This window comes from Dermacentor albipictus, chromosome 2 (assembly GCF_038994185.2).
Source record: "Dermacentor albipictus isolate Rhodes 1998 colony chromosome 2, USDA_Dalb.pri_finalv2, whole genome shotgun sequence".
In the NCBI taxonomy this organism is placed as follows: Eukaryota; Metazoa; Arthropoda; class Arachnida; order Ixodida; family Ixodidae; genus Dermacentor; species Dermacentor albipictus.
Window position 1 is genome coordinate 115,072,031 of NC_091822.1, and position 130,418 is coordinate 115,202,448.

The 130,418-nt window shown below is 45.2% G+C and overlaps 3 protein-coding genes, 1 long non-coding RNA gene and 1 pseudogene across 5 annotated transcripts; 3 read left to right on the forward strand and 2 right to left on the reverse strand.

The window, feature by feature from the left end:
- Positions 1-19,097: 19,097 nt before the first annotated feature.
- Positions 19,098-100,697, reverse strand: LOC135910952 (cuticle protein 12.5-like). Of its 2 annotated transcripts, XM_065443023.2 has the most exons (4): positions 92,454-92,499; positions 21,478-21,581; positions 20,128-20,686; positions 19,098-19,161 (listed from the first exon to the last, which is right to left on the reverse strand). In XM_065443023.2, coding segments are annotated over exons 2-4 (564 nt in total). In that variant the 5' UTR covers positions 21,481-21,581; positions 92,454-92,499; the 3' UTR covers positions 19,098-19,159. The 2 variants fall into 2 exon arrangements, with proteins under 2 accessions (XP_065299095.1, XP_070389975.1); XM_070533874.1 differs by lacking the exons at positions 21,478-21,581; positions 92,454-92,499 and adding an exon at positions 100,083-100,697.
- On the forward strand, positions 38,388-63,124 carry LOC135910949 (cuticle protein LPCP-23-like). Its single transcript, XM_070534702.1, has 7 exons — positions 38,388-38,428; positions 38,664-38,866; positions 39,649-40,204; positions 43,292-43,367; positions 60,775-60,808; positions 61,596-62,151; positions 63,067-63,124. Coding segments are annotated over exons 2-7 (1,227 nt in total). The 5' UTR covers positions 38,388-38,428; positions 38,664-38,863; the 3' UTR covers positions 63,069-63,124.
- On the forward strand, positions 79,855-80,033 carry LOC135911004 (U2 spliceosomal RNA; annotated as a pseudogene).
- Positions 84,041-91,647, reverse strand: LOC135910950 (uncharacterized). The gene is made up of 3 exons (XR_010567173.2): positions 90,862-91,647; positions 89,218-89,354; positions 84,041-84,170 (listed from the first exon to the last, which is right to left on the reverse strand). It is a non-coding gene; the product is annotated as an uncharacterized lncRNA (long non-coding RNA).
- Positions 95,711-121,142, forward strand: LOC135910973 (cuticle protein 12.5-like). The gene is made up of 3 exons (XM_065443051.2): positions 95,711-95,990; positions 119,664-120,189; positions 121,089-121,142. Coding segments are annotated over exons 1-3 (657 nt in total). The 5' UTR covers positions 95,711-95,861; the 3' UTR covers positions 121,091-121,142.
- Positions 121,143-130,418: the final 9,276 nt, after the last annotated feature.

Here is a 130,418-nt window from a genome sequence, read left to right on the forward strand (position 1 = left end):
GGCCAAAGTATGCCTTTGATTTGACTTCGAGCCGCTTTCATCCAGAAGGTGCTTCAGCATACCCCAGGATTTGCCGTTGCGCATCTGTCCGTCGATGGATTCGCAGAGCTCGTCCCACTGCTGCTGGCATAGCGCCTTGCAGTGGTCTTCGATGACCTTGTTGAGCTCCGAAATCTTCTTTCGGAGTCTGCGATTGAGCCTTTGACCCTTCCATCGACGGAGCATGGCGGTTTTGGCCTCGATCAGGTGGGCTAGTCTGCTGTCCATCCGCTCGACGTTGACATCTGTTTCCACTTTCTTGGTGGCCGCGGAAGCGTCGGTCCGGATGCCTTCACACCATTCTTCGTGAGTGGCAGGTGCCCTGGCTCTCCCGGGTTCATCACGAATCCTGCGAAAATGGTCCCAATCTATGAACGTGAATTCCCTAACCCTACTCCGAGACACCTTGAAGTTGGTCTCGAGAATGTAGTGGTCGCTGCCGAACTCCATGGCGGTGTTCTCCCAACCCACGTCCTCGACGTTCCTCACGAAGGCGAGGTCGGGTGTCGAGTCCCGGGTGATGGAGTTGCCAATGCGCGTAGGGAAATCCTTGTCAGTGATCAGAGTGAGGTCCATCTCGTTCGCGTCTTGCCACAGGTTTCGCCCCTTGGTAGTGTCGCAGACGTAACCCCAGATGCCATATGGTGCGTTGAAGTCGCCGACGACGACGAAGGGTCGAGGGCCGGCCAAGTCGGTCGCCTTCTTGAGAATGGTCTTGAACTGCTGGCGCGAGTCTCTGGGGTTGCTATATACATTGAGGACGAACACGCTGTTTCTGCGCTGATTCCGCTGCGGAACGTCGAGCAGGATCTCAACCATGACGTATTCGATTCTGCCACTCGCCAGCTTGAGGTCGTGGGTGATATGAGTTAGCCGTTTATCGATCAAGGTGCAAATCCCTCGCCCCCCGGGCCGGCCCGACACGGCCCTGTATCCCTGGAGCGAGGCTGCGGAGATTAATGCTTCTTGGAGAGCAATGACCTGAGGTTTCGCAGAGAAAGACCTGAAAAACTGCTGCAGAGGGACTTTTTTGTTTGAATACCCCCTGCAGTTCCATTGCCAAATGCGAAAACTCTCCTTGGATCTATCCATTATGGCTGACCTGACGGACTACCACCTGACGGGGCAGTTAGGCCTGCGCAAAGAATGGGTCCTCCTGTCGCCGCGCTCGGATAATGAAGTGTAGCTTCCTTTAGTATGGCGGGAACGGTTAGCGGTTGTACGACGGAGGCGGATGAAGCCATTTGCGCCTCAGTGGCGTCGATGCGATCTGCGAGAGCTCCGAGGCCCCTGTTGGGGTCCCCGAGCGCAACCTGAATTTGGCGAACGTTATCACTGAGGCAAGCGACGCTAGCGGTGACCTGTTTGAGGCCATCTGCCAGCCCAATGAGACTTTGCTTAATCTCGCTGACTTCTGCAGACAACGCTCTCGATTCACATGTTTGTTTGAGTACTGCCCTGCGTTTGGAGGACGTCGCAGTACCGTCTACCGGAGCTGGGATTGGAGTCTCGGTGGCCGTGACTGACGCTCCGTTACCCGACACATTCGAAACGAGTTTCCTAATCTCTGCCATTTCGCTAACTAGTGTCTTGATCGTGTTCTTGAGGTCGTCGTTTTCTTTGCGTAAGCGAATGACTTCCGCATCTCTAGCTTGCTCTGTGGGCGGGTTGCTACGAGATGTCGGAGCAGGCTGGGTATTGGCACCGGGCTTGGGTCGTACCAGATCAGCCCAAAGAAGGGTCGGCTGCTTTCCGCAACGTGTGGAGGCGGGCTGAGGCCCGGATGCTGGCTGGGTTATGGAACCCGGGAGGCCCCTGGAACCGGATATGGATCTGGATCGCAACAGAGATCTTGACCTCAACCTGGCCCTGGAGACGGAGCGGCTCCTGGTGCGACCGCTGGAGCGGCCGCGAGACCTGGATCTCCCCCTGGACCGGGAGCGGCTGCGTCCGTATTGGCGTTCAGGCGTTGCTTGCCGGCCTTGATTCGTGTTCTCCATGGGCGGCAAATGTTCGGCGTTGAGGGCGCGGGAGCGTTGCCCCCGTCTGCGCCTGACGAGATATGGCGTCTGAAATCGTCGCTTGCACTCCTTGGCGGCGGTAAGGTGGTCGCCTCCGCACAGCTTGCATTTAGGATCGCACCTATGCTGAGCGTCGGGGTTTGCTTCTCCGCATCCTCTGCAGATGGCGTCGTTGGGCGAAGGGCAGACGTCGGAGCGGTGCCCGAGCCTCCCGCAGCTGTAACACACGTCCATTTGCTTGCGAAATAAAGTGCACCTGACGATAGTGCCGCCGTAGGAGACAAAATTTGGCACCCGGTACACCTCGAACAGGACCACCACGGTGCCGGTGTTCCTGATTCTTTTGGCGCCCAGCGCCATGGGATTTCTCGCGTTGACGAGTTTTTTGTCGATCGCCGCGGGCCCGTCGGTAAGGGAGACGCCTCGGATGACGCCCTTGCACATGTAGTGGGGGGCGGCCTCGTAAGCGCTCACCTCGAAAGGTTGGCCGGCAACGGAGATGCACTCGATGCCGACGTAGCGTGCAGCGTTGTCCCTGTTTGGTGTGCTGATCACCATTATGTTTTGTTGAAAGTTGGGACACATCGTGTCGGTGTCCCGCGACGCCGAATCGAGCCCGGCAGCCTGCCATATGGCGTCGGCGACTGCGGTAGGTCCACACTTGCTGATACACAGGCCTCCCCTGGGCCGCACGACGATCTTTGCCTCTTCCTTGGGCGTCGGAGGCATCCTGGCCCCTCGAATGATCTTGCTTTTAATGCCCGCGCAGTCGGCGCTACGCCGAGCGTTGAAACCGTTGTTATGCTGAACGTCGGCCGCACTGGCATTGGCCGCGTTTCTCATTGAAGAGCCTTATAATTAGGCACATTCTTGTGCGGTTGAAAATTCTTACATTCTTACGGAGATACCGGTTGCACATGCGGCATCTCGGCCGCATGTGCAACCTGCCGCACGGCACGTCGCTGTGCCTTAACGAACTGTAATGATTGTAAATATGCCTCACAGTGCGTAACACCCGGAGTTCTGCTTCGCCTACTTCTATATCTCTGTCTCTCTCTTTAAATCTCAAAAAGTGCTCTTTTTGAGTACTTGGAAGAGATATAGTTATCACGTTCATCTTCGATAATAGTGAAGATATAATTCCACCTCTATACCTACCGCAATAAAACAATACAAAATAACGCAAGTAGTTATTTTACGAACAGTGTTTAGGAAGAAAAGGCTGCAGGTACAGATATGGTATTGCCGGTGCCGGTTATACTATCACCTCAATCAACCACCTGAGCAGATCTCGCTAAAACACATTTAAGGAAAAAAAGGCATTATTGGAAGCTGCTGTGTAGAGTGTTCGTCTGTGATAAGTTCACTCTATGAAATTCTTTTAACCCGTCTTTGTCCAATTCAGTTCCTGGATTCATGTAGCTTCATTCGAATGTAAGCTGTGCTTTTTCAGGTGTTTGGTTTTAATGTAATTATGTGGCCGGACTTTGTATCTACTTTGTATTTCTGTGTATCCGAGCTGACTTTCAGTTTTAGGGTGGCATTCGTGTACTTATGTGACTGGAATTTGTGGTATTGAGATTTGAAGTAGACTTTAATTTTCATGCGTTTACATTAATTCTTTTTTTTCCTTATCTCTATGTGAAAATAAGAAGCCGGCGCCAGTAAAGGCGATAAAATCTTGCAAATGCTATATAGTAATAAAAGATTGCCGAACACAATCATTATGTCATTGTCAGGCAAGCCATGATGCCTTTCGTGAACTCGCAACACCACCACCTCACACTTCTTATAGCGAGACACCTTTCCCCATACGTGGGCTGCATTTTCCTGTGTATTTCGAGGGACGTTCGAGCCTCGCTCCATGGAAAGTGAATCACATTTCCTTGCTCGCACGTCGTGGACGTGTGAAGCACAACTACCATTTTCAAAACTGACTGCAGCGTCATGCCGTAGAGCTACTGGCCGATAAGGCGGTGCCGGTCCTAGAAAGGTCCACCACGAGGATGGACATGTTGAGCTCGCATTTGCAGATTTTGGCTAAACAAATATTGGCAAAGACTTTCTGATGCACCCTTGCATGTTCATGTCATTGTAAACAGGATATGGCTGTGCATGTGCTGTGAAGCTTTGTACAGACCAACTATTTCCTGATGTTTGCTGAGAACAATAGTCGGCTGTATCTAAGGGCCCCTTGGAGCACTTATTGTTTGTACACGTAACTGTTGGCTTTTTTTCTACAATTGCTTTCGTCAATTCTCTTGGAGAATTTAAATAATATTAAAAAGGTAGTGCACAATATTCGCTCGAACATATAAAATCGGTGACAACCTGAGAATACAAAGTTATACGTACTCTGCAAAAGTTTAAAAAATTTGCATAGACGCAGAAAATCAATCAGATTCGTGCCTGGTTCACTTCCGTGAGCTAAATCTGTTCGTTTATTGAAAACGGCTTTTTTTCTCGTACGAATCTTTCTCCGTGTGGCTTGTTTTAAGACAAAACATAAATTTCTTGAAGCGGTCTGCGCTGGACGCATGAAAGAAGACGAAGGAAGGTGCTAGGGGAGAAGTGAGAAGGAAGAAGTTGGAATAAAATGGCGGACGACACCCGTCTCACTTAGATGATGTCATTTCTGTTGCCGTTCTAGTTAGGAACGCTACATTTTGGCGCAGCCGACAGTTTTCGAAGACCAGCGATGCGGGTGACGTTTTTCGTCGACCAGGCGTCATCAGAGTCTGTTGTGTTCACCCGATACCAAGTGCACGGTGAGCCAGCGACGGACCTTCCTCTTGAAGTTAGTTCTACCGCGCTGATCAACGTGGTACTGCAACAAGCTGCAATCAGCCGCCAAGCCCTCGTGCAAACAGGATCGGTGACAGTGAATCTACAACTGCAGACACTGAGCGAACTCGTTCTGGAACCCATACGACGTGGCACCCTCAAAGAGGAAACGCCTGCCGGGAAGGTGAGCCTAGACTTGAGTGTTATGGAACTGCAAAGGAACATTATACAACAGATCGAAATAATGAGAACTTTCGTCCAAGCGCTTAGTCGAGAGCAGTCAGCACGAAGTATTGTTGAACCAGATGTTTTTGAAGGAAAATCGCAAAATGCACACTACTGGCTGTGTTTTTTCGAGTACGCCTGTGACAAGAATCTGTGGCACTCCGACGACACAAAGATTTTGCATATGCGCCGCTATTTGGGCGGTATAGCCAGAAAATGGTATGACGTGCAACTCATGGATTATGGAACAACATGTTGGGAACTGTGGAAAAGCAACTTTTTAGGGGCTTTCGAAGGCAACGCAGTAGAAAGATGGGATGCGGCACTGCGGTTCAGTTATACAGGTGGCTCTCTGCTTGAGTACTGTCTTGAGAAGCGTCGCCTGTTGTATTCTGCAGAACCGAAGCTGTCGTCTTCTGCTGTTGTAGCTTTGATAACGCAAGGGTTGTGTATCGAGATCCGTCGTCATGTCCAGCTCAAAGGTCCAAGAACGTTTGATGACCTTCTGAACTTTCTACAGACCTCAGTGCCAAGAATTACATCGAGAAGACAGCCAGATGGTAGAACAGAGCAACTTGATTCCAATCTAGAGTCGTTGCCGTCAACTGAATGTGAACACAGCTTCATAAACAAATCTCTGGGAAGCGTAAATCATGACTGTGAGGATGGTGAAGAACCAATTACCGCAGTTCACGGCAACCTACTTCCACATAATCTGTCTACCGTGCATCACAAGCCCCAGAAAAAGAGCTTCAGTGAGACAGTATATTTGGTGTCGTCAAGCTTATTGTATGCCCCCATTAAGGTAGATGGCATTGAAGTGAAGGCTCTCGTTGACAGTGGAGCTTCGGTATCTATTATCAACAAGACTCGAGTGGATGCCAGTCGTCTGCACGCTGGTAGAACATTGCGTGTCCAAGCCTACGATGGGTCAGTGACCATGCATAGCGAATGGGTAACCCTGGCTATTGAATTTCAAGGAAATGCTATTACCAGTGACGTATTGGCCATTCCCAATGTCACCTACGATTTTCTTTTGTCCCGTCCAGACATGAAAAAACTTAAGATGAACCTCTATTGGGATGACAAGGTAATGGCCGAAGACACGATAAGAACAGAAGACCCTGGTGAAGAACCTAGTGTATCAAGGCTAATTTTTCACCACGAAGACATCAAGACTAAGTACCCAGAGCTTATATGCATAGGAAGCTACCCTCCAGCAATGAAATCCCATGTCGTTCCTTTCGAGCTCGCAGATAAAACAGTGGTTCGTAGAACCCCCTATAATATGTCCAGAGATAAAAAGGTGTGGCTGAAAAAGGAGTTGCAAGAAATGTTAGACGCAGGTATCATCCGGCCTTCTGTATCCCCATTTGCTTCTCCTATCACTATTGCACCTAAAGAAGACGGGACATTCCGCCTCTGCACAGACTACCGGGCTCTCAATCGTCAAACTGAATTGATACCTTATCCAATGCCGAGAATCGACGACATCATTGACGAAACCGGTGGTTGCCATTGGTTTTCACGAATAGATCTCTGCAAGGGCTTTTGGCAGATTCCACTAAGTGAAGAAACGAAGAAGTACACCGCGTTCATAACCCCATTTGACTTGTTTGAGTACAACCGCCTACCATTTGGTTGGAAAAACTCCCCTGCGTGGTTTCAGAAGATTATGACGGACATTCTGAAACCTTACCTGGGCACATTTTGCAATGTGTACATCGACGACATCATCATCTACTCAAAGACAAAGGACGAACACCGTAGTCATCTTTCAAAAGTTCTTCATGCCCTCAGTCTTGCCCAACTCAAAGTCAACTTCAAGAAAAGTGCGTTCTTTCAAGATACCGTAGTATTTCTTGGCAGGGTGTTTGATGGACAGACTAAAAGCACCAAGCAAGAATCGGTAGAGAGAATCTCCAAGCTGGTAAAGCCTTATGATGTGCACTCCCTGCGTGTTTTTCTTGGCCTTGCAGGACACTTCCGGGCGTTTATCAAAGACTACGCACTGAGAACAAGGTGCCTCACACGTTTAACTCAGAAAGACGTGCCTTTTCATTGGGACGAGAAGTGCGAAGCTGTCTATCGTGAGCTTGTAAAACTAATATCGTCGGACCCCATCTTGCGAATACCGGATTTTTCCTTGCCTTTCGTGCTGAACACGGACGCATCACATTATGCTACCGGTGCAGTTCTATACCAGAAGCCATCCAAACAAGCTGATCAAACCAAACACTACGTCGTGGGGTACTACAGCTATACCCTGAAACCCGCCGAAATCAATTACTGCACCACAGAAAAGGAAGCTCTGGCCGTCTTAAAAGCTGTGCAGTACTTTCGTACTTACCTGGAAGGTGCCAAATTCATACTTTTCACGGACCATCAAGCATTGACTCAACTTCTGAGCATGGCCCAGCCAAGAGGCCGCATTGCTAGATGGGTGAACTATCTGCAACAATTTGATTTCGTAATTTCGCACCGTCCTGGCCCACTCCTCACTGACGCTGACGCACTATCAAGATTACTTGTACAGGAATCAAGCAATAATCCAGATACAATCAATCATATTAAGCTATGGGAAGGTACAGAAGAGCTCCAGTTTATCAATGGAAGGTATCACGTACCACCAACTATGATTCCAAGGATTCTTCATCTATACCACGACACCCCTGAATCGGGTGGACATGATGGCTTCTGGCGCACTTATAAGAAATTGCTCATGAGATTCACATGGCCGGGCATGAAAAACGACATCAGCCATTACATCCGCACATGCCACCTCTGCCAGGTGAACAAAGTTAAATTCAAGCAATCGACAGACGTTATGACAAACCCTGAATATTCAAGCATCCCGTTCGAAGTAATTCATTTGGACTTCGCGGAGCTCAAAAAGAAGGGGGAAGGAGTCAAGCGAACGCAAGCTTTCTTGCTCTCCATAGATGAGTGCACACGGACGATTGCGGCTAAAGCTGGCAAAGAAGACGCAAACAGCGTAATAGACCTCCTCAAAGCTGAGTGTTTTAAACACACAAAGACGCTCGTCTGCGACAACGGGCCGGCTTTTCGGAGTGCCAAATTATCAAAGTGGGCCCAGGAGCACGGCATCATGATAAAGTATTCTTCTCCATACCACCCGGCAGCAAACGGCCTAGCGGAACGTGCCATACGAGACATCAAACAGTATCTGAAGATGTATCCAGACTTTGCCGGTGGCTGGAAGTGCTGTCTCGAGGCCGCTGTGAAGCATCACAACAGATCATACACCACGAGTTTAGGCTGCAGCCCTCATTTTGTAACTTCAGGTACAGCGCCCATACTTCCTGCAGATCGTGAGCTAGGTCTCCTAGAGAACCTCGAACTTGCGGAAGTAAGGAAAACTGTCAAAGAACAGGAGATCTACAAGCGCCGCATGAAGCGAAACTTTGATAAAAGGCACAGTAGCCAGATACCGGACATACAGCCTGGAGACTATGTCCTTGTAAGGAAAGGAGCTGTGCCCTCAAATTCAAAATATTGCGGACCATTTCAAGTTATTAAGACTGCATGCCAGCATGGAATATTGAAGAATGTCTGGTACGCCGGAGCCTCGGGCCAAACGGAGTGCGCCGCTATTGGAAACGTATTCAAGTATTACCCCAGGAGGTGTAATTAAAAGAAATCCGGAAGAGTGAAGCGGTCTGCGCTGGACGCATGAAAGAAGACGAAGGAAGGTGCTAGGGGAGAAGTGAGAAGGAAGAAGTTGGAATAAAATGGCGGACGACACCCGTCTCACTTAGATGATGTCATTTCTGTTGCCGTTCTAGTTAGGAACGCTACATTTCTTAGGAAATTTTATGGCTGATGCTGATATCAATGCTCTGGCAAAGGTAATATTTTAGCTCTTTGATTAGACAATCGTATAAATTCGACGAGCAATTCCATTCCTCCTCTGAAATGGCTCCAGCTGGATTGGCTCTGTTACGGAGGTGATGTACTAGCGCGATGCGTTTCTGCGGGTACATCTTTTGTTATTCTTAACTTGTCAGAAATATTATTTGTACCGATCATCACTTTATCCCACATAAGAATCTTTCTCTGCCTCCTAGCTTATGCGGCATCAGAAATTGCTAGGGCATCTCGGCACTTCCTCGTAGCAGCGCTACGGTATCTTCATCTCTACTGGCGTCAAAACAAAGGGTTGTCAAAGTTGAGCGTGGTTGAAAGTTGATGAGGTCACGCTCAGCAGTGGCGGCCATAAATCCACACACTTAATCGTGATATAGGCGTTGAACGCGATTAAAAATGCAGAATACTTGACAGGACACTGCTGCATTAACTCGCTGAGAAATGCACAGCCTGAATGCACGCATGTACTAGTGATGATGAAACCCCCCCCCCCCACACACACATACATATATATATATATATATATATATATATCCATAGAGATACATGGAGGTAACCGAATATGTTTATACTGTTTTCATTTTGGCAGCACAAGCATTTTCTGCGGCCATTTCGGAGGATGCACAACTCCTGACGAACACAGTTCCACTGTGAGAATTCTATCTAAAACTGTCATCATTGTTACTTCGTCACTTGATCTGCATGAAGGGCTGCTCGCTCGGAGCATGGCGACTGCTTTTATAGGGCATAGTATGCGAGTAGCAACAAATTAGAAATCTGTGTAAGGGTGAGAAGGTGGTGAGCACCCACTTCCTGCGGTCGTAAAATACTCCTCCCTTCCCCATGAAGGTCAGGAGAGCCTTTGCTAGACCTTCGGAAGAAAGCATTTAAGAAAAACGAACACTAAGTCTGTATTCATCTCCTGATGCATAGTTATATGAGGCGTGTAGCGCTTACTTAAACAGAGGGTCAGGTAAAATGAAGAAAAATCTCCTCACACTGGTTTTCACCAGGCCCGGTATCATAAAGTCGGAAGAAAGCGGAATACATGGCAAACTACACCCGAAAGAGGGGTCTCATCTGCTACAACAGGGCACGGAGACATCTTCATTTTTTTCCTACTCTTGCAGAATTTTTAGGGTGGCTGTGAGTTTTCAAACATCCCTTTCTGAATATTATTCACTCTATTTCCGAATGTTAATTTACAAATTCAGGCAGGTTTTCTTTTGTAAATTATTGAAAAAAAAACAGCGTTATTTTCTGGAAGTAATGTGTTTTACAGAGAATTTACTTAAGAAAATAGTTTACAACTATCATCAGCATCATTGTCATTATCACCATTAGCCTATTCATGTGCACCGCGAAACAAATGACTATCTTAGCGATCTCCCATCACCCCTGCCTTGCGGAAGCTGGCTCCGTTTCCAAATTTCACCACAAAAACTGATCCTCTGCTGTTCTTGACTGCGCTTCCTTTAGAGCGGCCCCCATTCGGTAACTAATCGACCGTGATTATACGCCTCCCGCATTATATGGTCTGCTCAGCTGCATTTCTTCTTCTTAATTTGACCTAGAATAACGGCTGCCACCATTAAGCGTAGCATTTTAACCATGAAATGCTTTTAACTCCCGCCGTCGGCGACCTTCAAGTAACCTTCAGCCAAAAGACAGAGCCGTTATCCGGGAGCTCAAACGAGACCGTCCGAGCAACCAATCGAAACTGAAGCAAATGGAGCCACTGACCCCCAACTGTTTGCACAGGACTGCATTGCATAGGCTAGTTACTGTACAAGCAATTTACAACAATTATTGCTTCCGAGTTCTTCGTAGTATTTGTTCACAGTACCTCTCAAGCTGTATATTCTAGTACGCTGAAGTTTTATTTGTCATTCCCAATAAGGCGACGTGCAAAAGGCACATACAGGGCACCATGCCCTTCATTTTATTCTTTTGGCTCTGAGAGAGGGCTGCCTGCCTGTGCTCCTTTGAGCGACAGTGGTCATTGAGTTCCACGGCGCGGGAACTGAGTTGCCGAAAGGTAAGGTGCCATGCTGCGTAATGCCTCCTTCGGGTGCTTCTACCCCCCGTGGTGGCTTAGTGGTTATGGGCCTGCGTTGCTAAGTATGAGGTCGCGGGGTCAAATCGAGGTGGCGGCGGCCGCACTTCGATGGAAGCGACTGCAAAAAAAACGCTTGTATCCATTGCATTGGTGACACGATGGAAATCCCCTGATGGTCAAAATTAATCCGGAGTCCGCCACTATGGCGTGCCTCTTAAGCAAATCGTGGTTTTGGCCCGTAAATCCTCAAAATTCAATTCATTATTCTTCCAGCTGGGCAATGTGCTTTGTCTCTCTGCCGTCTGTCGTTGGCGGTCGTGCCTTCCTTTGCCGGTTTTATTTTTCTACTTGGACAGTGTCCATACGGACCATTGGATTGCATGGCGTTGTGAACTGTGGTGTGGTGAGGTGTGCCGTTGCGCACGTGCCCAACACCCATTTTACGATCGCGGCTATTATCGTCTGCAAACACTCTGTGTTAAATGTCATTTCATGTTTACTTCTAATCTCGATTACGGGAGAGCCAACAATTCTTTTGTTCATCGCTCGTTGCACGGTGTTTCCATTCCTTTCATGCATCATTGTAAATCTGCAACGTTCTCTGGTATATTTAGCATCGTAGAATGCAATGATTGCACACTGGTAATGAATGACTTGCTAATGACTACTTTATATGCTCCGGCTCACTTTCCTTCTTCTTTATGTTTTCTTCTCTTAATCAGTCACATTTGAGTGATTGTTCTAGATTAGCGTACCATTACACAGATTCTACAGCCCGTCTGCTAATTACAAGTTCAAGTCCGTTTTACAAGCTATTGCGGGTACTTTTGCCTTAATGAAGTTATTCCTAAATCATGCTCTTACACTTTGTAGCAATCATTTGTTGCAGATGATGTTAAAGCGTTGCGGAACAGAATATCATGTGCTAACGCTCGGCTGATGAGATATTCGCCGTTGATTCTTATTCCTAATCTTTCCTAGTATAATAATGTCACGTGTAGTTATGTTTCCCTAAAAACGTTGTTCACCGATTAGCACAGCTCAAATGTTATCGCCCATGGCAAGCCGTTGCTTTATGTATAGGGACATTCTAGAATGGTATCGGTGGTTCTATCGATTGCTTATGTTGTCGCCGACTTTTGCGCAATCGGTCAGCGTACACGCCAAGACTAGTGACGTACATTTGAAACCTTACGTGAGCACCAGCGAATATGCTGGAAAGTTGTAAGAGTCATGTAAGTATAGCCGACGCGTCTGATCCCCACATCATATTTACGACAATTTCCGATGGTTATCAATGTGCTGTTATTCGTTTTGCTTGCCCCAATTTCGACCAATAAACAGTTACCTTGACAACAGTTAAATGTGGACACCGACCACGGAAGTTTATAAGAGGGAAGACGTTTCGGTTCCCGCACGGCAGCCTTCTTTACAGTGAAGTTGAAGGCGGAAATGGTCCGGCTACGTAGGCCTTAAGATGTGCCGTAGACGACGTGCGTACACGTGCGGGGAGTTCCCATCATTGCGATTAAGTGTGTGCTGTGGGTTCTGGATCGTCAGAGATCCAACGAGAAGCTGACGAGTCCAGACATTACCTTTTTTCATTATCTTTGCGTTGTCTCAGTCTACTTAATGGCGAGTCTTTGTGTTTTGCGAAGGCATTTGAAGATACTTTATTCTCTTTTACATCGTACATTACTGCTTTAGTCTTTGCTGGAAATTACCTGCTTCGCCAATGTACCTTCAATTGCAATCCGCCCAAAGAATGTGGTAGATAACGCCTGGGAATTTTTTTCCGTACCTTGTCTTGTTGCTCATTAGGGAGTGTCTTAACGGTTTTGTTGGCACATGGCTTAGATGTGCACCGTAGGGGCGCAGACCATGCGCGATGTGTTCGTTGACCCCAGGAACAAATGGCACAGGAGCACGACTCTTGGGATGCGCGCTGCCAGTTCGTGCAGGAAAGTGGTAGCTGACGTTCATTGGTAGGCACGAGCTTTCCCTTTACCTGCACACAAACAGTTGCATTTTCCTCCTAATTGCAATGACCGCAACTTTCCGCATGTGTGAAATTTCCCTGTGGACAAGGCTCCCGTGCGGGAGCCGAAACGCCTTTCCATTTGTAAACTTTCGTCGTCGGTGTCCAAGTTTAACTGTTGTCATGTATATTCCCGACCAGACGGGTTTGTGTCCAATCATTGATTTCAAATAGTTACCTTCGTGACTTGTGTGGAGTGGCTCCACACAAGTCACGGTTGCTCACAGTCACTACAACGTTACATCAGGTGGAAGTGCTTTTGCCCTTACGTACCGGATTCACTCGTCAACCATAACTTTGAAAACGGCAACAACGTATACTCAGACCATACATCTAGCAGTGGGCTACAAGAATTGCACACAGAGTGCGGACTTGTACCTGAGAAGACACGGAAGGCTGTGACAAGGTCAGGAGTCACCCAGCATCATTTGTAGCCATCGGAATTCGACAACCGCGGGCGACACCTACCTACGTGTAGTTTCATCGGATGATGATGATGATGATATATGGGATTTGTTGGCGCAAGGGCCAGGGATTGCCAAAGAGCGCACTTCGTCGGATGATCCCAAAACCAAGCTGGAGACGTTCAAAAGGGCGTTAAACTGCAACATCGGGAACTCAAAAGGCAAGCTAAGCAATGCGCATTTTTCACTGGAAGGCTCCGCGAGGACATGTTTTGAAAATCATAAGTCCACTCTAACAATAACAACCATCTTTCACGAGAACTTCCTGAGGATGTCCATAAGATCAATCTAAAGTTAACGGCCTGATATTCTGCTGGAAACACGGCTTCAGCTACCGAACGAGAACACAGTGCAAGGCCCCGAAAATGGACATATGGCGCGCCCGCAACCACCGCCATTTCTACTATCACTGTGAAGTTGACCACGTCTACAAATGACGGCCGTACCACGAGATGGGACTACTGAGGTTTGCCGCCAATGCGCCGCGTCTGATGCAAGATGAACGACCACACGAAATCGCCAACTACATTGCGCCACTGAGTGGAGACCTCGACGGCCTTCCGTGTCGTAATCGACAGGACGCTACATAATGCCGCAGTGCTGAGCGTAACTTGCCCGAACTCATTGCCGGTCTAGCAGCCCATATCAGGAAAACTGTAAGCAACAACCGATGGAGGTGCTGCTGCCGTTGATCGAAACGCTGAAGATCTTTCGTCGCCCAGGCCGCATCCTGGACAACGACGACGTATACCAAATACAAGCCGACATCCAGACAATGCCTAAAGAAGGCCTGCCGACCGGGCGTACCGAGAGTGCTACAAGGCGACGCAGTTGTGATCCCACACCACCACCATATTGTTCGCAAGACAGAGAACAACCAACCTTGACGTGACGCTCTATGGCCACACACTCACCCCTTTAGTAGCCACAGGAGCCGACTACGCCATCATGATTCGATCCTTTGCCATCAAGTTGAAGAAAGTCAAGACTATCGCGGGAAGACCCCCAAATCCGGAAAGCTGGAGGATGCCGAATTACGCCTACTGAGATCTGCATGGCAAGCGTTACGATTGATGACCGCACATATCCGGCGTACTACCTCATCTTTTAGGAATACTTTCGTGATGTACCTTTTGGTATCAGCTTCCTGAGCCAACAGGCCACAGTTACCGACATTAAGTCCAAATCAATAACGCTGTCCAGAATGCAAATGATACCACTGGACCACATGTTCGGTTACTATGCCTTGGTAGTACTTGAAGATTAAGTCAGTATCCTTCCTCTCGCCAGCATCTCAAGTTTCTTTGGTGCAAAAGCAACCTGAGACATAGAAGTCGTCAAGGAGACCTGCTTCTTTAGCGTCAAATTAGCGTCCAAGTGGAATCATGCAATTAACCAAGGGAAAGCGGAAGTAATGGTGAGGACCTTGATCCAGAATATGCACACCTGAACAAGGGCACGAAGATCTCACACACGGCAGAAGTTACGGCTGCCAGCGGTGAGTTTGTACATTCGCATTATGTCAAATCTAAAACAATAGTCCATGCATCTTAACCAGTTTTCGATATTAATCCGAGCCTTCAAAGCCATTAACAATAAGAGTTCAAGGGTCTCCTCCAACAATTTAAGAACAGCATTTCTTCGTCAGCAAGGATTCCACAAACATCGCATGATGCCCGAGGTATCGACTCGATCACTAAGTCGAAGTCCGTGCCGAGTATCAAAACTAGAGCAACAGGCCATAAAGCAAAAAAGTCTGCGAAATACTGCATGACGAAATCGTCCAGTCGTCCAAACGTTCCTGGGCATTTCTCATATACCTAAAAAACTTAGAACACTTTGTTTGATTGTCTATAATCGTCACCTCAGAGATAGACGAGGCACTGGACTGACTCACCAATGCAAAGAATTTTGCGTCACTGGATCGCAAGACAGGCGACTGGTACATCGAAATCTACGAGAAGAATCGCCGGAAGGCCGCCTTTAACACGCCAGACGGCCGCTATGAATGAAGGTCTTGTCAATCGGTTTTCCTTCGGTACCCGCGGAGTTTCAGCGGGCGATGGGCACATTGTTGGCAGTTTGCAGTGGTGGACCTGCTCCGTATACTTGGATGACGTCGTCCTTTTTCTACTAGTTTCAGCGAGCACACGAGACGCTTTCGAACAGTACTAAAGGAAACCAAGTTTTCCGGACTCACTTCGAAAGAGGAAATTTCCGCTTAAGATGGTGTCACTTTAAAAGCCTCAACGATGTCTGCAGTCGAACCGAGTACTTGGCCACTTCTTCGAAGAGAGCGATACTGAAATTCAGAGCGATTAAAGTTGCGTATGCATTGGTGTCGCCCTAGTCTGAGGAAGGACGGACTTAGCCAGCGCCACCACTCGAAAACCTTTGTGGCGGATGTAGAACACCTTTTCTCCCGCAGGCGTTACGAGTACGGGATCTTTCTGGGGGAAGACAATGGTAAATAAACCCGCACGGGCTAACTGAAGGCTTCAGTATTGCCGGATTCGAGACCCTCGTTACGTAAGAACGAGAAAAAGTGGTGTTAACCGAGGGGCCCTATGTTTATAACTCCTATCATGAGAAGCCAAGAAACAAACCAAGGACAACATAGAGGAAATTACTTGTGCTTGTTAATTGAATTAAAGAAATGATAAATAAATCGCAACGGAAGTGGATGAAAAAACAACTTGCGCCATTAGTGAACGATCCCACATCTTCGCATTACATGTGTGATGCTCGGACCAATTGAGCTACCGCGGCGCCGTGTTCCACTCTATTTCTTTATTTAATATAACACCATCGCATTATGGCATTACAGATGGGAGTGGTTACAGAGTAGTAGTGTAAAGTGAACAAACAACTGCAGTCACTTCTGTTAATACAATGATTCTCCTGATTATACAATTCTAGCTACTGTTTCGCGAAAATTTGTTATCGGTGATGGCTACAATACTTGAGGGAAGGTGGTTCCATTCCTGTCATGTACGGCGTATGAATGACTGAATGAAAGACTTCGTGTGACACGAATCAATTCCTACCTTACTGCAATGATCGACGCGGTTTGAAATGTACTGAGGCCGCAGGATGAAATCGACGTGAAGGGTGGTGCGATTAAAAAAAATTATGAAATAGTGAAAGACGGGTGATTCTGCGGCGGTTAGGGTGTGGAATAAGTGCTAGGTTAGTTTTCATTAAGGTTTTACTCGCAGCACGGTTATAATATGAGAGATTGAAACCAGTAGAGTTATTTTGTAGTAGTTGACGTGACGTAATGGGATCGCAAAGTGCTGATGAATATGTAAGTCTTGAGCGTATTGGAGTCTTGTAAAGCTGCAACGTTGAAGTAGTTGGTGACTTGAAAAAGTTGCGCAGTAAATACCCGAGCATCCGATTAGCATCGTAAATAATGTACTGTATATGAATGGTCCAATTTAAGGTATTTGTAATGTGTATACCAAGATATTTTTATGTGCTACGATTAGAACTAGCCTACAGAATGTTAGCCAGGGCCACCACTCACAAACGTTGGCGGCGGATGGGGAACTTTCTTTCTGCCGCAGGCGTCACGAGCACGTTATCTTTCTGGGTGAAGGCAACTGGGCAATACACCCTCACATGCTCGCTGAAGACATAAATGTTGCCAAATTCAAGACTCTCGTTATGTAAGAACGAGCAGAAAGGGAGTTAACCGAAGGGTGCAGTGTTTATTAATCGTATCATGAGAAGCGCATAATGCGGAGACGTGGGATCGTTCTCCGCCTGCGGCAAGTTATTTCTTCCACTTCAATTGCAAATAATTTATCGTTTGTTTAATTAATTTGGTATGTACAAGTAATTTCACTCTCGGACGACGCGGCTCAGTCAACGTCCGAGTCATTCCGCAAGTTTCTTGCCAAAAAGAATATGAATAAATTTCGACCTGCCAATTATCAACCCTAATCCAACGGGCCCCCTGAACGCGCCATGCTGAAGCAGAAAGATTAGCTTACGAAGGTTCGGTAAGGTAATCTGCATGAGCGGTTGGTGAGCGTGTTTTTAGCCACCCAACAAAACAAAAGGTTTGTTTTCAGCGTCCGTTGGGATATAAGATCCGACCTGGATTAGACGCATGCCTTACGGATTCTGTAGCTTTGTACCTGTTCAAAGGCTGACCACGGAAGCAAGCTTCAACAAGGCACTCCTGTTCAGTCTCATCACATCAGACAGGGAGAAAGGCGCTTGCCAGCCACGGTAGGAGAAACGAGTACATCACGAATGCGAATCGTTGGAACGGCAGATATGCTTCACGGTAACTTGGATCAAGTTCGGCCTCGAAGGAGCCCCATGGCAGCACAGCCGTCACGCGGCTTATGGTGTCACTCTACAGGATGAAGATGAACAAGGATCCCTCCCTCGGTCAACCAGCATCAGGGAGCCCGTGGAGCGGTACTCGCCTTAAGCAGGGAAGAGTCTTGCAAAGTAAAAGTGATAACCGTGAAAAAGAAGAACACTGTCCCCCATGAAGACAGGGTGGCGTCACCACACGTGCCATAGTTGCTGGATATAAATAAACGACGATAGGTATTCCCGTTTTTGCCTGGGCGTCATTATGCCCATGATCGCCCGGCCAAATCCCCTAGGCGCGCGTCTGGGGCTATAGTGTTGCAATTTTCTATGCGCCTATGCATCTCAAGTTCTCCGTATACAGGAGTAAATTAAAAAGTACATAAAACAAGGCCCGTATTCCCAAAAAAGCTGTTAGGCTAGAATTCAGGGCAAGAGCTACATCAGACAAATCCAGATGCAGTACATATTGTAAGCAAAGCAGCTGGACAATTGCCAATATGAGATACAAAAAAATATCAACGTCTATTTTGGCAGTGGTTACTACTCTACTACAGTGAAGCATGAGGGAAACAACGTCATTAAGTTGGAAATTGCCTTGATGTTAGCTCTCAAATGGGAGTTCTGTTAAGCCAAACCAAGTGTATAGGTTTTTCTTGGCGCACGGTTGGTGTGTTTTTTAAACAGACAGATTTAATCAGCGTTTTGCTTCAACAAAACAAAGCGGGTTTTTGTTTTTTGTTTTCTCAAGTTGCCCTGAAAGAAGGAATCCTGCCCAGCAGAAATTTTAAATGGCCTGTGCGCGGAATCCTCATGGGGCGCGAAAGTTCAGCGCAAATGTAGATCATGTCACTTCTTATAACGGTTCTTTTTACATTCTAGGATTCCTCTTGAATTTTTGAAGATGCTTTGATATACACGGCGGCCGCATTTCGATGGTGGTGAAATGCGAAAACGCCCGTGTACTTGATTTAGGCGCACCTTAAATAACCCAGGTGGTCTAAATTTTCGAAGTCCTCCACTGCGGCATGGCTCTTAGTCAAATCGCAGTTTGGGCAGGTAAATCCCCATAATTATATTTTTATGCTTGGAAATACCAGCAGCAAAAACGTATCTCTACGTTCTGTGAACGTAGACTACGCATGTGACTACGCATTATTGGTCCACAAGAGTTGATCTAAACTGCACTACCTTGTATATCTGTATATTGTTTCTTCTGCAAGATATACGTAAGGTGAGTAACACATGGAGCTGGTGTGCATAGAAATAAATATTTTTATTTCCTGAGGACTAGGAGGATGGACGTCATTTCTGAAAAAAAAAAGAAAATGAACCGTGAGAATCAAGAAGGCGCTGAGGCCTCTCCCACACTTCGCTGGAACTGTATTTTTCTACACATGCAAAAAAATGAGAGGTTGTTCGCGCATTTCAATTTTCGAGTAAGTGTCGCTCTCATGCGAAAAGGTAAACCGTTTGGGAATATTAGTGACATTTTTGAGGCAGATGTATTTTCTTCCGGCTAGTCATTACGGCGAAAGGACCACAATGCGACGCACTCCACAATGTTCGTGCAACACGTATAGGGAGCGCCATAGATCTCTTTCATGATGCTGACATGATTGCCAACGAAATTAAAGGGTGATGCTCATACAAAAGGAAAAAAAGAACACGTCTGACAGCATTGCCATTCATACCGTTAACTAAAGCACAAATCGCATCTCGACTCAACGTACCACATTCAGGATCAGCCGTGCTATAATTGTTTTTCCTCCAGAAGCATAGTTAATATTCTAATTGTTTGATTCTACGTGGACTTAGTTTACTTACATTGAAGTAAATGCATCCTGGTACAATTGCATTTCCTAAAATAAGGCTCTTCTTACTTTGCGCTCCGATTGGGTATCAGCGCTTTTCCTGTGTCTGTGAAGCACTCCGTGAAAGTGTAGATGTGAAGAGTCACTTCATTGCGTGTTTGAATGTTTACAGAAGTGTTGGAAAGTAGTAAATCAGCCTTCACAATATAAATATGTTATTTTTTTTTCATAGGGTGTGAAACTGTAGTGGCATTGACAGCTACCCCTATATCTCTTTCTGTGTACACTTCATTACACTCTGCTCTAAAGCAGTCATCTTGTCCTAATAACAATTAGTATAGGCGCACGTATTTCTAAATGTGTCCTTTTTCCTTTATAAGTTCTCAGCAGCTCTCCCAAGTGCGAGAGGGGATTGCCAGCTGTGCTGTTTCCCTAACCATTGAAGTTTTTAAAATCGACTTACACTTCTTGCGGAGGAGAGCACCATAATGGAATGGAGTGCCAAGACCGTAGCCGTAGTTGAGGCCGTAGCCGAGAAGACCATGACCGTAACCATAGTGTCCACCACCGTAACCGAGGGTGCCATCGCCATAGCCGTAGTAAGCTGGGGCAGCGTGGTACGCAGCGAAGGCAGGGGCAGCATGGGCGACAGTGGCGACAGCTGGGGCGTGGTGGACGGCGGTGGTAGCAAGAGCTGGGGCTGCGTGGACGGCAGTGACAGCTGGAGCGGCGTGGAAGGTGGCGACAGCAGGGGCTGCGTGGTAAGTGGCAACAGCTGGGGCGGCGATAGCGGTAGCCACTGGAGCAGCGGCGTAGGTGGCGACTGGAGCGGCATGGGCGAATGTAGCGACTGGAGCAGCGTGGGCGACGGTGGCGACAGGGGCAGCGTGAGCCACTGTGGCCACAGCTGGTGCAGCAGCCAGGCCGAGGCCGTACCCGCCGTGCGCGACGCCAAAGCCAGTGTGGCCGACGAAACCAGCGAAGGCGCTGGTGGCCAATGCAAGGACGATGCAAGTGCGAATCTGGAAAGCAACGGCAGAACAATATGAGCACAGAGAGACAATACGGAAACATTTTGCGGCTACCAAAAAAGTGGTACGAGGATCTTTGCAGATTTTCAACAGTTTCCATTATTGACAATCCTAAACTTGTTGGTGTCATTTTTGAAACTACTGCTGACAGCTTTCAGTCGACATGAAACCTGATACCATGACGCATACAATCAGAAGCGACGGAAGAAGTTGGAAGGCAAGTTACGTGTTTCACCGCTGACTGACTGAGGCTGTGCCGAAAACCCCATTTTCTTCCATATTCGGTTTGTGTAATCAGCCGTTACATGAGTTATCACGCGTAATCTAAATCTAAATGCGAAGTACTAAGTTTTGAGACATTACCGATTACCATTATTACTGTTGCTTCCAGGTTTCTTGCACCATACCATGCTAGTTAAAGGTGATCATAGTTTATGACACCCTGTTGCGGCCTCGCTCGACTGCAATTCCTCATATTGCCTACTCTAAGATAGTCCGGAGAGATGGCACCTTCTCTCATGTTAAAAGCTTGTCTCGTTACAATTTTATATTCAAAAGATGTTCCTTATACCAAGCTTGCGTTCGCTGTGGCTGGATACATTCACAGAAAACGGACTCTACAAGGTGTACAAGCGCTATGAAGAAGGTAACCAAATATGCCGGCTTCCTTTGAATAAGTTATTTCCGCACACGGTTGTTGCAAGCACTTCATGATCGTATACAATGAAGAGCGAAATTAAAGGTCATTATGGCCTTGCTATATTGAAAGAAATCTGTCTTACCATGGTTGTTCCGAAGCTGCTGCTGAAAGAACCGCTACTCCTGTGCAATGTTTCAGCGTGTTTTATAGAAAGCGTTCGGTGTGGCGAGATCTGTTCATGAAGGCCTTAAAAGAAAGAGGGAACAATTTGTATGCGCTACGAATTCGTTCACGTGAGATGTGCGTGTTAAGTAATATGTGTGACGTCTCGCAGCCGATGTACATTGCAAAAGAAAGTGTATAGGAACGAAGATTATACATGCTGCGCAGCATCTCGTGACAGAGGCGCGGTTTCGAAGGACTGGTTAAGCTGTCCGAAAATCACGTACAGCTGCTTAATACTGGTCCAATAAAATGTTCGCTTAGTCGCTTATCTCTGTTAACGTACGTATCGACAACGGAACCACCTGGAGAAATAAAATAGGCGAAATCCGAGAATTAGAAGCAAAATTTAACGTACCGGTTCCACTGACTGTTCTTGCATTAGACATGTGCACTCAGAAAGAAAGAGATGACATTGTTATCTTAGCGTGCGGGAGAGAACTGCGTCGCGCAGAGTTCTTTTTAGGCACACTGAATAATCGGAATGGGAGGACTACAATTTGTGTCCATGAAAGAAAGAATTCCCTAACCTTAGATTAAATTAGTTGCGTTAACGCGAATCTTCATTAATTTATATGAGTAAATTTTCATGTTTTTGTTATAAGTGCGTAAGACTCTTTCTCGGCTGATGCATTTATCGCTCTTTATCGCAGAAGAGGCAATGAACGAGATTTTGTTTCTGATTTTCATCCTTTACTACGCTTCATACAAACAGCGGTATCACGTACAAACAGCGGTATCACGTGAAATTTTTAGGCATCATTTCTCGATAACTATCGGATGCTCATAATGTAATAAAAAAAAGAGCGCTCTCATGTGCTCGCACAGCGCTGCCGTGGTAAAATATTATTTTTGTTAAGTAGGTGAAAATTACTGATCGTTGAGCAACATAAATGAAAAACAAAGCTCATATCTAATTGTTTGCATCATTGTCTACGCCTTTGTCGGGAACAACAAACAAAAGCCAAACATCGCGCTACACAGGAGCAAGGGTAGCGCTGAACAGAGAAAAGTGCTTATCACTTTAATCTATCAGTTGTCATGCTGCACTTTTAGAAAACCACACATCAGAAAAAAAAGTGTAAGACACACTAATCATAAATTAACATTCAGAAAACTCGTTTTTTGTGGCCTTTTCTCACGTTTCCTAACTCGAAGCGTTGATTATGGGCATGAGCAATAGCTTCAGATTAAGGCCGTCATCTCAAAAGGAATAGGTTTGTGAGATTTGTAATATCGTTAACGAGGTCCCTGATGTTGACCATTGGGGCTGGTAATACGCCAGACACAGTTCAATATCAATTGTGACAAAGAATACAGTTCTGTTTTATAAATGCACCAGAAGGGCATAAATTAATTATAGGCGAACATTGTTTTTGTAACACGATTTAACGTATTGGCACAACCACAAAGAGACACACAAAACACTTTAAGGCACTACTCACAATTTTACCGATAGTCATTGATCCACACAATACTCTTTCCAATGTGCCGATGGATCAGTCACAAACGACATGCTACGCTAGGCGTTTGTCGTGATCACGTTGTAGGTAAGCGCCGAAACATCCAGCATCATGTCCTCATGCAGCATTGCTTTTTGCGGTTTATTGCGTTTGGTGCGTCTTAACTGAAACTGTTACACTACCCGTTGGCGTTAACGCAACATAAGCGAAAAGCACATTCAAATACGCTGATTTGAACCTCTCTTCGTTCATTTGCTCTACCCGCTGCAGTATCGCAGTGGTTATGACGTTGCACTGATGATCGCGGGCTGGCATGTTCAATCTTTGCCTTTGCGGCCTGGTCCTGATGACAGCCGAATGAAGAATATAGTCGTGTATGATACTTTGGATGCTGGTTTAAGAATGTCAGTTGGTTCAAAATTAGCCCACCAGTCTAGGCGTGCCTCTTATTTGAATTGCGTTTTTGGTGCGTAAATATCAAACTAACTTTTTTTACGTTCCGTTCTTTAACTTTTTTATTTACCTCTTAGTTCTTTCCTTCATTGTGCCTTACTTTGTTATACGTTTGTCGCAAAATTTTATGATCAAATTTGCAGATATGGATTAAATTTTTAGAACAAAACTCGAAGCTCAACTACAATTATTTCCAAGATCCATATTAGTCAACGAACATGTTCAAAGAAGAAATATGGCCTATTATTTTATAAAGCAATGCATTATGAACGAGAAATGCTGAATACAGACGGGACCAGTCCTCTGAATTGCCGCTTTTGTGGTTCTATTTTGTTTTGGAGCCTGCTACTTCGTAATTAGGGCACATCGTATGTTTGAACGTAGGTCCTCGCTAGCACCTAAATTTTGCCACTGTTATTTTTCACAGAAACATTCAAACCTATTGACATTTCTACATGACCCGTCTTGAAATTGTGCATTCTGTGACTCTATTTTCCAGTACCAAATCTTGTGTAGCTGAATGAAATTCAATATAACTGCTGTCATGCAAGGACCCAGGGTTGCGGACATTTTCATGTGGATTTTTGGTTAAAACGAATGTAACTTTTAAGCCTAAATGCGGGTTTTTGTGATAACGATACTTTAAATAGAGAAATATCTACTGTGTCAGTATCTCGGCTCGTCCACTGTTTATATCTAGTTTGCATGATTGCAGCGACTATATTTTGTAGCGAGTGCGAACTCAGTTCAGAAGCCACTGTGTTATATTATGCGTGAAAGCTGGTCGGCACTGAGACATGCACGTAGTTACATGGATAGACAAGTAACAACGTGGGTGAGATTATTACTAGGTCGGTGGGGATGCAGGTGCGAGGTCACTGCTGAGGCGTTGCTCTTCGGTCTTTCGGTAGATCGGCGGGTCGGTTGGCTGGCGCCCTAATAACCGCGGGTTCAAAGCATATCAACAAGTATAGAGTTCAGTTCAGAACAGTTTGGCATTTGTTTCCCTTTCTACTTTTTGAGTTGCTCAGCTCATGGTGTTGCTTTTCATAAAACACAGACTCGAAAAAAATGAAATAAACCAAATCTCATTGAAATGTTTTAGTTCGCACATGCGAACTGTCAAATGAAACACAGCTTCTTGTGTGTTGAGTCCCTTTTGCGTTGCCTGTCTTCTCTCTACTAGATGATGTTAGCTTGCGGAGCGGTCCTCTCTTTGAGAAATGCGCGCATAGCAGTTTTACCCGATGCTCATCAAATTTTTTCATTGAGAACATATATATATATATATATATATATATATATATATATATATATGAAAAATAATAATATATATTGCTGTTAAGACAACCGATTTCGCGCGAAATTACAATATCTGTTGTCATTCTCGACGGCCTGGGTGCCCAATACGTTGCCCGTTTACTACTAAGACATGCCTAATTCCGCATTTAAACAATATACGGAAAAGTACGAGAGTGCGCAAAAACTAGGCAGTACCACTTAACGCATGCTCTGTCTCTCAGCCATGGCAGCAAATAAGCATTATTCACTTGAGACCATTTATTTCTGCCAGAAGAAGACATGCAGGCTTTGTGTTGATTTCTTCAGTATATAAAAATAAGCTCGCACAGTATAAACATGATCGCCCAGGATACACATGATCAATGAACTACTGTAAGCTGTAGTCTGGTTATTAAAGTGAACTGGGCATGGAAAGCATGTCGTTTATGTAGTAACAGTGTAGCTAGGTATTGCAGAGCCATAAGTTAAGAAAATGAAAAAAAAAATGCATCGCTTAACACAAAAGCTGGCCAGTGCCCGTATTTTATCTGAGAGCAAAGAAACATTTACAAGTGAAAAATGTCCGCTTCGAGTTCAATTATCTCACGTTTTGTGAAAACGTCGATGTAGTACATGGTTTCATTTTTCTTTCTTACTATCTTACTTTTCTTCCTTTCTTACTTTTCTTGTCTCGTCACTGTCCTATTAGCCGAATCAACGGTACCCCCATAAACACTGTGAAGGAGAGCACAGGAACTTGCAGCCAAGAGGCCACAATGGCACAGCGCTTGTGGCAAGAATAATATTGTTCCTCTGGAAAAGACGCAAGTGCCAAATAGAGTAGGCCTTCATATTTACAATTCAAATTGGCACATGACAGATATTCGTCCATTCCTTCCCGCGTTGCTTGCCATTGTACATGATTTATTGAAGCGCTGTTTGTGTTAAGTTCTATACCCTGGCAACATAATGCCCTGGTAATTCACTACAGTGAAAGCAAATTTGTCTTTTGCTTAGGTAATATATTGCACCTACATATGGGTTAGCTTAGTATCAGTTGGTTTGTTTACAACTTGTTTGATGTTAGGCGAGAACTATAAGTTGTCACGAGGCTCTGGTGTATTCCAACAGGCACGCTAGAACAGCTTGGGTATGCATAAAGATCTCTTTCTAGAGATCGCTATCGGTCAACACCGCTAAGCGAGATTTGTTCCACTTGCAGCGGCACTCTATTTTGACACAACCCTTTCTTTTGACTCGAGCATATATGAAGATCCCAGTGCGCCGCTACAAGCAAGTGACGAGATGGGCTGGCAATTTCTGATCGCGCATATGCTTGGAGGCCGAGAGAAATTCGCGCGTGGGATAAGTTGATGATCAGTTTATTAAAATCAGTGACGAGCTCAGAATAAGAAAAAACACCCGCAGAAATACAGCGCATATGCACTTCACCTCCGTAACAAAGCCCATCCAGCTGGAGTACCTTGATAGTTTAATGAACTTGCTCTTCAAATTTAAGTGACAGTGTAATTTAAGAGCTAAAATATTACCCTTATCCGAGCATTGATGTCAGCATCAGCCTCCTAATACGGATGCAGAATAATAGAGAGGGGCAAAGACTTGCTGATTCGCCCTCGTACTATATATTTACAATGAATAACTATGTGAAGCACGAAATACCAGAAAGGCAGCATTGAAGCCAGAAATCAACTATGAACTTTATATGTGAACATACATGACCAAATAACGCCGAAGAGATTAGTAAATTGCGCTTTTCAAGAGGCAATAACGCATTCAAGCAGAGTAAGAGCAAATGCGCGTGGCAGAAACTCAGGATTTTGGCACATCTAGAGGAAATTTTACGACGCGAGCCGATCTTTTATTCACATGGACCAGTGTTAGTAGGTTGAATTTAGGCAGTTTGCGCAATGCTTGCTTGTGACAGGTTACTGAATTTGTAGTGGCCGCTTAGAACAATCTATATTAGCTGCAGTATACATCTACATTACCCCTGTAAGGTGGACTCTGACGCAAGAAATTCGGTCACGTGTACATCTAGATTTTTTCAGGGCCAATGAACAATACCACAATTCAAGTGGCCGTCAGCTCACGTCGGAAGTGGATTGAAGCAGTTCTTGTTTAACAGTCGCAGGTCAGTCAAAGATTACATCGTTGCGCAAGAATAGTCGGCTGTATCTTCGAACCCCTTAGGGCACTCATTGTTTGTATACTTAATTGATGACTTTTTTTCACAATTATTTCCCACTTCCTCATCGAGAACATTAAATATTATTTAAAAGTTAGTAGGCAAAATTTGATCCAAGCAATATTATTGGTGACAAACTGAGACTACCATGTGATGCGTGCGCTGTACAAGTTATATAAGTCTTGCATGGACGTCCAAATCAGTTAGATTCGCACATGATTCACTTACTGCCATGAGCTAAACCGATTCGCTCATTGAAAACGGCCTTTGCTCCAGTACTGATCGGTTTCTGAGTGTCTTGTTTTCAGACGAAACATAAGCGTCCTAGGAAATTTTATGTCTGATGCTAACATCAATGCTGAGGTAAAAATGAGACTTTAGCTGTTTAATTAGACTATCATTTGAATTAGAAGAGCAAGTTGATTAAACTATGAAGATACTCCAGCGGGATGGGTGCACGTGCGTTGCATTTTTGCGGATGTAGTTTGTTCTCATTCTGAGCTTGTCACCGTTTTTATTCAAACTGATCAATAATTTATCCCACATGAGTATTTTTCTCTGCCTCCAAGCATATGCTCGACTAGGGACAGTATAACGTAAAGCTATTCCAATATGTTTTTATTCCAATCTCCTGACGTTAAACTTGCGTAAGCGCCGACGCAAGCACCGGGCGGTCACCCACAGGGGTGTCCATAAAGGCCAATCAAACGCTCTCCTCTTTGATAGGAGGTCACTTTTATGTGCTTGAAAAACGAATAGCATTGCCTGCACAGAGCGGCTTGTCTTATCTAATTGGCTTACAAGAGGCGAGGAGCATGCTCAAGTGGAGAGCGATTCTATGGGGCCGAGATGCTGTACTGTATATCGATAACCTGATGAACAGGGTGGTGTCGGCGTCTGCGATTGGTCCGCTTTCTGTTACTTAGCTCGCGATGGCCCGTCGACAATAGCTGCGGCATGCAACACAAGCTTAAGAATGACGCTAAAGCGGATCTTCAACTAGGAAGAGTTGGCAGAATGAGGTTGTAAACGTGCCGAAAATTTTGAAAACATTACACGGACACGCAAAAAAGTTTTATTACGCGCACATAAACCCATGCTTTCCGGCAGGGGCGAGTAGCCAGTGCCGTAGCGATCGGTTGCAGTCATCTTTTATTCCTTTCGGAACGTGGCAGCCTGCGGCTATTCAGAATAAAATTTAGTTTTGCTCGGCATATTATTGCATCTTTAACGCGTACGGGTCACTTTGACGCGGTAAGTTTTTGCGGTTTTGTCACGTCGCGTGAGGCAGGTGAATTGGGTGCAGACAGAGAACTTTTGACCAAGAGCTGAGGACTAATGACAAAAAGGTGTCGAATCAGAAATAACTATTTTTGTTTTGTTTGGTCGAATTATGCATAATCAGTGTGTACACGTTATATCAGATGGGGAGCTATTGCGGTTTTCGTGACGTCGCGTGATAGACAGGTGAAGTGGGGGTGGTTCCAAAGAATTTTTCGACCGATGCCTTTGGGCTGATTGCAGAATTGGAATAGAAAATTTTGGAATAGTTTGACGTTATAGCGCCCCAGAAATTGCCAGCCCATCTCGTCACCTTTTTGTAGCGGCGCACTGGGATCTTCATAACTGCACGGGTCAAAAGAAAGGGTTCTGAAAATATAGTGCCCTTGAAAGTGGAACAAATCGCGCTTAGCGGTGTTGACCGATAGCGGTTGAACGCGATAGAAAAAGTAGGTGAAAATGCTTTTGGGCACTGCTGCATTCAATCGCTGAGAAACGGGCAGCCTGAATGACTGCTTTGACACCAGCATGATCCCGATTGAGTCATCTGATGGCTCCTCTACTGATGATATGGGTCCGAACAGCGATTTTACCGTGGTTTCAAGCTGACGCCTAAAGAGAAAGATACGGAGAACATCACCGACCAGTCGGCAGGCGACGAGAAACGCAAGTGGCAAGCAATCGTACACTATTGCATACGTACCAACAACGACTACAGACAACCTCAACTCATTGAACAGGCAGAGCCTGTCGGAATATTTTGAGCCAACTGCCCATGGTCAAATAGAAGAAATACGTATAAACGCTCGAAAGAACATCCTCTCGGTATAAGTCAATACACCGGCAATACTGGAGACGCTGAAAAACGTCACTCAGTTGGGAAGCATCCCTGTTCGCGCAATCCCCATATACGGCAAGGAAGCGACGACAGGCGTCATCTATGACGTGGACATTGATATTACAGACACTGACCTGGTGAAACTACTATCGTCGCTGGCTCCTGTGCTCAGCTTTCACCGTTTTGGACGATCCAGATGTGTGAAATTAGTGTTCCAGTCGGAAGCTTTGCCAATACACGTCAAGGTTGTATATGTGAGACATCTGGTACGTATTTAAGTGCTGAGGATTTTACAATGCCACAAGTGTATAAAACTTGGGCATGTCAGTGCATTTCGCAAGGGTGTAGTTAAATGCAAACGATGTGGTGGACCTCACTGAGACAGCAATTGCAACGTTTATGCGAAGTGTCCGAATTGCGGTGGTGCCCTCGACGCAACGTCAAAAGAGTGCCCTAAAATCAGGTAGAAAATGGGTATTCTGAAGAAAATAGGTAAAGATAATTCCACGCACAGGGAAGCGGCAAGGGCCATCCGCCACTGCAGACGCCGTTCACGACGCCGACATCAACGGGACCGCAGCCTTCCTCGCGTAGAAGGAACGACAGATCAGGTGCAGCATCCACCCCCTCCTCTTCTCAGGAATGAAGAGGCACGTGCCTCAAAGCCTTTGTATGTTACGAAAGTACAAGGCGACGCATCATTGGCCCCAAACACATCGGAAACTCAGTGGCCCTCGTTACCATCAAGGCCTGCGGGAACGCCCTTTTGCACCGCTCCTACATGCACTGAAGGAAATGAAAAGATGGATGACATTGTGGTCACAAGAATGTTGAAAAATGTGATGGGCTCCATGCGCGGGATTCTTTCCCGCCGAAATAGCCCGGCTGCCAAGCCTGCCGTGCAGCTACTTGAAGTGTTGGAACCACTGTGAGTGGTTCTTCACTAAGCGAGCATGAAGATGATGTTTGAAGAATGGATGCGTCAATCGTTTGTTATGCAATAGAATGCTCGAGGTCTACGTGGTTCTTTCTCGGATTTCCGACAGCGGGTATTTAAGTACCAATTTCCAGTTATTGTTATCTGGGAACCTAATATGGATTCTTCTTTCCGTATTTATGGGTATGTCCAGATGTGGCCTCGTAACGACCAAGCCTCAAGCAAAATGTTAGCTTGTAGACGTGATGATCTGGTGTATTTCAGGCATGACGTCTCATCGCATACTACTAAGGATTGCGTATGCCTTACCATAAAACCCAGATGCTGCATGGTTACAGTGATTGGAGGATACATTCACCCAAGAGCGAGGATCGATTGCTCGCACCTGATGTCTCTGCTGCAAGCATCGCAATGTCCTCATATTTTGATTGGTGGCTTTGACGTGCACCATCCGCTGTGGGGTGGGGCTTTCGATGAATTCTCGTCGCAAATATTTGGCCGACTTCATGTGTACTCAAGGACTACATCTGCTCAATGACGGATCTCCTACATTCATTCGTGGCATGTCTTACAGCAGTTGTCTTGACCTAACGTTTGTATCAAATTAGCCTTGTGTCTTCAGCATGCTAGTCGACGGATCTAGAGACTCATGGTAGTGGCCACCTCCTCACTTACCTTCTCTTTAGCTGGTTTCGCCGATCAGCGTCACTTTGCATACGTCAAACAGACTGGATTTTCTTTAAGACCTATGTCGACACCGCCTGTCAGAGTATGACATCTCCATTCGAAATAGAGGACATCATTGCCTCTACCCTGTGGGACAAAACCAGAGAAGTCAGCGTACCAAGGCACATATCATCGGTCAACATACAGTATGAGGCCCTTCGTGCAATCCATCGCCGGGCGGAACGGTGGTACAGAAGAACAAAGTCACCGTCAAATCTTTGTAGCAGTCGCCCAGCTCAACATGTGCTTCGACATCTGAAGAAGCTTTACAGGCAGCGTTGGAGGACATTCTGTGGATCCCTAGATCCAAGAGAGCCTCTATCTAAGATCTGGCGGGTCATACAAAGTCTCCAGGCAAATCCACAACAGAAACACGCATTCCGTGCGGTGGCTCTACTTCAACGCCGGACCGAATTGGAGGTAGCAGAAGACTACTGTAAACTCATTGTGGACGCATCTAATACAGTGACTTCACCCCTTGTCACCATCGCGCCCCCATAACCTGATGAAGGACTCGAAGTACCGTTTACGATGCAAGAGCTTGACGCTGCGATTTTGGTTTCTCGACGCTCATCGGCGCCAGGACCAGACGCAATTACGTACGCTGCACTCTGCCATCTTAGCAAAGAATCACGACGTCTTCTTCTATCTTTCTATAATACGACGTGGGAGACAGGAAATGTTCCAGATAGTTGGAAATGCAGTGGCGTTGTAGCGCTGCTTAAACCGGGGGGTGCCCTAACGAGCTTTCCTCCTACAGACCGATCGCCTTAGCCATTTGCGTCGGCAATTTAATGGAAAAAATGGTCTTGTCAAGGCTGGAATGCTTTGTAGAGAAAAATAATTGCTTTCCCGATTTTATGCACAGATTTAGAAGACACCGTTCTTCCATTGATGGTGTTATCGACTTGGTATCCACTGTTGAACAGGAAAGAAGTCGCCGTCGGTTAGTTGGAGCTGTTTTTATGGATATTAAGGGTGCATACGACAATGTACTCCATTATGCAATCCTTGATGCACTGGAAGATTTGGACGTCGGTGGCCGGCTTTATGCATGGATTGTTAGCTACCTCAGTGGCCACACGGGGTATATGTCGTCAAGTGATGGCGACACCAGACAGTACCATATACATCGAGGTGTTCGACAAGGGGGGAGTTCTCAGTGAAACTCTTTTCAATGTTGCATTGATTTGCCTTGCATCTGAACTTCCTAACACGGTGAAGATTAGCACATATGCGCACGACATATGCATATGGGCATCTGGAGCCACCCGTCCCCAAATGCGTGCTAGGCTTCAACGTGCAGTGAAAAGCACAACTAAGTATCTGCGTCAAGGCCTCCAACTGTCAAAAGAAAACTGTTCCGTGATTACATTCACGCAAAAACAAATGACCAGATATCCGATAATCGTTAACAGAGTAGCAATGCGTACAGTTACACACCACAGATTCCTTGGCTTAGTCATAGACCGGGGATTATCTTGGTCAAGACACGTCGCTGCACCGAAGTCAAAGCTGAAGAGTTTTGTTCACGTCCTTCGCGTCGTTGCAGGCACAAGATGGGGCCCCTCGGAGTCGTCATTACTCCAATTGTACCAAGCATTATTCGTAGGGTATATACGGTACAGCATGTCGGCGCTCTCAAGCATGGGACTTAGCTGTGTGCGCGCGCTGGATAGCATTCAAGCTCAAGCATTGCGCACATGTTGGCGCCTCCCACGATGCACGTCAACCAATGGAACAATAGCGGAAGCTCGTGCTTGTCCTATTGGGATATACTCGGTCTGCGAGCCTCTGTGAATGTACCTTCGCGTGTTGACCCGACACATGCACCATCCTCTGTCATCGCTCCCTGTCACCCACCTAGGTTCCAGCTTTTCAAGGTCTATATCGCACCATCAGAGTGTTCTGTCATCAGGATTTTCTCCCGCCTGTATTCCGAGAATACTCCCGTGGGTTCTGCCTAAACCTGTCGTTACATTGCAGATCCCTGGAATTACTAAAAAGTCCTCCATTGCATCTATTGGCCTCAGGCAACTGATGCTGTTGCACATTTCGGCAGAGTACGGACATAATGTACAAGCGTATACCGATGGCTCTGTCACACCTTACGCCTCCATTGCAGCCTTCGTCATTCCGCATATGATCATCGCTCGGTGGTTTAGACTCGACCATAGCTCAACATCAACTGCCGCAGAATTGTTGCTATCCAGGAGGCACTTCGATTTCTCTCTCAGGAGCTCCGCACACATGGACGATATTCTGCGATTGCAAGCCAGCTCTTCAAACGATTGACTGTGTCCTCAGATGGGGCCCGTATCATCCCATGGCTATAGAAATTACAGAGCGTCTCGAACACGCCGCTATAAATGGCCACAATGTCACCTTTGAATGGATAACCTCACACTGTGGCGTGATCGGGAACGAACAGGCAGACGCTGAAGCGAAAACTGCTTTAGATAATGCTTGTGAAGTACGAATTCGTTTCTCACGAACAGACACAAACGCCCTACTTCGTCGCGTAATACGCAACCGTACGTTGGAACACTGGATCCAACCAGATCGACGACACAAGCGATTACACAAATGGAGTCAAGAAATGAAATTTCGTATGCCTCACAAGTGCAAAAGAAGCCACGTGAGCATGGTGCACCGGATTGGCCTTGGTGTAGCATTCACCAACCATTATAGACATCGGATAGGTGCCAGTGATACTAGCCCAAACTGTGAATACTGTGAGGTGCCAGAAACACTTGAACATATATTTTGCGTGTGTCCCGCGTACGCGAAAGAACGACAGAAACGTGTCTCTTCCATTGCAACGATCCATAAGAGACCGCTATCAGACGAGTTTCTTTTAGGTCCTTGGCCTAATGCAAACAGCGCAGCCTTGGTAACAAGTGTCGCTATAGCTTTTCTCCAAGCCACTGGGCTGGACGTACCAATGGGATGCCAAACCTCTGTGAATTTATATATACGCATCTTCTCCTTATACCATCATCATTCATCAGCCATTTCCCTCCCCGTCCCTTTTCCCCAATGTAGATGTAGCAGGCCAGAGCAAGTTACAGCTCAAGCCGACCTCTCTGTCTTTCTGTAAGTAAATTTCGCTCTCTCTCTCTTAAGAGTGAGAAGGAAACGTATATATAGCACGGAGATAAATGAATATGTTGGAATTGTTTTCATTTTGACAGGACGAGCATCGCCCGCAACTGGTTCGGCAGGATAGACAACGCCTGACGAAAACAGTTGCACTGTAACAATTCTAGATAAAACTCTTATCGATGTTACTTCGGAGTTTGTGCTGAGGGAAGGGCCACTCCCTCAGAGCGCGGCAACTCATTTTAGAGTGCATAGTATGAGTGTGGTCAGAAATGAGGCATCTGTATAATATAATAATATAGTACACATAATAATATAATACATAATAATATAATACATCAATGTGGCTATTCACAATAACTGTAAAATATCAAACCAGCAAACTGAGCATCAACCCTTGCATTTCAAAAGCTTTTTTTGAATACTAGGCGGCTATGTGCATAAGCATATTCGGAGAGCAAATATGCGTGACCTTCTTTTCAGAGTCGTAGAAATAGATGTTTGTGATACCCAAGCTGTTCTAGCGTGCCTGCAGGAATAAAGCAGAGCAATGGAGCAGCAGCAATACAGCAGCAATGGAGTTCTCGCCTAACAGTGAACAAGTGGTCAACAAAGAAGCTGATACAAAGCTAACCTATACGTGGGCACATTACATTATCTAAGCAAAAGGCAAATTTGCTTTCACTGTACTGAATTACCATGCCATTAAGTTGTCAGGTTGTTTTACTCCACACAAAGAGCGCTTCTATAAAGCATGTACGATGTTGAGCAATGTGGGAAGGAATGGACGATCATCTGTGATGTGCCGATTTGAATTGTACATGTGAATGCATACCCGATTTGCCACTATGCGTTTTTTCCTGAGGAACAATTTTACACTTGGCACAGGCACTGTGGCATTGTGGCCTCTTGGCTGCAAGTTCCTGTGCTCTCTTTCACATGAAGGTACCACGAGGGTACCGTTGTTTCGGCTATTCGGGCAGTGACGAGACAACAGACAGCGCCAATCTTTCGCTTTTATGCAAAGCAAATTGTACATTAGTCAGATATCTAAACTCAAGGTACTATCTATTTATTTTTTATGAAAATATAAAATGGCCCCGAATGTTTAATCGTTCTCTTGTGCAGCCCTTTCTTGCTCAATATGAGCCTTCACTCAATTCCATTGCCATGTGCATCTTAAACCAGCTGCAAAGAAAGAAAGAAAAACGAAACCAAGGGTTACATCAACTTTTTGACACAACGTGAGATAATTGAACTCCAAGCTAACATTTTTTCACTTGCATATCTTTGTTTGCTTCCAGATAAAATAGAGGCACTGGCCAGCTCTTTGTGTTATGCGATGCATTTTTCTTTCATTTTCTTAAACTATGGCTGTGCAATACCTAGCTAGAGTGTTACTACATTAACGACACGCTTTCCACGCCCAATTCACTTTATAACCAGCCTAGGGCTAACAGTAGTTAATTGATCATGTGTATCCTGGGCGATCATGTTTATGCTGTGCGAGCTTATTTTTATATAGAGAAGAAATCAACATCAAGCCTGCATGTCTTCTTTTGACAGAATCAAATGGTCTCAAGTGACTAATGCTTGTTTGCTGCCATAGCTGAGAGAGGGAGCATGCGTTAAGTGGTACTGCGTAATTTTTGCGCACTTTCGTACTTTTCCGTACGTTGTTTAAATGCGGAATTAGGTATGTCTAAGTAGTAAACGGGCAACGTATAGGGCACCGAGGCCGTCGAGATTGACAGCAATTATTTTGCTTTCGCGCGCAATGGGTTCCTTTACCCGCAATATAAATTATTATTGTTCATATATATATTCTCAATGAAAACATTTGGTCAACATCGGGTAAAACTGCTATGCGCGCATTTCTCAAATAGAGGATCGCTCCGCAAGCTAACATAATCTCGTAGAGAGAAGACAGGCAACGCAAAACTGAGTCAACACACAAGAAGCTGCGTTTCATTTGACAGTTCGCATGTGCGAACTAAAACATTTCAACGAGATTTGATTTATTTTAGTTTTTTCGAGTCTGTGCTTCATGAATAGCAACAACATGAGCTAAGCACGTCACAAAGTAGAAAGTGAAAGAAATGCCAAACTATTCTGAACTGAACTCTACAGTTGTTGGTATGCTTTGAACCTGCGGTTACCCGGGAGCCATCCAACCGACCACCGATCTATCGAAAGGCCGAAGAATAACGGCTCACCAGTCACTGCCCACCTGCCTCCCCGCCGACCTACTAATCATCTCACCCACCTTGTTACTTGTCTACCCATGTAACTACGTGCATGTCCTAGTGCCGACCAGCTTTCGCGCACTCATTACAAAATATAGGCGCTGCACTCATGCAAACGAGATTTAAACAGTGGACGAGCCGAGATATTTGCAGCAGTAGATATTTCTCTATTAAAATGTAGTTACTACAAAAACCTGCATTTAGGCTTAAAAGTAACATTCGTTTTAACCAAAGATCCATATGAAATTTTCCGCAACCCTGTGTCCTTGCATGACAGAAGTTATATTGAATCACATTCATACACAGAATATTTATTTCTTGGAAGTAGAGTCACAGAATGCACAATTTCAAGGCGGATCATGCAGAAATGTCAATAGGTTTGAATATATCTGTGAAAAATAACAGGGGCAAAATTTAGGTGCTAGCGAGAACCTATGTTCAAACATACAATGTGCCATAATTACGAACTAGCAGGCTCGAAAACAAAAGAGACCCAGGAAAGCGACAATTCAGGGGACTGGTCCCATCTGTATTAAGCATAGCTCTTTCAAAGTGCATTGCTTTATAGCATAATAGGCCATATTTCTTGTTTGAACATGCTCGTTGACTAACATGGATCTTGGAAATAATTGTAGCTTAGCTTCGAGTTTTTGTTATAAAAAACTTAATCCATATCTGCAAATTTGATCATACAAAATTCGCGACAAACGTTTAGCAAATTAAGAAACAATGAATGAACAAGAAATAAGAGGTAAATGAAAAACGTAAACAATAGAACGTAAACAAAGATAGCTTGAGATTTACGCGCCCAAAATACAATTATATTAAGAGGTACGCCATAGAGGGGTGGACTCGTTTTTAACAAACTGGCATACTTAAACCAGCATCCGAAGTATCGTACCCGACTATTCTATTCATTCGACTCTCATCAGAAACGCGCCGCAAGGGCAAGGATTGAGCATTCGAGCTTGCGAGCATCAGTGCAACGTCATAACCACTGTGATACTGTGGCAGGTAGAGCAAATGAAAGCAGATAGGTTAAAATCAGCGTATTTGAAAGTGCTTTTCACCTATGTTGCCTAAACGCCAACGGGTAGTCCAACAGTTGCAGTTAATAAGTACCAAACGCAATAAGCCGCATAAAACAATGCTGCATGAGGACATGATGGTGAGTGTTTTGGCTCTTACCTACAACATTATCATGACAAACGCCCTGCGTAGGATGTTGTTTGTGACTGATCCGTCGGCACATTGGAAAGAGTGTTGTGTGGATGAATGACTATCGGTAAAGTTGTTAGTAGTGCTTGTGAAGTGTTTTGCGTGTCTCTTCTTTGTGGTTGTGCGATAACCCTAAATTGTGTTACAAAAACAATGTTCGCCTACAATTCATGCCGTACTGGTGCATTTATATAGCAAAGCTGTATTCTTTGTCTGAAAGTGATATTGAGCTGTGTGTGGCGTATTACCAGCTCCTATGGTCAACATCAGAGACCTCGTCGACAATACTACACATCTCACAAACCTATTCCTTTGGACATGACGGCCCCAATCTGACTCTATTGCTCATGGTCATAATCAACGCATCGAGTTGGGAAACGTGGGGAAAGGTTACAAAAAAACGAGCTGTCCTGAATGTTATCTTATGAGGAGTGTGCTTTATACTTTATTTCCGATGTGTGGTTTTCTAAAAGTGCAGTATGACAACTGATAGATAAAAGTGACATGCTCTTTTCTGTGTTCAGCGCTACCCTTGCTCCTGTGTAGCGCGATGTTTGGCTTTTGTTGGTTGTTCCTGACAAAGGCGTAAACACAGATGCAAACAATTAAATATGTGCTTTGTTTTTCATTAATGTTGCTCAACGTTCAGTAATTTTCAACTACTGACAAAAATAATGTTTTTCACGGCAGCGTTTTGCGAGCACATGAGAGTGGTCTTCTTTTAGTACATTATGAGCCGCTGATAGTTATCGAGAAATTCTGTATAAAAATTTCGCGTAATACCGCTTCTTGCCTAGTAAACCATAAAAATCAGAAACCAAATGTCGTTCATTGCCTCTTCTGCGGTAAAGAGCGATGAATGCAGCAGCCGAGAAGGAGGTTTTGGCATTTATAACAAAAACATGAGAATTTACGCATATAAATAATCAAGGTTTACATTAACGCAAGTAATTTCATCTAAGGTTAGGGAATTCTTTCTTTCATGGACACATATTGTGCCCTCCCATTCCGATTATTCATCCACGACGTAGTTCCCTCCCGCACGCCAAGATAACCATGTTAATCTTTTTCTCTTTCAGTGCACGTGTCTCCTGCGATGCAAAATCAGTCATTGCAACCGGTACGTTAAATTTTCCTTCTAATTCTCATATTTCGGCTATTTTATTCCTCCAGGTAGTTCCATTGCCGATACGTACGTTAAAAGAGATAAGAGACTAAGTGAACGTTTTATTGAACCACTATTAAGCAGCTGTACGTGATTTTGGGACAGCTTAACCAGTCCTACGAAACCGCGCCTCTTTCACGAGGTGCTCTGCAGCATGTTTAATCTTCGTTCCTATACATTTTTTTTGCAGTGTACATCGGCTGCGAGACATCATAAATTTGAATAAGCACAGCACTTCTCACGTGGAGGCATGCATAGCGCATACGAATTGTTCCCTCTTTCTTTTACGGCCTTCATGAGCAAATCTCGCCGCACCCAACGCTTTGTATAAAACGAGCTGAAACATTGCACTGGAGAAGAGCTTCTTTCAGCAGCAGCTTCGGAACAACCATGGTAAGGCAGATTTCTTTCAATATAGCAAGGCTACAATGACCTTTACTTTCTCTCCGCATTGTGTATCATCATGAAGTCCTCGCAACCATCTTGTGCGGAAATAACTCATTCAAAGGAAGATGGCGTATTTGGCTACCTTCTTCAGAGCCCTTGTACACCTTTCTAGAGTCCGTTTTCTAGGAGTGTATCCAGCCATAGCGAACGCAAGCATGGTATGAAGAACATCTTTCGAATATCCAATTGAAACGAGACAAATTTTTAACATGAGAGAAGGTGCCATCTCTCCGTACTATCTTAGAGTAGCTGATATGAGGAATTGCAGTCGATCGAGGCGGTAACAAGGCTTCATAAACTATGATCACCTTTATATAGCATGTTATGGTGCAAGAAACGCGGAAGGAATAGTAATAATGGTAATCGGTAATGTCTCAAAGCGTAGTATTTCGCATTTAGATTACGCGTGATAAATCATGTAATGGCTGATTACACCAACCGAATTTCAAAAAAAAACGGGGTTTTTAGCACAGCATGTGAGTCGGTGGGGAAACACGTAACTTAACTCCAGCTTCATCCGTCGCTTCTGATTATATGCGACGTGGTATCAGGTTTCATGACGCTTGAAAGCTGTCAGCAGCGGTTTCAGAAATGACACCAAGAAGTTTAGGATTGTCTACAATGGAAACTATCGAAAATCTGCAGATGCTTATATTACTTATTGGCAGCCTCAAAGTATTTCCGTATTGGTCTCGCACTGCTCATATTGCTCTGCCATTGCTTTTCAGATTCGCGCTTGCATCGTCCTTGCATTGGCCACCAGCGCCTTCGCTGGTTTCGTCGGCCACGCTGGCTTTGGCGTCGCGCACGGCGGGTACGGCCTCGGCCTGGCTGCTGCGCCAGCTGTGGCCACAGTTGCCCACGCTGCCCCAGTCGCCACCGTAGCCCACGCTGCTCCAGTCGCTACATTCGCCGCCGCTCCAGTAGCCACCTACGCCGCTGCTCCAGTCGCTACCGCTATCGCCGCCCCAGCTGTTGCCACTTACCACGCAGCCCCAGCGGTCGCCACCTTCCACGCCGCTCCAGCTGTCACTGCCGTCCACGCTGCCCCAGCTCTTGCTACCACCGCCGTCCACCACGCCCCAGCTGTCGCCACTGTCGCCCATGCTGCTCCTGCCTTCGCTGCCTACCACACTGCCCCAGCTTACTACGGCTATGGCGTTGGCACCCTGGGCTACGGTGCTGGTCACTACGGTTACGGTCATGGCCTTCTCGGCTACGGCCTCAACTACGGCTACGGTCTTGGCACTCCATTCCATTATGGTGCTCTCCTCCGCAAGAAGTGTAAGTTGATTTTAAAAACTGCAATGGTTAGGGAAACAGCAAAGCTGGCAATGCGCTCCTGCACTTGGAAAGCTTGTGAGAATTTATGCAGAAAAAGGACACATTGAGAAATACGTGTGCCCATAATGATTGTGGTTAGGACAAGATGACGGCTTTAGGGTCGAGTGCAATAGTGTAGACGATAGAGTACATAGGAAGAGATATAGTGGTAGCTGTGAATGCCACTACAACGTCACACTGCATGAAAGAAATAACGTATTCATAGTGTGGAGGCTGATTTATTACTTGCCAACACATCTTCAAACATTCAAACATGCAATGAAGGGTGCCTAGCCAGTGACTCTTCACATCTACACTTTCGCGAAGTGCTTCACAGACATAAGAAAACGCTGATACCCGATCGGAGGGCAAATTGAGAAGAGCCCTATTTTAGGAAATGCAATTTTACCAGGAAGTATTTATTTGAAAATAAGTAAACGAAGTCCACATGAAATCAAACAATTAGAATATCAACTACGCTTCTGAAGGAAAAATAATTATAGCACGGCTGATCCTGAATGTGGTACAATGAGTCGAGATGCGATTTGTGCTTTAGTTAACGGTATGAATGGCAATGCTGTCAGACGTGTTCTTTTTTTTCCTTTTGTATGAGCATCACCCTTTAATTTCGTTGGCAATCATGTTAGCATCATGAAAGAGGTCTGTGGCGCTCACTAGACGTGTTGTCACGAACATTTTGCAGTGCGTGGCAAGGTGGTCCCTTTGCCGTTATGACTAGCCGGAACAACATGCATCGGGCGCAAAAATGTCACTAATATTCGTAAACGCTTTACCTTTTCGCATGAGATCGACACTTACTCGCAAACTTAAATACGCTAACAACCGCTCGATTGTTTGCCTCTGTAGAAAAATACAGTTTCAGAGAAGTGTGCGAGGGGCCTCAGCGCCTTCTTGATTCTCACCGTTCATTTTCTTTTTTCTTTCAGAAATGACGTCCATCCTCCTAGTCCTCACGAAATAAAAATATTTATTTCTATGCACACCAGTTCCATGTCTTACTGACCTTACATATATCTCGGAGAAGAAACAACATACAGATATAGAAGGTAGTGTAGTTTAGATAAACTATAGTGGACGAATATTACGTAGTCACGTTGAAGGAAAGTAAAATAAATAATCCGTACTCACGTGCACAGAATGTAGAGATACATTTGTGGTGCTGGAATTTCAGAGCATAAAATACGTAGCTATGTGGATTTACTACCGAAACCACGATTTGATTAACAGCCATGCCGCAGGGGAGGACTTCAAAAATTTCGACCACCTGGGTTACTTAACGTACGCCTAAATCTAAGCACACAGGTGTTTTCGCATTTCTCACCCATCAAATTGCGGCCGCCGTGTATTTCAAGGCCTCTTCAAAAATTTAAGGGGAATCCTAGTATTTAAAAAGCAAGGTTATAAGAAGTGACATGATCTACATTTGCGCTGTACTTTCGCATCCCATGAGGATTCCGCGCCCAGGCCATCTAAAATTTCTGCTGGGCGCGATTCGTTCTTTCAGGGCAACTTCAGAAAAAAAAACGCAAATCACCTTTGTTTTAGTGTAGAAAAACACTGACTAAATCGGTCTGTTTAAAAAGCACGCAATCTGCACGCCAAGAAAAACCCATACACTTGGTATTGCTTATCATAACTCCCATTTGTGAGGCTAACTTCAAGGAAATTTCGGACTTACTGACGTTGTTTCCCTCATGCTTCAGTGTAGTAAAGTAGTAACCAGTGCACAAATGGACGTAGATTTTTATATATTTTAATGGACGTAGATCTCATATTTCAATTGTCGGGCTGGTTTGCTTACAACATATACTGCATCTGGATTTGTCTGAATTCGCTGTTCCCCTGAATTTTAGCCTAAAAGTTTTTTGGGGAATATCGGCCCTGTTTTATGTACTTTTTCATTTACTCCTGTATACGGAAAACTTGAGATGCATATATGCATAGAAAATGGCAACAACTGTAGCGCCAGACGCACGCCTAGGGCACGTGAGCAGGCGATCAAGGACATAATGACGCTCAGGCAAGAAGGGGATACCTATCGTCCTTTATTTAGTGACAGCCTAATTAAATATATTATCCAGCAACTATGGCACGTATGGTGACGTCACCCTGTCTTTATGGGGGACGCTATTCTTATTTTTCACGGTTATCACTTTTACTTTGCAACACTTTTCCCTCCTTAAGGCGAGTACCGCTGCACGGGCTTCCTGATGCGGGTTGACCAAGGGAGGGATCCTTGTTCATCTTCATCCTGTTGCGTTACAACATATGCCGCGTGATCTTTGTCTTGTGACGGTTGTGCTGCCTTGGGGCTCCATCGAGGCGGAACTCGATCCAGCTTGCGGTGAAGCACATCTTCTGCCGTTCCAACGATTCGCATTCGGGATGTACTCGTTTCTCTTGCTGTGGCTGGCAAGCGCCTTTCTCCCTCTCTGAAGCGAGGAGACCGAACAGGAGTGTCCTGTTCAAGCTTGCTTCCTTGGTAGAAAGTTGCAGAATCTGTAAGGCATGCGTCTAAACGACGCTCGATCTTATATCCCAAGAGACACTGAACCAGTAACTTTTTGTTTTTGAAGTGGGTGGCTGAAAAGCACCTCCGCCAACCGCTCATGCAGATTACATTACCGAACCTTCTTGAGGTAATCTTTCTGCGTCCGCATCGTGCGTTCAGCGGGCCCATTGGATTAGGTTTGATAAGGGGCAGTTCGAAAATTATTCATGTTGTTTTTGGCAAGAAACTTGGGGGCTGACTCAGGCGTGGACTGAGTTGCGTCGTCAGAGAGTGGAATTACTTTTACTTACTAACTTACTTAAACAAATGATAATATAATTGCAATGAAAGTGGAAGAAAAATCTTGCCACAGGTGGGGAACTATCCCGCGTCTTCGCTTTACGCGCTTCTCACGATACGATTAATAAACACCGGACCCTTCGGTAAACCCCCTTTGTTCTTGTTCTTACATAACGATGGCCTCTAATCCGGCAACATTCATTCCTTCAGCAAACATGTGCGAGTTTGTTGACCAGTTGCCTTCACCCAGGAACATCACGTACTCGTGACGCCTGCGGCAGAAAGCATGTACCACATCCGCCGGCAAAGTTTGTGAGTGGTGGCCCAGGCTAACATATCCTAGGTTAGTTCTAGTAGTAACACATAAAGAAATATCTTGGCGTACAAATTACAAATACCTTAAATTGGACCATTCATATACCGTACGTCATTAACAATGCTAATCGCATGCTCGGGTATTTAAGGCGAAACTTTTTCAAAGCACCGACTAGTTTAACGTTTCAGCTTTACAAGAGTATAATACGCTAGCAACTTGCTTATGGATGCAAAATTTGCGATCCCAGTCACAATAATCTCATTATGCCACATCAACTACTACAAAATATGTTTGCCTGTTTCAATCTTTCTACTTATCACCATGCTGCGAGTATAACCTTAATGAAAACTAACCCAGCAGTTATTCCACTTGCTAACCGCCGCAGAATCGCTCGGCTTTCACTATTTCATAATTTTTTTCTTTAATCGGACCGCCCTTCACGACGATTTCATCCTGCGGCCTCCGTACATATCAAACCGCGTCGATCATCGCAGTAAGGTAGGGAATTGATTCTTGTCACACGAAGTCTTTCTTTCAGTCTTTCATCTTCGTACATGGGAGGAATGGAATCACATTCCCTCAAGTATGATAGCCATCACCAATAACAAACTTTTCCGCGAAACAATAGCTAACATTGTTTAATCAGGAAAATTATTGTATTAACAGAAGTGACTGCAGTTAATTGTTTGCTTTACACTACTACTCTGTAACCACTCCCATTTTTAATGCCATAAGGACATGATGGTATTTTATGTAAATAAATAAATGAATAAATGAGGTGGGCGGGCACGTGGCACCGCGGTAGTTCAATTGGTCAGAGCATCGCACATGTAATGCGAAGACTTGGATTGTTCCCCACCTGCGGCAAGCTCATTCAGCCACTTCCATTGCAATTAACTTATGATTTCTTTAATTCATTTAGAAAGCAGAAGTGATTTCCTCTAAGTTCTCCTTGGTGTCTTTGTTGCATTCTAATGATACGAATGATAAACATAGAGCCCCTCGTTTAACTCCCTTTCTTCTCATTCTTACATAACGAGGGTCTCGAATCCGGCAACATTGATGCCTTCAGCTGGTACGTGCGGGTTTATTTACTAACGCCGTCACCCAGAAAGATCACGTACCCGTGACGTCCGCAGCAGCAAGCATGTTCTACATCCGTCACAAAGGTTTGTGAGTGGTGGCGCTGGCTAACAGTCCCAAAGTTAGTTCTAGTAGTAACGCATAAATACCCCACAAAGAGGATGGGAAAATGGCGCCGTGGTAGCTCAGTTGGTTAGCTTTCATTGCCAAGTCGGTCCTACGTTAGCAAGTTGCAGAGTTGAGAGAGCAGACTGGTTACATTGGGAAGGAACTTGATTAACGTGAACAGATCCCACTACGAACGCAGTTAAATCACGTTCGTGGGTCAAAATAATTTTTTTCCGAATGGTGGTGATAATCAAATGACGCATCAGCGCCAGCTGGCCGAGGCTATGAGATGTACAAGTGCGTTTTCACGCCCTCCATCGAAACGCGGCTGAGCTGGAACCGCTATTGAGCCGGCTATAAGGCTAAAGTTTTTTGTCAGCTGAATCTCAGCGGGAAGCGATGGCGTAGAGGTAGAGCATCTGCTTCGCGTCTAAGAGGATCGTGGTTTGAATCCCGGTGCCACGCAATTTTTCACTTGATTAAAACAAATCCACGTGTTGATGAAATTGCATAAACACCCCCGTAGTACGGCCAGATCCCGGTGACCAGAACAGGTAACGCACACCCTCACCAGAGCAGGATTACCCACCCTAGTGCAGTACTTGGCTGCAACCTCCCATATGAATACAACAATCAAACCCCGGCCTTCAGACCCCAGCGGCTGCGAAGCAACTGACCACGGCGGCGGGCAGACCTGTAACGCAGCAGAGGCTGCTAAGAATCTCTGGGTTCGGACAAGCCACCATTGGAATCTCAACCTGGCAACGTTTAACGCTAGGACGTTGTCTAGTGAGGCGAGTCTAGCAGTGCTATTAGAGGAATTAGCGGGCATTAAATTGGGCATAATAGGGCTCATTGAGGTTAGGACAAATGATGCATATAGAGTGCTAAAAAGTGGGCACGTCCTGTGCTACCGGGGTTTATCGAAGAGACAAGAAGTAGGAGTCGGATTCCTGATTAATAAGGATATAGCTGGTAACGTACAGGAACTCTATAGCATTAACGAGAGGTTGGCAGGTCCTGTGAAACTTATCAGAGGTACAAATTGAAGATCATACAGGTCTACGCCCCTATCACCAGTCATGATGACCAGTAAGTCGGAAGCTTCTATGAAGATGTGGAATCGTCGATGGGTAAAAACAAGCTACAAAATAGTGATTGGCGACCTAGTTGCCAGGGTAGGCAAGAAGCAGGCTGGAGAGAAGTCAGTGGGGGAATATGCCATAGGATCTAGGAACGGCAGGGGAGAGTTTATTAGTAGAGCCTGCAGAACGGAATAATTTGCCGATAACGAGTAGCTTCTTCCGCAAGCGCGATAACTGAAAGTGGACGTGGCGGAGCCCAAATGGCGAGACTTGAAACTAAATAGACCTCATACTCTGCGCTAAGCCTGGCATCATACAAGATGTGGACGTGCTCGGCAAGGTGCGCTTCAGTGACCATAGAATGGTAAGATTATAATCAGCCTAGACTTGAGGAGGGAACGGAAGGAACTGGCACATAAGATGCCGATCTAAGAGTTAGCGGTAAGAAGGAAAATAGAGCAATTTTTGAATAAGGTATAGAAGGGGTATTCGGCTTAAACTTAGGACGATGACCTTAGTATAGAAGCAATGCACGACAATCTTATCGTCAACATTAAAGACTGTGCAGTAGAGGTCGGTGGTAACCTCGTTAGACAGGATACTGTTAAGCTATCGCAGGAGACGAAACATCTGATTGAGAAACGCCAATGTATGAAAATCTCTAATCCTACAGCTAGAATAGAACTGACAGAACTTTAGAAGTTAATCAACAAGCGTAATATAGCTGACACAAGCAAGTGTAATATGGATAGAATTGACTACGCTCTCAGGAACGGAGGAAGCATAAATACAATAAAGAAGAGACCAGAAATAGGCAGGAATCAATGTTTTGCATTATGAGACAAAGCCGGCAATGGCATTACTAATATGGGTAAGATAGTTCAAGTGGCTGAGGAGTTCTATGAAGATTTATGCAGTACCAGTGGCACCCACGAAGATAATAGAAGAGGGAATATTTTAGAGGAATTTGACATCCTACAAGTAACGCCGGAAGAGGTAAAGGAAGCCTTCGGAGCTATGCAAAAGAGGAAGGCAGCTTGGGAGGGTCAGTAACAGCACATTTGTTGAAGGATGTTGGGCAAATTGTTCAAGAAAAAGTGGCCACCCTGTATACGCAATGACTCATGTCCTCGAGCGTACGGAATCATGGAAGAACACTAACATAATATTGATTCATAAGAAAGGGGACGCCAAGACTTGCAAAATTATTGACCTATCAGCTTACTGTCTGTTGCCTACAAAGTATTCACTAAGCTAATCGCAAATAGAATGTCAACCAAAGGAGCAGGCAGGATTTAGTAAAGGCTACTCAAAAGTAGACCATATTCACACTATGAATCAGGTGACCGAGAAATGTGCGGAATATAGCCAACACTTATATATAGCTTTCATTGATTACGTGAAAGCGTTTGATTCTGTCGACACCTCAGCCGTCATGGAGGCATTAGGGAATCAGAGTGCAGACGAGCCGCATGTAAAAATACTGAAAGATAGCTATAGCGGCTCCACAGCCACCGCATTGCTCCATAAAGAAAGCAACAAAATCTCAATAAATAAAGGCGTCAGGCAGGGAGATACGATCTCTCCAATGCTATTCATAGTGTGTTTACGAGAGGTATTCAGAAATCTGGAATGGCAAGAATTGGGGATAAGAGTTAATGGAGAATACCATAGCATCTTGCTATTTGCTGATGATATTGCCTCGCTCAGTAACCCAGGCCACCAATTGCAACGCATGAAGGAGCGCTATTGCAACGCATAGTTGTTGGTACAATATACAGGCCACCAAACTCGAGTCTGCACGTTTTTTATCAATCGTTGGAATCTATTCTTTCAACCCTAAGCAGTAAGAGCTATGGTACCATCACTGATGATGGCGACATTATTTTTGATATCAGCAAAGACACGAATTGTGAATACACGCACCTACTGGAGTCATACAACTTTAAGATTACAATCCAAGAACCTAGTAGATTGTCACCAAGTGCATCTACAACTATAGACCATGTTTTGTGTAACAGTGATAACATACATTCTGGCGTATATGATACGAGTCTCACTGACCACTGCCCTATTTTTGTGTTATTACCCAGCGCAAACAATACCATTGCAAAAAAGACCATTTTGGCAAATCGCAGGATTAATTACAATATACTGCGGAAAAAAATAGGCAAAAGGAATTTCAAGATGAATTTAACAGTGACGCTCATATCGAATGCGCAAACTTTGCAAATGCATTAGCCCACATGATATCTCAGTGTACCACATATAAACAAAACAAATACGAGGAACCTTTGTGCCCGCGGATAAATAACACCATACTTACAGCAATAAAATAATAAGACTGGTGGTACCAAAAATGGAAAAAACAGAGAGATAACACCTATTATTAGCAAAATTATCGAACATCTCGTAACCACGTAGTAGCTCTTATCCGGAGGCGGAAAAAAGAATACAATGCATTCTTAATAAAACAAGCACAAGGCAATACCATGTGGTATTGGGAAATGGGGGAAATTATAAACGCAGTAATTGATAAACCAAATAAACAACCGACAACTCCTGAACATGTCGAGCCAAGTGCGCTAAATTTATACGCTAAGTATACGGGGTTTAATGCGTATACGTTACTAGCATTGGCCCAAAGCTAACGGAGTGTATTCCAGTTACTGAAGGCAATGTCGATTGCCCCATCATCCCTGCATGTTTTTCATTGGATCAAGTGGACGAGCATACCATACCCTAAATAATATCAGGCATGCCTTGCTACAAAGCTACTGGCCACGATGGCATTACCGTAAAAGCATTGAAAGACAATATGGATATTCTTGTGCCAGTACTCACTAAAATAATTAATAACTGTATAAGCCGAGGCACATACCCTGAAATCTCAAAGATCGCAAGAGTTTCTCCTATATATAAAGATGGCGACGTCAATGACCCTGGAAGCTATCGGCCTATCTCTGTGCTTAGCATAATAAATACAGTATTTGAAAAGGTCATCGTGGCTCAGCTGAAGCACTACCTACACGAAAACAAGCTTCTAACAGATTCCCAACATGTATTTAAAGCCAATCAATCAACGTCATCAGCAGTGCTAGAACTAACGCAGAGTACATAAACAGCTCTACAGAAAAACAAGATTGCCGTAGAATTATTTTCAGATTCAAAGAAAGCATTTGACATGGTCTGTCATTCCATACTTCTTAAAACATTACGAGCTTATGGTTTTAGCGAAATTACAATGGACCTCTTTTCAAGCTACCTAAATGGTCGAAAACAATATGTAAAATCTGGCTCCTTTGTTTCCCAGTATACTACTATAGTCGCAGGAGTTCCGCAAGGATCAGTTTTGGGGCCCATACTGTTCTCGCTTATGTAAATGACCTCCCAAAAATACTAAAGTCATCTAAATGTATCATGTACGCTGACGATACCACGCTATTATTTTCGGGTAAATCTCCTGCCGTATTGCAGAACACTATAAACAGCGAGTTATCCAACATATCAACTTGGTTTGCATGTAATAAATTAACGCTAAACAGAGATAATACAAAATACATAGTATTCAACTCCCGTTATTCCAGGGGTGACACAATCGGCATGCAAATTCACCTTCTAGGTGGAACAATAGAACAGCTCGATCACTTAAAATATTTAGGGGTATTACTGGACTGCAACTTGAACTGGAGGCCACATATACCTAGTATAGGTGCGAAATTAGCGTCGGCTTGCTATTTATTAATAAAATGGAGGGAATATTTTGAGCTTAGCGTACTTAAAGTTGTTTACTTTTCCATATTTGACTGTCACATCACATACTGTTCTGAATCATGGTCTATCAAATATGAAACACACATAGATCCCGTCTTTCGGTTACAGAAAGGGGCCTTGCGCATTATGACATACACACGCCCACATGATAATACTGACATGCTGTTCTGTCGTCTCGGTATATTACCATTATATCTGGCATGCGAAATGAAGTACGTGATTTTTCGTCAATCTGGTTCTCCATTTGTTTCATACTGTGCAAGATTATTCCTCATGGATCTATTCCGAAAGCCTAAACACTTCAGCACAGACCCTTGCAGATATGTTACTTCTACGTATAATATGCTATTCCGTTTATTTTGTGTATGTGCATGTATTCTCCTGACAGTTCTGTTTTATTACCATTGATTGATATGCACTGTTTTTATTTTTTAATGGTTTTAATTGTATGTATCCACCTAACTGCATTAGCTTGCACGATTAAAAACTAGATATGCGCATGACATTGTAGCTGCTACTACATATATGACTATGGGCCTACACTAGCCTTTGGCTACAGACCCAACAGTTCCTTTGTACAAATTATTATCAATGAAAAATAAACTGAATTGAATTGAATTGTATTGAAAATGCTCACTGACTTGGAAAGGCAAAGCAGGAGGGTGAGTCTAAAAATTAATCTGCAGAAAACTGAAGTTATATTTAGGTCTGGGAAGAGAACAGCAGTTTGTATCCATGATCCATGATCCATGATCTTTGTATCCATGTGGCGGCCGTTACGGCCATCTGGTAATCCTTTCCCAGGTGGCCAAGCAGGGCCCGAATGTCGGTTACCAAAGTGAATTCTCTGCCAAGAAGGTAGTCGCTGAAGCGCGAGACACCATACACCACCGCTAAAGCATCACGCTCGATGTGTGAGTACCGGCTTTCGGTCGGAATCAGTACTCTAGACGGAAATCCAGTCGGCCTATATCGCCGTCTGTGCGATTAGAAAGGACAGCGCCAATACCATGTGGTAACCTCTCACATTCCAACAGCAATTCTTGCTGCGGATCGAAATGAGCCAGCACTGGCACTGTGCACAAAGAGCTTTTGGTGCCTTGAAACACTGCCTTACCTTTTGTACCCCATAACCACTTCGCGGCTTTACCAATACCTTGTACAGGTGTGGGCGTGCAAGTAACGTGGACAGGTTCGGCAGAAAGTTGTTGTCGAAGGTAATTAGGCCCAGGAAAGCTCGCAATTCTGTGACGGTTTGAGATGAAGGTGCCAACCTAGACGCATGAATAATTCTTTTCGACTGGGTGCAATCCGCCGGCATAAATTCGGTGACCGAGGTACTGTACCGCTTGCTCGATGAAGCGGCACTTGCTTGCGCACAGCTTGATGCCACTTTTACTGAGCCGGCACAGCACGGCCTGCAAATTCGTCGTATTTCTTGTCCGCAATCAGCACGTTATCCAGATATTTTTGAACCCCCACCAACCCTTGCACCGCGCATTCAATCGTTCGCAGAAATATGGGTGATGCGGACCCGACGCCGAAAGGTAGATGATTCTAACAAAAAAGTCCCTTGTGAGAGTTAATCACTGTCAACATTCAGGAGTCCTCTTTCAACGCGACTTGGTTATAAGCGCCCCGAAGGTCTAAGATACTGCACTGCTCTCCTCCGGATAGGTTGGCAAGCAAGTCGTCAATGACTGGCAGCGGATACTGTTCGATGTAGCACATTGGGTTCAGTGTAACTTTAATATCTCTGTAAATCGCACTGAGCCGTCCTTCTTCAAGACCCGAACAATTGGCGTAGCCCACCGCTTCCAGTCTTCCAGCCTACTACCAGCTGCTTCCAGCCTGTTGCATTCCTGTAACACTTTTTCACGAAGTGCAAAAGAGACTTTTCTTGCCTTGAAAATTTTCAGTATTGCTCCATTTCGAAGATGTATCCGTGCCGGCGGGGCTTAGATGAGTCCTGTACCTTCTGTGAACAGGCGCTCGTGCAGCAATAGCAGTGCCGAGGCCGTTGGGAAGACTGCTTGTGGGGGCGCACTTGTCAGATGGAGTTGCGTCATGACGCGCAGCACTGTATTTCTTTTGTCGTCCAGTTCATGTATTAAATCCCGCCCATAAAGTCTAGGGCCTCTGCAGCCCAGCATCATGAAGTTACACTTAACTGTCACAGCCTGATAAAAGAATTCCATATGAAGCACACCAAGTGCTAGCACTGTTCCCAGGTAGCAGGACAATTTTATCGCTGCATTCTCAAGTGGCAGCCATCGCTGCCGGTGTATATTATGGATGCTTTTTAAGATCACGTAAACCGAGGAACCGGTACGAGTATCCATCTCTACGTTGACACCGTTCCGCGCAAAGATTTCAACCGGTGGCACAAGCGAATGTGTTGTGCTCAAGGACCAAATCTGTGATGTGCAGCTATCGCTGCCTTTGGTGTAGACTATTGTTTGCGCCTTTACTGCCATCCTTACCTTCCTTTACCTGCCATCCTTTACCGCTTTACCTTCCTGCCCACCACAAACCATCGGCGCTTGTCTAGGCGACAAGCTGTGGTCTTGTGGCCGTAGTAGCTGCAACACCGGCACTGTTTCTGGGCGCAAAACGTCACCTTTCTTGTAGCAGACTGATTACGGTAACTTATCATGTATTCATTTGGTTCTATCGGGTTTCCAGTCATGCCTTGAGCGTCAAGTTCCCCACTTTCTGCAAACAATGTGAGAGCTTCTGCTTCGTTTAACGAACGGTCTTTGGTCACCAGGAGCTGTTTTTGCAAGTTCTTCGACCTGACGCCACATAAAATGCGGTCTCTGATCATTCTGTCCAACAGTGGCGAGAAATTGCTGTTGCGCGCTATTTGCTTTATAGCCCCAATAAATACCTGAACTGACTCGTCTTCCCTCTGATTCCGCTTGAAAAACTTGTAGCTCACCGAACTTTCGTAGAGTGTTGGATTGTAGTACCTGTTTAGCCTACTCACTACGTTCTCGTACCTCAAGGAATTGTGCTTCAACGGTGCTACTTTCCCACTAGCCCTGCGACTGTCTTTGTGCTCAAAGAGGCTATGAGCAAGGCCCTTTTCTGTTTATCTTCAGTGTTACTGTTTGCCTCAATGTACGCTTTCACTTTCACAGGGTAAACTTCCCACTTATCTTTCTCATCGTCTAAATCCGGTAGCTCGTACTCTTGCCGCTGTTCTGCGCATAACCTTCTTGCTTAAGGTCCGTACTCGTCGCCACTGTTGCGTTCGCCGCCAGCGGCCAGCGTCGCGCGGCAAATAAGCATCTCTCTATTTTCAGCTTGAGAAGATACAGGTCAGGAAAGAGAGAGGGAGCGAAGAAGCAACAGGAAGGGGAAATGTACGACGCAAGCACGGGTAGTAAGGGGCTTGGTCATCACTGCCGGTCCGAGTCTGGTTTTCAACTCGGCTACCTGCAGCATCTGTAGCAGGTAGCACATTCCCAATTGAAGCCTTTTAATATTTTTCAGTGGGTCCTTGGTAGTACATTGTCTTCAGCAGTCCTCGTTCTTTAGCTGACTTGACGACATAGAAGGTCGTCTAAACGGCATGTTCGAATCAAGTCCCTATCGGACCAGAATCCACGAATCTAATTTAATATCCGGCATCTTTGCGTGGTGTCTGCGGTCAAAATTTTTTTATAGTCGCTCTATATTTTGTTGCTGATGAGAAGTTTCGGTATATTCCTTTTGATTGATTTTTTTCTCTGAACTCAGTTCGTGGTCCGCTGGCAGCCATGGCCTCGTGCTAAATGCCGCAAAATGTGGGGCGCACCTCAGGCCTCCTGTATGTGATCTTCTGTGATGTGCGATGGCGGCTTTCGAAGGGCATTTCCAGCCGCCTTTGAATTTGGGGTATAATTGTAGGTACATCTTAAATTCTTTTATGAGTCGCTCTGTAAGGGCATTCGCGTCCGCATGGTAAAGTTGTGGAAAGCGAAGGCGGATAATTTCTTTCTCCGGTCGAACGTTTTTTCGCTTTTAAAGGCTGAGCCTTTGTCTGCGACGACGACTCCGACATTCTTGAAGAGTTCTTATTCCATCAATGATAAGACGCAGTTTTTCTCCTCCTTTCCAGCTTTGGCGGCGGCAAAACTCGTGCAGTCGTCGATGGCGACAAGCAATGCCTGCGTCCTCCTAACTCCCTCCCCCCTGTTTTCGATTTCAGCAAAATCAAGATGGCCAATCTCGAACGGGTTTTCGGAATACTCTGGCAAGACCATCCTGTTGCCCCTAGGCTTGTACTTGGCTTTAACAAGCTCACACTGATGACAAGCTTTGAGGTGATTTGTGACGTCTTCTTTAATGTTTTTGCAAGATAAACGCTGGGATATTTTTTCGTATGTCTTTCAGAATCCGTCATCTCCTCCTGACTCGGGACTAGTACCGTAAAGCATCGCGACTGCTGGCACTTTGGTGTACAGGACGTATAATCGACCATACTTTACTTCCACCTACCGTGTGCCTTCCCAAAGCTGTAACCGGTGTATATTTCTAGTTTGGTTTTCATGCAGCACGTGCAGCCGAGAAAGGGCATCGGCATCTTGATGTTTCTGTCCCGGACGATGTATGACGTCAAAGCTGAATTCTTGTATTGCACTAACCCGTTGAACTATTCCGACCTTCGGCTGCGATAGCCCAAACAGGTACGTCAACCCTGTGTTTCTGTGAACAGCTTCAAGGGGTTGCATTCCGGGTAGCTTCTGAAGTATCTCAATACTAACACCACCGCCAGTGCTTCCTTCTCTATAGTATCATAATTACCTTGTGCCTTCGCGAAAGTGGAAGAGTATACTACCCGCAAAGCCTTTCCCTGGTGCTTTGTAGCCTCATGCTAGTATAAGGTGGCTGCTACTCCATAATGAGATGCGTCGGTATAGAGCTCAAACGGCAACTTGAAGTCGGGGAGCATTATACAGGATCCGATGATATGATGCGGACAAGTTCGGTGTAGCTATTCTCACACTCTTCTGACCCCAAATGGCACGTCCCTTTGGCTCACTGCGTTGAGACAATTGGTTATGAACGCAAAGAAATGAACGCAAAGAAATGGCCCGCCATTCCTAAAACTACTCGGAGGGAAAGAACCTTATACGGTTTCATCATTTTCTTGATGTGTTAAACACTCCCTTTTTTGATGCTTTTCGTTTCACCGTTAAACACCCTTCCAAGGAAAACCACCTTACTGCAATGAACTCACTTTTCTTCATGTTAACTTTAATCTGTCGGTGCTTAGTGCCTCAAGTACGTTACTGAAATGCTCCTCGTGGTTTTCTTTTGACTTTGAGTAGACAATAATATCACTCGCATATACAGCGCAAACTTTTTAAATGAATTTGCCGGCGTTTCGTTCATCATCTTGTGGAACCACGACGCGGAATTCTTCAGCCAAATGGCAACCGATAATCCTCGTAGATGCCGAACGGTTTGACAAATGCCATAAACTTCTTATTTTCTTCTTCATTCCATTCGCATGCTCCAGTCTCGTCAAATGATTTCATGTATCCTAGGCATCAGGTATGGAAAAAGATCGGTCTGCTTGTTTATCATTCGGTAATCTGTGCACAGTAGGAATGATCCTTCCTTCGATACATTCTTAACAAGGGAAGCAAAACAGGATGTGGATAGCCAAGGATTTCTGCTTCTAACATGCCCCGAAGTTCTTGCCTTAGCCATGCTTTCTTTTGATGGCTGAGGCTATACGGCTTTTTTTTCTGATGACTGTGCTATCGCGAAACAAGAATGGCACGTCAATCGCGGTTGGGGTTCCGGGATATGGCCCAATACGGATTAGCTCGGGGAGCTTCAGTGGCACATCCTCCGTGCATGATGGCTTTCGCTCATCTGGTTTTTCCGTCATGCACATATCTTGCTCACGTTGTCAGTCAGCTTTTCATACCATAGTACGTTAATCTTCATGCTCTTCATATCAGGTGATGACAAAATAAAGGTGATGTTCACAGCTCACACGACGAGCGCTTCCACCGTGAAATTCTGACGTTCGAACTCAAGAGCAGCTGTTGTCTATGGTAATTGCGAGACTAACCATTGAAGCTACACACACGGATATGCTTCCCAGTTATAACGCTGGTTGACTCCACAATAGTTTCATTAATTAGGCTCACGGAAGCACCAGTGTCAATCAACGCTGATATGATTCAGTTCTTTGCAAGCATCAGTGCTGTCAGAACGCTTGATTTAACAAGAAACACCGTTTCTTTAGCATACTGGTGAGATTCTGTGGTGCTGGGACTTTTGGAGCTATGGCTTGTTATTAAGTACCGAGCCTCGCTTTTCTTGTCACTTGGTCTAGAGTTGTGACTCTTGTCTCTTTTGATTGCGCTTTAATATCGGTCGTCATAACATACGCCAGTGACTAAAGAAGTTGGTCACTTGTGCTTGGTGACCTAGCTAGAACTTCCTTCTGGCACTGTCTGTTCATACCGTGTACAACGAGGGCAATAACTGGCGAATCTGGAAGCTTACGCAAGGTTTTACAAATTAATTGCCACTTTTCCAACACATACTCTCTCATGTTTATTGTTTTCGGTCTGTAAAATATGGTGTTGTTCCAGAGTTCCATGGGACTCCTATTGAATGCTAGAGAGAAACTATTGAATGCTAGAGAGAAATTCCCGAATGTTCCGTATGCGATCCTCGTCAGTTGACCATTGGTTCCTAAAGCAAGCAGCACACTCATAAAAAGGAAGCCAGGTATGTACAACGAACGAATTTCCATCAATTATGTGTGATATTGAGAAAGACTGCTCTCTCTTGCTTCCAGATATTGACCACATAACAAGATCTCCCAGCTGCTGCTGCTGCTTCATCTCGCATTTCCGAAGATCAAGCAGTGCGTCCATACCCGTTATATTACTGCCTGGCGGAGTTACAAGGGGCTGAGTTTCGTGAGTTAAGATGGGTCCTTTTAAAAAAGGCAGGAACTGTACCCTTAGTGAGGTAGTCATCAGCCGTAAACCCGCAAGCACTTTGAACGTTCCATAGAACATCAGGCATAGGGGCATCCTCCAGTGGCCCGCCAGGTTATTCACCAATTGCTTTGTAGCACTCAATAGAGCTTCGTCTCGCTTTGAACACAACGTGCATCTTTTCCACAAATTCCTATTTTTGACTGCGCCAATGCAAATACTTCACTAGGGCGATGCAGGTAGAACCCATTAATTGCTACATTCTTGTTGCTAACCTCGTCTTCTCTTCCTCATTACCCCACCGGCGATGTGGATCGCTACAAAAATGACAAGAGAAAAGAATAAAAAATGGAAAGAACCAATTGCACAAGCTCTATATTAGGTTCTATTGAAGTAGGTTTGACAGAATTATCTGTATTAAGAGCACTGGAATTACTGAGGTTATTTAGGCGGCTTAACAATGCCAGTATATGGTACTCTACACTCGGTCGTCCGGAGTTATTCCTTAGTTTTGGTTTCTGTTTTTCTAACGTGTTGAATATTGTGCATGTTCTGTTGTTTTAGAGACACTCCGGCGCATTTCGTTTAATCCATTGCATCATTTGGAAGTAGTCCACATGGTTGGCCTTCAGCATGCAATAATTTTTTACAGCTCCGTCCTGTATTTAAATCGCTAATCATCCCATGCTATTATTCAAGTGCACTTGACATTCTCTTCAGCACAAGTAAGAACTTTCTATAATTATTTTGCGTGGTTGTGCCGCACACTAGAACACAGAATTTTAGGCCCTCTACTTGTTTCAGTATTTTGTTCTCAAAGATCACAGCTCATTGCAGCTTAACTAATGTGCCATTGTAATTAAGCAGCCATTCATGTCGCGTTCAAGCACATAAAGAGATAGTCCGCTGAGGAAAACATTCGTATCGCCTGCATACATAATTTGCTTATGGGAGGGTGGGTTATCAAACAGATCAATAATATAAATTAAAAATAGCGGCACGAGGACTGGCTCCTGCGGAACATATTTATTTATTTCAGCATAAGTGAATTCGCAATCATTTATGCTAATAAATTGAAAGCAGTTAGATATATTTCATATTTGCGTTTCATATTTGCACCGTATTTAATTATTTCATGTTTATTAAAAAAAGCGTTATTTCACGTTATTCATTTTCTCTAAATCCAAATTGCACATCATTGTATGTTGAACATTGAGAAAAATCAATGCATCTGGATATTTTAACCCACTCTCAAATATTTTAGAAAGTAATGGAAGTACAGAGACCGGTCTGTAATTGGTCATCTGTAGCTTATCACCTCCTTTAAAACGGCTCATACTGTCTCAATTTTTAAAGAATGTGAAAAGGCACCAATTTTGAAGGTTTTTAAATAAATATAGGCGAAGATTAGAGCTATAATGTCACTCACGTATTTCATTGGTGTTTGTTTAATATCCTCAAAGCGAACTGCTGCGTTATTCTTGATATTATTTATTATTTGCACGACTTCATCTGGAAAGGCTGGGGCCTGTATTATATAACTGATGAAATTGAAATCGCTCAGGACACAAGAAGGCACTGATATGTTATCTTCAGTTTAGTCTGCACTAGTTACAAAATACTCTTTCAACTCGGTGACTGCTTTGCCTCTTGATACATCACCTGCACTTGTAGCTATGTGTAGCTGTGAGGCCTGGTTTTCCTGCGGTGTAAAATTTTTTCCATCATCCCATACCTTTCTGGCGTCAGTTTCTAGCTTAGGGAGCAGTATTTCATAGAACTTATTCTTTGTAAAATTTTAACTGAGCGTTTACTTCATTTCTATATATTAAGGTTAGCTGATCAACGGTGAGCTGATTAGGTGAGGAGTACTAGCGAGTACCATTTTTTTTACTAATATGGTAATGACGTGACAATGAGGGTCAGTAATCATACGGTTTCATGCAGAGTGCATTGTGCATTAGTCACAAAACTTTAAGAGTTGAATTTTGCGCTAGTTGGTATCTTGACATCAGCACCGTTTTGCAATACCCCAAGCGAAAGAAAGACGAACACAGGCGCAAACTAAGAACTGATTTTATTGAAGCCAGACCTACAGGTATACATATCCACAAGCTGCCCAGACGCACCGGTACAAGAAGAAATGTAATTTGTCGAACAACAATTGACTAACCAGGCGCGAAAGGAAGTTGATTTCTGCAATTGTAGTGTGCAATCGATGCTTCGATTGCACAATCCTGAGCTGCTTTTCCGATAAAAAAAACGCCTTTAACGTTTTACGAGAGGTTTCTTTCTCGCTCTTGCCTAGGATTTTCACGCTATGGAAACGTGGTTCACAGGTAAAACTCCTCAAATGGTCAGCGACATGTATATTCTCTTTATCAGCTAGATTTCTTGCCTGCTGCCTGAGTCGGTCACTGATGCGTAACACCATCTTCCCTATCTATACTGAAAAAGCCCTTCCCAATTGCAATTAAATCTAGCTTTAACATTGTAAATACACGACTGCCCGAGCGCGGATTCCAACAGTTTTGCAATGTTACCCTTAATTATCCTAAAGTGAACCGATTGTTATTGTTGGTGCTGTTTTTGTTCCCGTAGGGAATACGCTCAGCCCACGTGGGTTTCGCTAAACTTGGGTTTAAGTTTTAAAACTGCTCCCTTCGTTCTTCTGTAAGCTCGTATGTAAAGGTAAGCAGTTTGCCGCTAATTTTAAAATCATCGAGAACCGTGCAATATACAGCTTCGCTGTAGCAACAATGTTTACCTAGAATTCGTGCCCTTCATTTACATTTAAAGAAAACATAGCTGCACTATTTGTGTCAAAGTGATATTGAACTGCGTCTGGCTTACTACTAGCGCCTGGTGTCGACATCAGAGACCTCGTCGATGTTATTGCACAGCTCACAAACCTAATCCTCTGGACATGACAGCCGTAATCTGATTCCATTACTCATGGGCATAGTCAAGGTATCGGGCTAGGAAATGCGGCAAAAGTAAAAGAAGAACACGAGATTTCCTGAATATTCGTTTATGACTTTTAAATTAATTATTTCTCATTCAACAGCACCTTCCTGATTTTATTTTAGCCGGTTATTCAACCCTATTCAATGCTATTCCCATAGATAATAGGAAATTTATGCTATAAATTATTTTGGAATAATCCATCCATTTCTTGGCCAATCCCCCATCGTGGGTAGGAGCCACACGTGCCACAGGCTACAACAGCAACAACAACAAAGACTATTGCGCCTGTACTTTTTCTGATGCTTGGTTTCCTACACGAAAAGTCTGATATGAAAATTGATAGATAATACAGACATGCGATTGCAGTTTAATATTTTCTGCGCTATCCTTGCTACATTGTAGCACGACCTTTGCCTTTTGTTTGTTGTTCCTGACAACCCCGTAGACACAGATGCAAATGATTATACATGTGGCATGTTAATCTTTGGTGTTGCTCTTACAGTTAGTAATGTTCGCCCACTTGTTAGTATTATTGCCTTTACCGCATCAGCATTTTGCAAGCACACGAGAGTGCTTTTTTTATTGTATGGTGAGCCTGCGACAGCTATGGAGAAATCCAGCATAAAATTTTTAGGTGTTCCTGCTGCTCTTTAGAAGCATGGTTAAATATGAAAATCAGAAATGAAGTGTTGTTCATTGCCTTTAAGCTGTGCTAACCTTGCATGCGAAGAGGGACGTATAAGCATTTCTAATTTTAAAAAATCGCGAAAACTCATTCAAATTAATCAACGGTTATCTTCACGCAAGTAATTTCATCCAAGGTTACGGAATTCCTTCTTTCACGGACGCCAAGTGGAGCCTTCCAATTCCGGTTATTCGGGGCCCCTAAAATAATTTTGCCATGAAGTAGTTCTCTCCCGCACGGTAAGATAAAGATCTTATATCTTTCTTATAGAGCGTTCACATGCCTGCTAGGATGCAAGAACCATCAGCGAAACCGGTACGTGACATTTTCTCTCATATTTTCAGTTTTCAGCTAATTTATTCTCTCGGGCAGTTCGCTTGTCGATACATACATTAAAAGCGATCAACGACAAACCGGACGTTTTATTACACCAGTTTTAAGTAGCCATACGTGATTTTCAGTAAGCTTGACTAATCCTTCGAATGCGCACCTTTCCCGGGGCGTGCAGTGCAGCAGATATCATCTTCGTTCCTACAACTTTTTTTTTGTCATTTCACATCGGCTGCGTGACATCATCAAGTCTTGTCGAAGCTTTACTTTGGCGGATAGTTTGCTCACTTAACTTAGCATGAACTTCTACTCTGCGCATGCAAAACGGTACTTCTTTCTCTTTCGGCGCTCATAAAGAGATATCGCCACACCCTACCCTTTGTATAAAACGCGGTGAACCATTGTACTCGAGTAGCAGTTCGTTCAGCAGCAGCTTCGGAAGAAACATGGTGAGACAGATTTCTTTCAGTATAGCGAGGCTTAACGGACGTTTCATTTTCCTGTACATTGTAGGAGACACAGTGAAGTGCGTGCAACCATCGTGTGTATCAATAATTTATCCAAAGAAAGATCGCGTATTTGATTGCCTTCCTCAGGGCACTTGTATACCTTGGTACAGTCCGTTTTCTCAGAATGTATCCAGCCACAGCGACCGCACTCTTCCTATAGGGAACATCTTTCGAATATGAAATTGAATACGAGACAAGCTTTTATTTATGCAAGAAGCTGCCATCACTCGCAGCTTTCTGAGAGTATAGAACTTAAGAAGCTGCAGTCGACCAAGGCTGTAATCGTGCGCAGTAAGCTAAGGTTGAATAGCATTTGATGGTGCAAGAGTCTTCTTAGCAATAGTAATTATGTTAATCTGCAATGCCTCCAAGCGCCGTATTTCGCATATAGGTTTAGACTGCATGTCATATAGCATGTAACAGCTGATTATACGAGCTGAATTGGCAAAAAAAATGGCATTTTCTGTACATTTTCACTCAGTCAGCGATGCAATACATAATTTGAACTCCAGATTCTTTCGTCGCTTCTGATTACATTCGGCGTGGTATCAGGTCTCATGCCGATTGAAAGCTGTCAACAGCGGTTTCTAAAATGAAACCAACAATTTTAGGATTATCTGCAGCTAGAACTAAAAAAATGCTAAGATCCTCGTATTACTTATTGGTAGCAGCAAACATTTTGCGCATTGCCTTTCGGTACTCATATTTCTCTCCCGTTGCTTTCCAGATTCGCGCTTGCATCGTCCTAGCATTGGCCACCAGTGCCTTCGCTGGTTTCGTCGGCCACGCTGGCTTTGGCGTCGCGCATGGCGGTTACGGCCTCGGCTTGGCTGCTGCCCCAGCTGTGGCCACCGTTGCCCACGCTGCCCCAGTCGCCACCGTCGCCCACGCTGCTCCAGTCGCTACCTTCGCCGCCGCTCCAGTCGCCACCGTAGCCCATGCCACTCCTGTCGCCACCTACGCAGCTGCTCCAGTGGCTACCCCTATCGCCACCCCAGCTGTTGCCACCTACCACGCAGCCCCAGCTGTCACTGCCGTCCACGCTGCCCCAGCTCTTGCTACCACCGCCATCCATCACGCCCCAGCTGTCGCTACTGTGGCCCATGCTGCCCCTGCCTTCGCGGCCTACCACGCTGCCCCAGCTTACTACGGCTATGGCGTTGGCACCCTCGGTTACGGTGCTGGTCACTACGGTTATGGCCACGGCCTTCTCGGCTACGGCCTCAACTACGGCTATGGTCTTGGCACTCCATTCCATTATGGCGCTCTCCTCCGCAAGAAGTGTAAGTTGACTTTATAAACTTCAATGGTTAGGGCAAAAACACAGCCGGCAACGCGCTCTCACACTTGGGACAGCTACTGAGCAATTACTTTCGCAGAAGAAAGCACACATTGAGAAATACGTGCGCCGATAATCATTGCGATTACGACACAATGATGGCGTTAGGATAGAGTACGATGGTCTGTACATAGGCAGAGATAGAGTGGTAACTGTCATTGCCACTACAGCGTTCCGCACTAAGGAGGAAAAACTTATTCATTATGTGAAGCCTGATTTATTACTATTGAACACTTTTCGAACTGTTCAAATACGCAAAGTAGGGGCCTAGTTGGTTGCCTTTGCGCACTTTCACAAAGTATTTCACAGACACAAGTAAGTCGCTGACAAACAACTGAAGCGAAATTGAGAAAAGCCTTCTTTAGGAACTGCACTTGTACCAGGATGCTGAACGGCTCATCCGAAGGACAAATAAGTATTTCACGGCTGATCTTGAATGTGGTACGTTGAGTCGAGAAGATATTTCTGCTATCTTTAACGATATCAATGGCAATGCTGACAGATACTTTTTTTCCTTGTGTATAGACAGCGCTCTTTCATTTCATTGGTAGTCATGTAAACGTACCGAGCGAGGTCTACAGTGCTCACTAGCCGGGATGCTCAAACATATTGCAGTGCGTGGCATGGTGATCCATTCGACGTAATGGCTAGCCGGAATAAAGTGTACTTGTCTCAAAGGTCTCACTAACATTCAGAAACGCTTTAGCTTTTTTGCATGAGAGCTACACTTACTCGCAATTTCAAAAACGCAGGAACCTCTCGTTTCGTGCCTGCTTAACAAAATACAGTTCCAGTGAAGTGTGGAAGGGACCTCAGCGCATTCTTGATTCTAATGGTTCATTTTCCTTCTTTCTTTCAGGAATAACGTTCATACTCCTCCTTCTCAAGAAATAAAGTTATTTATTTTTACTCATAAAGGTCTAAGTGTTTTACTAACCTTGTGCATATTTCGAAGAATCAAGAGCATATGTATGTAGAAATTATTGCAGTTTGGGTCAATTGCGTCACATAGTGCACATAGTGAAACAACAATCCTTAGTATTTATTATGAATGTATGTTTGAAAGCCTCTAACCCTACAGTTAGAATAGAACTAGCAGAACTTTCAAAGTTAACCAATGAGCGTAAGACTGCTGACATAAGGAAGTATAATATGGATAGAATTGAACATGCTCTCAGGAACGGAGGAAGACTAAAAGCAGTGAAGAAGAAGCTAGGAATTGGCAAGAATCAGATGTATGCGTTAAGAGACAAGTCCGCCAAAATCATTACTAATATGGATGAGACAGTTCAAGTGGCTGATGAGTTCTATAGAGAACTCCTATAGAGGAGTTCTACAGAGATTATTATACGATAATGGAAGTAAGAATAGTCTAGAGGAATTACAAATCCCAGGAGTAACGCCGGAAGAAATAAAGAAAGTCTTGTGAGCATTGCAAAGGTGAAAGGCAGCTGGGGGCGATCAGGTAAGAGCAGATTTGTTGAAGGATGGTGGGCAGATTGTTCTAGAAAAACTGGCCACCCTGTATATGCAATGCATCATGACCTCGAGCGTACCGGAACCTAGGAAGAAGGCCAACATACACCTTATTCATAAGAAAGCGAACGCCAAGGCCTTGAAAAATGATAGACCGATCAGCTTACTGTCCGTTGCCTACAAAATATTTACTAAGGTAATCACAAATAGAATCAGGAACACCTTAGACTTCTCCCAAACAAAGGACCAAGCAGGATTCCGTAAAGGCTACTCAACAATAGACCATATTCACTATCAATCTGGTGACAGAGAAATGTGCAGAATATACCCAACCCTTATGTGTAGCTTTCATTGATTACGAGAAAGCGTTTGATTCTGTCGAAACCTCAGCAGTAATGGAGGCATTACGGAATCAGGGTGCAGACGAGCCGTATGTAAAAATACTGAAAGATATCTATAGCGGCTCCACAGCCACCGTATTCCTCCATAAAGAAAGCAACAAAATCCCAATTAAAACGCGTCAGGCAGGGAGATACGATCTCTCCAATGCTATTCACAGCATGTTTACTGGAGGAATTCAAAGACCTGTATTGGGAAGAATTGGGGATAAGAGTTAATAGAGAATAGCTTAGTAACTTGCGATTCGCTGATGATATTGCCTTGCTTAGTAATTCAGGGGACCAATTGCAATATATGCTCACTGACCTGGAGAGGCTAAGCAGGAGAGTAGGTCTAGAAATTAATGTGCAGAACACTAAAGTAATGTTTAGTAGTCTCGGAAGAGAACAGCAGTTTACGATAGGTAGGGAGGCATTGGAAGTTTTAAGTGAATACATTTACTTAGGGCACGTAGTGACCGCGGATCCGGATCATGAGATTGAAATAATCAGAAGAATAAGAATGGGCAGGGGTGCTTTTGGCAGGCGTTCTTAGATCATGAACAGCAGGTCGCCATTATCCCTGAAGAGAAAAGTGTATAACAGCTGTGTCTTACCAGTACTCACGCACGGGGGAGAAACCTTGAGGCTTACGAAAAGGCTTCTACTTAAATTGAGGACAACAAAACGAGCTACGGAAAGAAGAATGATAGGTGTAACGTTAAGGGATAAGAAAAGAGCAGATTGGGTGAGGGAAGAAACCGGAGTTAATGATATCTTAGTTGAAATCAAGAAAACGAATTGGGCATGGTCAGGACGTGCAATGAAGAGGGAAGATAACCGATGGTCATTAAGGGTTACGGATTGGATTCCAAGGGACGGGAAGCGTAGCAGGGGGAGGCAGAAAGTTAGGAGTTTGCAGGGACGACATGACCACAATTAGTACATGACCGGGGTATTTGGAGAAGTATGGGATGGGCCTTTGCCCTGCAGTGGGCGTAACCAGGTTGATGATGATGATGAATCCTTAGTCCCATTTACAGAGCGAAGAGATAAATTTGTACTTCTGGTATTTGAAAGCTTCTTTGAAAGTGACGAGGGATCATAGAATTTAAAAAGCAAAATTATAAGCAAATGATAAGCAATAATTGCGCTGAACTTTCGGAACCAATGAAGATATTGGGCCAAGGGCGGTTAAAATCTTTGCTGGGTGTGCTTCGTTGTATAAGGACAACTTGAGTAGGAAACGAAAACTCGGTTTATTTTGGTGTCGAAAAACACTGCTCGAGTGCCTCAGTTTACGAAACACGCAACCCGTGCTCCAAGCAAAACCCATTCACTTGGTATTGCTTATTTGAACTCCCGTTTGAGAGGCTCTCTTCATGGCGATTTCGGACTTGCTGAGGTTGCTTCCGTGATGTTTCAGTGTAGTGAGGTAGTAACCAGTGCACAAATTGACAACGCTTCTTCTTCATATCGTATATTCGCTATTTTCCGACGGCCTTTGTTTATAGTATATACTACATCTGGATTAAAAACAAAAAGAAAATCTGGAATTTTCTGTTATCCAGAATTGTAGCTTGAGGGTTGTCTGTTCATACGACGCTGTTTTATGTAGTTTTTAATTTTCCCCTGTATACGGAAAATTTCCGACATATATATGCGTAGAAAATTCCTACAACTCTCGCCCCCGACACATGCCTAGGGCATGTGGCCCAGCGCCCACGGCACAATGACGCTAAGGCAAGCAAGGGAATACTCTTCATCGTTTGTTGAGCGACATCCTGAATAAGTATTCCATCCAGCCGCTATGGCACGTATGATGACGTCGGTCTGTCGTCACGGCAGACAATATTTTTTCACGGTAATCACTTTTACTTTGCAACCCTATTTCCTCTTTAGGCTGAGTACCACAGCACGGGCTTCCTGATGAGGGTTGACCGAGGGAGGGATCCTTGTTCATCTTCCTCCTGTAGCGCGACAACATAAGCGGCGTGGTCTTTGTCTTGTGAAGATTGTGCTGCCACGCAGCGCTATTGAGGCCGAAATTGATCCAGGCTACCGCGAAGCACACCTTCTGCCGTGCCAACGATTCGCATTCGAGATCTACTCGTTTCTCTGACTGAGACTGGCAAGTGCCTCTCTCCGTCCCTCAAGAGATGAGCGCAAACAGGAGTGCCCTGATCAAGCATCCTTCCTCGGTCGGCCTTTGAACAGACATGAAAAGTTACAGAAGGTGCAAGGCAAGTGCCTAATCACGACCGGATCTAACATCCCCGCAGACGCTGAGACAGCAACTTTCCACCTTCCGGGAGTTTTCTAAGGCTGCTAAAAAGCCATTTCTCCAGCAGCTCAAGCACATTACATTACGGAACCCTGTTAAGGTAAACTTTATGTGTCCGCATGACGCATTCAGCGAGCCCTTTGCATAAGGGTTGACACGGAGTATTTCGAAAACCATTGGTGATGTTTGCAGCATGAAACTGTCCTTGTCTTCAGCTACCCTGCCTCTCTCCGTCTCTCAAGTGAATAGCGCAAACAGGAGTGCCCTGATCAAGCATCCTTCCTCGGTCGGCCTTTGAACAGACATGAAAAGTTACAGAAGGTGCAAGGCAAGTGCCTAATCACGACTGGATCTAATATCCCCGTAGACGCTGAGACAGCAACTTTCCACCTTCCGGGAGTTTTCTAAGGTTGCTAAAAAGCCATTTCTCCAGCAGCTCAAGCATATTACATTACGGAACCCTGTTAAGGTAAACTTTATGTGTCCGCATGACGCATTCAGCGAGCCCTTTGCATAAGGGTTGACACGGAGTATTTCGAAAATCATTGGTGATGTTTGCAGCATGAAACTGTCCTTGTCTTCAGCTACCCTGCCTAGATATTGGCTCATGGTACGTGTTGTGCCAGCACTGAAAAAGGGTGACGCCACGCTAGTAACAAGTTATCGTTCAATATCACTAACTTCATCATGTTTCAAACTACTTGAACATATCATAACTAATGAAATTAATATCTTTAAAGGTGATAACAGCATACTGTCTCTTGCTAACAAGGTTTCTAAATGGCTTTTTTACTGGAACACAATTAAAAACAGGTAGTCACAATTTAGCCACTTTTCTTGATAGGTCTGTTCAACCAATCGAATATTTTTAGATTTTAGGAAAGCTTTCCATCTTGTATCGCATAGAAACTTATTATTAACAGAAATCAAATAATCTTTCAACCTACTTAGTGAATTGGCTGGTTTCTTATCTCATTTATCGCATGCAGTCAATTTCCATTAATGACCACTCATCCAGCGAATGTCCCGCATCATCTGGAAGGCACCACTGACTATACTGTATTGTGAATTTATATCTACACCTATTAGTTTTCTTATACTCGTTTGTCCAATGCACCGTAAGCTGCAGTAACGGCTTCGTTAAATTCTTTTTTTTTCATCTGTGTGTGTGACACGCTTTTGGCAATTTGGTCCTGTTTAAATTGCGTAAACAACTTTACACATCATTGTGTTGATTTGTACACTTCACTGCTCTACAATTCTTGTTGGTATTTGCTAATATTTGTACGGTTTGTGCCTCCTTATTTTTAGTTTTTGTGCTTCTACACTATTACTGCTCTTTGTTGCTAGGTATGTGTTCTTGCTATATAATAACATGGTGTACGCGTTGCCTAGATATATTTTAAGTAATTTTGCCCCTTCTGCTTGGGCTGCCTATCGGGCCGGCACTGTTCTTTAAGTACGTTCATAAATTGCTCATTGACAATTGTTCTTGGCATGGTTGATGCCGATAAAAATCCTCCACAATGATGTAATCGTTGACTGAGCCTGACAGGTGATACTGGAACTGCTTTGATTCACTTTTAATGTGAATCTTCGGCCACTTGAACTGTGGCATTGTTCAGTGGGCACGGACACCCTAGATGTATATGTGACTGGTTTTCGTGCAGTAGAGCCCAGCTTACAGAGGTTTTTGATGGCGCTATTGCGTTTGCTTGTATGTATGTGTCGCATTTCCTAAAAATTTTTTTTTTCAACTGCTTCATCAATTGCGCGGTACCACGCCACCCTGCGGGTTGATGTTTTCGTTGCACACATTCATTGGTGCTTCTCGTGCAACAGTTGTAGCACGTCACGGCGAGTAGCTTCTGAAATTACAACTCTGATCGGGTTTCGCTTTTTATTCATACACAAAGTGCGTAGCACTTCACAGTTCTCACTATCGGATCTTTCTCGGTCAACCATTTCTCTACACGCGATGTAAGATGACTCATTCAGCTGCTGCGGGGAGTATGCGCACTTGTGGATCCCCTCTTACGTAAACTCGGTGGTCTCTAGAGGAATCCGACACAGTGTGTTTGCACTCAACTTGTTCGAGCCAGGTTTGTACTCTGTTTTGTACTGGTATGCTCTCGTAATAGAGAACCGACGCTGAATTCTTACCACAACTGTAAAGGGCACTGGATGATTTTGCAAAACAGCCCAATCTGCGGCGTGTGATCAGAGGTGAAGGTGAAGGTTATTCCCAGTAGGTAGTTCCGAAACATTGATACTCCGAACATTAGTGCCAATGCTTCGAGTTCAACTTCTGAATATATTTCCGTTCCGTTTTACATTGTTTTCGAGAATGAAAGCCGCTTGGTATGTCAACTTTGCCAGCGGGATGGCAAGGAACGGTTCCGACTCTGTTCGGTAACGCATCGCACGCAAGTCTCTAGGCTGGGACAGATCGAAGTGGGTAAGCATTTTGGGAAGCTTCCCTAATTTTTGTGCTGCCTCTTCATGCGCCATATGAGCCTTCACGTTATTTCATTGCCATGTGCATCTTAAAGCTGCTGCCAATGAAGAAAGAAAAACAAAATAAACTACTCCATGAAATTTTTCACAGCAGGTGAGATCACTGAACTCATTGCGAAACTTTATCCTTTGGTAATATTTCTTTGCTTTCAAATAAAATACAGGAACTAGTCAGCTCTTTGTATTACGCTATACATTTCTTTGAACTATACATTTCTATGAGCTATACATTACTTGAACTATACATTTTCTGGAAATGTGGCTCTGGAACACCTACCTAGATTGGTGCTACATAAACATCACGCAGTCCATAGCCAACTCACGCTTATACCCTGAGTAGGCTTTCCAATAGTTCACTGACCATGCATCCTGGGGGGGGGGGGGGGGGGTTATTCTTTATATAGCGAAAAAGAATCAAAATAAAACCGCATGTATTGTGGTGACAGCTTCAAGCGATCTCAAGTGCATCATCCTTGTTTACTACTATGGCTGAGAGAGACAGAGCATGACTATAATAGTCCTGCCTAATTTTAGTGCACTTTAGCATAGTGTCGTAAATTGTTTAAATGCTTAACTCATTATTTCTAAGCAATAAAGGGGAAACAGATTGGTCACTCAGCCGTCAAGAAATAATTAATTATTTGATTTCATTCGAAATGAGTTGTCAACAACAATACAAGTTATATCAGCTTTTATTTAAATATTCTGCTTGAAAAGATCTGAAGATTATTGGTTCAGTGTGCTATGCTGGGATCCCTCAAGTGTAGGAACGCTTCGCAGGCTAGCATCCTCTTGTAGAGAAAAGATTTACCACGTAAAATTGACTCAACACACAAGGTGCTGCACTTGATTTGACAGCTGGCCGTGCGAACAACTAGAACACTTCAGCGAAATTAGCTTTTGTTTGTATTGTAGATTTTTTTTGAGCCTGTGTTACACCGATAGTAACAATAGTAACTGAGCATGTAACAAAATAGAAACTGAAAGAAACTCCCAACTGTTCCGAACTGAACTCTATACTTGTTGATATGCGTTGACCCTGCTCTGACTAGCAAGCCAGCCAATTGACCCACCAACCTACCGAACGACCGAACGACACTGACTGACCGGTAACGTCCTAAATGCCTCCCCGCCGACCTATTAATCCTCCCACCCAACTTGCTTCTTGACTGCGCATCTAACAACGTGCATGCCTGCCTGTCGACCAGCTACTTCATTAATTATGGGGTTTTACGTGCCAAAAGTACTTTCTGATTATGAGGAACGCCGTAGTGGAGGACTCTGGAAATTTCGACCACCTGGGGTTCTTTAACGTGCACCTAAATCTAAGTACACGGGTGTTCTCGCATTTCGCCCCCATCGAAATGCGGCCGCCATTGCCGGGATTCGATCCCGCGACCTCGTGCTCAGCAGCCCAACACCATAGCCGCTGAGCAACCACGGCGGGTGCAGACCAGCTGTTCCGCCTAACATGTACTGTTGAATGAGTTCGAAGTTTGTGAGGAAAAGTTGCAGAAACAGTCTAACAGAAAAATATAGGCGCTGCTACTTTCTGAATGAAAATACATTTAAATAGGGCACACCCAGAGATATCTTCATCGGGAGCAGTAGATCTTTTTATATTTTACGTAATGTTATTAAAAAAGCCACATTTAGGCTTACATGGCGCATTGGTTATTAAACCAAAAATCCGCAAATAAAATTGCGCAGCCCTGGGCCCTTGCTTCACAGAAGTTATATTGGGCAATATTCATACGCAGAATAACTATTTCTGGAAAGAAGAGTCACAGAATAAACAATATCCTGAAGCCAGCTCATCTAGACATGTCAATAGGTTTGAAAGTTCCCGTAAAATAAATTGGGCTACATTTAGGTGCTGCTTGAATATGCAATTCAACATACTATGCACCTTAATTATCCATTGGCACACTCTAAAAGAGAACGAGAGGAACGGCAATTCATGAGACTGCTCCCGTCGGTATTCAGCGTTTCTCTTCCATAGTGAATGGTCTTCAACACGAAATAAGCCCTAATTCTTGTATGAACATATTGGTTGACTACCATGGCCATTGGGATTAGAAGTAATTGAGTTTCAGTTTTTTGTCATAATGGAAACTGCATCTTTATCTATAAATTTGATCATACGAACTCTGTGAGAAACGGTACACGAAGAAACAATGAATGAAGGAAGTAAGAAGGAAAAGAGAAAGGAAAACACCGGAATGTGTAACAAAAGGTAATTTGAGTTGTACGCCGTAAAATTTCAATCTAATTACGAGGCAAGCCTTAGTGGGGGACTAGGGAATAATTTTAACCAACTGGCATTCTTAAACCGGCTTGCAAAATTGGGTAGCGGAATTTTTTTTTTTCATTTGACTCTCATCATAACACGGCTGGAATGACATCGATTGAATTGCGACACCGCAATAAGTAGTGAAATGTCATAGCCACTGCTTTACTGGGGCGGAGAAAACAAATTAACGCCGTGAGTTTCATGTCAGCCTAATTGAAAGCACTTGTAGCAGCAGTATCATCGGCGTCGCATCAGATTTACGCAGATGCTGGCGTCTACACCAGGCAGGAGCCGCTGGTGAACAGCGGCACGGGCTATCGTTCAAATTAAAATAAAATGCTGCCCTACGACATCGGTCATGCCGCTTTGCTGTCTGACGGAAGGCCGAGACTCCACCGGTTTACGTGGTCACTCATCGCCATAGTTTGCTGAGGTCGGACGTGATCCTGCCATACGCTCCTGTAATGGAAACGACCATGAACCGCTGTTAATGCTCCGAACCAGACGCCTTCCGACGAACGCGGTGAGCCCTCCTGTTCGGCCCCCTAGCGATGTCCGCCTCCCACAATACTGCGACAAGCATCCCTCGGCGTAGTTTCTTCAGGCCCAATCGAAATTCCAAGTGGTTGGTATACGCTCTCAAGCCTCAAAGTTTCGTTACTCCGTCGCAGCGCTCTCACCCGCAGCCATTGGACCAAGTAGCACATTTGTTGAACGCTCCACTGTCTACCGCCTATGACGATATCAAGGCAGCCCTGTTGCAGCGCACAGTCTTCTTCACCAAATCAGGTAGCTGCTCGGAGACCATGCGAGATCCATCGACGACGCGCTCTTGCGCGAATTTTTTCTGCAATGACTCATGGCTAACGTGCAGATGGTGCTTGTGACAGCTTCTGCTATGAATTTTACAGGAATTGCCACGTTCGCGGAAAAAATCATGGAAGTAGCCACCCTGCAGCCATTGTAGCCACGACATCGTATCCGGGTGACAACTGCCCTGCACATCCTTCCCTGCTCTTCAGCAGCTGAGTTTATGCTCGACTCATTGTGTGAGTTGCTGGAACGTATCGTCTATGCCGTGGAACGTTGCCGCACGTCATCTCGTCATCAACGCAGCCGTAATTCCAGAAAATTTAGGCGCACGGGCACCCACCATGAAACATCACCGACAACGCCTGGCATTTGCTACAACCACCAGCGGTTTGAAAACGACGCTTATAATGGTCAGCGTCCAGGCGCTATGCAGCGGAACAGGCCGGCCGACCTCTAATGGCCACGACAGTTTACACAAGTCGTCTTTTTGACGTGACGGACAGAGTTACGGGACAGCAGCTCTTAGTCGACACAGGAGCTAATGTAAACATTATTCCCACCTGACGCTCTAGCCGAAAAACGACACCTTTATTTGTTTCGCAAGCCGTCAATGGCGCAGGATTCCCGTTTTCACCGCGACAGCCTCAAGGGTGCCGTTGTCAGATGGCTAGAGGACTTCGCACCCGGAGGTGCCGCGCCCGAGAGCTTACATGTACTCAACGACCCAACATCATTCGATAAATTGACCCTGGCATTCCCACTCCACCAGGGCTGACTGGGCAGGGGGCTTTGGTTCGGGTCTGGAACCCAGCGTGGACGTTGCTTCGACATAAAGAATTTAGAACCACGCATAGCCAACCACGCAGGCCCTCAATATGGCGCAAGGGAATTAGTAAACTCATTAAATTTCTTCATGTGAGATACGTAGAAAAATCGTAAAGTATGACCTACGCACAACCTGCAAACATGATAGGGTCACACGGTAAATGGAATATACGAGAAAAAATAATTCTGTTACGCGAAAATTAAAAAAACACAAACTCTTTTCCAGCGTTTCTACCATTCACAAATCATGAGCGCAAATCTCAAAGGCCTCAAAGGGGCACGCCATGGTTCCTTGTCACATCACGAGTAGGCGCTCGCTTCCGCCGCATCGTACCCACCACCCCTTTCCAAATGGGACGCTCATAAAATCCATCCATCCATCCATCGTAAAACCCTTCAATTTTCAAAAAGTAACGCCATGCTTAGGTCTTTCCGCCACCCCGCCATCCCCGATGTTTCCTCCTCCATGCCTGCTGTCGCCCCAGCCTCCTCCACTCCCCTACTAGCCAATCTGTGTCACGTAGAAGTAGGCGTGGCGCTTTTGTATATATATATTTTTTCTTTCCAGCGCGCTCCGACCACCATTAATTGTTGGCCCTGCCCAGCGAAAGTACGCACAAGCAGACAGATCGAATGCGTTAGCGGAGCAAATCGAGGTGTTAGGGACGAGAAATTAATTGTGATGCCTTGCTGGTGTGCCTTGTTGTGGCATTACCACCAGCCCAGATTTCGAATCTACAAGATGCAGAATTTATCCTGCGAGTGCCCTTTGGACAAACCCGGGGCTGCGCCGAAAGGCACAGCGCCCTAATTCTCCCTTGACAAGTCAAGATACTGAGCCGTCAGGCAGCGGTGTCCTGCGGAGAAGCCTCGGCGAGCGACATGTCCAAACGTGCAACCAAGTCCTAGACAGCCCGGCGCCGCACCTCCTTTTGCCTGGAGGTCACCGCGCGCGGCAACTTTAAACCGGGTGGGCAGCGCGGTCGCTGGTTGGACCTCTCGGACGACCGTCGAGTGCTGGCTTTGTATTGGGCCGTATGAGTGACAATGGTTTCTCGGGGCATCATAAGGCCCGTCGCAGTCACCTGGAGTGAGATGTGTCACGCATTGTAGTCTCGCCGGACGTCACCGTGCGGGAACAGTCGCGTTTGCTGTGAGCTCTCGGCCCCTGTGCCGATCCGATCTTGTTCTGTATATAATGTATAAAGTCCCTTTCGTTATTCTCACCAGCGCCTGACTCGGATTCTTCGCTACCAACGCTCTGCCATGAAACGCGTGACGAGCGCTACGGGACCACCTCAAAGTCGCAACAGAGGTGGCAGCGATGCAAAGTCGTAATAGCCTTCGGTTGCCGCAACCAACACAGCGACGACAAAAGGCTTCTTTCGTTACCAACAGGCGAGCGCAACGCACAAAAAAGTGTGGATGCATAGGATCGCGCGGGCTGACTTCGAGGAAGTGGCAAAAAACGCACGGCTTTGTGAAGTACCACAGTTCCTCACAACCTCTTCTTTAAAACATACATCACACCTGCCGCTTCGAAAAAGTGTATGTGTTCACGCTCTGCGTGCTTTTGGTGCATTTAACTTGACTTTCTTTCGAATGCAGTCTCTTCATGTCATGTAGTTTCGTCTTGTGTCGAAAGTGTATGCATCTGCAGCTGTCCTGGGACATAAAAGCGACATTATTCATCTTATGGCTTGAGCTCCACCAGAAGTCAGCACATTCTCGGCACTTTTGCGAAGCTAACTATGACTTACCGATGCCGTCGTTTAGCTTTGAATGTACGCCCGCATGGATTGATTTGGTTTTGGGTGATTAACGTTTTTAACGTCCCGAAGCGACTAAAGCTGTGAGGAAGGTCGTAGTGGATAGCTCCAGAGAACCTGATTTAGGTCGCCTGGGGATATTTAACCCGCACTTTGATCGTACTTGTACGTGGGCCTGTAGATACCTCTTTGGAGTTTCGTAATTCTCACGCGGGCGCGGTAGCGCTACGCCAGAAGTGAGCGCCTCGACGTGATTGTATTTATTATGTTTTATTTACTACTTGTAACAATGTGTCATTATTTCGAATTATTGACGGTACCTCCAGGGCACCAAAGCGGTAACGGGAGCGCTTGTAATGTCACGTGCTCTCCAGAGGCCTCCGTTACCCGTTACATGTGCACTCTTAAAGCAGTACTTATAAAAAAAAAACTGTGGTCGAGTATGCCAAAGCGCGCCGCGGCGAATGAAGCTCCCCGCGACTGCCGCAAGATACCACGCCCATTCGAGGAGAATTACGGAACACCAACGAGGAATCTCTCTACGGGCCTCTTGCATTTCTCCTCTATCTCGGCTGCTCCCAATATTGGAGGCATGAGCAACGGCTACTCGCACGTTTTGTTTGCAGGAATATAATGGTTGAGAAAGGCACCTAAGAACCGTAGGCCCGCTCACAAGGATTACCATTTTTACTTCTTAACGTTAACATTTTGATGCCTCCGATTGAGTAAATGGATATCGAAGGTGTCATGTGCACTGTATGTGAACCTACGAAACCACGTACACTTACTCTCACGCTGCCAATTTTTGAAAATATGGAAAATTACGCGCGTGTTTGAGCACACCAAGTGCATGCATCGTGTTTTACCAAAACGAACTTTCCGCGTGCGCGTGCTTTATGATTTAAATAAAGGTCCTTTTCTCTATTTTCTTCCGCAGTTCCAAAACGACATTCCGAAAGCCAGTTACCGACTGACGAAGCAAGATCTCGATTGAAAAAACTGCTCCACAGGGCTACAACGAACTTTACCGCGAATTTCCTCCGGTAGCGTGTTAGCCGTCGTCTGCCACGGCATGACGAGCAGGGGCGGTGCCACCGTCGAGGCCGCGCGCAGCGGAGGAGGAGGGTAGCGGTTGGCCCTACTTTTGAAAATGAGTGGTTTTACCGCATCATGGCCCAAGCAAAGGGGCCGAGCTTCTAACAGAAAGCTCGCTTTCGTACATAGTGTTGACCACCAGCATTTTCCGGTAAGCGTTACGGTTAAATAAGCTGCAGTTGCCGTGAAGCGTGAAGCACTCGAGGATCTTTTAATGCTATCGCGTTCCACTCTTAAAGGAGAAGCTTATGCTTCCTCCGAATATTTTTTCACGCTACGTCAAGATAAACCTTGACCTTCGACGAGCGTGCCGCTGAACTTTCCTGGTTTCAGACATCTGCCAAGCACTCATTGGATTAGACTTCTTGCACGACTACGGACCCCTCGACATTAAATGACGCCGTCTCATCGAATTCGTTACTCAGCTATCTATTCCCGGCGTCCCAGCAACAAACACATCACCGATCGCGCGTATTCCTGCCATGTGGGGCGAACCTTTTGCCGAGCTGCTAGGCGAGTTTCTAATTTTGACGTGCTAGCCGAACTGGAGGCAATTGGTTCAAAATGACGTGTGCCATCATATCGTCACCTCAGGCGCACCAGTCTATTTACGACCCCAGCATCTATTACAAGAGAGCCTCAAGATAACTCGCGTGGAGTTCGAACACATGCTGCAACTTGACATCATCCGCCCATTCTCAAGGAAATTGGCATACCACTTCACCTCGTGCCTAAGAAGACTGGACACTGGCGCCCATGCAGCAGCTACCGGGTGCTGAACAGCATTACAGTTCCTGATCGCTGCCCTCTCCCGAACATTCAGGACTTCATGGTAGTTTTGTACGGTACCACGATCTTTTCTGACATCGATCCCCTTCGCGCATATCATCAACTACCGGTCGCTGCAGAAGACATTCCCAAGACCACCATCACAACACCGTTCGGTCTTTTGAATTTTTCCGCATGCCCTTCGGCCTACGGAATGCTGGTCAATCCTTTCAGCTTTCTATGGACTGGATCACTCGAGGATTGCCTTTCATTTTTGCGTACATTATAGACCTCCACGTCGCATGTTATGACGCAGAAGAACATCTACCACACTCGCGATTGTTGTTTTCACGTCTTGCCGGCAAAGCAATTGTCATCAACGCCGCCAAGAGCGAATCCCACCGACTGGAGCTCGAGTTCCTAGGGCATATTGTCGACGCCAACGGCACTCAACCACTGCCTTCCAAGATTCGAGTTATCGAATACTTTCTACGACCGACAACACTTAACAAGCTTTGCCAATTTCTAGGCTTCGTTCATTTCTGCCGCCGATCTATTCCCCATGGCGCCAGACTTGTGGATCTGCTGAACGCTCTGCATGGAAACAACAGTAAACAAGTGCTTCAGTGGTCTGAAGAGGATACCGACGCTTTCACAAGAGTGAAGTCAGCTATTGTAGATGCCACGCTGCTCAGATGCCCAACGTCAGTTGCGCCCAATGCCATTATGACAGACACTTCAAATGCCGCTGGTGGCACCGTTCCGAAGCAATCCATCAATACTGGATACAAGCATTCGCCTTTTTCTTAAAGAAACAGAAACCTGCGCAGTCCCGCTACAGCTTGTTCGAACGCGAATTACTTGCCGTTAACTTGGCTATCAGATAATTTCGAGATTTCCTTCAAGACCGTGCGTTTACTGTCTTCACAGACCGCAAGCACCTTGTGCACGCAATGAACCGTTCGTCATCCTGTTAGTCGCCCCGCAAGAGTGGGCACCTTTCCTACATCTCGGAGTTTACAACAACGTTCCATCTTATGAAGGGCACCGCTAACGCTCCATCCCACGCTCAGGGTTGCGTTCTGAGTTCAATGCCGTTCCCACGTCTACGTTAGAACCTTTCGTAATCGATGTCGACTTACTTGTCCGTCAACAGCGTGACTGCACCGGACGTCATACCCTCCGCAATTCGTCAACTCTCTGAAAATGGAGGATGTCGTTGTGACTCTACACAGTACGTACGCCGTGTATGATATCTCTACAAGCAAACCACGACCATACATTCCGGAATGCTTTCGCAGATGTCTGTTCGAAACCGTGCACCGCTTGTCACATCCTGGAAAACGCGTGGAAGAGATGCATATTTCGTGTCGTTTCGTCTGGCTTCAGCTAAAAGTCTTAGTTTGCGACTCAGTTTGCTGCTATTTGTCGTGTCAAGGCTCCAGAAATCAGCGTTAACCTTCGAAAGCTTACTCCTACATGCTTATATTCACTGACAGCAATACGCTATGGCCATAAGCTAGACCCATATCTGATACTTCAGCGCCCACTGTTACAGCAGCTTTCGTGTCAGAATGGATTGCAAGGTTTGGCTGCCCATGCGCAAATGTCACCGATCGAGGTCTGCAGTTCGACTCGGTACTTTTCAACGAGCTACTCAAACTTCTGCAAACGACACATTTGAGCAAGGCTGCTCACCACCAGCACTCAAATGGACTTGTTGAATTTTCTCCCCTGTATCACAAGTTCTGCCTTACGGCATATGAATCACAGCGGAAGTGGGTTCTACATTCGCAACTCGTCCTACTTGGCATCAGAGCTGCACTCAAGAGCGATTTAGGTTGCTCCTGTGCTGAGCAAGTCTGCGCAACTCACCTATGCCTTCCATGAGATTTCTTTGCCACCACCACTAAAACACCTATGTCATCACCTGCCGACAAGTTTGCGCAACTACAATCTTTCTTCAGCCAGATACGTCCAGTGCCTGCGCATTCGCAAGAAGCAAGGTCTGCGTAGATTTCTGCGGCACTCACCTCTGGCGCTCATGTTTTCCTGTGTAACTGTGCCGAACGGAAGCCTTTGCAGCCACAGCACTCCGCAACATGTTCTGTTCTAGAACCCTGTGCGATGACCGTTATCATGAACGTCAACGGCCGGCCAGACACAAATGCCCTGGAACGTCTCAAGCCAGCCCACATTGAAGCACCGTCGCCGTCGACACCACCAGTGCGCAACACAATCATGCTTCATCTCTAGACGCCGCCTCCGTTTGCGGCACCAAGAAACGCCGCGTCGCGTGGACTTTCCATCGTTCGTTGAACTTTTCTCCAGTCTGGGGTGGCCGGAGGGAGGGGGGGCCTCTCTGTAGCAGCAGCAGACATTATGCAGATGCTCGCGTTTACAAGAGGCACGTGCTGCTGGCGCACAGCGGCACGGGCTAGCGTTCAAGTTTAACAAGAAAATGCTTCCCCTATTTTCTCCACTTCTCTAAAAGATGTTACCGTAAGGCATTGGTCGAGTCGGTTTGCTTTCGCTCGGAATGCCGAGACTCTACCGGTCTACGCGGTAGCTCGTTGCCACACGCTAACCAACTGCTTGTGCACGCAATGAACCGTTCGTCATCCTGTTAGATGCCAGATGCCAAAAGCACCAGATGCCAAATGGCAATTTGGTGCTTACCTAACAACATAATCATGATAAACACCCCCTCTTGCACGTCGCTTGTGACTCATGCGTCGGACCATATTAAATAATACATACAGTCTATTTCAATGACTCTCATTAAAGTTCTTAGTGCCTGTGATATGTTCTCTTGGTCTTTTCTTTGTGGTTGTGCCGTTACACTACAGCATGTCGCAAAAAATTCAGATCTGCTGCTCTATGTAAGATGGTTGACCAGCGAAGGTATCTAGGCCCCTTAATGCGGAACTGCCCACTGCCGTGCGTCAAACGCCATATGCGCATACATTAAAAACGAAGCGTGACTAATCGTTCCTCCACAATATTGATGCTCTGAAGCTGAAGAGGTTCTGAGCGTATAAACATACCCATGTATTGTTGCGTAATGCGGGCACCTCACCGCACTCAGAAGGCAAACACTGCTTCACCGTAGGTCGACGTCCTGCACTGCAGTAATAGTTGTGAGATCACTCGAAAACTATAAGCGGTCAAACACCCCCCCCCCCCCCCAGCACAGACCATAAAAACTTTGTTCCCCCCAATCTCCCCCTGAATCCTGGCCGCTACTGCGGTGAAATGTTCCTAAGTTTGCGGGATCGGGAACACATGGATGGTTCGCATTTCTTCGCGCCTCGCTTTCCAGACGGGAAGCATGCTTACAGTACCCCCACAACGGGAGAGCGGGAGGAAAGGAAAGGCGATACGCAAGCGCCTGGAACGCCAGCAAAGAGAGGGCGGCGAGAACTTAGCCATGGCCACGAGGGTCACAGTGTTGTGTCTGTTCTTATCAGCTTATTATCTGATACGGGTTGCATTTGGACCTAAGATATTAAACTTAGGTTTGCTAGTTGGCGGAGTGCTGAAAGCCTGCTTCACTTCAGCCGCAGGTCGAGCCAATATTGCACTGCCTTCGGGAACTGCGAACGTATGGGGAAAAATTCCATGTGTACTAGACTCTTGCCCACGGACACATTTTTCATCAGAACATAGCCATATACACATTCGCTGTAGAAACAATGTTCACCCACAATTCACGCCATGCTGCTGCATGTAAAAACACACAGCTGCGCTCTTCGTCTCAAAGCGATATTGAACTGTCTTTGGCGTACTACTAAAGTCAATAGTACTAGCTCCTACGGTCGACATCAGAGACATCTCTGACGATATTGTACAGCTCACAAACCCATTCCTTCGAATACGTTAGCCGTAATCTGATTCTATAGCTCATGAGCATAATCAAGGCATCGGACTGGCAAACAAGGCAAAAGGTAAAAACAATGAGCTGTCCCGAGTATCAATTTATAAATAGGGCGCATGTACTTTTTGAAGCGAAAAGCTTTACTACGCTAGTCAATGCCGTGCTTCGCGCGAGCTGGCGTATGTCTTATTTGGCTCCGTAAGCGTGTTCGGAGCCGGCGCAGGTGGCCACTGCCGCGCGCTATGCGTCATCGTTTGACGTTCGCCGCACGCGCGTGCTTATCGCGGAGGCCGACTATATAACCACTTGCCAGAGAATAGGCGTGCGCATTCAACATGGAAGGAGAAGAGAGTGATACTACCGATACAGAGAGCTATGTTTATGGCTGTACACAATTCCCAAGACAATGTGCCCAACAATGATGCATATAGATGTTTAATAGTCCTGCATAAGTTATGGCATATATCATTCATAAGCAATTTGCATAACTACACGAGGCACACGTATAGTATAACCATAAGCTAACCAAAGCATATCCATAAGTTAAACCGTAAGCGTAACCATAGACTTATTCATAAAGCATAACCATAAGCTAAACCGTAAGCATATCCATAACTTAAACCATAAGCATATCCATAATATAAACCGTAAGCATATCCATAGGCTAAATCATAAAGCATAACTATGAGCTGAACCGTAAGCATAACCATTAGCTAATACATAAAGCATAACTATAAGCTGAACCATAAACATCACCAAACCTTTTCGCTTCGAGATATACAGGGTTAACCATAGCTAAGCCAAAGCCAATGTTTTAAATGTGTGGTTTTCCACACGAAAATGGCGATATCACAACTGATAGATAAAACCAACATGCAGGTTACTATGTTCAGTGCAATTCTTCGCACTTCGTAGCGCCATCTTTGTAAACAAGTAGATATACGGTTTGCTTATCTTTAACACTGCTTCTACGTTTATTATTTTTCACCTATCTGATAGGAATATTGCCTTTACCCCAGCACCGTTTTGCATGAGCATGACAGCGCTGTTCTATCATGCACCTGCGACAGTTATGGAGAAATCCTGCATAAAAACGGAAGTTATTACAGCTACTGTTAAGATGCTTGGTAAAACATGATAACCAGAATCCAAATGTTGTTGACTGCCTCTTTATCTGCGATAATCTAGCAAGCCTAGGAGGAGATGTAGACATTCATAATAAAAAAATTACGCATACGAAATAGTCGACGGTTACCTTCACGTAAGTAGCCTTACGCAAGCTTACGAAATTCTTTCTTTCGTAGGGCAGAAATTGTGGTCTTTCTATTCCGGTTATTCAGAGCTATTAAAATCAATTCGCCACGAGTAGTTCTCTCCCGCTCGCTGGGATAACGATCTTATATATTTCTTAATGAGGGTGCAGGTGTCTGCTACACTCTAAAAATCTTAACACCCTTAAGGGTGTAAATTACTTGTCCCATGGGTGACACCCTTTTTGGGTGTATTGCTACACCCCAGGCAACGGGATGCAAATTAACACCCCACAAAAGAAGGGGTGTTAATATGACGTCACCTCGCCTATGGGTGTAAAACAAACAAACACCCTTTCTATATGGGGTGTAACACAGACACACCCCTTTCAATATGCGTGTAGCAAGGACAACACCCTTCCAAAAGGGTGTTATCCCTGCAAGTATTTTAGCGTTCACTACAGCCATGTAGTTAATGGGCAGACTAGCTGTTGTGAACGCTGCCTAGCCTTAGCTATGGTACTACCTTGTTCAGTATGAGCCAGAATCTGTGAGGCGTCCTCATATTGCGCTTCTGGTCCGTCATGTGGTAGCATAACCTGCGACCCTTTCAGGCAAACAATTTAAGGTTTCGCCATTGCAGCAAGGCACACAGGCCATGCTTTTCGTAATCTTCCTCTGCAGTGATAGTATACTGCCGGCAGGATGCAGAGCGCAATAACAATGCGCGCTGCACTAAGGACACAGGATCTCCCGCACCTTGGTGCACCTGTACTTATAACCCCGTGGAAACGGCACACAGCCAAAAGCATGGTTACATGCATTTCAGAAATAATTAAAAACCTCCACTTTTCTTGGTCAAAAATTTTCGCAACACCAGCTCGACCAGGAGGGAAAGAGAACACAGCTCGTTGTTGTAGCTCATATTGAATGCAATAGAGCGCAAGCAATGCATGGATTGGCGACGGTAACAAGTGCAGTACTATAGAAGCATACGTTTGCCTGTCAAGAAGTTTTTTGCCGTTTAAAGCACACATGTTATACCTCTATTCATCGAAGTTGTCATTTATCTCCACGGGATGCTTCTACTAGTACTTTCACACATATGACTTAAAGGTAGCACTGAAAGCCAAAAAACAAAGTGGTTCCACGCCGAATAATGTTTCAGCATTTACGAACAAAACAGCATGTGTAGCTGTGCATGCTGCTCAATATATAAGCATGCACTATTTCCTGAAATATATGTATGCTCCATTTACTGCCAGTGACCTGCTTATACCCAATAATTTACTTTATTTTTCACCATGTGCTTGCATAGAATATTCCACAGGCATTGTAAGTTAAGCTACCAGAATAACAATCAGCTAGTCTAAGGTTATGTAATTGAACAAAATCATTGTATAAATTGTGACGAAATGGCAGAAGTATTTATTTCATTAAAGAGAAATGGTTACATAATAATGTTTGCACATTTTAAGTGTAAGAAGGAAAATAAGGAGTAAAACCATACCAATACAAAGACATAAGCACCGAATAATGGCACAGGCTTGCTCAATTAAATTTTAAGCAGAACAGTTTTTTTAATTAACCTGATTACGAACTATTACATGTTTTCATTCGAAAAGCACTGCATCTTATTATAAAGCACAAAAGTAACCGGTCACATAAGTAAGAACAAGTCTGAGTCTGTCTTTAACACAAGGATAGAAAGTTGGGTGAGTTGGTACAGTAACATGATCTTGGATTGTAGCGCGAAGTGACACGGACACAGACTAGAAGCAGAGAGGATGAGCGCTAACTCTCAACTAAATGTTTATTGAAACGAAGAACATATATATAGGTGACTGCAAAAAACCGCAGCACACCTAAATGAATATTCAATACATAGTAGTAACATGACGACGACAAACAAAAGCCATCAGCCATCAACTGCGTGGCAAATCTGAGTGCAAGCTATTCTCTTATCAAGTATACCTGTAGGCATTGCGACCAATGTGCTGCCAAGATGTATGAGGTATTAGTCATTGCAGAGTTGTAAGGACATGAAAATCCTAGGTTGATTATGTTCTTGAGGCTTTTTCCTCACTTTCCATCTTTTGAAACGTGTATACTTTACTCATGAAAACAAAAATGCTACAACTGGCGTGTGATAATCTTTGCGTCTTATTTCATAGCAGCTCACTGAAACGAGCCATGATGACAAATTCAAATGCCGTTACCTTATTAGACATTCAAATTTCTTAAACACAAACAAAACCAGATAGGCATTAGAGTGAGCATCACTTAAATACATTACACTGGTTTAAAGTTATTGTACCACTTTGTGCCAGGTAAAAATGTTAGAAACATCAAAAATGTTAAGATTCTACGGCCAACCATGAAAACTAAATAAAAAAATCATTAAGCTTTCTTAAACGGGTACAGGAGCTTTACAACTGGCCGTCTTGGTGATGGACACGCAGATAGATGAGCAGCCATCCCACTGAGACAATGTTGAGGGCTTCGCATGGAAGTCTGCGAGACACTGCAGAGTAGTTCTTGGTCCAGATGAAGGAGGTTGCTTGCATACACATCTGGGCCACCATACTGAATGCATGGTGTTACCGGAACCTTTTCCCCCTGCATTGTGGTAAAAAAGCATGGTTACGTTTATACGATATTTAATATGCAAAAAAAATGAAGTGAGGCATGCAGACAGGACACCAGAGTAGAGAAGTGAACATGAACACGAAAAACATGAAAAATTTCGTTAAATTGTTTTATTAGATAAAATTTTTATACTATGTGTCATTCATTATGAGGGTTCATAACTGCAACATATTTAATATATAAGCAGGTAGAATTATCAGCTTGGTCAGTTTGCACAAGCTCGTTTGAGGCAAGAAATCGAGTTCCACAAACACAACCTAAACATTCTTGATTGAAAAAGGAACACCTCAGATGACATGCACTCCTGTGAGTGGGAATTGCACAGTTCAAGAAAAACAAATTAAAACTCACAGACCGAAAGCGAAATAATTGATAGGTTTTAGTAGCACAAGGGCATCTTTGGCCAATGAGCGCCAAGTCTATACTGCAAAAGATAAACTTAGTGCATCTTTACAAAGCAAATATATAAAGATGACTAATGCCTCTCTGCACTGCAGTTGCTTTGCTCTAGCGTGAAGTCATTTTAATGCATGCACACGTACATACACACGCTACACCCAAGTGTAACAGCTGCAGAATTAAAATTAGGCAGCAACAAAGTCGCAACCTTTAACCATTCATCCCAAGCTGTACTAGTGACTGGAGGTAGTACCAATATCGCCAATGACGAGTCGCACTCTTTCTGCCCGATGATATGCTGCTCTTATTGTCAAAGATGAGTTACAGTCGGCATTGAGGGAAAGCTGCCCTCAAGGGCAGCTCTTATTTTTGTGTTATTTCTAACCAGAGACCAATGAAGTAATATATTTTTAGAATGAGAATGACACCGAAAAATTGAGTACGTAAAAAATTTGGTACATTCTTCCGGAATTTACTTGGGGGTTAACGGCTAAAGAGGCAATCCAGAAACTAGAACAAGTTTTGACGTGTTTGCTACCAGTCAATGCTAGAAAATATGTTGGCATTCTGTAGTTTTGTCCAACAATGCAAAAGGGATTCTTAATAACTGAGGAAATAAATGGAAAAGTATCATGAAGTATATTTCGTGAATGTAATGCAGAATCAACCAACTTCTGTTACTATATAATCTCCACTTGATTAACCTGCACTTTCTGAACTAGTTCAGGAGGTGCTGCACTTCACTACTCATTCCACCAGTTCAACGTGGCAGCAACTGCATGTTGTGATTTGTTTTACTTAGTGCAGGCTTTGTACAGGGCGAGTTCACAGCATTCCCTGCACTTGGCCAAAAGGTAGTGCATGTTTACGCAGCAGGTGTGGTGCCGCTTCTTCACGAGTGAGGTGGAGAAACAAGAGTTTCATACAATAATTACTAGAGGGAACTCTGACGTTAGTGTCCACAGGAGATCAAACAAGAACGGCTGTACCAGCATGGAAATTATGGGAAGTACATGGATTTGCCTAAACTTCGTCTGTTTGGCTTCAAACGGCTTTGTGACTTTGTAAACTAGTCATTTTCAACAATAAACTGTGTAATAAATAAATAAACATTAAAATCGTCCGACGACAGGATTCAAACACAGGAACTCTAGAACAGAAGTCTGATATTGAAACCATTAAGCCACGGAGGCATGTAACGACAAGCGAGTGCAACGCCATGATAAATTTATCGCGGGCATACCAGTGCCTAGAGACGCTTGGCGCCTTTCAATTTGGCCACGTGGACAAGCTCAATCGTTGCAATTAATAGCAATTGTGCGTGTTGGCGCCGTCTTCTGCACTTCGAAGAGTACAGACTGCGCTGAAATTTACGACAATAAGATTTATATAGCGTATAATATACGAAGCCAAAAGACGAGCACAAGCACGAATATCAGACAAATTTATGTGCTTCCCATCATTCCCATGGTGGTACGACTCCAGCACCAGAGTTCCCTCTAGTAATTACTGTAAGAAACTATGACAGAAACAGGAGTAATAAACTAAGTTTTGCTGTCCTCTAAATCTTACTGCTCATTAATTCCAAGTTTTAGTGCAGTCACATATCTAGTAGGCAATTGTGGTATTTTTCATAAACATTGCAAAGCCAACTGTGATGAATGTTCACTATGGTAAATTGTTTATGATCGAGTAGCATAGACTACCGAAGAAGTCTCTGGAAGGCAAGTTAAGTAATTTTCTTATTAGCAGCCTTTACACAGCATTCGAGCATATGACACATGCACCTCAGATATGCAGATAATATTTCCTTGACTCAGCAAGAAGCGATGCTTCATGTTCCACGAGGCTACTTCTATCAAAGTAGTATTGGAGCTCTCTAAAAACAATGCCAATGCAGATGATCCAAATATTTTTCAGGGGCAACAGTTATGCCTGAAATCATGCTAGATTAGTTTTTTTAAACACATGCTCAGACCATGTTAGAAGTGCTTCATAAAATCCTCCTATTTATTAGACTAGTCATACATCTGTACACAAACGCTACTAATTAGGTCCCATGCTATATCATCGCCTTACCAAAAACTTCACTTAGTAATACACATGCTGGGATAAGATTTGAGACCACATTGAGATACTGAACAAGGTGAATTCATTATTTTTAAAATGAAGCTCCTGTTCTTCCAAACGAGAAGAAAGGATACTGAGGGTCAAAATTTTTCTGAATCACAGCTGGAAGATGCCAGGGAAGGCACGTGGAAACTTATTTGTAATTTTCTATTTAAATGTAGAAATGATAAAGGGAAATGAAAATGGTAAAAAAAAACAACCAGGCATGGGGGGAGAACGAACCTACAGCCTTTGCATTAGGCATGCGATGCACTAACCACTGTGCCACCGAGGCAGCATTCAACCGTCCACAATGGCCCCTCAGATTGTCGACGCTCGAACACGGCCGTAGTACCACAGTGGTTAGTATATCACATGCGTAATGTGAAGGTTATGGGTCCGTTCCCCACCCACAGGTGGATATCTTTTAATTCACTTTCACTTACCCAGAATTTATCATTTCTATACTTCATATAAAAAAACTTAAAACATGTTCCTGTATGCTTTCCTTGGCCTCATTATCTGCTGGCTTCTTCCAGTTCTGTTACTTCCAACACTTATAAATATTCTAATCTGGTAAGTAAACAGTTTTGCATGATGGTGGAATGCATTATAAAACATTATTGCAGGGCCGTGTTATGTAGAATGCCTTACATTGCCCAGGCAAGGCGTATTAATGTGAATCTGAAAAAAAAACCTACTCTAAGCTGAAATGCTGAGTACTGCTGTGTGCAAGAGGGATTAACGAAAACAACTTGTTCAGAAATAAAGCCACCAAACAACGAGGAAATATGAAAACTAGATGAAAATTTGTGCAGTTGCATGTTAAAAATTTAGCACAGCAACATATGAAGATATAATGAAGGAAGCGCGAAGTTGGTTTATTTTGGACACACGAGGCAATATACTTGAAAGATGCATATGAGCTTACACGTGGAGAAATATTGTTTATGTATCAGCAGAACTACGAACAGGCCTAGAGCGCACTGATACAAGGTGTCGAGCATGTAAATCTTATCATGCCCTTAAGTCAAAGAAACATGGCTGTTTCTGATGATTCGCTAGACATGGCTGGCTCACACAACTTAGCCACTTCTATATATGGCTTGTAATTACCAGGTTGTCTGTATGACATGTGCAAGCTTTAAATATGTACAAGTGCCACGTAGCTGGACAGCACCAAGGTAATGTCGTTTGCCATGGTTTTGAGGAAGTGAAACCAATTCTTGCATTTTTTCTAATTAGGTAATTAGTTATTAACAATTATTTAACTGCTCAAATATTTTATTCAAAGCAAAAGTGTCAGTGCGAAAATTGTAGAGCATCCTGAAAAATTCCCAATCCAGCTTTCTACTGCTCAGTAGGCGCAACAAATTTTTTTTTCAAGCTTGAAAGAAGCCAGTGAACACATGCAAGAAGTGCCGTGCAACTAACCGCTCCTGCACCTGAACACCATTTGGCTCCTCCTTTCATGCTTGAAAAAAACTTTTTGAAAAGAATATTTTAGAAATTGATTAATTATTATTGACTATGCTTTAGGCAAAATGCATGAAATAGTGTGACTGCCACTTCCATTTTCGGCGACATGAATTGACTCCATCCAAATCCAACTATACATGGTGCGTGTTTTGAGCTGGTTCTGTAATTTAGGCTAGTTTTGACTAATTGAAGCTTCGCACGTACCCTAATAATGGAGTCAGCCTAAAAAGAAATTGGTACATAAACGGTCGCTGTCAGTACTCCATACTCCTCTAACTTAGTGCAAAGTGCTTGTGAGCCAAGAAGTTGGTAGTTCTAAGCGGTATTTCTCATTTTGACCTGGTGTTATAGCCCACTTACTATGATGCCATGCTGCTCAGTCATGCTGGTCCCAGCTTCAATCTAGGCCATGGCAGCTGCCCTCCAATGAGGGTAAAATGCAATAACGCTTATGCACTTAAATTCAGGTGTATATTAAAGAAGCCAGGTTCCCAAAACTTTCGGTTTTGTAATGTAAAAGCCCATAATTTAATTTTAAAATTTAAAGGTGCTTTATTAGGAGCAGGGGCATCATTTTGAGCTTTTACTGCACTGCCATGGCACCAAGAAGCTCCAAGTAAATAAAAACAATTTCTTAGACAATGTACATATCTTGCAAACATTTACAAACACTTCTCTGCATGCACTTCTGTTGCTGTTATATTTAGATCCGTATGCCAAGGCGGGTTATGATGTTAGAACATGTTTCAAACTTTTTTTTTACCGCTTTAAAGTTGGTTATTTTACATCTCACTGTGTGTCGAACGCACATTTCAGTGCATCAATTTCTTCAGAAAGCGCACTCCTCTTTATTTATTTGTGCATGTAAAAATGGTTCAGAAGAACTGCTTTCTGAAGGTCTGTATAACAAGCAAAAACAATTCTATATAGGCTGCACAAAGAGAAAGGATTGGTTTGTAAATATGTTATTTAATTCTTAAAAAAAGAGGCAGCTGTCAGTATTCTGTTCCAAAGTAAAAATTGCCCCTACCTGGCTCTGCTTCATTTTCCGATGTTGATGGTCCATTCGGGGGCACTCAACTGATAGGCTGCACTTTGGCGATGTCGGGTGTGCTGTCACCAGGCCCAAGGTCGATCGACATCCTCACCAAAAGTCGAGTCCAAACGCTATAAAAGAAATATCTCATCATTTTGCTATCAGTTTTGTCATCTTGCGTGTTTCACACACGGCCGTCAGTGAAATATTTCGTCACTTTGATACTGAAAGAAATTCAAGCATTTTCTGGCAGCCAAGCTGATGATGATGATGCGTGGTGTTTTATGGCGCAAGGGCCAGGTTTGACCAAAGAGCGCCATGACAAGTGGTAATGTTGACGATGTATTATGGAAGATGTGACTTGGCTGTGAACTGGCCTAAAAATTGTCGCTGTAAAGTGCGTAAAATCTACGTGCTATAAAATTATGGTGATGACAAATGACGAATACTATGAACATTAAAATCCATCGTGGAAGAATGATGCAAAATAGAAAATATATAGGATGGTAAAATTACTTGGAGCACTGCTGCCTCGCCAGAGCCCTTGAAACACAAGGGCCTAGAGGCATGTGCTATACGAAAGAGCTATCACAGCGGCATCCTCTGAAGAGAGGGCGGCAGCCAAGCTGAATACACAGTAAATGGAGAACATTAAAGAGCAAATGCAGTTGTCACATTAGATTGATCAAGTACAGCAGAAATGGAAAATAAATCAGTGATACTGTGTCTGTTGGCGTTGAATGCAAGAAACGTAAAAACAGGAACTTGCAGCCACGCCACTTTGAATTTCCCGCGTTTGCTACACCTCACAAGTTTGGCATCGTTCGGTACTCGGGGATAGTAACCGCTTAAAATCAAGACGAACGAGCGTCGGCATAAATTAACAGGATAATTAACCGGGCAATATTGGCGCATAAAACAACTCACGTAGCGAAGCTACTGTCTATTACCCGATGACGCATCTGCGGGCGGTGCGGTTCGGGCGAATAATTCGAAAAGGAATGAGAGTTTCACTTGTTTCACGCCTACTAAGCTAAGACAGAATTTGAGTTTCTTACCAAACTATACTGGATATTTACGCTCCGAATAAAACGCTGAAAATTTTGTTACGTCACATTGCATACGTATGAGTGAGGAAATTGCTTTTATTGTGTTCTGCCCAGAAGGCATGTAGCAGCAACCACTCTCATGCAACAAAAGCATGGAAGTGGTACTCATATGACACCGAAAACAAACATATACAGCGCCAACGTTACGCCCCTTGGAGTTGGAACTAAGTACGATCAAGCCAGTTAGTTTTCTAGCTTTCATAACGCCATGAACACGACCAAACATCGAGCGAAAATACTCTCTGCTCTCGAAAATTAATACCGCTTCCATTTATATACCTATCGCTGCCACAAGCAAAAGTCAGTGGGCTAGCTGTCCACAAGCCGCAGATTAGACTGACAGCAACATATTACGGTAACGTAAAACAATTTCCACGCTCACTCAGCAGCCGCGGTGTGCTCTAAGTGCCAAAGTTCTCGTTTGCCGCTCGAAATTCACACCATCATGACGGGCACTGCATCTTTCACATGAAATATTGCACGCTTTGCTCCGGAGCTCAATAGGAGGGCGAAACGCATTTGCACGTACCTGAAATCCGCATGCCGGAAACCCGTCGACGCTTCCGAGAACGGGGCGCACAGCCATACACCCGTACGGCGGCTTGACTTGGACGCGAGGCACTTCTATCAAACATTTCACATGCGACATGTTTCACACCGATTGCGCGAGCACCAGAAAATGACGCAGGCCGCATTGCGACGCCGAGCAGACGTGCAGCCACCGATGAGCTGTGTGCGCGGATTGCAGAGAACAAAACCATACAAAACGTTAGGCGCGAGAAGATGGCGGCTGTCGTTGCGGAGACGAAGCGGACGAAGCAATGAGGCGCGAGTGAATGTTGCCAACTGTTGCTTCCGCGTTATGCCGGCGGTGGTGGCTTTAGTGGCGTGTGTTGCGGTTGTCTAATTTTTTTTATTTCTTTTCCCCAATCAGTATAGCTAAGATCAGTTCTTTGTTTGAATTTTCAGCTGTGTCGTTTGGCATTATCTTTGTCTTTTTATGCTATTAAGCGGCCAATTATGGCCTCTCAGGTTCGCGCGCGCCAGCTTCGCGCGCAAATCTCAGAGGCCATAAGACAACTCGTTAGCAAATGCCGTTATTGTCGTTGTTAACGTTTCATCATCTTTTCTTCAACTGAGATAGAAAGGTAGTGTCCCTTTTCCCGGGGTTGGGAGGGGGGCGATCAAGACGGCATCGCTCAGCGGGGGGCGGGGGAGTAGATTGGTGATGGTTCTTATCGCGAAATTCGCGAACCCTGCGATATTTTTTTATAACGGAAGCATTTCTATACTTCCCCAACAAGAAAAACCATCCGCCCGTCAGTCCGTACCGCACGATATCTTTCAAAATAGAACCCGCAGCAGCGAGTGAATTCACCTTCGTGCTAGCTCTCGCTTCAACGCGACCGAAGCGGCGAGAACACTGCGCTCACGAATCTTTCAGCTTTTGCCGCACTATGCGCTTTTCGCAGATCACTTTCAAGATAGGTGTACGCGCGTCTGTTTTCAAAGCGAAGTAAACGGTGAGAACACAGCGCGTGAAGTTTTCAGCAGTGGGCACACTCTGTCCACAATGCAGTTCGCTTTCAAGATACGGTTCGCGCGGCCGTGCCACAAGCAGCCGCCGCCAGAGAACGGTTGATAATGGTTCGTCGCGGACGAGGAGGGCTAAAGAGCGATAACGGCTCAAAACGAACGGAACGTCACAAGCGCGCCTGGCCCCGCCACCTGCAGGACTTCGCTTGCGCCGCCGACCAGAGCAGCTCGTGTCGCCGCAGCGCTGTCGCTTATACTTGTCGGATCAAGTCTCATAACATTGATGACGACATGGACTGCGTGTCGATGAGGAAGAGTCACAATGCTTACGCACACTTAGACAAATCCGAGAGGAGTTCCTGTGTGATTTTTTTTTACCGAAAATGTACAGTAAGTGGTAGGACCAAGAGTTGACAATGCCTGTAAGAGGGGGGCCAAGCTTTTTTTTTTGTGAGAGTCTTGCCCAGCTCCCAAAGATCTGCTCAAGCTAAGACTTGCTGATGGCTGTATGTGTTTTTTTTTATTGTTGCATGCCCTCGAACCGCCACAAATCCTGCAGTGTAATGGCATTAGAGCAGTACTCACGTCCAAAGGGAAATGCAGCCGGTATTTGGGCTGCCTAAGGTTTGCTGCCCGGCGGCAGCTGCCCTCCCGTCCCCCGTTTCCGTTGACAAGTTAGGGAGGGGGGGGGGGGGGGGTCTAGAGCAATCTTACACCCCCCTGCCCACAGTGGCGTAACCAGAAAATTTTTTCGTGTCAGGGGGGGGGGGGGGGGGGGTCCCAATTGACCGTGGAGGGCGAAGGAGCGGGGCCATTGCCATAGCAGCGAAAATTTTACTGTTAGTGAGCGTTACAAGTGCCCGGCGTGCCCCACTTGGCTACGCCGCTTCTAGCCTCCCCCCCCCCTCCGCAATAGACGCAAATCGAGCTATCAGAACGTGCATGACAAGCATGCATGACATAATATGAAATGTCGAAAAAAATGAAATGGATGTCGTCACATCATCATCATCATCAGCTTATCTTGACGTCCATCGCAGGACGAAAGCTTCTCCAGTGATCTCCAATACCCCTGTCTTGTGCTAACTGGTTCCACGTGTCTTCAAGTTTCCCGATTCCATCACGTCCACATTATTCTCTGCCGTCCTCGGCTGTGCTTCCCTTCCCTTAGCACCCATTCTGCAACTCCAATAGACCAGCAGTTCTCTCCCTTACGCATTGCAATGTCTGCCCAGCACGACTTCTTCCTCTTAATGTCAACCAGAATATCAGCTATCCCCGTTTGCTCTCTAATACACATCGCTGTCTTCTAGTCTATTATCATCATGCCTAATAATTTTCATTCCATCGCTCGTTGCGCGGTCCTCAACGTCTTCCCAAGCTTCTTTGGTAACTTCCAAGTTTCGGCCCCATACGTTAGTAATGGTAGAAAGCAATGGTTAGCAGTAAGCTCCCTGGTCATGATTTAGTAAAGCCTGCCGTAAGCTCTCCAGCTAATGTTTTATTCTTGTTAAATTCCTTGATCAGAGGCCCCTGCGAGTAATTACCCTCAATAAACGTATTTCTGCGCAGGTTCTAGAGGCTGACTGCCGGCCATGACATTCGTTCTCTCGCCAGGCTGCGGAACATTACTTTTCTCTTCTGCATACTAACTCTCAATCAGACTTACACTTTCTTCGACAAGTTCCTCAAACGTTTATTGCAAATAGGCTGCAGCGTTGCTGAGTATGCCAATGTCATATACAAACCGTAAGTTGTTGAGCTATTTACCGTTAGCCTTCACTCCTAACCATTCCCAGTCTAACTGGTTGCACACCTTTAAGTATTCAGTGATAGCATTCTAAATATTTTGCCATTGATCATATGAAGCCTTTTGCAGATATCTGGCTATGCAAAGTCTGCGCGTTAGTGTCATCCGTTCGATATCAACATTCGTGGGAAACTTCATTTGTTGACCACTGTTCGGAGCCAGTGCGCTGCTGCCTAGGTGCCCCGATCTAATCATTCCAGCTACCTGATTCAAGCGCAGGTAGCGCGCGTTTCATGTATAGCCAATATCAACGCCTTAACTGGCAATGTTCATTTATCATATACTGTAAGCTTGTTCACTTACGCCCTTATAATTAGGGTGTAAATTAGAAAGACTGGGGTGTTCCAAGGGTGTTTTCTTGTTGAACGCCCTTTTCCGTTAAAAAAGGGTGTTTCAAGGGTGTTTACAAGGGTGAAAAGATGAATACACCCGCATTACACCCATAAGGGTGTGAAAATTTTTAGAGTGTATGATGCATTAACAGCTAGCGGAACCGGTAGCGTCACATGGTTTTCTCTTATATTCAGTTTTCGGCTAATTTATTCCTTAAGGCACACATGGTTACACCCAAGGCACACCCTTGTCGATACGTACGTTAAAAGCGATTTGCGATTAACGGAACGTTTTATTGGACCAGTTTTAAGTAACAATACGTGATTTTCAGTATGCTTAAATAATCCTTTGAATGCACACCTTTCCCACGGCATGCTGTGTAGCATATATCATCTTCGTTCCTATAACATTTTTTTTTAAATTCACATCGGCTGCGAGACATCATGAAGCCTTGTCGAAGCTTAACTCAGTTAACTCAATTTACTACGCATGCACTTCTACTTAGCGCATACAAATTGGTCTTTCTTTATCTTTCGGCGCTTATGAGCAGATCTTGCCACACCCTACACTTTGTATAAAACGTGATGAAAGATCGCACTGGAGTAGCAGTTCTTTCAGCAGCAGCTTCCGAACAACCATGGTAAGGCAGATTTCTTTCAGTATACAAGGCTTTACGGACTTTTAATTTTACAGTATATTGTAGGCCACAACGAAGTGCGCGCTAACATCGCGTGTGTCAATAACTTATAAAAAGCAAGACGGCATATTTGACTACCTTCTTCAGTGTCCTTGTACAACTTTGTAGACGCGTTTTCTCGGAAAGTATCCAGCCACAGCGACCGCACTCTTCATATAGGGAATACCTTTCGAATATGAAACGAAATACTAGGCAAGTTTTAGTATGAAAAAAGCTGCCATCACTGCCGACTTTCCCATAGATTACAGAGGTTTAGACGCTGCAATTGACCGAGGTCGTAATCCAACGTAATAAGCATTGATTATCTTTAATTAGCATTACATTGTACAAGAAACTTTATAGCAATAGCAATGCTAATCGGTATTGTTTGCAAGCAGAATACGGATTTAGAGTGCACGCGATAAATTATGTAAAGACTGATTCGACCAACGAAATCACCAAAAAGAAAACGGCTTTTTCTTCAAGGCAGCAGTCCGTTCGCGAGGAAACACACACTGCGCACTCCACAGTTTCTTTCCTCGCTTCTGATTACATTCGACGTGGTATCCCGTCTCACGGCGAATGAAAGTTGTCAGCAGTAGTTTTAAAAATGACATCGAGAATTTTAGGTTTGTCTGCAGCTAGAACTAAGAAAAAATGCTAAAACCCTCGTATTATTTATTGGTAGTAGCAATTATTTTCCGTATTACCTTTCGGTGCTCAGATTTCTCTCCCGTTGCTTTCCAGATTCGCGCGTGGATCGTCCTAGCATTGGCCACCAGCGCCTTCGCTGGTTTCGTCGGCCACGCTGGCTTTGGCGTCGCGCATGGCGGTTACGGCCTCGGCCTGGCTGCTGCCCCTGCTGTGGCCACCGTTGCCCACGCTGCTCCAGTCGCTACCTTCGCCGCCGCTCCTGTCGCCACCGTAGCCCATGCTGCTCCAGTCGCCACCTATGCCGCTGCTCCAGTGGCTACCGCTATTGCCGCCCCAGCTGTTGCCACCTACCACGCCGCCCCAGCTGTTGCCACCTACCACGCAGCCCAAGCTGTCACTGCCGTACACGCAGCCCCAGCTCTTGCTACCACCGCCGTCCACCACGCCCCAGCTGTCGCTACTGTGGCCCATGTAGCCCCTGCCTTCGCTGCCTACCACGCTGCCCCAGCCTACTACGGCTATGGCGTTGGCACCCTTGGCTACGGTGCTGGTCACTACGGTTACGGTCACGGCCTTCTCGGCTACGGCCTCAACTACGGCTATGGTCTTGGCACTCCATTCCATTATGGTGCTCTCCTCCGCAAAAAGTGTAAGTTGACTTCATAACCTTCAATGGTTACGGCAATAACACAGCCGGCAACGCGCTCTCACACTTGGGACCGCTGCTGAGCAATTATTTCATTTCATTTCATTTATTATACCCTCAAGGCCTGTGAAGGCTTTACAGAGGGGAGTGGGTTACAAGTGAATCCAAACAGTAAATTTGCAAAAGAAAAATATACAACATAAAAATACAATTTGACAAGTAATTCAGTAGGACTACAATGAGCAATTACAAAAGGTGTTACAAAAAAGGGCAAGATATACAAGCACATTAAACAGCATTTTAGCAAGTAACGTTGGTTAAGGCATCACGAAACAAAGGATTATCATTGATGGACACAATGCTTGCGGGAAGGTGGTTCCACTCTAGTGATGTCCGAGGTACGAATGACTGGGAAAATGTATTTGTGCTGCAAGAAGGGACGTGAACCTTGTAAGAATGATCGATGCGACGAGATACATAGTGTGGAGTATGGATGAATACATCACGTAGTTTTGTGTGGTGAAAAATTTTGTGAAATAATGATAAACGGGAGACTTTACGTCGAGCTGCAAGAGATGGAAGGGAAAGGCCAGTTTTCATGGCTGTTACGCTGGCAGTTCTATTATAATTCGAAAGAATGAAACGAGCAGCGTTATTCTGAACTAATTCTAATGAGTTAATTAAGTTTAGGTTACTAGGGTCCCAGACAGATGCAGCGTATTCTAATTTCGGGCGTATTAGTGTTTTATAAAGCAATAATTTCAAGGAGTGAGGAGCCTTAAAAAAGTTACGCCTTAAGTAACCAAGAGCGCGGTTAGCATTGTTCACTATATTAGTAATGTGAGTTGCCCAGGTAAGGTCGTATGTAATATGTATTCCTAAGTACTTGTACGAAGTCACCTGTTCTAAAGGAAGACAATTTAAATAGTACACTTCAGATACGTTAGGTGTTCTAGATACTTGCATAGCTTTACACTTGTTAACATTTAATTCCATTAGCCATAAACTGCACCAGTTAGATATTATATCAAGGTCCGATTGAAGACGGTTAGTATCACAATGCGTAGTTATTTCTCTAAAGATAACACAATCATCCGCGAAGAGATGAATGTTAGAAGTTACTTGTGAAGGAAGGTCGTTAATATATATTAAGAACAACAAAGGACCGAGAACCGATCCTTGGGGCACTCCGGAAGCAACAGAGCACACCGGTGAATCGCAGCCATTAGCAGTAACGTATTGTGAGCGATGAACCAGAAAACATTCGATCCATTTTAAGAGATTAGCATCAATATTCAAACGGGTCAGTTTGTGGACTAGAAGTTTGTGACAGACTTTATCAAATGCTTTTGAGAAGTCTAGAAATATGCAGTCGGCGCGTGATGAACGATCAAGAATTCGATGCAACTGATGAGTGAAAGATACGAGTTGAGTCTCGCATGAGTATGATTTCCTAAAGCCATGCTGAGCAGGTGAAAAAAATGTGTTATCCTCAAGAAATTCCACGAGGTTTGTGAATACAATGTGTTCTAGAAGTTTGCAGCACGTGCTGGTAAGTGAGATGGGGCGATAGTTTGTTGCTATGTTTTTGTTACCAGATTTATGGAGTGGAACCACCTTCCCCACCTTCCACTGATAAGGTAAAGTGCTGGTGTTGAGTGACTGTTGAAAAATTTTTGTTAGTATTATAGAACTGTATGCGGAAGTGCTTTTTAGGAACCTAGTGTTAATTGAGTCAAAGCCAGGCGAAGAATTGTAGTCGAGCTTGTCAATAAGTTTAGCAACACCAGATGTGTGAACTATTACTGGAAACATGACTGGATAATTATAGTTACGTAACTCGGGAAGTTGTTTATTTAGAGCTCCCGAAAAATTTTTGAGAAAGGCTTCGTTAAGGTGAGTTGCAGCACCGTTTTTAGGAACAGGCTGCCCAGTAGAGTCGTTTAATAAGATTAAGTTATCAGAAACAGGTTTAATTATTTTCCAAAATTTTTTAATGCTAGTTTTAAGAATAGATGGAAGAGTAACAGCAAGAAAAGTACGTTTAGCGAGTTTTAAAGCTTGAATGTATTCGTTAGAAGCCGCCTTGTATGCCGTCCAACGAGAAGCACTTGAGGACAACTTAGCTGAGCGGTAGATACGCTTTTTACGGTTAGAAAGTCGTTTAATGCGAGTGTTATACCAGGGGGCTTGTGGGTTAGAAGTTAAGATACGGCTCGGAACATATGTGTTCATTAGTTCCTTTACTTTATGAGCAAACAGGTCCCAATTAGTTTGTACAGAACGGTCATCAAAGTTAATTAGGAATGTGTCAAGAAACGTATGTAACTCATTATTGATGGCCCCGAAGTTTGTTCTACTATAATCTAGTATCGTTTTCCTTTTCTTGATATTTTTCGGATGTTTGGCACTAATAGTAAAATGCATTGCAGAATGGTCGCTTAAAGGCGGAAGGAAGGTAATGTTGGAAGTTAGTTTGGGTTCAGTAGTAAGTACTAGGTCGAGAGTGTTTGATATAGTAGCAGTATTCCGAGTTGGTTCAGTGACCACTTGCGAAAAGGAAAAAGTGGAACACAAATCTAAAAATTCCTTAGCCTGAGACGAAAATGGGAGTAATGAAGGAGGCTGAGAGTTCCATTTAATGTTCGGAAAGTTAAAGTCACCTAACAAGTAAAGGGGCGATGATGGAAAGCGTGATGATACGTTATTAATTACATCATGCAATTCACTAAGGAATGTGGACGATGAAGAAGGAGATCGGTAGCATACGCCTATAATTGCCTTCTGGTGATGAATGGTAAATGAAGCCCAGACGATTTCGAGGTCAGTAGCGACAGAAATTCGTGAAGAAGGAATGTCGTTAGAAATGGCAAGTAGGACGCCGCCTCCACGACTCACAGTACGATCCTCCCTATAGATAGCGAAGCGATGGGCATCCTCGAAGATTTCAGAATCATTAATGTTGTTCGAAAGCCACGTTTCTGTTAAGGCAACAATGTGTGGAGAACAAGTGTCAATTGCTGAGGACAATGAAAAATATTTGTTCAGTACACTTCTAATGTTAGTAAAAAAGATGGACACATGGTGTTGTGAAGACTGTCCACTTCCCCTCTCGCTCCGCTAGGTTAAATTGCCTGCAGGAAGTATGTTCTTTGCGTGTTGGCCCTGCGACGGTTTTTCTGTCACGCATTTCGTTTCGGCGTCAAAAACGTAGCACCTGTCATTCATAAGTAGTTTGTCGTATCTGAGTTTAAACGCAGGTGCGCCGGGCTGACTTTTTCCAAACTCGATAAGATTTCCCCGAGCGAGACGGGTTGCTGGGGAGTAATCTTCACTAAGAGTGATATTGCTTGTTTTAAGCTGATTACGTAGTGAAAGAATATTTTCTTTTATTTTGAAACTCGAGAAGTTCACAATTACAGGTCGGCATTTTCCCGGTAAAAAAACACCTAAGCGATGGGCGCGTTCGATTGAGTCGGATGAAAAAGATGGAAGTACGGTTTTTAGAGCAGATAAAACCTTGTTCTCGGTTTGTTCCCAAGTTTCTTTAGCGTCTGGAATGTTGCGAATGATAAGGTTATTTCGCCGAGATCTGTCTTCAAGGTCATCGGCGCGAGCCCGTAGAATTGCGTTTTCTTCTTTTAGGGCTCCGACAGTGTTCTTCATAGTAGACAGTACTACACCCTGTGCCTCGAAATTATTGCATTTTTCTTCCATACCGTCCATCCGTTTGCTCAATACAGTGAATTTCGCTTCCATGTTTTTTTGGCCATTCTTTATAGTTTTAATATCGGCGGCTTGTTCGGCTAAAGCTTTTGAGGACTGGAGTGCGCGAGTGTGTATATCTTTGATAAAGCGAAACATTATCTTCATTTGTTCTGCAGGGTCGTCAGGCAGTGTTTCAATATCAAAAAGTGCGTCCGTCCTAGTATTAGGCCCAGGGTTTGTCTCAACATCCCCTGAACAGATCAACAATAAGGCAAACGACGAAGTCAAGCATTCACAAATGGTCTCACACAACACCCGTGGGCACGGGAACAGCACTAAGAAGCGGTCGTCACTTTTTCTCGCGTATAAGGAAAGTTTAGTACACACCTGCACAGGATAGAGGCAGAAGTTACGGGCCATGCCGAAAGTGCTGCTCGAGTGCCCACTGAAGGTGACGATTCCAGGGAAGCCGTTTAAATGTGCCTTGATGGATGATGCTGTGGTCGATGTGGTTGGCGCACGGAAGACGAGTCTTGTTGATGACACCACGGCAGGAAAATGTGCGTCGACGTCGATGTAAGCACAGGTTGCGCCAGGAAGATGCGCGGAAACGCATTCGAAGCCGGTGGGTGTGTCCGTTGATAGCGCCAACAGGAGTCCGATAGCAGCCTGCACAGGATAGAGGCAGAAGTTACGGGCCATGCCGAAAGTGCTGCTCGAGTGCCCACTGAAGGTGACGATTCCAGGGAAGCCGTTTAAATGTGCCTTGATGGATGATGCTGTGGTCGATGTGGTTGGCGCACGGAAGACGAGTCTTGTTGATGACACCACGGCAGGAAAATGTGCGTCGACGTCGATGTAAGCACAGGTTGCGCCAGGAAGATGCGCGGAAACGCATTCGAAGCCGGTGGGTGTGTCCGTTGATAGCGCCAACAGGAGTCCGATAGCAGCCTGCACAGGATAGAGGCAGAAGTTACGGGCCATGCCGAAAGTGCTGCTCGAGTGCCCACTCTAGGCACGAAATTTAGGCACGAAAAAGCACACATTGAGGAATACGTGCGCCGATAATAATTGTGATTACGACATGATGAGGGTGTTAGGGTAAAGTAAAATTTACTGTACATACCTCTACAGCGTTCCGCACTAAGGAAGAAAAACTTATTCATAATGTGAAGGCTGATTTACTACCATTGAACACGTCTCGAACTCTTCAGGTACGCAAAGTGAGGGCTTAGTCGGTGGCCCTTGCACATTTTCGTAAAGTATTTCACAGAGACAAGTAAGGTGCTGACAAACAACTGAAGTGCAAATTGAGACGAGCCTTCTTTAGGAAATGCACTTGTACCACTATGCTCAAGGGCGCATCTGAAGGAAAAAAAAAATTATATAACGGCTGATCTCGAATGTGGTACGTTGGGTCGAGAAGAGATTTCTGCTGTCTTTAACGATGTCAATGGCAACGCTGCCAAATATTTTTTTCCTTTTGTATGCACAGCGCTCTTCCATTTCATTGGCAGTCATATCAACGTCATGAGGGAGGTCTTTGATGCTCACTATCCGTGGTGCACGAACATTTTCCAGTGCATGGCATGATGATCGATTCGCCGTAATGGCTAAACGGAATAAAATGCATTTGTCTCAAAGAGCTCACCAACATTCGTAAACGGTTTAGCTTTTTCGCATGAGAGCTACACTTATTCGCAATTTGCAATACGCAGGAACCTCACAATCTTTGACTGATTAAAAGAATACAGTTCCAGTGAAGAATGAAAGGGGCCTGACCGCCTTCTTGATTCTAATGGTTCATTTTACTTTTGTTTTCAGAAATGACGTTCCTCCTCCTACTTCTGAAGAAATAAACATATTTATTTTTACGCATACATGCCTAAGTGTTGCTAACCTTACGCATATCTTGGAGAAGCAAGAACATACGTATATAGAAAGTAGTGCAGTTTGGATCTATTACGACACATAGTGGACAAACATTCCTTTGTCACATTTACATAACGAAGAGATAAATTTGTACTGCTGGTATTTCAAGGCTGCTTCGAAAGTGAAGAGGGATCATATAATTTAAAGAGCAAAATTATAAGCAATAGTTGAACTGAACATTCGCAACCAGTGAAAATATTGGGCCAAGGGTGGTTAAAATTTCTGCGGGGAGCGATACGTTGTATAAGGACAACTTGAGAAGAAAACTAAAACACGATTTATTTTGATGTCTAAAAAGACTGCTCGAGTGCCTCAGCTTACGAAACACGCAACCCGTGCGCCAAGAAAAACTCATGCACTGGTATTTTTTACCTGAACTTCCGTTCGAGAGGCTAGCTTCATGGCGATTTCGAACTTACCGAGTTTGTTTCCGTGATGCTTCAGTGTAGCAAGATAGTAACCAGCGCACTGATGGGCAAAGCTTCTTTTTCGTGTCTTATATTCGCTATTGTCCGGCGGCCTTTGTTTATAATATATACTACGTCTGGATTTTTGTTAATTTCCTCTTAACCAGAATTCTAACTTGAAGGCTTTTTATGGCATATGGCGCTATTTTATGTACTTTTTAATTTTCTTCTGTATACCGAAAGTTTGCGATGCATATAAGCATAGAAAATTGCTGCAACACTTGCCCCAGACGCACGCCTAGGGCATGTGGCATGGGCGACCACGGGCGCAATGACGCTAAGGCAAGAACGGGAATACTCGTCGTCGTGTGTTGTGCGACATCCTAAGTAAATATGCCATCCAGCCGCTGTGGCACGTATGTTCACGTCGGTCTGTCGTCACGGCACACAATATTTTTTTCACGGTAATCACTTTTAATTTGCAACGCTCTTTCCTCCGTAGGGTGAGTACCGCTGTACGGGCTTCTTGATGAGGGTTGACCGAGGGAGGGATCCTTGTTCATGTTCATCCTGTAGCACGACAACATATGCCGCATGATCTTTGTCTTGTGAAGGTTGCGCAGCCACGGGGCTGTATTGAGGCCGAACTTGATCCAGGTTACTATAACATACCTTCTGCCATGCCAACGATTCGCATCCGGGATCCACGCGTTTCGCTTACTGTGACCGGCAAGCGCCTTTCTCCCTCTCTCAAATGTTGACCCCCAACAGGAGTGCCCTGTTGAAGCTTGCTTCCTCTGTCGTTCTTTGAACAGACAGGAAAAGTTACAGATGGTGCAAGGCAAGTGCCTAATCACGACCGGATCTAACATCCCCGTAGACGCTGAGACAGCAACTTTCCACCTTCCTGGAGTTTTCTAAGGTTGCTAAAAAGCCATTTCTCCAGCAGCTCAAGCACATTACCTTAGGGAACCCTGTTAAGGTAAACTTTATGTGTCCGCATGACGCATTCAGTGAGCCCTTTGCATAAGGGCTGATATGGAGTATTTCGAAAATCATTGGTGATATTTGCAACACAAAACTGTCCTTGTCTTCAACTACCCTGCCTAGATATTGGCTCTTGGTACGTGTTGTGCCAGTAGTGAAAAAGGACGACGCCACACTAGTAACAAGATATCGTCCTATATTACTAACTTCATCACGTTGCAAACTACTTGAACATGTCATAACTAATGAAATAATATATTTAAAGGTGATAACAGCATACTGCCTTCTTGCTAACAAGGTTTCTAAATGGCTCTTTAGCTGGAACACAATTAAAAAAAAGGTAGTCACAATTTAGCCGCTTTTCTTGATAGGACCTATCATTCCATAGGACCTAACGATCAAAGCTTTCGATTTTGTATCACATAGAAACTTATTATTAGCTGAAATCAAATAATCTTCCAACCTACTTAGTGAATTGGCTGGTTGCTTCCCTGATTAACCACATGCAGTCCATTTCCAATAATGACCACTCATCCAGCAAACGTCCCGTTTCATCTGAAAGGCTCCACTGGCAATAATGCATTGTGAATTTATACCTGCACTTATTAGTTTTCTTATACTCCTTTGTCCAATGTACTGTAAGCTGCAGTAACGGCTTCGTGAAATTCATTTTTTTTTTGCATCTGTGTGCGCGACACGCTTTTGGCAATTTGGTCCTGTTTAAATTGCGTAAACAGCTTTACATATCGTTGTGTTGCTTTGTACGCTTCACTGCTCTACAGTTCATGCTGGTATTTGCTAATATTTGTACGGTTTGTGCCTCCTTATTTTTAGTTTTCGTGCTTTTACATTATTCCTGCTCTTTGTTGCTAGGTCTGTGTTCTTGCTATATAATAATACGGTGTATGCGTTGCCTAGATATCTTTTAAGTAATTTTGCCCCTTCTGCTTGGGCCGCCTATCGTGCCTGCACTGTTCATTAAGTACGTTCATAAGTTGCTCATTGACAATTGTTCCTGGCGTGGTTGATCCCGATGAAAATCTTCCGCAACGACGTAATCGTTGACTGAGTCGTGAGACGTGATACTGGAACTGCTTCGATTCACTTTTAATGTGAATCTTTGGCCACTTGAACCGTGGCATGGTTCAATGGACTCGGACACCCTAGATGCATATGTGACCGGTTTTCGTGCATTAGAGCCCAGCTTACAGAGGTTTTTGACGGCGGCATTGCATTTGCTTGTACGTATGTGTCGCATTTCCTAAATTTTTCTTCGACTGCTTCATCAATTGCACGGTACCACGCCACCCTGCGGGTCGATGTTTTGATTACAGACATTCACTGGGGCTTCTCGTGCAACAGTTGTAGCATGTCACTGCGAGTAGCTTCAAGAAATACAACTCTGATCGGGTTCCGCTCTTTATTCATACACAAACTTCGGAGCACTTCACAGTTCTGACCATCGTATCTTTCTCGGTCAACGATTTCTCTACTCGCGATGTATAATGAATCATCCAGCTGCTGCAGGGAGCATGCGCACTCGTGGATCCCCTCTTACGTATACCTCGGTGGTCTGTAGAGGAACCCGACTCAGTGTGTCTGCACTCAACTTGTTTGAGCGAGGTTTGTACTCTATTTCGTGCTGGTATGCTGTCAGAATAGAGCACCAACACTGAATTCTTACCGCAAATGTATAGGACGCTGGACGATTTTGCAAAACAGCCCAATCAGCGGCGTGTGATCAAAGGTAATGCTGGCGGTTATTTCCAGTAGGTAGTTCCGAAACATTGATACTCCGAACATTAGTGCCAATGCTTCGAGTTCAGTTTCTGAATATAATTCCTTGCCGTTTTACATTGTTTTCGAGAATGAAAGCCGTTTGGCATGTCAGCATTGCCAGCGGGATGGCAAGGAACGGTTCCGACTCTGTTCGGTAACGCATCGCAAGCAAGTCTCTAAGGCAGGGACAGATCGATGTGGGTAAGCATTTTGGCGTCGCGCAAGGCCTTTTTCAACTTCTGAAATACGTCCCGCTGTTATGAGTCCCATTTGAGGCGACAGTCTTACGTTAGCAAGTCGTACAGTGGAGAGAGCAAGCAAGTCATATTGGGAAGGAACTCAGTGTTTTACGGGAATAGACCCCACTATTAAAGTAGTTAATTCACGTTAGTGGGTTAAAATATATTGCTGAGAATGGTGGTGCTTATTGATAGACGCATAAGCGCCACCTGGCCGAGGTTTTTAGATGTACAAGCGCGTCTTAACAGAGTCAATAAAAAAATGTCAGGTCTGTAACCGCTGTTGAACAGAATTTTAGGCCAGGGTTTCTGTCAGCGCGTCCTAGAGCTGGGCGAGTCGACTGGTAATATACAGAAGGAACTTGGTGTTTTACGTGAATAGACTCCAGTAGCCGCGCAGTGTCTTCACGTTCTTAGATCAAAAGAATTTTGTCGACAATGGTGGTGCTTCTTGAAAGGTGCATCCTTAAAAGGTGCATCCTTAAAAGGTGCATCAAAACGTCACAACCTGACCCAATAATAACAATAATATTTGGGGTTTTACGTGCCAAAACCACTTTCTGATTATGAGGCACGCCGTAGTGGAGGACTCCGGAAATTTTGACCACCTGGGGTTCTTTAACGTGCACATAAATCTAAGCACACGGGTGTTTTCGCATTTCGCCCCCATCGAAATGCGGCCGCCATGGCCGGGATTCGATCCCGCGACCTCGTGCTCAGCAGCCCAACACCATAGCCACTGAGCAACCACGGCGGGTACAACCTGACCCAGGTTGTGAGATTACAAGCGCATTTTGACACTCTCGATCAAAAGTTAGAGGACGCTTAAGCTTCACCTTCAAGAGTAGAACGCGATAGCATTCAAAAATCACTGAATGCTTCTCACGCTTCCTGGGAACAACAGCTTATGTAACCGCAGTGTTTACCCGGAAACGCTGGCTAGAAGTCGAGCTTTCTAGTAGAGACGCAGCCTTTTGATTTTGCCCAGCACGGAGATTGTGCACAGCCGAATCGGAGAAGTTGCATTGTTTTCAGGTGTCATTTATTGTTTTTCGCAGTGTCAATATTTCTGTCTAAGAATATTTAACGTAAAACGCTTTGGCTGTGGGTGTTTTATTTCATGACATTTCTTTGTGGGCTGTCATTCTCATAAACATGAGCCCTAACTTTAGGAATGTAAGACAAGGTACGAGCAACTTTAGTGACAGAATGATGTCGCAATATGACCCGCATGTACCGTATGTCATGTAGTAAAAATTGGAGGACGCTTAAGCTTCGCCTTCAAGAGTGGGACGCGACAGCGTTCCCGTCGACCCGCCAAGGGGTATAAGACAGTGCGCTACGGCACAGCGATCACTTACGATGCGCCCCGCATCGGACTTAGGGCCCACCTATCACGCGGTGAGCGTCGAGCAACGCAGCGTTCGGCGCGGCAACGAAACGTGCGCCTGAGTGAACGGAACGAACCAAAGAACTCGGTGTCTCGGAGGGGAAACGATCTACGCCAGCCAAACGTCGTGATCGGCACGGGCAGAGAGATAGATAGTAATCTAAACCGGGAGCACGGCGAAGCGTCGTCAGGGGAGAGGGAGTCCCGCGACGCGCCTGGCAGCGGTCCCAATGCGCGCGCGGCGCGCCTCCTGTCGGGGCAGCGCCGTACATTGAGAGGAGGGGGTCTTCTGTGTTTGCCACAAGATGGCTCTGCGTGTGCGGAAAGCGCAGAAGAAATGCAGCGGAAACGCACTTCGCAACTCGTGTAATTGTGACTTCTGTACGTTACATGTTCATAATTACCGATATACACCGCAGTATAACTTTCCACGGCTCGTTTCGAAGGCAACACCGCATTCACTAGAGGCGCGTTTGCACCGCTTGGAAGCATCGAACTCGTGGCTGAGTGGTAGCGTCTCCGTCTCACACTCCGGAGACCCTGGTTCGATTCCCACCGGGCCAATCTTGGAAGTTGCTTTTTATTTATGAAGCGCCTGCCGTGATTTATCGCTCACGGTCAACGCCGCAAACGCCGACACCCGACACCGACGCCGACGACACCGGCTTTTCTGCGACACGAGCTCCTTAACGCTATCGCGTTAAAATGTGGCATATACATATACCTAAATATCGCGGGAATTTTCCCTCACGTGGACGCCGGCACCGTACGCCGATGGCGGCACCGTATTCTGTGTGACACAGGGCCCTTAACGCTATGGCGTTAAAACGTGACAGGTTTGGAAAATGCGTCTAGACTCGGAGGTCTTGACGGTTTGGGCTTTCTTCCGGACGACGAGCAACGTAGCCTTGAACTCGGGGCCATTTCGCTGCCGCACCACTTTCCTTTTTCTCAGTGGTAGCTGCGTGGCGTCATGTTTTCCCGTCGGCGGCATGCAGCAGTAATGGCGCCATTGGCAACTTGTGGAATTCTATGACGTTGCCTGGCGTGTTTATTAAGCCAAACGCCTTAAGTGGCTCGTTGCAACGGCTCATTACCGGAAAGAACGCCCTCTAGTCCAGTGATGCAAAAACATCAGTGCTGTAAAAATACCATCATCAGGAAAGCCTCATATCCCGGTAAGCAAGCAAAGATACGATGGCTGAATATGAATGAAGAAACGGAAGCAAGAACGAAATAAGGAACGAAAGAAAGAAAGAAACAAAAATGAATGAACGAAAGGAGCAAGATAAATGAAGAAGGAAATGAAAGAAATATCTAACGATGGAAAGAAAGAACGAAAGAACGTTTACGTAAAGTATTATGTGATGGCATAGTTCGTTCAGGAGGTCGACCTACAGCGCCATAAGTTTCCTTCCCACTGCGGCTCGCTGTTAATGCAGAAAGTCTGACCCCTGCGATCATATAACTTGACGCATTACCACAAGTGCATCATGCCCTCGCATATTACAGAAGTGTAACATGCTGCCGTTTATTTTTTTGCGTGAAGTTTTCGACTACAAAAATAAATTTTCGAAGATGAACATGCTAGTTGCCCAACTATGTACGTTGTCTACCATCCGGGAAAACCGAGAATTCTCAGCGATTTGGAATAGTTTGGAAATACTCAGGGAAATCTCAGGCAATTTGTGCTTCTATAAAGAAAATTAGCTGTAGCTTTATGGAAGGTGCACGAAAGCTGTGGTAATGCTGGCTCGAGTAGCAGAGAACAGTCGAAATGAATCGTCCATGGCGCCGTATCGCCGGCTGGTGGAGTTGCCAGCGTACATTCAAGGACCAACTTTCCCGACGCCGATAACTCGGATAGCTTTGCAGCACCACCGCGCACTCCATAGAGTCAATGTATACAGAGTGTCGCAGCTCATTTTAGCTAGCGTTTAAGTGTACTCGTATGCGACGTAGCTGGACAGAACACAGTTAATGTGTGCCGTCGCTTGGAGATATTGAAAATATCTTTTTTTAATTCCGCGTGATCAGATAATTAGTATTAATAAATCATTCGCTCCTCTAATATACTTATTACATGAAAAGTGTCAATGAGAAACTTGTAGAGCGACATGAAAAAGCCCCCAATACAGCTTTCTGTTACTGAATGCGTACTACATAAAGGTGTTTTGTGGGCATGAAAGAAGCCCACAAATGCACGTAAAACTGCCGCGCAACTGGCCGCTCGGGGCACTGGCCGTTCAAGTCAATGCTATGCGCTGAGGGACGCGCCTTACACGTAGGTGGTGCTGAAGAGGCTGTCGCAGGGCGGTCCAAACAAGGCGTATATTCCGCAGCTTGCACTATCCTGGGGCGCTATAACGTAAAACTATTCCAAACTTTTCTATTCCAATTCTGCTATCAGCCCTCCGCGATTGGTCAAAAACTTTTTTCGGCCACCCCCCATTTCACCTGTCTGTCACGCGACGTTACAAAAACCGCAACACCTCCCAATCTGATATGATGTGTGCACACTGATTATGCATGATTTGACAGAAAAAAGAAAAACAGTTATTTCTGATTCGACTCCTTTTCGCTATTAGCCCTCGGCTATTGGTAAAAAGTTTTCGGGCTGCACCCACTTCACCTACCTGTCACGCGACGTCACAAAACCGCACGAACTCACCGCGTCAAAGTGACGTGTACGCGATAAAGATGCATTAATATGCCGAACAAAACTGAATTTTTTTCGGAATAGCCGCAGGCTGCCCCGTTCCGAAAGGAATAAAAGATAGCTGCCGCCGATCGCTGAGACGCTGGCTACTCGCACCTGCCGGAGAGCATGGCTGTATTTGCGTATTATAAAACTTCTTGCGTTACCGTGTAACGTTTTTAAGCACTTTCGACACGTTTACTACCTCATTCTGCCAACTGTTCTTTGCTGAGGGTCAATTTTAACTTCATTCTTAAGCTTCCGTTGCATGCCGCCGCGATTTTCGACCAGCCACCACAAGCTATGAAGGGAAAGCCGACCAATCGCAGGCGCCGGCACCACCCTCTTCATCCGGTTATCGGTTTTCAGTGCACTGGCTCTGCCCTAGTGAATCCCTCTCCACTTGAGCGTTCTCCTCGCCTCTTGTCAGCCAATTAGATACAACAAGCCGCTCAGTGTAGGCAATGTTATTCGTTTTTCAAGCAAACAAAAGGGACCTCCTATGAACGAGGAGAGCGTTTGATTGGTCTATTCAGACAAACCTATGGGTGACCACCCGGTGCTTGCGTCGGTGGTTACGCAAATTTGACGTCAGGAAATTGGAATAGAAACATATTGGAATAGTTTTACGTTATAGGGCCCCTGCATTTGTTGGGGTCACCTCAGGTACCCACCTTGAAAACACAATATCAGCCTGCTTTCTTGTATTTTAGTGGTCTGTAATCAGTGTTGTCAGTTTTGCATTGTTCTCGCCAGATTTAGGGGTAGTCTTGTCTGTTGAGTGTCAATGTTTTCGATCTTGCGACTAGTGCATAGCGGCTTATTTGGCGACATTTCAGCCAGTAATTTGTTTTTTTCATCCACTTTCATTTCATTTAATTTATCATTACTTTAATTAAGTTAGCCCGCACAAGTAATTGCCTTCTTGCGCAATGTTTAATAAATATGGAGGCCCTCGGTTAGCTCCCTTTCTTCTCGTAAATTACATAACCAGGGCCTCGAATCCGGCAACAGAGATGCCTTCATGTAGGACGTGGGGGTTTATTGAGAAGTTGCCTTCACCCAAGAAGATCACTTACTCGTGACGTCTGCAGCAGAAAGGATGTTCCACATCCGCGGCTAAGGTGTGTGAGTGGTGGCGCTGGTTAACACTTCCAGAGTTAGTTGTGGTAGCAGCACATAAATACCCCAGAAAATGGATAGGAGAACGGCGCCGGCGGAAGCTCTATTGGTAGAGCACGGCATGCGTAATGCGAAGACGTGGGATCGTTCCCCACCTCCTGCAAGTTGTTTTTTCATCCACTTTCATTTCTATTATTGTTTCGTTTCTTTAATTCAACTGATAAGTACTTTTTATTTCCCCTGTGTGGTCCTTGGCGTCTTTGTTTTCGGCTTCTTGTGCTATGTTTAAAAAATACCGGGCGCCTCGGTTAACCCCTTTTCTTCTATTTATTCTTCACCATGTGGTCTCAAAAGATGGTATCTTTCCGGACCCTATGAAACTTAGCTCTGTATCCGAGTTCCGCAAACAAACTAGCATGAAAGCACTTCAGAGCTTCATCGACCTATGCTCATATTTCCAAAGCTTCTCACGAAGCTTTGTTTTATTTTCAGTGTGGAAGCAGGCGCGGCGCTTTTGTATATTTTTTTTTATTTCCAGAGCGCTCCAACTGCCATTGTTGGCCCTGCGCGACGAAAGTACGCGCAAACGGACCGATCCTGTGCGTTAGCGGAGCAAATCGAGGTGTTAGGGACGAGAAAGTAATTGTGATGCCTTGCTGATGCGCCTTCGGTTGCCGCAATTGACACAGCGACGACAAAATGCTTCTTTCGCTACCACCCGGTGAGCGCAACGCACAAAAAAAAAGTGTGGAAACATAGGATTAGGCGGGCTGTCTTCGAGGGAGTGGCGAAAAACGCACGGCTATGTTATGTACCACGGTTCCTCACAACATCCTTTGTTTAAACGTTGTTCGCGCCTGCCGCTTCGAAAAAGTTTACGTGCCTACGCTGTGCGTGCTTTTAGCGCGTTTAAGTTGACTTTGTTTTGAATGCGCTCTCTTCATGTCATGTAGTTTCGTCTTGTGTCGAAAATGCATGCATCTGCAGCTAGCCTGGGACATAAAAGCTGCATAATTCCTGTTATGGTTTGAGCTTCACCAGAAGTTAGCACATTCTCGACGCTTTTGCAAAGCTAACTATGCCTTACGGATGCTGTCGTTTAGCTTCGAATGTACGCCCGCATATATTGATATGGTTTCGGGTGATTAACGTTGTTAACGTACCAAAGTGACTAAAGCTATGAGGAAGGTCGTAGTGGATAGCTCCGGATAACTTTATTTAAGTCGCCTGGGGATACTTAACGAGCACTTTGATCGTAGTTGTATGTGGACCAGTAAATACCTCGCTAGAGTTTTGTAATTCTCACGCAAGTGCGGTAGTGCTGCGCCAGAAGTGAGCGCCTCGCCGTGATGGCATTGCTTTATTAAATTTTATTTACTAGTTGTAACAATGTGACATTATTTCGAATGATTGACGGCGCCTCCAGGGCACCAAAGCCGCAACGCGAACACTTGTAATGTCACGTGCTCTCCAGAGGCTTCTGTTAGCCGTTACGTGTGCCCTCCTAAAGCAGTACTTGTAAAAAAAAAACAATCTGTGGTCGAGAGAACCAAAGCACGCCGCAACGAATGGAGCACCCCGCGAATGGTGCAAGATACCGCGCACATGCGAGGAGAATTACGGAACACCAACGAGGAATCTCTCTAGCGGCCTCTTGCATTTCTCCTCTATCCCGGCTGCTGCCGGACGCGTGCCCAATATTGGAGGCATGAGCAACGGCTACTCGCACGTTTTGTGTGCAGGAAAATAATGGCTGAGAAAGGCACCTAAGGACCGCAGGCCCGCTAATAAGGATTAACATTTTTACTGCTTAACGTTAACATTTTTATGCGTCCGATTGAGTAAATAGATATCGCATGCGTCATGAGCACTGTATGCGAACCTACGAAACCACGTCTCGCGCTGCCAATACTTGAAAATCTGGAAAATTACGCGCGTGTTTCAGCACACCGCGTGCATGCGTCGTGTTTCACCAAAATGAACTCTCCACGTGCACATGCCTTTCGCCTTTAATAAAGGTCCTTTTCTCTATTTTATTTCGCAGTTCCAAAACGGCATTCTTAAAGCCAGTTACCAACTGACGAAGCAAGGTCTCGATTGAAAAATCTGCCCTACAGGGCTCCGACGAACGTGTCCGCGAATTTCCTCCGGTATAGCGCGTTAGCCGTCGTCTGCTACGGCAGGACCAGCAGGGGCGGCGCCACCATCGAGGCCGCGCCGAGCGGAGGAGGAGGGTAGTGGTTGGCGCTACTTTTGAAAACGAGTAGTTTTACCGCATCATGGCCCAAGCAAGGGGCCGAGCTTCTAACAGAAAGCTCGCTTTCATGCATATTGTTGGCCGCCAGCATTTTCCGGTACGCGTTACGGTTAAATAAGCTGCAGTTGCCGGGAAGTGTGAGAAGCACTCGAGGATTTTTCAATGCTATCGCGTTCCACTCTTAAAGGCGAAGCTTATGCTTCCCCAGAATATTTTTTCACGCTACGTCAAGATAAACCTTGACCTTCGACGAGCGTTCCGCTGAACTTTCCTGGTTTCAGACATCTGTCAAGCACTCACTGGATTAGACTACGGACTCCTTCTCGACATTAAATGACGCCGTCTCATCGAATTCGTTACTCAGCTATCTATTCCCGGCGTCCCAGCAACAAACACATCGCCGATCGCGCGTATTCCTGCCATGTTGGGCGAACGTTTTGCCGAGCTGCTAGGCGAGTTTCTCACTTTGACGTGCTTGCCGAACTGGAGGCAATTGGTTCAAAATGACGTGCGCCATCACATCGTCACCTCTGGCGCACCAGTCTATTTCCGACCACAGCATCTGTCACAAGGGAACCTCAAGATAACTCGCGCGGAGGTCGAACACATGCTGCAACTTGGCATCATCCGCCCATTCTCCAGGAAATTGGCATTAACATTTCACGTGGTGCCTAAGAAGACTGGACACTGGCGACCATGTAGCGACTACAGGGTGCTGAACAGCATTACAGTTCCTGATCGCTGCCCACTCCCGAACATTCAGGATTTCATGGTAGTTATGTACGTTACCACGATCTTTTCTGAGATTAATCTCATTCGCGCCTATCATCAACTACCGGTCACTGCAGAAGACATTCCTAAGACCGCCATCACCACACCGTGTTCGGTCTTTTGAATTTCTCCGCATGCCTTTCGGCCTACGGAACGCTGGTCAATCCTTTCAGCTTTCTATCGACTCGGTCATTCGAGGATTGCCTTTCGTTTTTGCGTACATTGTAGACCTTCCCGTCGCATGTTCTGCCGCAGAAGAACGTCTACAGCACTTGCAATTGTTGTTTTCACGTCTTGCCGGTAAATGAATTGTCAACAACGCCGCCAAGAGCGAATTCCATCGACTGGAGCTCGAGTTCCTCGGGCAGATTGTCGACGATAACGGCATTCAAACACTTCCTTCCAAGATTCGCGTTATCGAATACTTTCTACAACCGACAATACTCAACAAGCTTCGCCAATTTCGAGGCTTCGTTAATTTCTACCGCCGATCCATTCCCCATTGCGCAAGACTTCTGGCTCTGCTAGACGCTCTGCATGGAAACAAGAATAAACAAGTGCTTCAGTGAATTGAAGAGGCCACCGACGCTTTCACAAGAGCCAAGCCTGCCATCGCCGATGCTAGGCTGCTCAGACGCCCAAAGCCAACTGCGCCCACTGCATCGTGATATGAACTTAAAATGCCGCTGGTGGCACCGTTCCGAAGCAATTCATCAATACTGCATGCAAGTGCTCGCCTTTTTCTTCAAGAAACAGAAACCTGCGTCCCGCTACAGCATGTTCGGACGTGAATTACTCGCCGTTAACTTGGCTATCAGATATTTTTCGGATTTCCTTGAAGACCGTGCATCTACTGTCTTGACCGACCACAAGTGCCTTGTGCACGCAATGAACAGTTCGTCATCCTGTTAGTCGCCCCGCGAGAGTGGACACCTTTCCTACATCTCAAAGTTTAGAACAACGTTCTGTCTTATGAAGGGCACCGCTAACGTTCCATCCCACGTTCTGAGTTGCGTGCTGAGTTCAATGCCATTGCCACGTCTACGTTAGAACCTTTCGTAATCGATGTCCACCTACTTGTCCGTCAGCAGTGTGATGGCTTCGGAAGTCATACCCTCCGCAATTGTTCAACACCCTGAAAATGGAGGATGTCGTTGTGACTCTAGACAGTACGTACGTCATCTCTGACACCTCTACAAGCAAACCACAACCGTACATTCCGGAATGCTTTCGCAGATGTCTGTTAGAAACCGTGCACCGCTTGTCACATCCTGGAAAACTCGCGGAAGAGATGCATCTTTCGTGTCGTTTCGTCTGGCTTCAGCTAAACGTGTTAGTTTGCGACTCAGTTTGCTGCTATTTGTCGTGTCAAGGCTCCAGAAATCAGCGTTAACCTTCAAAAGCTTACTCCTACATACTTATGTGCACCGATTGCAATACGCAATGGCCAGATGCTAGACCCATATCTTATACCTCAGCGCCGACGGTGCACTGTTACAGCAGCTTTCGTGTCTACATGGATTGCAAGGTTCGGCTGCGCATCCACAACTGTCACCGATCGAGGTCTGCAATTCGACTCGGTACTTTTCAACGGGCTACTCAAACTTCTGCAAAGGACATGTTTGAGCAAGGCTGCTCACCAGGCGTAGTCAAATGGGCTTGTTGAACGTTTTCCCCTGCATCACAAGTTCTGCCTTACGGCGTATAAATCGCAACAGAAGAGGGTTCTACATTTTCCACTCGTCCTACTTGGCATCAGAGCTGCACTCAAGAGCGACGTAAGTTGCTCCTGTGCCGAGCTAGTCTGCGCAATTCACTTATGCCTTGCATGAGATTTCTTTGCCGCCCCAACTAAACCACTTATGCCATCACCTGCCGATTAGGTTGTCGTCTACAAGCTTTCTTGAGCCAGATACGCCCAGTGCCTGTGCGTTCGCCAAAAGCTAGTCTGCGTAGGTTTCTGCGGTACTCACCTCTGGCACCCACGTTTTCGTGTGTAAGTGTGCCGAGCGGAAGCCTTTGCAGCCACAGTACTCCGCAACATATTCTCCTCTATAGCGCCGGCCGGTGACTTTTATCGTGAAAGTCAACGGCCGGCCAGACACAAATGCCCTGGAACGTCTCGAACCCACCTACATTGAAGCACCGTCGCCGTCGACGCCACCAGTGCGCGACGCAACCATGCTTCATCCCTAGACGCCACCTCCGTACGCGGCACCCAAGAAGCGCTGCGTCACCTGGACTTTCCATCGTTCGTTGAACTTTCCTCCAGTCTGGGGTGGCCAGAGGGGAAGGGTGGGGGGGGGGGGGCTCTCTGTAGCAGCAGCAGCATCGACGTCGCGTCAGAATTACGCACATGCTCGCGTATACACGAGGCACGTGCCGCTTGCGCACAGCGACACGGGCTAGCGTTCAAGATTAAAACGAAAATGCTGCCCATACTTTCTCCAATTCTCTAAAAGATGTTTACCTTAAGGCATCGGTCGAGTCGGTGTGCTTTCGCTCGGAATGTCGAGACTCCACCGGTCTACGCGGTAGCTCGTTGCCGCGCGCTAGCCATCTGCTTTGCTCAGATGCCAAATGGCTATTTGGTGCTTACCTAACGACATAATCATGATAAACACCCCCTCTTGCATGTCGCTTGTGACTCATGCGTCGGAGCATACTAAATGGTACATATAGTCTGCTTCAATGACTCTCATTAAAGTTCTTAGTGCCTGTGATATGTTCTGTCGGTCTTTCCTTTGTGGTTGTGCCGTTACACTACAGCATGTCGCAAAAAATTCAGCTCTACTGCTCTATGTAAGATGGTTGACCAACGAAACTATCTAGGCCCCTTAATGCCCAACTGCCCACTGCCGTGCGTCAAACATCCTATGCTCATCAATGGAAGACGAAGCGTGACTAATCGTTCCTCCACAATATTGATCCTCTGAAGCTGAAGAGGTACTGAGCGTATAAACATACCCATGTATTGTTGCATAATGCGGGCACCTCACCACACTCAGAACGCACACACTGCTTCACTGTAGGCCAAGCGATCATGCGTTGGTCGACGTCCCGCAGTGCAGTAATGGTTTAGAGATCATTCGAAAACCATAAGAGGTCAAACACAACACAGCCCATAAGAACTTGGTTCCCCCCAAACTCCCCCTGAATCCTGGCCGCTACTCCGGGGGAACGTTCCTAAGTTTGCGGGATCGGGAACAGATTGACGGTTCGCATTTTTTTCCGCCTTGCTGTCCCGACGGAAAACATGCTTACAGGACCCCCAAAACGGGAAAGCAGGAGGAAGGGAAAAGCGATACGCAAGCGCTTGGAACGCCAACAAGGAGATCGCAGTGAGAACTTAGCCAAAACCACGAGGGTCACAGTGGGATGCCTATTCTTATCAGCTTATTATCTGATATGTGTTGCATTTGGACCTAAGATTTGCAAGTTGGCGGAGTGCTGAAAGCCTGCTTCACTTCAGCCGCAGGTCGAGCCGATATTGCACTGCCTTCGGGAACTGCGAACGTAAGGGGAAAAATTCTATGTGTATTAGACTCGTGCCCACGGACACATTTTTCATCAGAACATAGCCATATACACATTCGTTGTAAGAACAATGTTCACCCACAATTCACGCCATGCTGCTGTATTTTAAAAACACAGCTGCGCTCTTCGTCTCAAAGCGATATTGAACTGTGTTTGGCGTACTACTACCGCCAATAGTACTAGCTCCTGCGGTCGACATCAGAGACCTCACTGACGATATTGTACAGCTCACAAACCCATTCCTTCGGACACGTTAGCCCTAATCTGATTCTATAGCTCATGTGCGTAATCAAGGCATCGGACTGGCAAACATGGCAAAAGGTAAAAAAAATGAGCTGTCCCGTGTCTCAGTTTATAAATAGTGGGCTTGTACTTTTTGAAGCGAACAGCTTGACTACGCTAGTCAGCACCACGCTTCGCGCGAGCCAGCGTATGACGGAATTGGCTCCGTAAGCGTGTTCGGAGTCGGTGCAGGTGGCCACTGCCGCGCGCTATGCGTCATCGTTTGACGTTCGCCGCAAGCTCGTGTTTATCGCGGAGGCCGACCATATAACCGCTTGCCAGAAAATAGGCGTGCGCATTCTACAGGGAAAGAGAAGAGAGTGGTACTACCCATACAGAGAGCTGTGTTTACGGCTGTACAGAAATCCCCAGACAATGTGCCAAAACAATGATGAGGAAAGATGTTTAATAATCCTGCTTAACTTATGGTATATATCATTGATATGCAATTTGCATGACTACACAAGGCACACGTATAGCACAGCCATAAGTTAACGAAAGCATATCCATAAGTTAATCCGTAAGCATAACCATAGGCTAAATCATAAAGCATAACCATAAGCTAAACGGTAAGCATAGCCATAGGCTAAATCATAAAGCATAACTATAAGCTGAACTATAAGCATCACCAAACCTTTTCGCTTCATGATATCCAGGCTTATCCTTAGCTAAGCCACAGCCAATTCTTTAAATTTGTGGTTTCCCACACGTAAATGGCGATATCACAACTGATAGATAAAACCAACATACAGGTTACTATGTTAAGTGCTGTTCTCGGCACTTCGTAGCGCCATCTTTGCAAACAACTAGATATGGTTTGCTTATCTTTAACACTGCTCCTACGTTTAATATTGTTCACCTACTTGATAGGAATATTGCCTTTACCACAACAGCGTTTTGCATGCGCATGAGAGCGCTGTTGTATCGTGAACCTGCGACAGTTATGGAGAAATACTGCATAAAAATGGAAGCTAGTTATTAAACATGATAACCAGAAACCAAAGTTGTCCACTGCCTCTTTAACTGCGATAAACCAGCAAGCCTAGAGGGAGATGTGGGTATTTATACTAAAAAAATGACAAATTACGCATACGAAATAATCGACGGTTACCTTCACGTAAGTAGTCTTATCGAAGGTGTCGAAATTCATTCTTTCATAGGGCACAAACTGTGGTCTTTCTCTACCGGTTACTCAGAGTGAATAAAATCAATTTGCCACGAATAGTTCTCTCCCGCGCGCTAGGATAACGATCTTATATATTTCCTAATGAGGGTGCAGGTTTCTGCTATGATGCAAGAACAGCTAGCGGAACCAGTACCGTTACATTTTCCTCTCTTATATTCAGTTTTCGGCTAATTTATTCCCCAAGGCACACATTATCACACCCAAGGCACACCCTTGTCGATACGTACGTTAAAAGCGATGTGCGATTAACGGAACGTTTTATTGGACCTGTTTTAAGTAGCCGTACGTGATTTTTAGTAAGCTTAAGTAATCCTTCGAATGCACACCTTTCCCACGGCATGCTGTGCAGCATATATCATCTTTGTTCCTATAACTTTCTTTTTTTGAATTCATATCGGCTACGAGACATCATGAAGCCTTGTCGAAGCTTAACTCAGGGAACTGACTTTACTACGCATGCACTTCTATTCAGCGCATACAAATTTGTCTTTCTCTTTCGGCGCTCATGAGCAGATCTTGCCACACCCTACGCTTTGTATAAAACGAGATGAAAGATCGCACTCGAGTAGCACTTCTTTCAGCAACAGCTTCCGAACAACCATGGTAAGGCAGATTTCTTTCAGTATGCGAGGCTTCACGGACTTTTAATTTTACACTATATTGTAGGTCACAACGAAGTGCGCGCTAACATCGCGTGTGCCAATAACTTATCCAAGGAAATACGGCGTATTTCACTACCTTCTTCAGTGCCCTTGTACAACTTTGTAGGGCGCGTTTTCACGGAATGTATCCAGCCAAAACGACCGCACTCTTCGTATAGGGAACAGCTTTCGAATATGAAACGGAATACTATGGAAGCTTCTAATTTAAAAAAAGCTACCATCACTGCCGACTTTCTCATAGAGTACAGAGGTTTAGATGCTGGATTTGACCGAGGCCGTAATCCAACGTAATAAACATAGATTAACTTTAATTAGCATTTTATTGTAGAAAAAACTTTATAGCAATAGGAATGCTAATCGGTATTGCCTACAAGCCGAATATGGATTTAGAGTGCACGCGATAAATTATGTAAATTCTGATCAGACCAACCAAATCACGAAAAAAACGACATTTTCTTCAAGGCAGCAGGCAATTCGCGAGGAAACCCCGCATTCCCCAGTTTTTTTACTCGCTTCTGATTACATTAGACGTGGTATCACGTCTCACGCCGAATGGAAGTTCTCAGGAGTGGTTTCAAAAATGACGTACAGAAGCTAAGGATTGCCTGCAGTTAAAACTAAAAAAAAATGCTAAGATCTTCGTACTACTTATTGGTAGCAGCAAACATTTTTCGTATTGGGCCTTTCGGTGCTCGTATTTCTCTCCCGTTGCTTTCCAGGTTCGCGCTTGCATCGTCCTAGCATTGGCCACCAGCGCCTTCGCTGGTTTCGTCGGCCACGCTGGCTTTGGCGTCGCGCATGGCGGTTACGGCCTCGGCCTGGCTGCTGCCCCTGCTGTGGCCACCGTTGCCCACGCTGCTCCAGTCGCTACCTTCGCCCATGCTGCTCCAGTCGCCACCGTAGTCCATGCCGCTCCAGTCGCCACCTATGCCGCTGCTCCAGTGGCTACCGCTATCGCCGCCCCAGCTGTTGCCACCTACCACGCAGCCCCAGCTGTCACTGCCGTCCACGCTGCCCCAGCTGTTACTGCCGTGCACCACGCCCCAGATGTCGCCACGGTTGCCCATGCTGCCCCTGCCTTCGCTGCCTACCACGCTGCCCCAGCTTACTATGGCTATGGCGTTGGCACCCTCGGCTACGGTGCTGGTCACTATGGTTACGGCCATGGTCTTCTCGGCTATGGCCTCAACTATGGCTACGGTCTTGGCACTCCATTCCATTATGGTGCTCTCCTCCGCAAGAAGTGTAAGTTGACTTTATAAATTTCTATGGTTAGGGAAATAACACAGCCGGCAATCCACTCTCTCACATTGCACAGCTGCCGAGTATTTACGCTGGGAAAACGATACATTGAGAAATGCGTGCGCCTAGACTGATTGTGATTAGTGATTGTGATTGTGATTGACTATTCACGGAATTTTTTCACACTTGGAAAAACACTTTTATGTAGCATGAATTGAAGGACAGAAAGCTGCATCGGGAGTTTTTCATGTAGCTCTACAACTCTTTCATGAAGAATTTTCATCTAATGATATTATTAGAGGAGTTGATAAATAATTAAGACTATATAATTAGGTGGAATGAAAATAATAGTTCGAGTATCTCCAAACCACGGCAAACAACATTATCTTTGTTCTGTCCAGCTACGTGGTATATGCAGAATATGAAACTCTGGCTAAAATTAGCTGGGACACCGTGCATATAGCGCGGCTCATCTCGAACGCGGTGAGATGAATGGACAAGCGATTTCTGCTTTTGTCGATGATATGAATGGCAACGCTGCCAGACAGTTGCTCCTTTTGTATGGACTACGCTGTTGCCCTTCGTTGGCATTTATGGCGACATCATCAGCGAGCTCTACGGTATTCGCTAGTCGTGCTGTAGGAGAACTTTGCTGTGCATAGCTGGGTGATTCATTCGCCGTAATGGCTAGCCGAAACAAAGTGCATCTGTCTGAAAGATGTCAATAAGATTCGCAAACGCTTTATCTTTTTGATATCAAAGCTACAATTACTCGTAATATGAAATACGCAAAATCCATGCATTGTTTTTTTGCCTTTTATTAAACATACAGTTGCACAGAAATGTGGAAGCGGCTGCACCGCTGTCTTGACTCTCATGGTTTACATTTCTTTTTCTTTCAGAAATGATGTTCATCCTCCTAGTCCTGAAGGAATAAAAATATTTATTTCTATTCATGCCAGTCTAAGTGTTACTGACCATCCACATATCTCGGAGAAGGAAGAACATAGGGATATAGAAGTGCAGTTTGAATGAACTCTGTCACATAGTGGAACAACAGGGCATAGTCACAATCATCGAACGAAGAGACACATTTGCACTTCTGGTATTTCAAAGCTTCTTCGAAAGTGAAGACGGATTACAGAATAATTAAACGCAAGGTTATAAGCATCGACATGATCTACCTATTGTGCTGAACTTTCGCAGCCAATGAAAATTCGGGGCCCAGGGCGGTTAAAATTTCGGCTGGTCACGATTCGTGGTATTTGAGAAGAAATCAAAAATGGCTGTGGCTTAGGTAAGGTTAAGCCCAGGATGCGAAGCATACTAGCCTTTATTTTAGTTGTTTAACCACTGTTTAGCCTGGTGAACTGCTGTTGCTTGGCTATATTTGGTTCGGCTAGACGAAGAAACAACTCATGCATTACTGCTTCGCCTTCAAGAGTGGAACGCGACAGCGTTCCCGTCGACCCGCCAAGGGGTGTAAGACAATGGGCAGCGACTACGCGCCCCGCATTGGACGCGGTGAGCGTCGAGCAAAGCAGCGTTCGGCGCGGCAACGAAATGTGCGCCTGAGCAAGAGACGCACGCCTTAGAAACAGCTCGTTTCTAAGGCAACACCGCATTCACTAGAGGCGCTTTTGTACCGCTTTGAAGCATCTTACTCGTGGCTCAGTGGTAGCGTCTCCGTCCCACACTCCGGAGACCCTGGTTCGATTCCCACCCAGCCCGTCTTGCAAGAGTTGAGCCAAAGCCACTACTCCTCTGTCGTGACGTCACGGTGTCACGTGGTTTCAAGGCGACACCGCCGCGCCTGAGGAGCTGGGTTGAGCTCTCGTAATATGCTTCGCATAAAAACTGACTTACATTTTATACAAAGACACCGCTCGAATCTGTCAGTCCACAAGATACACAACCTTTGCGCCGCGAAAAACTCATACACTTGGAATTGCTCAATTAATGTCTCGCTTGAGAACCTCCTTTCATGGTGATTTCGGATTTCTGACATTGTTCCCGCGATTCTTCAGCATAGTAAGGTAGCAATCATTGGCCAAATTGACGAAACTTTTTACTTGTAATTTATGTTTGCTGTTGGTCGGCTGCCTTCTCTGATAATGTATCCAGCATTTGCATTGGTCGGAATTTGCTCGTACCAACAAATATAGCCTAGAAGATTTTTAAAAATATGGGTCTTGTTTTATGTGGACTTTAACTTTCGCTTATATACACAAACTTTCCTATGTACGAGGGCCGTTTTTTTTTTCAACCTCCGATAGGCTATAAATAAAAGACAAGTTCATCTAAAACAATAATTTTATTACCAAAAGATTAGTACAGTTACGCCTACTTTTCGACATAATCACCGAAGAGATTGAGGCATTTGTCATATCTATGGACAAGCTTTGCAATACCCTCTTCAAAAAATGTTGCCGCCAATGAATTCAAGTAGTCCATGACGTTGGTTTGAAGGTCACCATTGGTTTGAAAGCGCTTCCCACCAAGCCACGTCTTCAGTCCAGGAAAAAGATGAAAGTCAGAGGGTGCTAAGTCTGGACTGTATGGCAGATGATCGATAATGTCCCATCCAAAATGTTCGAGAAGCCGTTGAGTTGCTCCAGCAGTGTGTGGACGGGCATTGTCATGGATCAGAACAACTCAAGCGGTCAGCTTTCCTCTTCGTTTGTTCTGAATGGCTCTACGCAAACGTCGTAATGTTTCACAATAAACAGCTGCAGTAATTGTGGTTCCGGGCTCCATAAACTCCACAAGCAACACACCTTGTTGATCCCAAAACACAGTAGCCATGGTCTTTCTGTTGTTGAAGGTTTTTTTGAATTTCTTTGGTTTGTTTGGTGAATTTGAATGCATCCATTGTTGTGATTGTCGTTTTGTTTCCGGTGTGTCGTATTGAATCCAGGTTTCATCCTCAGTCACGATTGATTTCAAAAGGTTGTCTCCTTCATCCTGATAACGCTCAAAGAACTCCAAAGCTGACGCCATTCGTCGAGTTTTGTGGCCGTCCGTCAACATTTTTGGGACCCAACGTGCACAAAGTTTTTTGTAGCGTAACCGTTCAGTAACAATAGAGTACAAAACAGACCTTGAAACTTCTGGAAATTCCGTAGATAAAGCAGTAATAGTGAATCTGCGGTTTTCTTTAACCATTCTGTCAACTCGTTGAACCAGGTCATCTGGAACGACAGATTTGCGTCCTTGGCCCCCTTCATCATGCGCATCATTACGTCCGTCTTTAAAATTTCGACACCATTCACGCACAACACCATCACTCATGAAGTTTTCCCCATACACTCGACTCATTCTCCGATGGATTTCTGCAGCACCATGGCCTTCAGCCTGTAGAAAACGAATAACACTTCGCAATTCACACTTGGCGGCAGCAACAATAATGGCAGCCATGTTTACGTGGCTGTAGCACAATGCCGACTGACGCCTGAATGTCAACAATGGCGGAGTGTGTAGTGCGAGAGCTGCGCAGTCGCCTACAGTGCATGTCCGCCTTCTGCTGCCCGGCTAGCGTCTGCACGGAGCGATCGGTTGTTGAAAAAAAAACAGCCCTCGTATATATGTACATAAATGTGCAATGACTGAAGCTGCAGAGGCACGCATACGGCATGTGGCCGAGCAACCAGCGGCCTAATGACGCTCAGGCAAGAAAGAGAATACTCATCGTCATTTATTCAGTGATAGCCTATTTAAAGGCGTGATGCGGCAGCTATAGCACCAGTGGTGACGTCAGCCTGACTTCGCGACACACGGTATTTTTTTTCGTGGTTATAATCGCTTTTACTTTGCAGCACTTTTCCCTCGATACGGTGTTATGATTGGGGGCTCAATCCCATCGCTCGTAACCCGTTGTCAAGATTGGAGTCCGGCATGAATTAGAAGATAGCTGGCCCATGCCATCGTCCAACTTCGCCACGCTGAGGACGTTGATGAAGGGAAGGACTGCTTCTCATCGAGAACGAGGAATATGGGTTTATTTACAGTATTTACATGCAGTTCATCAGTCTAGCATGACTGCGAGAGAAATTACGTCAATCTGACACGACTGCTTGAGAGAGTGTCTCAGTCTAACATGAGTGCGTAAGAAAGTGTATCCAGCATCCGCGCAACGGCCGTTTATGAACACACGGTCCTCCCCCGATATCAAGGTGGCGGAAACGTTCGTCCAGACATCGTAAACACGCCGCCTCTCCGCGGGACGGTTTACACACACGCACGCACACACACACACACACACACGCACACACACACAGGTTCTCGGTCAGAAACCGACATCACACGAATTTCGTAGAACTCGGAGTGGACCCTCGCAGTGCTCCCGGGTAGCCATTGTCTTGCGTCTTGGTCGGCGCGTGGGTAGATCTCTCCGATGACGTTCCCGCGGCAACACTTGACACTCATAGCAGATCAGGTCCGCGTTGGTGGGTTCGGTAACAATAGTTGGCCCACCGAACTCATTCAGTCAAAACGGCGACGAGGCTAGAGCGTAGTGGTGGCGGTTTCAGCACAAAGCCTGCTTCGTTAAACGCATCGGAGAGTGGAGGACGCGCGTATTGTTCCAGACACAAAGTCGACTTAGTCAGGCCGTAGCTAGCGGTTGGCGGTGGTGCTCCAGGAAAGTTGCGGCCACTATCGCAACTGGCCGGCAAAACTTGCACTGCAGCTGGCCGTTCTTAACAACGGTGAGTACAGCTGCACGGGCTTCCTGATGAGAGTTGACCGACGGAGCGAAGCTATTTCAGCCTCATCCAGCAGCATGACCGCATAAGCCAATTGATCTTTGTCTTGTGCACGCTGTGCCACCTCAGGGCTGTGTCGAGGTTAAACATGATGCAGGTTGCGGTGGGGCACACCTCTGTCATCTCACCGATTCGCATTCAGGATTCACTTGTTTCTTTCACTGTGGCCGGCAAGAACCTTCCTCTCTCCATGAAGTGGTGAGCCCATACAGGCATGCCCTGTTCGAGCTTGATTTCTTGTTTGGGCTTTGAACAGATAGGAAAAACTATGGAAGAGAGAAGGCATGTCTTTAATTGAGACCGGATCTGATATCCCTTCAGACGGCGAGACAGTGCCCTATTTTCCTGGTGTTTTTGTACGGCTGCTAAATGTAGGCCGCATTTCGCCCGGAAGAAAAGTCATTGGTTGCGATAGCAAATTATCATACAGCCATACGAAGCAGGGATGCTACTTTCATCGGCCTTATCAACTTGCAAACATTCGCTTGTTAACTAAATTATTAAGCACGATATCAGCGCCCACAACAAACACGGACACATCACGAGGTATACGTAGACTGTCAGCGATGCTTCCATTGAAGCCTACATGTCATGAATGAGAGGCTCGGTGCATCCATCGGCATCTACATATTAGAGGGGAGGGGGGGGGCACCTAACAACAAGGACAAAATAAAAATAAAATTGACGTCAGAACTGAAACTGGCAGTGACGTTAAGATCTTATGATGCTTGGTGCGAATATCTGAATTTATTTAGCATCCAGTATTTTGACCACTACGTCAGCAGTTCTTTTTAGTTTTAGGCTGAGGTGCGATTGCGCTTCCCCCAGTTGAAGCGCCAGCATGTCATTAAACTATAGGAGTGTCGTATGACTTAATATGTGAACATAATTAGGCCGTTATTGACACAATTGCTCGAGCAGGTTCCTTAGGAAGGTGACCGAATCGGCTGTAAATAATTGACAGTGGCACAGAGGTTTCAAAACGGACTTCACTTTTATGCGTTTAGAATAATTGAACCAATATAATTCACCAAAGAAAATTTGTTTCCATGAATGAAAAATACCATGGCCAGCACACAGTCGTAATGTATATCACCATATGCGCAACCTTTTCGCAGAATCGTTGGCATTTCTGTGTAAGAATGTGTATTCGTATGCAACACTTATCAGACAAGATAACATTGCCCCACATTATCGTTTGGAAAACAATCAACTTACTAATTTTTCTGCCAACGTTTCTTCGAGGAACTTTCCCGACTGCTCGTCATGACGAGACATATCACGTGGATGCCCCAGCGTGCACTCGCAAGATAACAAAGAACCTGCACTCGCACCTTTCGTTATTTATTGTCGTGCGTTAGGTCAAGTAAAATTTCAAGTGAGGCGCACACCACTCTTTGAACAAACACGCAACCGAATAAAAAACTCGGACGAAACCACCGTGTTCGAAGGAGCAACGCCATGCCGCACGGAATAATAGCTGGTTTGCATAGTCTCGCCAAGTCCTGCACCAGAATCACTGGTTTATAGGGGTCACCAAGAACAAATAATTTGTGAAGTAGAAAAAAATTAACATGTGCTGTTTTAGTACAGCAAAATACGCGGTAGCTGCGGCGAGTGAAGTGACATTCCTGCTGCCTATTGCTTCAGCTCAAAGCGAGCGCTGAGAAAACAGCACGCACAAAGCTAAGAGCTGCCGACGTACCTAGACTCTGCCCCAAAGAAGATCACTCTCAATATACGGCTGGGCCACGCCGAGCCACCACCACATGCGCCATAAGCGCGTCTGCATTCGAGTTGACCGAACCATGTTTGTACCCTGTTTTCTGCAGGTATGCTCATTTGAATCAAAGACTAACGCTGAATTCTTGCTGCAACCATAATTGGCGTCAGGCGGTCTTCCCGAAATCGTCCAATCAGGGGCTTATGATCTGGGATCTCGGTGAAGGTTCTTCCAAGTAGGTAGTCCCGAAACATTGATACCCCGATCATTCGGGCCAATGCTTCGAGCTTATGCTGTGTATATGGTCCCTTTGCGCTTTGGATTGTCTTCGGGAACGAAAGCCAGTTGGCTTGTCAACATTGCCAATGCGATGGGAAAGAACGGTTCCGATTACCTGCGGTGAAATGTCGCATGCCAGGTGTGACGCCGTCACGGATCGAAGTAGGTAATCATTTTGGCTTCGTCTAAGGTGTTCTTAGACTTTCAAAATGCCTCGCGCTGTTTGGAGCCCGGTTTCAAGCGACGGTCTTTCGTAAGGAAGTCCTAGAGCGGGGAGAACGCACTGGTCCTATTGTGTAGCAACTTAATGTTTTATGTAGATAGGCCGCGGTACAAATGCAGTTCATTCAGGTCCGTGGTTCAAAAAAATTTGTTGACAATGGCGGTGCTTACCAATAGGCGCATCAGCGCGACCTGGCCGAGGTTATGAGATATACAAGCTGGTGTTGACACCCACCATTAAAGTTAGAATACGCTTAAGTTTCGTCTTTAAGATTGCGACGCTATGTCTCTCAAAGATCCCTGACTGGTGCTCCCACTACCCGGCCACACAACTTGTGTATATAACCGTAATGCTTACCGGGAAACGCTGGGGGCGAGCGCTATACACGAAGGCGAGCTTTCGGGTGGAAAACGCGGCCTCTTGCGTTGGCCGATCCCGGGGATCGTGCATCGGTGCGCCAAAGTTGCATCCTTTTCAGGTTCCTCTTATTGTTTCGCACTTTATATTTCTACCTTAAAAGATTGAACATAAAAAGCATGCGCTGTCACTATATTGCTTGATGGCATTTGCTTGCTGGTTGTCATTCTGAAAATTACGCGAAATAACTTTGTTAGGAACGTGAGAGACGGTATGATCAACTTCAGTGACAGAATGGTTTGGCAATATAGCACGCGTATGCCGCACGTCATATAGGAAGGCATGCCATATACGTATACCTAAAATATACGGGAATTGTCGCTCACGGGGACGCCGGCGCCGGACGCCAACGCCGACATTGGATTTTCTGCGACCCGAGGCCCTTAAGGCTATCCTGTCAAAACACCGTTGGTCTAGAACTAGACTCTCAGGTCTCAACGGTCAGGTTTGAGTAATCTTGAAATGGCCTCGAAGCCGGGGCCATTTCGCCGCCGCACCACTTTTCAGCTTCTCAGTGATAGCTGCGGACCGTGACGCTTGCTAGCGGCGACATGCAGAAGTATTGGCGCGATTGTGAATTCCTAAGATTCTAAGATATTTCCTGCGTATTTATTAAGGCAAAAGTCTTAAGTGGGTCGTTGCATTGGCTCATACGTAACAAATGTGGCGTCTAGTCCAGTAATGCAGAAAAGAAATCTGTGATGTAAAAAATATCATCCTCAGGAGTGGCTCATATCCCCTTAAGCAAGCAAAGAGGCAATGGCTGAATATGAATGAAGAAAGGAAATAATGAAAAAAACCAAGGAAAGAATGACCGAAGGAACAGTGGTAAAGGAACAAAAAGAAAAGAAAGACATAAAGAAGGAGAGAATGGAAGAAAGAACTAAAGTGCCCTCAAGTAGAACATTATTAAGGGCTCGCATGCATCGTAGAGAGGCCAACTTACAGGGCCACACGTTTACTGCAAACTGCGGCTCGTTATATTTGGCAAGACATCATCATCATATAACTCGTATACGACAACGTATAACTTTACACATTACCACGTGAGCAGCAGGCTTTCACCATCAAGTGTTACAGGAGTGTGACATGCTACCAAATTATTTTATGTGCGCATTTTTCGACTGAAAAAAAAATCGGAATATGAGCTTGCTAGCTGCCCAGCCATGCGAAGCAAATCTTTAGTCCTGGCGCCCGCTTCGGCTCTTTCATCTGGCAGTTTGCTCATTAATTTCACGACATCCTGGATCAAATTCAGCACGAGTTTACAGTTCAGCTGCGGTTAATTCTTTGAAGTGCACAGGTCGCCTGGGTTAGCTGGTGATAAATCACTTTCCCATGCTCGAGGAAATGGAGACTTAGAGTGAAACACGATAAAGAGCTTGTCGTGCTGTCGTCCATGTGTCCTTGTAGTGTAGCACTCCAGAAGAATCGATTACCAACTAATCACAACTGCTGTAGCAATAAGCTGATATGGATCACATATCTCTCCAACGCATGGTAACGTGCGCCTAAAATAAATACGTTGAGATATCGATACTTAAACAAAAACAGAAAACATATTTCTTCTTGCGTTACAAGCAACTTAGCTCTCAGCAATGCGTAGGCTTGTGTGATGCAATGCAACCGCACGACAGCTATGTGCAGTTCCTTCCATTTCATAGGAGGACTACCCGGCTAGGAAAGCCATTTTCAATATTGATTTCTACAGATGGGGCAATGCATAACGTAATTACTACTCTTAAAATCTCAGCCGCATAGACAGATGCACACAGAAATTCCGAGGACACCCAGGCAGTTATTTTTTGTTGTGAACGCGAAATCATTGTTGCCCAGATGATCACCGCTGAGCGCCACACTGACTTAAATATCCTCGCGGACGAGTGCGTTCGGACGCTTGGCCCGTATTGAATTGACCTTACCGAGGCACAGCTAGTATCCAGGTGAGAGCTTGCGCGGACAACGAACGCGCGACAGCACAGATTTTCGAGAGCGAGAGTGAGGATGACTGGACATTGCGGCGATGTCCTCTCTTCTGATTCAGCACCTGGCGCGCAACTGCTGCAGCAGGTGTTCCCTGTGGCCCGCTCTGCTCCCTTGAAATTTAAGTAGATCCCTTTTCGTAAGCCTCCATGTTTCTGCCCCGTAGGTGAGTACTGGTAAGACACAGCTGTTATACACTTTTCTCTTGAGGGATAATGGCAACCTGCTGTTCATGATCTGAGAATGCCTGCCGAGCGCACGCCAGCCCATTCATATTTTTCTGATTATTTCCGTCTCATGATCCGGTAAAGACCGGATCACGATCTTTCCTTTTACAATGTGCAAATTCATCCTGAGTGCCCCCGCTATGGCGGGCCTCGCTATCAGATCGCGGCTTTGTCAATGACAACTCCAAAATATAATTTTTTTTTTAAATTTGAAGCGGGATTCGAACCACGGACCTCTTGCACGCGAAACGGGGTTCTACCTCTACGCCACCGCTGCACCTTTGGAATGCTTGGACTGAAAATTTAAAAATGGCGTCGAAGATCTTCAGGAGTACTGCCAAAAAACATGATTTTGTTCGAAGAACAATGAAATATTTAGAAACTGAATTACGCATCGCTGAGAAAATTCCTTGGTAAACATGCCGTTTAGGTTTTTCCCTCATTCAGACTGGGATACATAGCGCAAAAAATTACACAGGGACAAGCAGAACACAGGACGAGCGCTAAGGGAAGGCCCAAGGTACTAGAAATGCACTTTAGCAGGGAAGAAGTTTGGGCTCGTCCTGTGTTCTGCTTGTCCTGTGTAATTTTTTGCGCTATGTATCCCAGTCTGAATG

Excerpts from the sequence above, each read along its gene's own strand:
- LOC135910949 (XM_070534702.1), top strand. Across the intron at positions 43,368-60,774 it reads CACATCCGCCGGCAAAGTTT|CAGTTCGTTCAGCAGCAGCT; the intron begins GTGAGTGGTGGC and ends GTACTCGAGTAG. Across the intron at positions 60,809-61,595 it reads GCAGCTTCGGAAGAAACATG|ATTCGCGCTTGCATCGTCCT; the intron begins GTGAGACAGATT and ends GTTGCTTTCCAG.
- LOC135910973 (XM_065443051.2), top strand. The coding sequence starts at position 95,862 with ATGGCGTTGGCACCCTTGGCTACGGTGCTGGTCACTACGGTTACGGTC. Across the intron at positions 95,991-119,663 it reads TGCTCTCCTCCGCAAAAAGT|GTTCGCGCTTGCATCGTCCT; the intron begins GTAAGTTGACTT and ends GTTGCTTTCCAG.
- LOC135910952 (XM_070533874.1), bottom strand. The coding sequence starts at position 100,679 with ATGGCCCGTAACTTCTGCCTCTATCCTGTGCAGGCTGCTATCGGACTC. Across the intron at positions 20,687-100,082 it reads TCTGCCTCTATCCTGTGCAG|ATTCGCACTTGCATCGTCCT; the intron begins GTGTGTACTAAA and ends GTTGCTTTCCAG.